The 128,552-nt window shown below is 51.8% G+C and overlaps 37 protein-coding genes and 1 non-coding gene across 38 annotated transcripts; 19 read left to right on the top strand and 19 right to left on the bottom strand.

Annotated features, from left to right (window-relative positions):
• Window positions 1–918: 918 nt before the first annotated feature.
• Window positions 919–1,686, top strand: B0H65DRAFT_418692 (nucleotide exchange factor Fes1-domain-containing protein; the record flags this gene model as incomplete). The annotated part of the gene is made up of 1 exon (XM_062824157.1): window positions 919–1,686. The coding sequence occupies one exon, from the start codon at window positions 919–921 to the stop codon at window positions 1,684–1,686; it is 768 nt and encodes a 255-aa protein (XP_062685047.1).
• A 524-nt stretch (window positions 1,687–2,210) lies between these two features.
• B0H65DRAFT_133011 (ribosomal protein L5 domain-containing protein) lies at window positions 2,211–3,969 on the bottom strand. Its single transcript, XM_062820835.1, has 3 exons — window positions 3,465–3,969; window positions 2,682–3,366; window positions 2,211–2,434 (listed from the first exon to the last, which is right to left on the bottom strand). Exons 1-3 carry the CDS (start codon window positions 3,722–3,724, stop codon window positions 2,318–2,320), a joined length of 1,062 nt encoding a protein of 353 aa, XP_062685046.1. The 5' UTR covers window positions 3,725–3,969; the 3' UTR covers window positions 2,211–2,317.
• A 411-nt stretch (window positions 3,970–4,380) lies between these two features.
• On the bottom strand, window positions 4,381–11,480 carry B0H65DRAFT_420899 (WSC domain-containing protein; the record flags this gene model as incomplete). The annotated part of the gene is made up of 7 exons (XM_062824309.1): window positions 4,381–5,243; window positions 5,430–5,606; window positions 5,997–6,385; window positions 6,436–6,439; window positions 6,582–7,313; window positions 7,356–11,327; window positions 11,387–11,480. 7 exons carry the CDS (start codon window positions 11,478–11,480, stop codon window positions 4,381–4,383), a joined length of 6,231 nt encoding a protein of 2,076 aa, XP_062685045.1.
• Window positions 11,481–14,824: 3,344 nt separating this feature from the next.
• Window positions 14,825–16,197, bottom strand: B0H65DRAFT_132905 (uncharacterized protein). Its single transcript, XM_062820834.1, has one exon. It carries the CDS (start codon window positions 16,075–16,077, stop codon window positions 14,863–14,865), a length of 1,215 nt encoding a protein of 404 aa, XP_062685044.1. The 5' UTR covers window positions 16,078–16,197; the 3' UTR covers window positions 14,825–14,862.
• A 2,678-nt stretch (window positions 16,198–18,875) lies between these two features.
• Window positions 18,876–20,966, top strand: B0H65DRAFT_132871 (concanavalin A-like lectin/glucanase domain-containing protein). The gene is made up of 4 exons (XM_062820833.1): window positions 18,876–19,598; window positions 19,659–20,004; window positions 20,076–20,544; window positions 20,605–20,966. The coding sequence occupies exons 1-4, from the start codon at window positions 19,176–19,178 to the stop codon at window positions 20,759–20,761; spliced, it is 1,395 nt and encodes a 464-aa protein (XP_062685043.1). The 5' UTR covers window positions 18,876–19,175; the 3' UTR covers window positions 20,762–20,966.
• A 3,721-nt stretch (window positions 20,967–24,687) lies between these two features.
• B0H65DRAFT_132849 (glycosyl transferase family group 2-domain-containing protein) lies at window positions 24,688–28,408 on the top strand. Its single transcript, XM_062820832.1, has 5 exons — window positions 24,688–25,340; window positions 25,400–26,450; window positions 26,525–26,916; window positions 26,981–27,197; window positions 27,279–28,408. The coding sequence occupies exons 1-5, from the start codon at window positions 25,053–25,055 to the stop codon at window positions 28,175–28,177; spliced, it is 2,847 nt and encodes a 948-aa protein (XP_062685042.1). The 5' UTR covers window positions 24,688–25,052; the 3' UTR covers window positions 28,178–28,408.
• A 343-nt stretch (window positions 28,409–28,751) lies between these two features.
• B0H65DRAFT_132838 (P-loop containing nucleoside triphosphate hydrolase protein) lies at window positions 28,752–31,102 on the bottom strand. The gene is made up of 2 exons (XM_062820831.1): window positions 29,839–31,102; window positions 28,752–29,776 (listed from the first exon to the last, which is right to left on the bottom strand). Exons 1-2 carry the CDS (start codon window positions 30,842–30,844, stop codon window positions 28,818–28,820), a joined length of 1,965 nt encoding a protein of 654 aa, XP_062685041.1. The 5' UTR covers window positions 30,845–31,102; the 3' UTR covers window positions 28,752–28,817.
• A 98-nt stretch (window positions 31,103–31,200) lies between these two features.
• B0H65DRAFT_458899 (Low temperature viability protein) lies at window positions 31,201–32,944 on the top strand. The gene is made up of 2 exons (XM_062826431.1): window positions 31,201–31,452; window positions 31,523–32,944. Exons 1-2 carry the CDS (start codon window positions 31,433–31,435, stop codon window positions 32,754–32,756), a joined length of 1,254 nt encoding a protein of 417 aa, XP_062685040.1. The 5' UTR covers window positions 31,201–31,432; the 3' UTR covers window positions 32,757–32,944.
• Window positions 32,945–34,669: 1,725 nt separating this feature from the next.
• On the top strand, window positions 34,670–36,089 carry B0H65DRAFT_420544 (uncharacterized protein; the record flags this gene model as incomplete). Its single annotated transcript, XM_062824284.1, has 4 exons — window positions 34,670–34,721; window positions 34,983–35,085; window positions 35,156–35,508; window positions 35,566–36,089. The coding sequence occupies 4 exons, from the start codon at window positions 34,670–34,672 to the stop codon at window positions 36,087–36,089; spliced, it is 1,032 nt and encodes a 343-aa protein (XP_062685039.1).
• A 1,638-nt stretch (window positions 36,090–37,727) lies between these two features.
• On the top strand, window positions 37,728–39,188 carry B0H65DRAFT_132780 (uncharacterized protein). The gene has a single exon (XM_062820830.1). The coding sequence runs from the start codon at window positions 38,100–38,102 to the stop codon at window positions 39,024–39,026; it is 927 nt and encodes a 308-aa protein (XP_062685038.1). The 5' UTR covers window positions 37,728–38,099; the 3' UTR covers window positions 39,027–39,188.
• A 3,216-nt stretch (window positions 39,189–42,404) lies between these two features.
• B0H65DRAFT_132760 (P-loop containing nucleoside triphosphate hydrolase protein) lies at window positions 42,405–47,157 on the top strand. Its single transcript, XM_062820829.1, has 3 exons — window positions 42,405–42,993; window positions 43,049–43,663; window positions 43,719–47,157. The coding sequence occupies exons 1-3, from the start codon at window positions 42,646–42,648 to the stop codon at window positions 47,142–47,144; spliced, it is 4,389 nt and encodes a 1,462-aa protein (XP_062685037.1). The 5' UTR covers window positions 42,405–42,645; the 3' UTR covers window positions 47,145–47,157.
• Window positions 47,158–48,466: 1,309 nt separating this feature from the next.
• B0H65DRAFT_132741 (uncharacterized protein) lies at window positions 48,467–49,958 on the bottom strand. The gene has a single exon (XM_062820828.1). The coding sequence runs from the start codon at window positions 49,836–49,838 to the stop codon at window positions 48,762–48,764; it is 1,077 nt and encodes a 358-aa protein (XP_062685036.1). The 5' UTR covers window positions 49,839–49,958; the 3' UTR covers window positions 48,467–48,761.
• Window positions 49,959–50,922: 964 nt separating this feature from the next.
• On the top strand, window positions 50,923–51,676 carry B0H65DRAFT_132443 (uncharacterized protein). Its single transcript, XM_062820826.1, has one exon. It carries the CDS (start codon window positions 51,009–51,011, stop codon window positions 51,522–51,524), a length of 516 nt encoding a protein of 171 aa, XP_062685035.1. The 5' UTR covers window positions 50,923–51,008; the 3' UTR covers window positions 51,525–51,676.
• Window positions 51,677–51,721: 45 nt separating this feature from the next.
• B0H65DRAFT_440589 (Fcf1-domain-containing protein) lies at window positions 51,722–52,345 on the top strand (the record flags this gene model as incomplete). Its single annotated transcript, XM_062825480.1, has 2 exons — window positions 51,722–52,148; window positions 52,233–52,345. 2 exons carry the CDS (start codon window positions 51,722–51,724, stop codon window positions 52,343–52,345), a joined length of 540 nt encoding a protein of 179 aa, XP_062685034.1.
• Window positions 52,346–53,709: 1,364 nt separating this feature from the next.
• Window positions 53,710–55,182, bottom strand: B0H65DRAFT_440588 (nitrogen metabolic regulation protein nmr; the record flags this gene model as incomplete). The annotated part of the gene is made up of 1 exon (XM_062825479.1): window positions 53,710–55,182. One exon carries the CDS (start codon window positions 55,180–55,182, stop codon window positions 53,710–53,712), a length of 1,473 nt encoding a protein of 490 aa, XP_062685033.1.
• Window positions 55,183–55,888: 706 nt separating this feature from the next.
• On the bottom strand, window positions 55,889–56,929 carry B0H65DRAFT_132599 (uncharacterized protein). The gene has a single exon (XM_062820827.1). The coding sequence runs from the start codon at window positions 56,727–56,729 to the stop codon at window positions 56,100–56,102; it is 630 nt and encodes a 209-aa protein (XP_062685032.1). The 5' UTR covers window positions 56,730–56,929; the 3' UTR covers window positions 55,889–56,099.
• A 4,100-nt stretch (window positions 56,930–61,029) lies between these two features.
• B0H65DRAFT_507112 (ERG2/sigma1 receptor-like protein) lies at window positions 61,030–61,862 on the bottom strand (the record flags this gene model as incomplete). The annotated part of the gene is made up of 2 exons (XM_062828114.1): window positions 61,030–61,367; window positions 61,439–61,862. 2 exons carry the CDS (start codon window positions 61,860–61,862, stop codon window positions 61,030–61,032), a joined length of 762 nt encoding a protein of 253 aa, XP_062685031.1.
• A 389-nt stretch (window positions 61,863–62,251) lies between these two features.
• On the top strand, window positions 62,252–63,418 carry B0H65DRAFT_132430 (uncharacterized protein). Its single transcript, XM_062820825.1, has 2 exons — window positions 62,252–62,991; window positions 63,053–63,418. Exons 1-2 carry the CDS (start codon window positions 62,518–62,520, stop codon window positions 63,221–63,223), a joined length of 645 nt encoding a protein of 214 aa, XP_062685030.1. The 5' UTR covers window positions 62,252–62,517; the 3' UTR covers window positions 63,224–63,418.
• Window positions 63,419–64,440: 1,022 nt separating this feature from the next.
• On the top strand, window positions 64,441–65,523 carry B0H65DRAFT_546746 (uncharacterized protein; the record flags this gene model as incomplete). Its single annotated transcript, XM_062829462.1, has 1 exon — window positions 64,441–65,523. The coding sequence occupies one exon, from the start codon at window positions 64,441–64,443 to the stop codon at window positions 65,521–65,523; it is 1,083 nt and encodes a 360-aa protein (XP_062685029.1).
• Window positions 65,524–65,870: 347 nt separating this feature from the next.
• Window positions 65,871–67,733, bottom strand: B0H65DRAFT_458854 (pseudouridine synthase). The gene is made up of 2 exons (XM_062826430.1): window positions 67,423–67,733; window positions 65,871–67,323 (listed from the first exon to the last, which is right to left on the bottom strand). Exons 1-2 carry the CDS (start codon window positions 67,478–67,480, stop codon window positions 65,924–65,926), a joined length of 1,458 nt encoding a protein of 485 aa, XP_062685028.1. The 5' UTR covers window positions 67,481–67,733; the 3' UTR covers window positions 65,871–65,923.
• A 341-nt stretch (window positions 67,734–68,074) lies between these two features.
• B0H65DRAFT_520367 (uncharacterized protein) lies at window positions 68,075–70,521 on the top strand (the record flags this gene model as incomplete). Its single annotated transcript, XM_062828731.1, has 3 exons — window positions 68,075–68,668; window positions 68,737–70,333; window positions 70,401–70,521. Exons 1-3 carry the CDS (start codon window positions 68,380–68,382, stop codon window positions 70,519–70,521), a joined length of 2,007 nt encoding a protein of 668 aa, XP_062685027.1. The 5' UTR covers window positions 68,075–68,379.
• Window positions 70,522–71,304: 783 nt separating this feature from the next.
• B0H65DRAFT_132388 (Sec1-binding region of Mso1-domain-containing protein) lies at window positions 71,305–72,665 on the bottom strand. The gene has a single exon (XM_062820824.1). The coding sequence runs from the start codon at window positions 72,208–72,210 to the stop codon at window positions 71,365–71,367; it is 846 nt and encodes a 281-aa protein (XP_062685026.1). The 5' UTR covers window positions 72,211–72,665; the 3' UTR covers window positions 71,305–71,364.
• Window positions 72,666–72,898: 233 nt separating this feature from the next.
• On the bottom strand, window positions 72,899–74,314 carry B0H65DRAFT_458851 (ribosomal L28e protein family-domain-containing protein). The gene is made up of 3 exons (XM_062826429.1): window positions 74,126–74,314; window positions 73,892–74,058; window positions 72,899–73,809 (listed from the first exon to the last, which is right to left on the bottom strand). Exons 1-3 carry the CDS (start codon window positions 74,157–74,159, stop codon window positions 73,036–73,038), a joined length of 975 nt encoding a protein of 324 aa, XP_062685025.1. The 5' UTR covers window positions 74,160–74,314; the 3' UTR covers window positions 72,899–73,035.
• Window positions 74,315–74,507: 193 nt separating this feature from the next.
• B0H65DRAFT_586948 (uncharacterized protein) lies at window positions 74,508–76,471 on the top strand (the record flags this gene model as incomplete). Its single annotated transcript, XM_062830956.1, has 2 exons — window positions 74,508–74,853; window positions 74,909–76,471. The coding sequence occupies exons 1-2, from the start codon at window positions 74,569–74,571 to the stop codon at window positions 76,469–76,471; spliced, it is 1,848 nt and encodes a 615-aa protein (XP_062685024.1). The 5' UTR covers window positions 74,508–74,568.
• A 594-nt stretch (window positions 76,472–77,065) lies between these two features.
• Window positions 77,066–77,345, bottom strand: B0H65DRAFT_546740 (uncharacterized protein; the record flags this gene model as incomplete). Its single annotated transcript, XM_062829461.1, has 2 exons — window positions 77,066–77,099; window positions 77,158–77,345. The coding sequence occupies 2 exons, from the start codon at window positions 77,343–77,345 to the stop codon at window positions 77,066–77,068; spliced, it is 222 nt and encodes a 73-aa protein (XP_062685023.1).
• A 1,557-nt stretch (window positions 77,346–78,902) lies between these two features.
• Window positions 78,903–80,192, top strand: B0H65DRAFT_440579 (uncharacterized protein; the record flags this gene model as incomplete). Its single annotated transcript, XM_062825478.1, is given in 3 exon segments — window positions 78,903–79,320; window positions 79,337–79,386; window positions 80,037–80,192. The coding sequence occupies 3 exon segments, from the start codon at window positions 78,903–78,905 to the stop codon at window positions 80,190–80,192; spliced, it is 624 nt and encodes a 207-aa protein (XP_062685022.1).
• Window positions 80,193–81,367: 1,175 nt separating this feature from the next.
• B0H65DRAFT_132325 (Metallo-dependent phosphatase-like protein) lies at window positions 81,368–83,082 on the top strand. The gene is made up of 3 exons (XM_062820822.1): window positions 81,368–81,753; window positions 81,854–81,914; window positions 81,994–83,082. Exons 1-3 carry the CDS (start codon window positions 81,604–81,606, stop codon window positions 83,013–83,015), a joined length of 1,233 nt encoding a protein of 410 aa, XP_062685021.1. The 5' UTR covers window positions 81,368–81,603; the 3' UTR covers window positions 83,016–83,082.
• Window positions 83,083–87,482: 4,400 nt separating this feature from the next.
• Window positions 87,483–88,438, bottom strand: B0H65DRAFT_132259 (uncharacterized protein). The gene has a single exon (XM_062820821.1). The coding sequence runs from the start codon at window positions 88,314–88,316 to the stop codon at window positions 87,699–87,701; it is 618 nt and encodes a 205-aa protein (XP_062685020.1). The 5' UTR covers window positions 88,317–88,438; the 3' UTR covers window positions 87,483–87,698.
• A 2,180-nt stretch (window positions 88,439–90,618) lies between these two features.
• On the top strand, window positions 90,619–93,262 carry B0H65DRAFT_132227 (uncharacterized protein). The gene has a single exon (XM_062820820.1). It carries the CDS (start codon window positions 91,029–91,031, stop codon window positions 92,763–92,765), a length of 1,737 nt encoding a protein of 578 aa, XP_062685019.1. The 5' UTR covers window positions 90,619–91,028; the 3' UTR covers window positions 92,766–93,262.
• A 1,802-nt stretch (window positions 93,263–95,064) lies between these two features.
• On the bottom strand, window positions 95,065–97,204 carry B0H65DRAFT_132186 (MBOAT, membrane-bound O-acyltransferase family-domain-containing protein). The gene is made up of 3 exons (XM_062820818.1): window positions 96,821–97,204; window positions 95,205–96,765; window positions 95,065–95,128 (listed from the first exon to the last, which is right to left on the bottom strand). Exons 1-3 carry the CDS (start codon window positions 96,973–96,975, stop codon window positions 95,102–95,104), a joined length of 1,743 nt encoding a protein of 580 aa, XP_062685018.1. The 5' UTR covers window positions 96,976–97,204; the 3' UTR covers window positions 95,065–95,101.
• Window positions 97,205–100,836: 3,632 nt separating this feature from the next.
• On the top strand, window positions 100,837–103,412 carry B0H65DRAFT_132147 (kinase-like domain-containing protein). Its single transcript, XM_062820817.1, has 2 exons — window positions 100,837–102,684; window positions 102,738–103,412. Exons 1-2 carry the CDS (start codon window positions 100,938–100,940, stop codon window positions 103,322–103,324), a joined length of 2,334 nt encoding a protein of 777 aa, XP_062685017.1. The 5' UTR covers window positions 100,837–100,937; the 3' UTR covers window positions 103,325–103,412.
• Window positions 103,413–104,438: 1,026 nt separating this feature from the next.
• Window positions 104,439–104,510, bottom strand: B0H65DRAFT_t102. Its single transcript has one exon. It is a non-coding gene; the product is annotated as a tRNA-Arg (tRNA).
• Window positions 104,511–105,992: 1,482 nt separating this feature from the next.
• On the bottom strand, window positions 105,993–108,174 carry B0H65DRAFT_507100 (Hsp90 protein-domain-containing protein; the record flags this gene model as incomplete). Its single annotated transcript, XM_062828113.1, has 2 exons — window positions 105,993–107,846; window positions 107,911–108,174. The coding sequence occupies 2 exons, from the start codon at window positions 108,172–108,174 to the stop codon at window positions 105,993–105,995; spliced, it is 2,118 nt and encodes a 705-aa protein (XP_062685016.1).
• A 2,197-nt stretch (window positions 108,175–110,371) lies between these two features.
• B0H65DRAFT_131915 (uncharacterized protein) lies at window positions 110,372–111,669 on the top strand. The gene is made up of 2 exons (XM_062820816.1): window positions 110,372–111,032; window positions 111,224–111,669. The coding sequence occupies exons 1-2, from the start codon at window positions 110,792–110,794 to the stop codon at window positions 111,508–111,510; spliced, it is 528 nt and encodes a 175-aa protein (XP_062685015.1). The 5' UTR covers window positions 110,372–110,791; the 3' UTR covers window positions 111,511–111,669.
• Window positions 111,494–113,171, bottom strand: B0H65DRAFT_131876 (flavin reductase like domain-containing protein). Its single transcript, XM_062820815.1, has 2 exons — window positions 112,827–113,171; window positions 111,494–112,720 (listed from the first exon to the last, which is right to left on the bottom strand). The coding sequence occupies exons 1-2, from the start codon at window positions 113,008–113,010 to the stop codon at window positions 111,807–111,809; spliced, it is 1,098 nt and encodes a 365-aa protein (XP_062685014.1). The 5' UTR covers window positions 113,011–113,171; the 3' UTR covers window positions 111,494–111,806.
• Window positions 113,172–114,173: 1,002 nt separating this feature from the next.
• On the top strand, window positions 114,174–115,692 carry B0H65DRAFT_458813 (uncharacterized protein). The gene has a single exon (XM_062826428.1). It carries the CDS (start codon window positions 114,648–114,650, stop codon window positions 115,278–115,280), a length of 633 nt encoding a protein of 210 aa, XP_062685013.1. The 5' UTR covers window positions 114,174–114,647; the 3' UTR covers window positions 115,281–115,692.
• B0H65DRAFT_458812 (Vps5 C terminal like-domain-containing protein) lies at window positions 115,693–118,380 on the bottom strand. Its single transcript, XM_062826427.1, has 4 exons — window positions 117,490–118,380; window positions 117,047–117,427; window positions 116,384–116,986; window positions 115,693–116,329 (listed from the first exon to the last, which is right to left on the bottom strand). The coding sequence occupies exons 1-4, from the start codon at window positions 118,078–118,080 to the stop codon at window positions 116,177–116,179; spliced, it is 1,728 nt and encodes a 575-aa protein (XP_062685012.1). The 5' UTR covers window positions 118,081–118,380; the 3' UTR covers window positions 115,693–116,176.
• A 21-nt stretch (window positions 118,381–118,401) lies between these two features.
• Window positions 118,402–122,216, bottom strand: B0H65DRAFT_458809 (WD40-repeat-containing domain protein). The gene is made up of 4 exons (XM_062826426.1): window positions 121,562–122,216; window positions 120,847–121,029; window positions 119,981–120,786; window positions 118,402–119,919 (listed from the first exon to the last, which is right to left on the bottom strand). The coding sequence occupies exons 1-4, from the start codon at window positions 121,748–121,750 to the stop codon at window positions 118,695–118,697; spliced, it is 2,403 nt and encodes an 800-aa protein (XP_062685011.1). The 5' UTR covers window positions 121,751–122,216; the 3' UTR covers window positions 118,402–118,694.
• Window positions 122,217–128,552: the final 6,336 nt, after the last annotated feature.

The following is a 128,552-nucleotide window of genomic DNA, read 5'->3' as shown; positions in this document are numbered from 1 at the left end:
CAGTCCTGTTGGATGCTCATGGTCAATGCGACCTTCTCCAACCAGTCACCGGGCAGCCTCCCTTTTAACCCTTTCGTTGTCACTTTATGCGATCCTCCGGAACGAAGCGAAGCTGCCACTGCCACTTTGAACTGCTGTAGTCTAATCACTCAGATCGTGTCAGCCTGACCCGTCGTCTGTCGCCTGTCGTCTGTTGTCTCCCCGCAAGAGCGACGGTTTGGAGCAACAACGACCGGGGGGGGGGGGGGGCAAGGTGGGGCAGCTGCTGCCCACTTCCTCAAAGGTGTGGAGGGGCAGTGCACAGACCATTTCGGCTCGGGAAGCTGTTAAAGCACATGAAGCTTGGACTTCGTTTTGAACCTCCCTTTCCTCCCCCCGAATATTGATGATGCCCATGTCCGTTTAATATTTCCTTCTAGAAGCTGAAGTTTTATTCCTTTTTAGGGACATGATTTCGGAAGATACCTTATTTCAGAGATCCTCATAAGCAAGCGGCTCCACGTCTCATTCCTTTTCCAAATTGCCAGCCAGTAACACGTGGGGAAGGCGCTAAACCGTTTTTGGACCGAACTTTCCTGAAACCCAGAGAACCATCGAGATGGGATTGGACAGCAATCGCATTATCGATAAGTCAGCCTTGTTCTTATACTATTTGTACATGGCGGGGCACAAACAGCTTTAAACAAAAGTTAGCTGATCAAGTCATCATCCATATCAATTCATCACACGAACATCGAGGACCCTGTTGGACCTCTGAAACAGCTACTTCGTATCGAATATCGACCGAGTCCACAAACCAAATAGATTAACTCTCCAACTGTCAACCAGCACAAGTCCCGGCGCAAAACAAACAATCCCAAGTCTACACCAAGAAAACACACACCTACAAACACAACAAAAAACAAACCACATCCAAAAATGGAAAAGAACCTCAACCAGCTCCTAAAATGGAGCATCGAGGCCCAAGCCGCCGCCTCCGCAGGCCAATCCCACCACTCCCACGGCACATCCTCCCCGGGCGCCTCTAACAACGGCCCCGCCACCGGCACCGGCGCCGTAGCCACCTCCCCCGCTCCCCAAGCCACCGGCCCCGGCCCGCGCCCCATCGACCCCGAAGTCCTCGCCTCCCTCTTCGGCGGCCCCTCCGAAGCCGAACTAATGAAAGCCGCAATGGAAGTGATCACGGACCCTTCGCCCGAGACCACGCTCGAGAACAAGTTGATCGCCTTCGACAACTTCGAACAACTCATCGAAAACCTGGACAACGCGAACTTGCTTGAGAAACTCGATCTCTGGTCCCCCTTGCTCTCGTTGCTGGAGCACGAGGACGAGGACATGCGCTTCCATGCGGCGTGGTGCGTGGGTACCGCGGTGCAAAACAACGAGAAGACGCAGGAGCGGCTGTTGGCCATGGGCGGCGTGCCCAAGTTGGTGGACCTGGCGATGAAGGAGGGCGAGTCGGAGAAGGTGAGGCGCAAGGCTACGTATGCGCTGTCGAGCGCGGTGAGGAATTATCAGCCGGCTATGGATGTCGCGGCGGAGGAGATGCATAAGCGCGGCCATGAGGTTTTGGTGAACAACGGGACCAAGGTGGATGCGGCCGATATGGATAAGGTGGATGAGGTTATTGAGCATTTGAGGGGTAAGGCTAAGGCTGAGGCTAAGGCTGAGGCTACGGCTGCGTGAGGAATGGGGATGTTTACGATATGAATATTCACATTGGGGGGTATGATGATAAGGAAGGAAAAAAAGGGAGGGAAGATATGTTTTGATACGGCATTGGAAAAGGCGTTATGGGTTTTTGTTTTGAGATACTTGTGCTGATCTAGTTGATGGTTCTGTTGTCATGATACCTTGACCTGTTCTGCAAGCTAGATTGGGGTGTGTACGGATGTACGGTATAGACATGGGAGCTTGTTCATGAAGCAAATACCCTTGACGATGTCCGCTGACAGTGGTCGGGAAATGATAACAACTTGGTTCACGCGCAATAATCACACCTTCTCCAATCTTGACGTATCTGTGATTTTACTTTCTTATTCTTCAACCCCTCAGACCCAGTGGTATTTTTTTTCTTCCGTATCCTTCCCACGTCGTCTATGATCTTTCTCCTCGTGATGTTGTTACAAAAAGGTATATATACACCCAACATACATCATCCCTATGTGGTTGGTGTATTCGTATTGTACAAGTTTCACACATCTCGTCAACCATCATCATCATCATCCACACACAATGCTAGATGCTTGACCCCTCCCTTTCCCTCTTTGCTTCTCCTTGCTCAAACCTCTCAAGACCAACAGCCCGCGTTTGGCGCTTAGGTGCTGTAGAAAGGAACGCCGAGGGACTGGAGAAGAAGCTTGGCCTGTCTGTCGGAAGTGGCCGTCGTCTTGATGGCGATGTGGCAACCGGGGATCATCTTGGCGGGGTACATCTAGAGAGAGTAGAAAGTCAGTAATCTGTCAAGTCTGAAAAGAAGGCACTGGTAGAGCCAGAGCCAGAGCCAGAGCCAGAGCCAGAGTCAAAGCCAGAGCCGGAACTTCTCCTCCCCCTTCCTTTCTCCAGCTCCCGCTCCAACTCCAACTCCAGCTCCCGCTCCAGCACCAGCACCAGCACCAGCACCAGCTCCCTCCCCTCCCCTCCCCTTCTCACTTCACCCCCCGCCCGGAATACAAACTCACATCATAATTGCACTCCACCTCCGGAAACAGCTGGACATCCTCCGGGTTCAACCCAAACTGCACATTACCACTTCCATCGCCCGTACTCGCCGCCACGCCCTTCCAGTCCTTGATCCGCGGGAAAACCAAATGGACCAACCGATCCATAAACTCCCACGCCGCGTTTCCGTAAATCGTCGTCTTGCACCCCGCCGGTTTGTTCGCCTGCAACTGCCACTGCACCACGTTTGATTTGCTGCGAGTCATCTCCGGCATCGTCCCCGTCATGGCCAGCAGCACAGCTCTAGCCACGATGAGCATATCCGGGTTCTTCAGACCGAGCGGGACGAAGGTCGAGACCGTGATCTCCTGGATCTCGGGGATGTTGCGGAACGAAATGTCGCGCTCGCGGATGGGAAGCTCGGGGGCGCCGCGGGGGGCGCGCCGGGCGCGGTTGGCGAAGTAAGGGGAGTCGCCTTCCCAGGCGCGCAAGCGCTCCGTGGGTTCCTTTTTGGGGGTTCCCGGGGGTGTGTGGATGTAGGTCAGGGTCATGAGGTCGGAGGCCATGACGGTGCGGAAGGTTTCCTTGAGGCGAGGCATGTTGAAGGGGCCCGGGACGAAGTCGCGGGCGATGGGGTCGGAGGAGGCGGGGGATTGGATGGGGTGGAGGGGGCCGCGGTTGTACTTGGGGGGGTGGTATTGGTATCTGGTGAGGGTGCATGGTGGTTAGCATGTTGTTTGTGGCCTGGTTGCTATGAAGCTTTGGGAATGTATGTAAACAACAGAAGGATGTGTATAACACACCTGCTGCTAGGCAACCTCGCCTTCCTGTCGGCCGCGCGCTTCCATGGCCTGAAATCTTTCTTGTCCTCTTCGCTGGGGAGGGGAGTCTCCAATGCCGATCGTGTCTCAAGCTCGGCGAGGTCGGGGATGTTGCTTTTGGGGGCAGCGGCAGCGGCACCGGCGCCGGTAGCCTGTGTCGAGGCGCATCTTCTGGCGACGAACTGAGTAGAGAAAGGCTGAAGGGCGCGAGCCGATCTCGAGACCCCGCGGAGACTGGCCATGGTGAATTAAGATACCGAAAAAAAGAAACCGGCGTTCGGGCGGACGCTCTGGTTTCGGAATTGGCGACGGGGGGTTGTCGCTTCGGAGTGGTGGTTGAGGAAGAGGGTCCGGCGCACGCGGGAAATCGGGGCCGAAGGTCTGTCACGGACTGCGGGCAGAGGGCAGCGAGGTTCCTTCTCCGGCAAGCGCAAGGTCCTGGTCCCGCGTCGAGGCTCGAAGAGGTGCCGGTCCCCGTTGTGCCGCCTCGCCGGAATTTTTTTGGAGCCTCTGCGGAGTCTCGAACCGGGGCCAATGCTTGGCAGCACGGGCCATGGCGGATTTAGCTAGGGTTAGGGTCATAGGTGTGTTACCCCTGAATGGTTCCTGAACTCCCCCTGAATGCATCTGATGTGGTTGACAAACTGTGAACACTCGGGCATCTATCGGCGTGATATCGAAGCAAGAACATGGTATCAAGATTCATCGAATTAGAACAACATGTATGATTAGATTAGGAGATGATTGTGTATGCGTACGCTGCCTTTGCTCTAATTATCCTCCAAGCCACCAACTATTACACCCTTCCGCACACACCTTATCCACATGTCTAGCAACAACAACGGTTGTATGTAACGGGGAAAAAAGAGAAGACGAAAAGAACATCTAAAAATCATCATCACCGTCCAGGACCACGTCTCCATCTCCTCTCAGCCCTCTTCCACCCAGAGCCACTTCTTTTCACTTGTCCCACAACTCCCTCGCCATCCCAGCTCAACTCATATTCAGATTCCTCATTTTCCCTTAACTTGGGCAACTTCACCTTCACCATTCCCTCATCCCTCCTCCCTGTACTTCTCCTACTAGTCCCTGCCGGCTGAATGCTGTATAACAGCAACCTCGACCCAGCACCGCAGAACTCCGTCTTATCACCTACGCAGAACGACCTTTTGCACTCATACAGCTCCGACGCCGCAACCGCCGTATCCGCCAGCGAATTGCCGCAATAGCACTCCTTGCCGAATTCCACACCAAAGAGGCTAAAACCTCTCGTCTGACACCGGTCCTGGCACATCTCGACCGTCATGCTCGTGCCGTTGGTGTACGTGTGACCCTTGAGGATACGAGCCGTCGAGTTATCAACGAAGCAGCCCTGTGGCGTCGCCGTGCGCCCGTTGACGACGGACGGGTTGACGAGACGGGGCGTGACGTAATTGGTTTGTCTATAGACGTCCAGACGAGCACGGCCACCGCAGCGTGTGGATGGGTCGCCGGCGCAGGTGAGGTTGCAGCCGGTTTGGCCAAGGCTGTAGCCGGGCTTGATCTCGAGACCGCAGAAGCATTGGGTTTGGAACTCAAGGCCGGCGAGAGGGTAGTTTTGCTGGGCGCAGAAGTCAAGGCATTTTTGGACGGTCATGGTCATGCCGGTGTTGTCGTACAGGTAGGTGCCGTTTAGCGCGCGAGCGGTAGGCGCGGCGGTGTTGGAGTCGCTGGCACATCCTTGGTAGTCCCAGTTCACAACAGTAGGAATTGTAGGCGAGGCTTGGGCGGTGTTCGTGGTGGAAGTGGTGGCGGCAGTGGTGGTGGTGGTAGTAGCTGGAGTAGGAGCTGTAGTAGTGATGGCCGCGGCGGTTGTAGTAGTTCTACTAGTTGTACTCGTTATACTAATTGTACTCGTTGTACTAGTTGTACTCGTTGTACTAGTTGTACTCGTTGTACTAGTTGTACTAGTTGTAGGCAAGGCTGGGATAGTATTCGTATTAGAAGAAGTAGCGGTAGTGGTAGTAGTGGCTGGAGCAGGAGATGTAGTAGTGATGGCCGCGGCGGCTGTGGTAGTCGTGCCAGTTGTAGGCAAGGCTGAGACGGTGTTCGTAGTGGTAGTAGTTGTGCCAGCGACAGGAGGAGCTGAGGTGACGGTAAGTGTAGTGGAGGTAGTGGTGGCTGGAGCAGGAGCTGTAGTAGTGACGGCCGCGGCGGCTGTAGTAGTTGTGCCAGCGACAGGAGGAGCTGAGGTGACGGTAGGTGCAGTGGTGGTGGTGCTAACAACCGTAGGAGGAGCTGAGGTGACGGCAGGTGCAGTAGTAGTGGTGCTGACAACCGCAGGAGCAGTAGTGGACGAGCTGGATCCTAGAGCAACGCTAGGAGCAACACTCGTAGTGGGAGCAACACTCGCGGAATTCGTAGGAGCAACGCTGGCACTATTCGTGGGAGGGACACTTAAAGAGTTCGTGGGAGCAACGGTAGCACTATTCGAGGGAGGGATACTTAAAGAGTTCGTAGGAGCAATAGTGGCACTGTTCGTAGGAGCGACACTTGCAGAATTCGTGGGAGCGACACTCGCAGAGTTCGTAGGAGCGATACTCAAGGAGTTCGTAGGAGCGATACTCAAGGAGTTCGTAGGAGCAACGCTGGCACTATTCGAGGGAGCGATACTCGCAGAGTTTGTGGGAGCGATACTGGTGTTGGAAACAGGAGCAACACTCGCGCTTGGAGCAACACTTCCAGTAGGAGCAACGCTTTCCGAGGCGGCGGCACTGCCCGACGGAGCAATACTAGTACTGGGAGCAACACTAGCACTAGGAGCAACACTAGCACTAGAAGCAACGCTGGCACTGGGAGCAATGCTGGCAGAGGGAGCAATGCTGGCACTGGCAGAGGGAGCAACGCTGGCACTGGAAGCAATGCTGGCCGAGGGAGCAACACTGCCCGAGGGAGCAATACTACCCGAGGGAACAACGCTGCCCGAAGGAACAACGCTGCCCGAGGGAACAACACTGCCCGAGGGAGCAATACTACCCGAAGGAACAACGCTGCCCGAGGGAATAATGCTACCCGAAGGAATAACACTGCCCGAGGGAGCATCACTGGCAGAAGCAATACCGGAAGCCGCAGTAGAGGCCGCTATCGAAGCCACGCCGGAAGCAGCACCCGAGCCGGAACCAGAAGCGACAGCTGAGGCTGCGGCAGTACCGGAGGCGGCCGCCGATGTGGCAGAAGTAGCAGCCGATCCTATAGCACTGGCAGCAGTTGAACCAGCAGCAGTCGAACCAGCGGCAATCGAACCGGTGGCAGTCGAGCCGGTAGCAGAACCGGCAGCAGAGTCGGTGGCAGAACCGGTGGCAGAACCGGCAGCAGAGTCGGTGGCAGAACCGGTGGCAGAACCGGTGGCAGAACCGGTGGCAGTCGAACCAGTCACAACCAACCCAGAAGGATTAGCACCAGCAGTCGAGCCCGTCGCACCTGCCGCACTCGTTGTCGCAGCAGCAGCACTTGTTGTGGTCGAACTAGAAGCCACAGCAATAATCTGAGCTCCCCAAACCGCCTGGTTATTAAAACCACGTCCGACCGACTTCTTCATGTAGCACGGAGCCTGAATACCAGTACCACCGGGCACGTACGCGAAAGCCATGCACAAATCAGTGGTGGAGCACTTCTCGGCACACAAAGCGTAGCTGTCGACGAAAGCGAGAGCGAGGTCGCCGGCTTCGTGGTCGGTGAAACACTCGAGGAGGAAGGTCTTGCCGTTGAGGGAGAGGTAGGTGCCATTGTTGTTGTCGGGGCATTTGACGGAGACAGTGGGCTGGGTTGGGGCGGCGGAGGATGTGGTGGTTGCTGAAGCGGTGTTAGAACCGGAAGCGGAGCCGGAAGCAGTACCGGAGGCGGTGCCAGAGGCGGTCCCAGATGCCGTCCCAGATGCCGTCCCAGATGCCGTCCCAGATGCCGTGGCTGATTGAGTAGCAGAACCGGAAGCGGTGACTGAGCTAGAGGTGCCGTTGGGGTTGAGCTGGTACATGGAGAGACCATTGCTACCACCGCAGATTTGTTGTTGGTTGCCATTGCAAAGCATGTTGCAGCGGCCGTCGGTGACCAGGGCAGCCCCGTTGAGAAGATCGTTGCCGCAGAAGCATTCAGCCGAGTACTCGGTACCGAAGTACTTATATCCGGCGCAGTAGGTAGCGCAGTCATCGAGATTCATGACATTAGACTGGGTGTTCTTGCCCTGGAGAGAACGGGAGGCAACAGCATCGCTGTAGCAACCCAAGAACCCGTATTGGCCGATAGACTGTGGGTTTCCGGGAGTGTTGGAAGCGACTGCAGATGAGGATGTGGAAGAAGCAGAAGCAGTGGCGGAAGCGGTTCCGGATGCTGTCGCGGATGAAGATGACACGCCTGATGATGGGTTACCAATGACGGTGCCCTTCTGCTTGTAAACCGAGATGCGGCCTGAACCACCGCATAGCTCAGTCGGATCGCCGCCGCAGACGTAGTTGCAGATTTTCTCATCAGCAACGGTGCTACCGGTGTTGAGCTTATTACCGCAGTAGCATTCAACACCCCACTCAACACCGAAGAAGGAGAAGCCAGCACAAGCTGCGGCGCAGCTCTCAACGGTGTTGGTGCTGGACTGTCCGACAATCCGGTCATTGAGAGCTCTGGTCGCAGGGGAAGCCGAATTGTCAGTACGGCAACCAGCATACTCCCAGTTACCCACAACTTCTTCCTTGTTCGTAGGAGGCCTGAAAGCGGGAGCGAGAGTACCGTTCTCAGGAAAGTAGCCGGTGGTGTCATACCACATCGTCATGTAGCTGCCCACACCACCGCAGAACTGCGACTTGTCACCGGGGCAGATGTAGGTGTTGCAGAGGTAGTCGTCAACCTTTAGGCTCGCAGGGGGGATGCTGCGGCCGACCCAGCATTCATAGGTGTACTGGGTACCGGCAAAGGCAGCCTTGTTAGTGATAGCGTACTGCTGGCACTTTCCATTGTCGTTATCCGCAGGGAACTGCGCCTGGGTGGTTTCAAGCCGGTTGGCGTTACTGTCCTTGTAGCAGCCGAGATACTTGAAGCGGGCTGATCCATCCGGCAGCGTTGGACCTACTTTGGTAGCCCGTAGGGTACCAATGAAGTTGACGACATGCACGCCGAAGGCAAGATCGTTAACGTTCAGTGTCCAGGCGCCAGAGTAAACAATGGGATCCGCATTGAGAGGGGCAGCGCCAGGGGTGAAGAAGATAGTGGCACTCTCGGATTTTCCAGGCTTGATAACCATGCCCTCAAAGAGATCGCTGCTTGGGTTTTGGGCACCCAGAACAGAGCCCATAGGGGGCTTGGACTTGTCAATCATCAGATCAGAACCGCCCTTGTTCGTGAACCGAATGGTCACTTCAGTGTTGGTAAGACCAGGCGAAGTGCCCATGTCGATGTTGAAGGTGCAAGTTTGAGTAGGATCATTGCAGAAAGGGATCGTTACCCAGCCGCCTTCGCTGGTGGAATGCTCCAGGAGAGCAATGGGCTGCGAGTTGGCGGATCCGGTCAAGACAGAGTAGGCCATGCCACCGTCAGTGAAGACAGTGAAGGTGGTAGAGAAGGAACCAAGCTTGGGAGCAAGGAACGTCATGTGAATGATCACAGATGATCCAGCGGCGACAGTAGAGTCGAGCTCAGGCAGGTCCTCAGCAGTGAAGTAACCGTCGGCATCAAGCTTCGTGTGAGTGCCATCGATGGTGACATTCGTGAACTTTGCAGTTGCCGAGTTAGGGCCATCGGTGGTGAAAGCGTACCCAAGAATTTTCATGGGTCCTTTGCCTAAGTTCTGAATGACCACAGTGTTTTGCGATCCTCCTTCCGCAGAGGCAGAGCCAATGACAAGTGGTTGGAAATCGACTGCATTGGGGTTGATCGCCGCAAAGGGTCCGTCTGTCACTGTGTTGCCGGTCACAGAAAGGGGCTGTGCAGTCGAATAACCCGTAACAGCATTGACTGTGTTGAGGGTGACAGAGCCGGATTGCACACCAGGTTGCATGGTCGGGGAGCTTGTGCTGCCAGAGTCCAACGTGTACCCGCTCAAATCAAACTTGATGGAGAGCGTAAAAGATTTGCCAGCAGTAACCCCGGTTTGGGCGAGATCGACTAAGGATACCTTGTATAGGGGGTTGCCAGTTGTGATGTTGGTGATCTGGTTGACATTGATCTTGGCGGTGCAAGTGACGTTGATCGTCTTGGATGTTCCGATGGGGACCTCTCCGAAGTTGAAGGGACCACCGCAGTCAAAAGGCAACTTGACAGGGGACCCGAAAGCCAGAATCTGTCCGGTGTATGTGCTGGTGTAGTACCGTCCATCGCCAAAGACTGGACGCTGGAACTTGGACAAGACTGGAGTAGCGGGAAGAGGAATTTTTACGAGCTGCCCATTCCGTGGCACCGCATGGTAAGCGCGGATGCCGTTGTCAGGATCACTCATCCAGAGAATGCCTGTTCCCGGTTGGCCGTTGAGAGTGGTGATGGTTGCGGATCCAGTACCGACTCTGCCAGCCGACTTGTCAGGAGTCGAACCGGCCACACTGAAGGCCGGCTTTCCACTTGAGTCGTAACCAAGAGCGTAGGCATAAGTCGGGGCACCGACAGGAGTGATGTACATGTAGCCACCCTCAAGCGGATATGCGCCAACGTTTCCAAACATGGCTGTACCCTGGGGAGGAGTGATAGTCTGGATGATGGCATCACCACCACCGGCACCCATCTTGTAGCCTCCCAGGTTATCAGCATTGCAGATGTAGGCTTGGCCGTTCTTGCCTGCTGTTACCGCAAGCTGCTTGACACCGCCGCCTCCGAATGGCAGGATGGAAACACCACCGCCGCCCAAGTCACGATCCGCAGAGTCGATAGCTTGGTAAGTGTATGGCTCGAAGTAGTCTTGTTGCGTGACCTTTCCAGTGGCTGGATCGATGGCCATATTCACAATGGCTTCGGAGAGGGTGTCGAGGTGGATTCTACCGCTGGCGGCTAACTGTTGATTCGCCATGACTCCGTAGCCGTTTCCAGTAGCGAAGAAGAGCCGACTCGGGTTGTCTGAGGCCAGAATGGCACCGCTCTGCCAGATACCGCAGCCACCACCGCCTCCATCCCAGGTGCCATCTTGCTTGGGGGCACGATCTCCACCAGCGGTGGCATAAGCGGTGACGAACTCACCACTAAAAGCTCTCATGCCAACTACCCAGCCGGTGTAGTTGAACAAATCGCAGTGGCCACCAAAACCAGCATAAACCACACCGTTGATGAGGTTTAGGGAGGTGCGCTGAAGAACACCACCACCGGTGAAGTAGCGGGTCTTGTCGTTATCGGCATACTTGCCTTCAATATTGGTTGGGAAACCAGGCCTCTCTTGCAAGGTCCATGCATCAATGGCATGGAAACGGTAGGCGCCGTTCTTCCAGCCTTTCGTGGTTGCATCCCTGTAGCCCTTGGCCCAAAAGTAGATGGTTTCTGTGTTGGGGTCAATGATGGGCGTGCCAGTAATACCGATTGTTCCGCTAATGTCGTTGCAGTTGCCCAAGTCGGAGACGATAAACGGGGCTTCGGCGGGATCCTGCTCGCTTAGATCACGGCTGTTGTAGAGAGTGCCGTTCACCGCATCGAGAACGTAGATGCGGTTTTGCTCTGAGAAGGCAATGACGGTTTGCTTTCCCGTGGCCTTTGGTGTGTATACTAAGAGTTTAGAGTAGAACTGCTCAATCTGGTTGAGAGGATTCTTTGGTGTTGTGAAGGACCAAATCTGGCCAAATGCGCCTCCCTCAATGGTTGCCGGATCCATGTTGTGGTTTGGGAGATAGCCAACAGCAGCCGAGTCTTGTAGGTTGATCCGTTAGCATTTCTCGTTTGTTGAGGGGGCATAGTAATTGACGTACCGGCATCCATAATGGTATCTGTCGGATCCATTGCCCATGTTGCCGTGCAGAGCGCAAGGCTCACAAACGAGCGTAAGAGACCTAGGGGCCTCATTTTGGCGAAGGGATATTACAATAAGTGTGTCGATCAAGTCATGGAAATATGAGTAAAGACTGTAGGTTCGGGTATATCCACAAGGCTATCCCGATTTTAGGGAAAATATAATAAGTAAACGATTGACTACCACATTGGGGGAATGACGAAGTGATGCCGAGGTGTCCAAGTCAACCGGAATCGGCTCTTGCGAGACAAGAACACGAAGTCGTCGAGATGACGGTGCGGATCGGGGTGTTGACAAAGAAGTGGAAGGATGAGTGAGATCTCGGGTCGGGAGGGGATGGGAGAGACAATCTCATATAGCCGTGTCTCTGTTTTAGATGGAGAAGCCGCCCAGAGATGTCTGTGATCTGGGACCGGAGGGGGCTCCGGAAGGGGCTTACGGCGATTGCATTCCAACGCCCGGGTGATGGTCAGCCCGACCGAAGAGTTATGGCCATCTCGGCCTTTCCATTGCAGCTGGCCAATACATCATGTGAACAACCCTCTTCGGGCTGTCTTTAGCATATCCGAGCCTGTCTTCAGCCCGAAACGGGACTTGCTGGACTTGCTGGAATGGCACTCTCGCCTCGTGCGCTTGAGACCCTTTCTGTGTGTCATCTGTCTCTCAGCCAGCCAAAGGAAGGGGGTGGCGGGCGTGGCTTGAAGTCTTGAGGGACCAGAACTTGCACCGTCATTACCACAAGTTGAGGTGTGCCTGCGGTGTGCTTGAAGGGTTCTCCGGGGTGATCTCCGGGGTGACAGCCACCTCAACAGTGACACATCAACATGTCAATGTCAATCAGCAAACGCTCATGACAGTGGCCAACTCGGTGTTTGCTCGTCCCCCAAACTATCGGCGGGAAGGCAAATTGGGTTCTTGATATGGCATCCTCCTTTAGAGAGAGGCTCAGCTGAAGGGCATTTCGACAACTTCTGGATCTTGATCTTTCCATGGGTTCAACTCAACGGGATGTGATACCTCGGTCGAAAACAAACCATGATAGGGCGGAGTATTCCGTGTGTGCGAAAGAGCCGAGCGCTTGCTTATCATGATGATGGTGTATCGCTTGGTATCGCTTCGTTGTGTGGTTGACCTGTTTACGTGACGAGTCTCTTCGAACGCCCGGATGTTGACTGGTCTTGGAGTGGTCTGGCAGTAGCCTGTCTGAAGCGTGGCTGAATGGAACGAACAGAATTTTCACTACTGCCGGGCTCAGCTTGTCAATGGAAGTGACAACCGTGAAGATGGAAGGAACCTCAACAAGGGAGGAGCAGCTCAGAGCACTGAGAGTGACAGCAGAAAGCGAGACGTGACTGCCAAGACTAGCGAGGTTGAATGTGGAGGCGAGACCCACAATGCACCCCGGTTCAGGCTAGCCTGGTCTGGGATTGCCTGCCCTGTCAAAACCCCGGTTTACTGTGTAGAGCAGGGGCAGGCATTGGTACTTGTGAAAAGTACCGGTACTTTGTATCTCGTCGCAGCGCCCAGACGTCTTCCCCATTTCTTTCCTCGACCCTTGTCTTGTATCGCGACTTTCTCGCTTTCCACAACAAAGTCAACCACCGACTCACCACTAACCACCCACCATTTCCACCCAACGGCAAGCAACTTACCTGGTAACGAAGTCGGGCAGTGTTATCCGCCTATTTTTGTTCCTCTCAGCCTCAACGTACCAGTCACACAAACATCACTGGACCGTTTGTCGGGTTGTGGCGCGTGGCGTCTCTGCTTCATTTTACTTTGCACCATTTTCCACCTCTTCAATTCTCTTTCTGCCTCTCTTCCAATGCCCAGACCATGCCCAGCCCGTATCCCCGACCGCCGACCACCGGCACTGCGAGAAGCCGTCACAGAAAACAAGAACCAGAAAAAAAGCGGCAACAAAGACAGCGAGCGGGGTTACCTTTCGCATCCGCGTTCGCTTAACGACTCCCAGTTCAGCCAGTCTGGCCAAAGTATTTTTTCCTCACATTGTGCAAGTCATCGTGAAGTCTGCGGGCGTGCGGCGTGAGGCGCTGTCGTCCACTGAGCAGAGGAAGAGAAGTGTTCGTTCCTGCATTAGCCCCCTACTGTTGACACCCATCTGCTCTGCTGCATTATTACAGCCATTCGCGACTCTTCTGCCTCTCCCCCCTTTTCAACCCGTCCTCGAGCCGCTTTCTTTCCTTTTCTGTACTGTCGCTCATTTCCGTGTGTTTTGAGGCTGAAGACTTTACACGATCCTTAGTTGTCTCTGATAATGCTCAGGAGTTACCAAGTGGCTATGACTGGATTGTCAGTGCAATATCCTAACCGCTGTGATGATGATTTTCAGAGCGGTAATGGGGAGATTGGTCATATCTCCTCATTCTTCACTTGCATGTTATTCAGACTGCTTTGCCGCGAGGAAAACACGCAGAAAATGCCCTTCTGGCGATCCTATTCTGGGCACAATCGTCAAGTTTGTCGATTATCCGGGGAAATGATATGGCAGCATTGTTCCCCAACTAGACCAACATACCTGAAGATCGGTTCGCCAAATGCCGCGGGCTCGCGTAGGGTGCCTGGGTGCTGATGAAAGAACTGTTGGATGAGCTCGTAACGGTGTGCAAGGGGCCCCGATCGATGATATGCTGCACCTGCACGTCTTGGGTAATTGCAATGACGATCCGGATTCTTCCGAGGAGATATCAACTTCACATTTTGACTCTTGTCTACGGTAAAAGACGTCATGGCAGATCAGACGCAACAGAAAACTTTTGGGAGGAATGATGTAAACGTTATTGGCAACAATATGGTCGTTTATGTTCAAAGTCAAGTGACTTCAGGAGACTGGCACCTTGGTGACATTACATGGCCATTGCCGAATATCCTGGACACAACTGAGAATTATGAGATGAATAGTGCGAGAGGCATGAAGAAAAAATGGCTTTGAAAGGGAGTTTGGTGGTCATTTTCCAGAGTCAAGCGACTTCAAAGCCAGCAGCCCCTTGGTGTCATGCTATCTTGACACTCACGGACAGCACCTCAAAGTCAAAACCATTCACCTTAAACACCGTTATAATCAGTCTACTGACAACTCCCAAATAGGCATTCAAGCGCGGCGATCAATGACAATGACAAGGACATCACAAGAAAAATCAACCTTGACGACAACAGTTTATGGGCCCAAACGACGGTATGTATTAGAACTAACTATTAAAGCACAAAACCCAAACCCAAAAGTGTCAACTGTTCGCACAGCTAACCGAGCATTAATGATTGTAAGAAACGGGAAGAGCCAAAGAATCCAAGCGAGCATCACTCATTCGTTTACCCATCCGATCTTTCCAACCGTCTAATCATCCCTCTCATCCCACGAAACCGAATCGAGACAGAAGTGGTCGTGGTCGTGGTCTTGATGACCGCGCGTCCCACTTACTTGGCAGTATAGAAGCCAGGAGCGTAGTAGCCATAGCTGCTGCCGACAGTCCACACGTTGCCAGAGTTGTCCCTTTGGCCCTTGTTCTTGGCGAAGCTGGCACCATAGGGGATACCATAGTACGCGCAAGTGAAGACGCCGTCCTTGCCGTTCTTGTAAAAGATGTAGGCGTTGAAGAAGACGCAGGCCTGGCCCTTGTTGATGTTGTGCAGTTTGTTGTACTCGGTCTGGGCGTTGCAGCTGGCGGCGCAGAGTTCCGGGGAAAAGGGGACGTTGGTGCCAAAGGTCTGCGAGCGGAGGTAGCCGTGGTCGATGACGGGCGCGGGTGCGTTGATGGAGGCGTCGCCATTGTTGCCGAAGGTGATGGGGCCCTGGAAACCGTCGACCGAGGGGCCGGCGGACTTGGTGAAGGCCGTGGAGCCGGCGTGGACAACCTTGAAGGCCTTGCCCTGGAACTGGTAGACCTCCGTGGCCGTGCTGGCGACGAGCGGCATGCCGTAGAAGGCGCACTTGATCAGAGTGGCCGAGGTGGCGTCGGCATTGCCAGGGCAGCCGAGCGCGGCGTCGGGCACCTGTGTCGCCTTGCTGATCTCGAGCGGCACGCGCTCGTAGTAGATGTTGAACGAGGTGCAGCCGGCCATGGTGTCGCAGATGGCGGCGCACTTCTTGGGGTCGTAGAAGCTCAGCTTGGAGCTGGTGTAGGTGATGTACGACTTGTCCTTGGCCACGGCTTTGAGGTTGACGAAGTTAGGCACGACCGCGTAGCCGGAAGGGACGTTAGCCGCCTTGGTAGCGTCGGTGGCAGCGGTGGCGAAGTCCGCATAGCTCGTGAAGGCCTCGGGGGTGTCGGGGGAAGACACATGCGGGCCGTTGGAGGTGCGGACAATGCACGAGGTGGCCGGGGCGTCGGTGCGCTTCAAGAGGTTTGTGACGGTGATGACCTCGGGAGGAGCGTCGGTGGAAGCTTGAGCCTCAGCGGGGGGAGTGTCGACGACCGTGGCCACGACGGTCTCGGCCACGGCATCGGGGTCGAAGGTCGAGACGGTCTGGGGAACGGCGTCGCCAACGGGGGGAGCGTCGGTGGAGTCGGCCCCGGCGGCCACGGACTCGTCATAGCTCTCGAAGGGCAATTCCTGGCGCTTCTGGTGGAGCGGCGAGGCTGAGACGAGGCCCAGGAGGAGGGAGGAGAGGATGATGTTCTTGCGAACCATTTTGAAAAACAGCCAAGTGAGGTGTCGGGAGGAGAAACCTAAAGATGTGCTCAAGAAGGATAGATGCCTATGTGGATTGTGATGAGGCTGCTTGAAGGCTTGACTGGATTGCTTTTCAACTTTCGAGAGGGAAGGTTGGGAAAGATGGAAGATCTTATACTTCGAGGAGGACTATAGCAAAGAAGGGGAATACGAGACCAAGGTCCAACACAACACAAAGATCGATCACGATGACTGCATTCAGAGAGAGAGCCGCCCGCCAGCCCATCCAAACGCCATCAGACGCGGTTGAGTGAGTGAGACCGAATAGTGTAAGTGAGCCCAGCCCGGCGAATCGAATACGGAGTCTCGACCGAGCCGACCAATTCGGAGCCTTGAGTGGCTTACGGCCATCCATCGGCTCGGTTCGGCAGTGTCTCCCAAGGGAAAAGGGAAAGGAAAGAGACTGACTGAGAGAAGGCGGCCGTCGTCTAGTCCGGAAAAGGCTTCGCGCTGGTTGCATCGTTGGCGCGCCGACCTGCTTTGTGGAAATGACCAGCCACATAGCACCACCTCACAATTCCAATGCAGGATTTTGATATTGCCAGAAAGACCACATTATGGCTATAGTCCCACAAAATGTGGGAGAAACAACATGAATGGGGATAGCTGCCCGTGAAGGAGGCGCCCACGGAAAGAGCTAGAGGCACTTGGAGACTAGGCGACGGAAGATGCCCAAAGCGGATTTTTGCAGCCTCTTTGCAGCTGTCGTAGTTGTCGTTGGCGGCTTCACAGTTCACACAGTAGATGTCGGGGTAGCCGGCAATAAACGTGGTGTTGGGCTTGAGCTGTCAGACTTCATCGATGAGGCTTTGGGCGGTGGTGATGGCGTGGTGTTCGGTTGGGCGTTTATGCCTTGCGCTGGACACCGGACACTATTCTCTCCCTTACCTCCTTGGGCATGCATGATGGTGAGATGATGGAAATGGTAATGGTAAGTTTTCCATGAGTTGTCAACAATGCTATGTGTCTGTCAGCCAGCTAAAGACCCAGCCAGCAGCCAGCTCTGAAGTGTCATGTCATCTGTCATCGGTGATGATTTCCCGGAGCCAGGCGCCAGAGGACTCCCAATGGAAATGGAAGTGTTCTTTCTCGCGTGGTAGCTAGCCCTTCAGCCCTCGCTTGCTGCTATTTTGGACACACTCAGCATGTTCCACTCATGCGGGTCTCCGATATCTGATCTTTCGCTTCCCCGGAGTCCAGCTTGGGTCCGGGGGATGGAAGTAGAATAATAGAGGTGAGAGGGACTGGAGCTTCAAAGACATATTCTCATCGAGGTGTAAAACGGATAGACTTCCGAGACGGGACGGAACTGGACCACTCACACACACATCCCACCTCAATGGAATGTTGAATGCGGCTAATGGGTTTCCTTGAGAAACCGGAGGGTCCAATTGCCGCAGAAAAGACACAGACATTGTAGAGGTAGCTACATGCTTCGCTTAGGGCCCGGGCTTCGGGTTGACGTTCGCACTGTAATCGAGTGTCTGCACTGTAGTTGAATTATAGCCAGGCCGTGGTGATATTGCCATTCGCGGTCCAGTCCTACTAGGCCTAGGCGAATGTGCACTGTAGAAGGGAGAAAAGAGGCTCGTATGGGATCCAATCCCAGTTGGAGATCCGGATGTGCGATATGTCGATATCAAGCCACTGCAATGTGTGAATGAGATGTGAAGGAAGATTACATAAAATAATGTTTATGGATTATTACTGTTGGTGGTTTTCAGAATAATGAATGGTCTGGAAACTGGAAACTGGAAAGAGCCAGCCGCCCGCTCATTGATACAATGGCGGTAGCAATGGAAGGTATAATTGGCAGACCGCCTTCCAATTTGCTCTCCATGCCTAGAGGTACACATGGAAGGCGTCAATGTCGGTCCTGTCATCAAAGTTTTCAGTTAAGGGGTATGATGTGTTCTTGGTTGTTGAATCTTTGAGTGATGGAAAGAAGGTGGTGACTGGTGAGTGGTCAAGTAGCTTGTACCTGCATAACCTCAATCGATCACTACCACCCACCATTAGCAGAAAAAACGATCAAACTCACCGTTCGCATAAACCGCATTGCGCATTGGAAACAAGGAAAAGAAAATAAGGCCATTCCCCACCTTTCCCCAACTGTGGCTTGCAGAGAGAGTGAGTGTATCGGTACGAATCGTCGTTGTGTCCTGGTCGTAAATGTACCTTGACGTGTGGTTGATGGTTCAGCTGTTGTCGTCGACGCCACAAAACTTTTGTTTGTTCTCGCAACCACCACCCAATTTTCTTGGCAACCGCCTACATAGTACGACATTCTGGACCATTTACACCGTGGACATGGACTACGGAAGAGAGCAGAAAAATGGACCGAGGAAAGTTGCCAACTGCGGTATTGCTTGCTAATTTGTGTCCGAGTGGTATCCCGTATCGCATCTCCCGCTCGTACGGTCAATCGCTTTAACCAACGGAATCCCGACTCCATGGATTGATCATCAACCACGGACGGGCCTTGTCTAGGCCGACTTGGCCGATACACATTCTCTCAAGACGGGCGGCCTGGCTGAGCCTTCGAAACAGGCAATGTTTGGCTCGAACCCGACCCTGGACAGCAGCGCGGGGCATTTTTGTTCGGGAAGAGCATGGCAACTTTGACAGCCCAGACCCGGGACACTGGGGCATTGGGGCTTGCTCAGCTTGTCAAACCAACGCCTTTTCTTCGGGTCAACTTCTCTGGTTGTCCAAAGAGAGGCCATGTTGTGCCTATCCTATCAGCCCGTTATCAGTGTTATCGCCATGGCTGTTTCGTGGTAGAGAAGAGAAGCAACAACAGTCAACACATCCCGCGTCGTCATCTTCACCGAAAATTCTTCATAGAACATAGAGAGAGAGAACTTTGTCCTACGACGGTTACAAGTAAAAGTTGATCGTTGTCCCCCTTCCCTTCCTCCCTCGGACTTGAGGCTCCATCCTGCCAACCTCAGTCACAGTGTTCTTTTGACTATTTTTCTTCACTCTTGTTCATTTTGAGGGCTATCGATAGAAACTCGCTCGCCTTGACGAGTCGAACCATAACGCCATTCAAAATGTCCAACGACCTCACCGCCAAGATAATATCCTCCTACGGCAACCGGGACCGACATAGCTCCGGCGGAGGACATGGAGGACTAGATGTCAACAGTGCCGCCGCTGGGTGGGATTCAAGTCGACCCGGATCGATATATACTTCCTCGAGACAGTCAGCAGCAACACTTCCGAGGGCGGCAAAGAGGAAGTTCAAGAGCTACCGGCTCCGAGGAGAGTATGAGAAACCATGGCTTGCTGACCCGGCTATGAAGAAGACCAGGTGGAACAACTGGATCGTGATCGCCTGGTGTCTGGTCGGGTTGGCGGGTGCCGGTCTCATCTGCTTCATGGGCATCAGGCAATACCAGACTGGACCGTTTTGTCTGGTGTTTGAGGATGACTTTAAGACGCTGGATACGAGTGTGTGGACGCACATGGTGACGGTATGTTTAAGGCCCTGTTGTTCACTTTCCAACAACACCATCCTAACTTGGTTGCCATAGCTCGATGGCTTCGGAACAGGGTCCTTCGACTGGACCACCACCGATCCCAAGAACTCGTACATCGATGGCGAAGGACTGCACATTGTCCCAACTCTCACCAACGAGACGACGGACATCAGCAACGACCAGCTCTTTGCCAACTACACGCTCGATCTGAGGAAAGACAAGTCTTGCACGGGCACAAACAATGCCTCCTGCATTGCTAATTCCGACCCAAAGACGGGTGCCATGATCCCACCCGTCCGCTCCGCTCGCCTGGTCACCAAGGACACTAAGACACTCCGGTACGGTCGTGTCGAGGTAGTTGCAAAGCTTCCCAAGGGAGACTGGCTGTGGCCCGCCATCTGTAAGCTTCCATTTCTCCCTTTCCTCCCCCGTCTTTCCATCATCACCATACTAACAAATCACAACATTCAGGGATGATGCCCCAAGACTCCACCTACGGCGTCTGGCCCCGCTCCGGCGAGATCGACATCATGGAAGCGCGCGGCAACGGGTACGACTACCCAGCCGGCGGTCGGGACCTATACTACGGCTCCCTGCACTGGGGTCCTTCGACTTTGACAGACGCCTACTGGCGTACCACCGCGGCCAAGCGTCTCAAGCGCGGCGATTTCTCCGAAAGCTTCCACACGTTCGGCCTCGAGTGGGACGAGAAGTACATATACTTTTACCTGAACAACCGGCTCACCCAGATCATGCACGTCGGGTTTGATGCGAAAGAGGACCTCTGGAAGAAGGGCGAGTTCTCGACGATGAAGGAGAATGATACCCTCTTTGAGAATCCGTGGGCGGGAAGTGATTCCACGACGGGCAATGCGCCGTTTGATCAGCCGTTTTATTTGATTTTGAATGTGGCGGTGGGGAGTAAGATTGGGTGGTTTCCGTAAGTTTACTCTCCGATTTGCTGTGAAAGAGGTGATAACTAACGTGGTGACGATGACAGTGACAACAAGGGAAACAAACCCTGGCTTGACTCGGCCACCAACGCGCAGTGGACCTTCTGGTCGGCAGCTGATCAGTGGTTGCCTACTTGGGGAGAGGGTGATCAGCGCGGTATGACGGTGAAGTCGGTTAAAATGTGGAAGAAGGGTGCTTGCTAGACATGACATGGACGTACTTTTTCCTATTCCTTCCTAGACTGTTTTGTACAACTCTAATGCCTGGGTTAATTTGTGATGTGTGATGGGGCGGCGATAGAATCAAGGTTGGATGGATGGAGTATCTGGTTAGGTAGTCTATGCGGGTTCTGAACATTTTGGAAGCATTGAAAGAATTACGTCAAGCAACATGACACAGACTATGAGGGGCAACAGAGTGTGTATAGATAGTACTTCAATTACCACTGGAAATGCTATGGATGCCCTATATAAATTACCTCTCGAGTACCGTTTACCGTCGGGGCTGGGAGGGGTCTAGCAGTAACGTCCACCTCAGGAGGTTGCTTGGTATAGCGGTCAGTCCATGGCCAGCAATCAGAGAGAGTGTGGTTTCGATCCCATGACGGTCTGCAACTTGTGTGCTTAACCCGGCTTTTTTTTGTTATTTTTTGCCCTTTTTGCCTTTTTGCCGGCCGCGACTGGGAGTTCAACTCATCCCAACCAAGTGGAGGCGCCTGGCAACAAACCTAGGCAGGAGCGCGACCTGAATGAACCAAAATGGCTTGCTCGATGGACTGAACTATTGTTGTTTTTGTGACACTATTTTCACGACTACGGCGACATGATGCGCCCGACCACGTACGACAACGACTCTTTCTTTCTTTTCTTTTCGGACACTGGTTCGAGGTGCATTTCCAAGGTTCTCGTTGAGTTTGATATAAACACCAATGAACTCGGTCAATTCGAGTGTCCCTCCTCCTGTCTTATCATCCCGTCCTTTCATGTTCTTCAGGTTACACCTGAGCAAAACAACCCCCTTTTCAGTCAACCACATGGATCGCAGAGGAGCTATTCAAGATCGTTACTCGTCATCACTTGGAATCTTGTTTGTCAATTACAGATGCCTCAGGCAGTTAACGTCGACGGTGAGTGCTGCTTTCAGCAACCGGAATGTCCTCAGACCGACACGCTCATTGACCAAAACTCACACGGCGTCAATCTTTCATCACACCCACAACGGACGAACAACATAGAATATTTGCAGCCAATGAGAAGTCCACCTCTTTCCAAATCGGTGCCGCGGTTCGGATGCTCCCCCCCTATTTTGGCAATGCTCTTTCTCCTCTCGGCTCACGATCTGGATGGACGCCACACGGTTCGGCGGAAAAAGTTGGCACCCAATCGCCCTCTCAATACTGGATACAGCCCTTTGAGCGGTGAGCGGGACGTGAAGATCCGCGCGGACGGTCCGTTCATGCCGTTCATGTTCAGTTATTACAGTATCTCAACCAGTCACTCTTGTGTAACCGGTGATGTATGGGATCCAGGCTCGAAGATCTTTCACATCTTCATCCAGTGATTTTCATCGGTTCCATTTCCGACACTTCAGTGGTACCGTCATCGTCGTCCATCATGGCACAGAACTATGGGAGTGACAGGGGCATCCGAGTTTAAGAGGTCCAGACTCACATGATTGATTTTCCCCAGGCTGAAGTCGCAATCTCCCCACTGTGAGAAAAAAGAAAAACTGGCTAACAGTGTAGCAAAATGGATCGGGTGACGAACCCCTCATCACTGCTTCAAAGGTTCTGTTTGCGACAAGTCAACCGAAGACCTGGGACGTTGGAAAAGTCTCCGGGGTCCGGCCAGGGTTTCTTCAACGTTAGCGTCGCATCTTCAGCTAACAAGCAGGGATCTCAAAACCTTATGTGGCTTAAGGTTTCGACTAAATCGTGTTAGCGCGAGATGCGATCCACTGTAATCGTCTTAGTGCAACATCTGAGAGACGTACCGGTACTTTTCTCAAAATGACCCACTTTGAGAATGTCTCGGTACTTTGCAGTGGGGACAGTGCTATCAAGTATCTCTACTCGTTCACACTTCACCTTTCCCCCTTCCTCACAGGTATCACCACAACACCACCGTCACCCACACAGCGCTTCGAAGGCGGCACGGCTTGACGCAGGAACGAGAAGAGGACGTGCATCATTTTTAAATTGCAACACGAGCGGCTCTTGCGGCTGTACATGTCAACATTCTCTGGAAGCCGTTGCCGGATTCCGAAAGCGAAAAGAGAACAACAATGGGACAAACAGACACACCGACGAATATGCAAACACTGGTGAAATATCACGGAAACACACATAACCCATGTTTTTGAATAGGTACAACAATACGATCATGCAGCTGTACGCTTCTAAAATTGGCTAGACCCAGAAGAATAGTGTTTGTTCTCTAGTTATCCTCGGCACTGCCTCAACAGCACGTTGAGAGCTGGACCTCTTTCCAGTCACTTGGGTCGGTTATCACTTCCCTGTCATTAGGGGTCTAGATGCTCGCAAGGGTTCAATCTAGGCAGTTCACAAGGGCTCTCAACGACCTGAGAACTAGGAAACCTCAGAAAGATCAAGTCACATCAGTGCCCTCCAATCACCATCAAGAACAGCACTCGATAAGCGAACTACATCTCAGTCATCCCCAGATGGAGATCCGTTGTGAGATCCACCACTAGGGCAGATCAGGGACCTGCAGGGACCAGTTCTCGCCATCTCGTGCTTCTCCAATATCATTCGTCGGTTTGCGAGTGAAGGAGGGATTCCGAAAAGCTGACAGGATACCCAGGGTGACAGAACCCTGGGGTACATATCTCTTGGGAACACAAAAGTACTCTGACAACAGTACCAACCGTGCGGACGTCACCATGCTCCCGCTGTTCCGGATGCTCCCTTGTCCTCCCTCCTCTCCCAGAGTCACTCTTCCGTTGAGCGGTGCAAGGTTACTCAGCACTTACCTCTCAAGCCACACCGGGTAGAAACATGCCTTTCATAATCCCAATTGGGAACTCAATTCAATAACTCGCTTCTTGAGGCGGCTCCAAACATTCTCCAGCACGTTCCTTACCCCTGATGATCTACCCACCATCACGACGGCACCGCGGCAACAATCTCAGCCAGTAGCAGCACCCCGAGGGCAGAAATTGTGCAAATATTCAACTTCCCAGCAAACTTTCTACAACAGGAATAGCATACGGGATCCGTCGGTAGCTGAGAAGAACAAACGCTTGAACAAAAAAGGCGTTTGTTGCCATGCGTTGTCCGTTGTCCGTTGTCTGGCCTGTTCTTTTGCCCCTGTTGTCGTCGCTTGATCACGCGAGGCCAGCTTCCAGCCCAATACCCACGAGCGATAGCAATAATGGAACGAACAACACAACCATGCCCCTCTCCTCATGTCACACCGTAAGGCGCTACCGGAGCAAAGAGACTTGACCCCGAATCGTGTTGGCGGCTTCGTGCCTATGCCAACCTCGCAGCATGTGGGAAAACACCGAGGGCTCAAGATAAAGCAAAGAAAAAACGAGCACTTACATACACAACATTCCTGTCGGCACCTCATATCCGCTCCCTCGGGATGGAAGCTTTGGATGGTTATCTCGAAGAAGCTGCAAGCAAGGAGCTTTTGCCACATTCGATTTGACGGCGATTCCGCCAAGTGGGAACTCGAACGATATGCAATGCTCTGAACCCGAACAGCTGGGTTCTGGGCTCTAGTCTCGCACTCAACCATCTTCCCGTGAAGCCCATAATGGATATGTGCAGAAAATCCATCACCAAGCTGTGATGCCCTGGTCCATGGGCTGAGAAGGTGGACTGGGCTGGATTCTCTTGGGATTCGACAGGCAGCTGCCGAAGAGTCACCTATGGGCTGGAACGGCTACGGGACTTTGCCTGGACTGCCCTACCGCTGCCATCTTCGCTTTGCTACGCCGAGAAAACAAACCCCGGTCTCCCATCGAAAAGGTCTGTGGGCCATACGGGATATCGTAAAGCGACATTGATACCTGATGATAGGGAATTGCCCCCTAGCAAACCGCCCAACCAAAAAGTCAGCCAGCCCGTTATCACGGTTATTGAGCCAGAACAGCCGGTACATTGACAGAAGGCGATGCCGGTGCCGCCATGAGCGAAAACCCCCACTGCTATTTTCTTCTTTCGCTTGCTTCCATCTCGCCCCTCCCTCGTCGATATATCCTCACTTCACGCTGCTGTCCTCTGACAACCCACTTTCACTCTTTAGAATAGCGGACTCGGAGGATTCTAATATCTCTTACAACTCTCACCCTCACCTACTTTTGGGCATGTGCGAGGAAGACATCATCAACATCTCGATCTAGTCTAGAGTCTCTCTTTGGACTCGTACGCTCGTTCACTTACTGGTCTAACACTCGGTCGTCATCAAGTCACGAGTCCATCATCATCGACACTCGTCACTGGTTCGACAAGGATCTAATATCAAGATGGCAGGTTCACACAACGGGGGGAAGGACTTCCCTCTACGACCTCTACCTCCTTCGAGGAATCCTTCTTCTACACCATCAGACTTCCCGTCGCCTCTCAACTCTCCACTACGATCGAACTTTCAACATGGACCGATTAGTGGTGTCGATACTCCCCCGTCTTCGGAACTCCAAGGCCCCCAGTCTTTCTACAATCAAACTGCGTCAGGCAGTGCTCTGTCGGTGGCTTCAGATCAGACGGGGATATCGACACCGGTGACGTATGCCGATGAGTTCAAGTTCAAGACAGTAAGTCATCAAAGGATATTGACCTCAGAAGACCAATTATTAACTTAAACTTCTACCAGGTTATTAAGTATCTCGGTAAGCACATAGAAAAGGCCGGATGGATGCCTCCCGAGGAGGAAAGGAGTCAACCAAATGGTTACGGAGTGCTGTACAAGAAGTCTCGAGGACAATATGTCACATACCCAGAGACTCTGTCACAGGCCGTTGTTGCCTGTGTGCAAAGACTCAACCTCGTCATCGCCTTCACCATGAAGCTCGATATGCTCGACGCGCCCAACGGCATCCTCGCCTCGCTCGGCCCCAACCAATCCGAACTCAAGCTCATGGACGGCTCTCAACTTCAAATCGCCGACTCGCTCGACAGCATGGTACCCGCCAACGTCAAGAAGTTTCAGTACGCCTGCTTGGTCCGACAAGAACGCATCCTGCTCGTATGGCACGATGATATGCTGCAGATAGTGCCCACCGCCGCCCGAATCGAGGCGAAGCTGCTAGCCAAGGTCTGGGGAACCGGTGAACTACCCTTTGGGAATCTCCAAGCTCCATCCCGACCGAACTCGGTTCTCTCCACAAACACGTCCATCTACAAGGCCGAGAAGCCATCGACTCCGGGACCTGGTAACATGGGCGCCCTCCCCAACGACAGCGCCGAACAGCTCGAGAAGGACGAGTCCGTAGACGCCAAGGAGTCGCTCCAGCGGCCCGTCCAGCGCACCAGCGCCTTCTTCGTCGGCATGGCCATGTGTCTGGGCATCGTCCTTCTCTTCGGCACCTACATCTCGCAGCTGCTGATCGAGTGCGTCGTCGACGGGACGTACACGCGCTTGGCGCTGATTGTCTGCGTGCCGTTCTTGTTGTGTGTCAGTCTGTTCTTCTTCCAGGTCATCTTCTCGAACCTGTTCCAGATTGTTGGCCCAATTGGTGGGCAGCATACCAACTCGAGGTTCTACTCGTGCATCAAGCCCAGCTTGAGGAGGGCGTACATGGACGGGTTCACGGCGCCGCATATCACGATTCAGATGCCGGTGTATAAGGAGGGTATGGAGAGCGTTATCATCCCGACTGTGAGGAGTTTGCAGGCGGCTATTTCATTTTATGAGAGCCATGGTGGTGAGTAGTCTCCGTCCCCGTCCCCGTCCCCGTCTAACTAGGTAGTGAGACCGAAGCTGACTGAGTGTAACAAGGCTCCGCATCAATCTTCATCAACGACGACGGTCTCCGCGTCCTCTCCGAAGAGGAAGCCCAGAAGCGCATCGAGTTCTACCACGACAACCACATCGGCTGGGTCGCCCGCCCCAAGCACGGTGACGACGGCTTCGTCCGCAAGGGCAAGTTCAAGAAGGCTTCCAACATGAACTTTGCTCTCAACATCTCCCAGAAGGTCGAGAAGTACCTCCAGGAAATGGTGGATGCCAAGTTCGCTGCCGAGGGCACCGACCTCGTCGACGAGCAGGAGGAAGAGGAGATGTACCAGGCTGCTCTTGCGAGAGTCCTCGAGGAGAACCCGCTTGCTCAAGCGGCTGGTAACATCAGGATGGGAGAGTACATTCTCATTGTTGACTCTGATACCCGTGTGGTGAGTACCCTCTCTGACTTTATTTCTCTCTTTGATTAAAACGTAACTGACATCGAAAATACAGCCCGTCGACTGCCTCCTCTACGGCGCCGCCGAGATGTTCCTCTCCCCCGAGGTCGCCATCGTCCAACACTCCACCGGCGTGATGCAAGTCTCGTGGGACTACTTCGAGAACGGCATCACCTTCTTCACCAACCTCGTCTACACAGCCATTCGGTTCTCCATCGGATCAGGCGAAGTCGCTCCCTTTGTCGGTCACAACGCTTTTCTCCGCTGGCAAGGTACGTTTTCCATTTCTTTTCCTCCCCCATTTTTTTTCTCCCCTCTCGACCACGACTAACAAAACATCTTTCCATCTCCAGCCGTCCAAGACGTCGGCGTCCCCGAACCCAACGACTACACAGCCTACTGGTCCGAGTCGCACGTCTCCGAAGACTTCGACATCGCCCTCCGCCTGCAAATCAAGGGCTCCATCGTGCGCATCGCCTCGTACCACGGCACGCAATTCCAAGAGGGCGTATCCCTAACCATCTACGACGAGATCGCCCGCTGGCAAAAATACGCCTACGGCGTATCGGAAATGATCTTCCACCCCTTACACCGCTGGATCTTCAAGGGTCCCTTTACACCCCTTTTCTACACATTTCTCGGGTCAAACATCATGTACTCGTCCAAGATCTCCATCTTCGCCTACATCTGCTCCTACTTCGCTTTGGCCTCGGCCCTCATGCTCACTTTACTCAACTACTTTCTCGTCGGCTGGTTCGTCGACACGTTGGACCACGCCTACATGTCCTCCTGGCAAGTCTTTGTCTCGCTGGTAGTCGTGTTCAACATCATGGGCCACATCGCGCTTGCCGCTTTGCGGTACCGCACCGGCGACCGCTCTTTACTTTCCAGTTTATGCGAAAACTTCAAATGGACGCCCATGCTGACCGTCTTTTTTGGGGGGTTGTCCTTCCACGTCACCACGGCCCTGCTGGCGCACTTGTTTCATATCGACATGCAGTGGGGCGCCACCAGCAAGGAAAAGGAAAACTCAAATTTCTTCCAGGAGATTCCCAAGATCCTCAAGACGTTCAAGTGGATGTATGTCTTTGTCATCCTGGTCGCGGCGGGAATGGTGTACTTGGGCAAGTGGGCGCCGAAAGGGTGGGAGATTAACGATTTCACGGCTATTGTCCCGTTGGCGGTTAATTTGGTTAGTCATGCGTTGACGCCGTTGGTGTTGAATCCTAGTTTGATGGTTTTTAACTATTAAACTGAAGAAGGTTGTGGGAGGAGAAGTGGTTAGCGAGTGGGTGGGAAGGTGTGATCGGGACAAGAGCAAAAAAGGAGGAGTGTCTTTACTTGTGTGTGTGTGTGTGTGTGTGTGTGTATCATCTTTTCGCCCATCGGCTTCTTTCTTTTTTCCACTTGTCTATATCGGAAGGATGGATGGATTGTGGAGGGTGACCAGGGAGGGCTAGGGCTGTTTATACGCTCGCTATGCTTTATGCTTGTAGATTTACTTTACTGGTTTGGATGGAGGAAAGGTTTCATCATGTCTGTCAAGTCACACTTAGATCGTCTATACGAATTGGGATAAGGGAGTAATCGGACATAGTAATGCCTTATACAAAGAAAGTAATTCCATTAACGCCAACCCACCTACCCTCTACCCTGATCCCACAATGCCTTTTTGAACTGAACTGGTTGCTTGACGATGGAGAAGATGAACCATTCAGACGATGGAAAGAGCCCACTGCAGGTACCCCATCCCAAACCTGAGTTCACAGATGAGAGAGTTACTGCCAGAACAACATTTGGTATTGAACCTCAAATCAAACACTCGCATCCCATACATGAATGATCCTAAACCCAGATAAGAAAAGTGACAGAAGAAGAAAGAGCACACACACTCAGTTCTCTTCATCATTATTCCCGCTCCTCCCCGCTCTCCTCTTGCCCTTACCACCCTTCAACCCCATACCACCCTTAAAGTGCTTCTTACCGCCCATCTCCATCTGCACCTCCTTGACATCCACGCCCTGCTCCGCAGCAATGATCGCCCTCAACTTGCGACCACTCATATGCTTGACAATACTCTGCGCCTGACCCTGCTGCGTATACTTGTGGTGGAAGTTCTGCTGAATGTGGCCGCCGTTGCCGCCGGACTTGAAGAAGGCCTTGTCGAGCTTCTTGGACTTTTGGCCCTGCGGGAGCGCCAGTGCCGTCATCTCCGAGGTGAGCGTGGCGGTATCATCGATATCGGCGCCTTCGAGCGCCGACATCATCGCCACTCGGCGGTTCTCGGGCAGATGGCCCATATCGTAGAGCTCGGCGTTGAACTCGGGGCCGTCGACGCCGCTGCCCGGAGGCGGCTCGCAGTAGAGGAGCTTGCCGTTGACGTAGTCCTTCAGGATGTAACGGACCGCACGAGACTGATCGGGCTGACCGAGACCCTGGGTCATGTAGCCACGGTGACGGGCGTAAGCGTCGAGAAGCTCGTCGGAGGTGGGAATACCGGTGCCGCCTTCCTCGAGTGGCCTGGTCTTGATCTTGATACCGTAAATGGCCTCGAGGAAGGGTTGGGGAATGCGGCGGGCGACGAGGGCGGCGGGGGCGGTGTACTCGCGCATCTGATCAATGGGGAGGACACCGTTGCAGACAAGCTCGGCCTTGGTGTTGGCGAAGTTGGGGAAGACGAGACCCGGGCAATCGCAAAGCAAGACATTGTCGCTCAGGTGGATGGTCTGGAAATGCTTCGTCTTGCCGGGAGTGGAGGAGACGGACACCTTCTTGGCGCCGATAAGAGCGTTGATGGTGGAAGATTTACCGACGTTGGGGTAGCCGACAAGACCGACCTGGAGCTTGCGATCTGTGGAGAGAGACTGTTAGTGTTTGTTTCGTTGTCGTTACGGTTGTGTAGAGAAAACTTACCCAGATCCTTTGGTTGATATTGCAGGAGGATGTCCTCCAGCTCATCAACTCGCAGGATGTGCGTGTCTGGGTCGTTATACTCGGTGATCTCCTCCTCCTTGGCCTCTTCTTTCTCCTCGGATACCTTCTCCTCGGCCTTGGGGGCCTCCTCCTTGTTGGAAGGACCCTCGCCAGCATCACTCTCATCATCACTCTCATCATCATCGCTGTCGGCATATCCGCCTGCCTCAATCATCTCCTTGGCCAATTGGGCCGAGAAGAACCTGTAGTCGATGCCCTCGCCCTTCAGGTAGTTCGCCCACATTTTTCTTTGCTTGTATGTCATCAAATCGGCCTTGTTGATGAGAAGAAGGTTGTGCTTCTTGGGATCGACGTCTTTCACGTAGACCTCCAAGTCTTCGGAACGGAACATGAGAGGGTTTCTGGCATCGACAATCTGGACAATTACGTCGGACCGCTCGATGACTCTCCATAGTTGCCTCCACACCTCCAGGTTTCTCTCGAAGGGTGTCATCAACAGATCCTGGGTCTCTTGAAGTTCCGCCAGCCCTCTGCGCCACTCGAGGAAGCTCTCACGCTCCCTCTGGTCGAGCTCGTCGCGAGTAGTTGTAGAATCCCATTGCGGCCTCCTGGGTACGGTAAGACGGCCCTTGTTCGCCCTCTGCTTTCCAAGCACTGCCTGCTCCTCCTTAGCGGAGAGGAGGTAAGGGTTGCGCTGATCGGTATGGATGATCTTGACGTTGTTCATCTTCTCGGCGGTGAAGTCGGTGCCGGCCAACTCGGCAGTGGCCAGGAACTCGTCGAGAGCGCCCTGCTCAGTGATGGAGCGCATCTTGACCCAGGCAGCATCCTGCTTGTCGTTGGTGATGTATTCCTTGCCGGTCGCATGGTCAATACGAGTAACTGCTGAGACGCGCTTCCGGTCGGATCCCTTTCCCTTGCCGAACCTATCGTTCATCAACGTGTTGCCGAGTCCGACCGACTTTTTCGACTTTGCGAGAACCATGTTGGCGGTTGTCTTTTGGTGGTACTTGTTGTGGTTTTCGTATGATGTAAATCCTCTTTCGACGACAGAGGATGTGGGAGAAAAGGTGCCCGTATATTCCAACGACGGCACTTTGCGACTGATCTTTCAATAAGAAGAGACAAAACTGGGGAAAAGGGAAAACAGGCAAAAGGTTGCAACTGCTAAAAAGTGACGCTGGAATTCCTGCTGATAAATCTGCGATAACCTCGATGTTTCCCCAGCGGACTGGAGATGGAGGGGCAAATTCTTACAATGCGGTAACGATACTGCGCTACGATAGGGCAGGGGCAGCACTCTGACCCGCTGATCGCTACCCTTGCACTAACAGTTTCCTTCCCGCTTGGACCGATAAGATAACCTTGATTGGCCCCACCAAAATTTTACCATTCCCGCATCGGTCATCCGCTGCGGGCGCCGTCTTCCACTGCAGTCTTTCGTTATCTCGGCTGCTTGCGACTCGAAGTGCCTCTTCTGCTTTTCCAATTCAGCGCACTCCCGTCACCTTTTCCTGTCGTCTTTCCACTTTCCTCCCCATTCCCAGATTAGATCCTCCATACCACAGCCAAGATGCCCAGGGGAAAGTGGATGTAAGTAGCCTACCGACCCAGCATCTTTAACGCTTATTTCTTCGTGGCTGACTTCCTTCCCCTTGTTCAGTGACAAGAAGACGGCGACGCACTTCACGCTTGTGCATCGTCCGCAAAATGACCCCCTTATCCACGACGAGTCGGCACCGTCCATGGTGTTGAACCCGACACAACGCCCCAATGCCCACAAGTCCGGTGACCTCAGTGCCCTCGCCTCCGAGCTCGGTTCCGATGCCATGAGCATCCGTGACAACGAGGGTGAGGCCGCCAACTATGGCGTCTACTACGACGATACCGAGTACGATTACATGCAGCATTTGCGCGACCTGGGCACGGGAGCCGGAGAGGCCGTTTTCGTCGAGGCCAAGCCGGTAGCAAACCAGAACAAGGGCAAGGGCAAGGCCACCCTTGAGGACGCCCTGAAGCAACTCAACCTCCAGAACAACGCTCAGGATCTGCTCGACGAGGAGATCCTCCCCAGCAAGAACCTCCAGAGACTCACCTACCAAGCACAACAAGATGTTCCCGACGCCATTGCCGGTTTCCAGCCAGACATGGACCCTCGCCTACGCGAAGTACTGGAGGCCTTGGAGGATGAGGCCTACGTGGACAACGAGGAGGAAGACATTTTCCAGGAATTGGCCAAGGACGCAAAGGAGATCAACGAGCACGAGTTCGAGGAGGCTTACGATGAGTTTGAGGATGACGGCTGGGAGTCGGACCACACGGTCAAGGCCAGCAAGGAATACAGGCGCGGCGACGACGACGAAGTACCGGACCTTGTCGACACAAGTGCCGGACAAGAAGGAGAAGGGTCAGGACCATCGGGTGACTGGTATGATGCTTACAAGCAGTACCAGCAGGACAAGAAGGCGGAGAAGAAGAACAAGGGTCCAGCAGCGCCATCAGAGATGCAGTCCTCGATATGGACGACGACAACGATGGGTGGACGCAAGAAGAAGAGAGCTGGTGCCATGACCAACCCGTCCATGTACTCGATGAGCTCCTCGGCGCTTGTACGGACAGACGCTTTGAGCATTCTCGATGGGCGGTTCGAGAAGCTAGAGGAGGAGTACAATGCTGACATGGACGACTTGGGTTCCGTCTCGGGTGTCTCTGCTGTTTCAACTGTTCAGGGCAACGTGAGGGCCGATTTCGACGGCATGTTGGATGAGTTCCTAGAGAACCACTCGGCGGCCGGAAAGAAGAGGGTGAAGAAGGGCAAGTATCAGAGTGGCCTTGAGCAGCTGGAGGAGATCAGGAGGGGGTTGGGACCTGCCAGACTCCGTCCTTCATTTATCTAAAAAAAAAAAGTGTGTTTGGGGCGTTTAGGGGTACGGAAAACATAAACGGGTGCATTGCGAGTTGATAATTGAAGTTATGAATGAACAAGGCGCAGAGTGCCCCTGTGAGCTGTGACCTATGAAGTGTCAACACACTCAACATTTGGTGATATCTTATCTTTGATCTACCCCAGATTTGTGTTTTGACGTGCCAGCAGTGAGGCCGGAAACGTCCCCGAGGCTGCATTGAGACGAAATAGGCTTGGCGTCTTTATCCAAGTGCGTGCCCATTCGATGGAGACGGTACGGTGGCCCAAGTGTTGGCTATGCTCAATTGAAAGTTAGTCCGAGCTCTCAACTGCACCCAACTGCCAGCCTCTTCATATTAACGCCTCCATATTACTTGTATACTCAAATTGGAAGACTCACCCCTATCTAAAGGCATTATATTATCTATTATATTCACAACTCCCATCAACTCCTATCAATTCTTATATCTCTCATTAATTCTTATACCTCTCATCAACTCTTATTTATTCCTATTGCCCAGAGAGAGCAAGAGGGACAGGGAAATCTATTTGTATTGATACTCTACCCCAAAGTCCAAAATTTAGAGAAGAAGCGAAGGATCTGTTTGTACTACTACCTTAAAAAAGTCTTGGCAAACTTCAAGGCTCTCATTCACTCTCTAACCAAAATTTAGAGAAGAACTGGGGGATCCATTTGTACTGCTACCCTAAATTTTGGCAAACTTCGAGGCTACCAAATCTTATTAACTTTCAGAATCTCAACTCATTATATCCCTTCGATTTCATTTGACTTCTGTTGCCTCTGGTTGCTTTATTGCTTTATTACTTTATTACTTCATTGCTTCATTGCTTCATTGCTTCATTGCTTCATTGCTTCATTGCTTCATTGCTTCATTGCTTCATTGCTTTATTGCTTCATTGCTTCATTGCTTCATTACTTCATTGCTTTATTATTTTATTACTTCATTGCTTCATTGCTTCATTGCTTTATTAGTTCAATAGAAGATGCTGCATTAGATTGTAGAAGCTACCCTTTAGTGTGAATCTAGTGCCTGCAGCTAGCACGGGCCATTTTCTGACCAAACTTTTTCAATTGATCATAGCCAACACTTGGGCCACCGTAAGACGGGAGCGGGCTGGGCGGGAAAAGCGGGTCTGAGCTGGCAAAAAAGTTCGAGACAACAACATCGTCCTGCGAAACACTCTTCTGTGGCACTGCCAACAGCCCTGTCAGCCTGGGTCTTGGCAAAGATTTGGCCCGCTGCCAGTCAGCCAGTCAGTCGCTGACAGGCGGAAAAAGGCAGAGAGCAACAGGCAATCGTGTCGCCTCACTCGCGTTTGCCTCCTCCCGACAAGACGGGACGTGCCAGTGCAGTGCTCTCCGCAACGACGCCGTTCGCCATTCAGACTTTCCACTTTTTGCCATTTACCGGGCTCCCCGCCTTCACCATCCACTGAAACTAACAACAACGACATTTGCACAAGTTCATTGATATTGACGATCACCACATTCCCATTTGCAAACAGTGTCCCTGCAGCCCGCGCAAAAAAGGGAAAGCACTGCAGTAGCTGAGAGGACCATTTATCTGACATCAATTTTAAAAGGGAACCGTGCATTCCCTGGCCGTTCCAGCCTTTCCCGTCGATCCACGCACGCCCTCCCTTCCTGTTCTCCATTGAACTTTTTTTCGTCCCACGTCCACCACTCGTCCACAGCACCAGCACACGTCCACTTTCACTCTACATCCACATTTCCCCGTTTGCCTTTTGCGCCTCGACCACTTTTGCACCTTCCAACAACTTCCTTGGATTGCATACCCATTCCCCAGGATTTCCCCAAATCCTTAACTCCCCCAATCCTCCGCATCGACAACTTCTCTACACATCCCATATCAATCATCGAAAATGGCCACCACTGCCATGGACTACGAGAACGCTAACGGCGATCGCTTCGATGGTATGTCTCCGTCCTTACTGCGTCATCGCCTTACCTGCCCTGCCCTGCCCTTTGCGTCAGCATCAGCACCTGCGCCAGCACCAGACGCGGATGCCGATGAATGCCCGCCTGTGGTCTGTCGCGACTTCAGCCTCAGCCTGCCCTCAGCCTGTCGTCCCTCACCTACATCATCACACCTCGCGCACGTCGCGACACACCCATCTCTGTCTATCTACGGCTTGCCTACCTCATATCGCATCAGCAACTGACCGGTTCATCTAGAGGACGCCCCTCGCTACGACCGCGACCGTAGTGCGTCGCCGCGTCGCGATGACGGCCACGACTCTTCGCGTCGTCGCTCCATGTCTCCCAACGGCAACGACCGGTAAGCACCGCCACCAGCTCGCCTGTTTCGGCCCAAACATACAAACAATAATATCTGACATCAACACCAGTGCTCCTGCCAAGGACGAGGGTCAGTCCAAGGGAGGTGAGGAGGATGGTGCTCGCAACCCTGGCTCCAACCTCTTCGTCACCGGCATCCACCCCAGACTGGAGGAGGCTGAGGTTACGCGCCTCTTCGAGAAGTACGGCGAAGTCGAGAAGTGCCAGATCATGAAGGACCCTCACACTGGCGAGTCGCGTGGTTTCGGTTTCGTAAAGATGATGACTCCTGAGCAGGCCAATGCTGCCAAGGAGGGCCTGCAGGGCGAGGTTATTGAGGGCAGAACCCTCAGCATTGAGATGGCTCGTCGTGCTCGTCCCCGCACTCCCACTCCCGGCAAGTACTTCGGTCCTCCCAAGAGAGGTGAGTTGTCCCGCGTTTCCCCCTCAAAGGTCTCCGAACTGATCCACTGAAACATAGGCGAAGGCCGCTTTGATGACCGTAGTGGTCGTCGCGGCGGCGGTTTTGGCGGCGGCTATGGCGGTGGTCGTGATGACTCCTACCGCGGCTACCGTGGCGGCGGTTACCGTGATGACCGTGGCTACGACCGTGGCTACGACAGAGGCTATGACCGCAGCGGCGGTTATGGCGGTGGCGACCGTGGCTACGACCGCAGCAGCTACCGTGAGGACCGTGGCTACGACCGCAGCTACCGTGGTGAGGACCGCGGCTATGATCGTCGTGAGCGTGGTGGCGCTGATGAGGCCTATGGCCGCGGTGGCGACCGTTACCGTGATGACCGTGGCGGCGAGCGCTATGGTGGCAGCGGCCGCGGTGGTCCTGATGAGCGCCGTGCTCCCGGTTATGACCGTGATCGCGGCTACGACCGTCCCAGCGACCGTGATGCCCGTCCTCCTCGCGACGCTGCCCCCGGCACTAGCAGCTACGGTGAGCCGGCTCCTCGTGAGGCTCGCGAGCCCTACGGTACATATTCGAACATCTGAACCCTGCTTGTGGTGAATGCCTGCTGACTTGAACAGGTACCCGCTAGGAAAATGGTATCTAGGTTCCACACCCTGATTAACACCAGGAGTCGCTCTCCTTCCAGCTTCATCGGCAGCACAGTTTTCCTTTAGCTTGTTTCTTTCTTTTCGCTCTTGGCATGGAAACAAAATCGGATATCCTAAAATTCGTCGGCTGGAGTTACGGCAGATATTTGGAGGGTAATTGGCCCTGTCCCGGCGGTTCGCCTTGCACCAGAACGGCTACCTAGATGAGCCACTTGGAGGTTGCGACACTCGACATCACATGGTATGGGCAACATGGTCGGTCAGCCGCTGGTCGACATTGTCTAGGCCGTCACCCCCTCTTCCTCTTTCCACCTACTTGGATCAGAAAAAACGGAGGGGATGAAAGCCGCGCTTGTACGATTATTTTTCTTTCGCCTTCTTACGGCCAGCGGCAATATCGTGACGACTTAGCGCATCCTATCTCGACGGGTTTCTTTTACGTAGTCGGCAAGCATGATACCAGCGCATCAACCTTCTTCAGCATCTTAATCGTGAACGCCAATGCCTGAGACATCAGTGGCAAACATTCTTAACATAAGGTGCAACCCCACCGGAGCAATTCAAAATTCGGCATGTAATCGTCCTCAGCCTCGCCTTGAACGTCTGCACTCGCCATTGTTACAGCATGCGACTTGACACCGTGTTTGATCCGCTCGCGATATTCACCACCATGGACCCTTTGACATCAAAGCACCACAGCATGGCAACCTGCTGGTGACGCCGATTATGTCCTTGTCGGAGGTGGCAATCCTTCAAGGACAAGGCTTGTCGTCCGATGTGTTATCAGTCAAGCCAAACACCCGCCCAAACGCTTTCAGGTACGTTTCCGGCCGCCATGCGACGCTCCTGCGTCTTTGGCTCCTGACAAGTCTCCTCCATACCCCCCATCAGTTTGTTGCGTTTACTTTGCTTTACTGGGTACTGCTGGAGCTTCGATGATTACAGGACAAGGCCGATGGCAAGGCATGTGTCACTCCTATCGCTACGAATCATCAAGTTGCGTGTTTGAAGGAGGAGATATCGGTTACTTGCAACAGACACATACGCAACAGCATAGGGCCATCACAGAATCATTCGTCCAGGGCCGAAGGTCCATAGGAAGACCAGCGTTTTGGCAAACGTCTGGTATTTTCCAAGACCGGGAAGACTGCGTCAGCGAACTTTGCAACATACGAGTTACGAAACAACCTTCCACTTGACTAGGGATTGGCGAAAGATGACTACACTCTCTCTTTCATTCAACAGCCGCTCGCTCTTTCTCCTCCAAGTTTACTTGGTTTGACGCTCTCTTGGTCTCTCATTGTCATTCTTCGGGATACCAGAACGGTATCTTTCAGTCTCTTTATCTTCGTCGTACGCCTTCTGCTAGACTCCATACGATGCCTTTGGCTCGACCCGGTAACCAAGCGGATTCTTCAACGCCGGTAGTCGCAGTTCATACTTTGGCCTCACTCAGAAGGTCTTTGAGACTCGTGGTGGACAATCGAGTAGAAAAATACAACAGACTATTATCGTTCATAATGATTCCCTAGCCCCAAGCACATCCGAGTCTCGCTTTGATACATGATACGTCTTTCAAGACCCCATCTCAGACAAAGGGGAAGCGCCAACAAGAGCATCAGAAAGCTCGGCCGAACCTTTCTCTACCGCCAGTGTGTGAACAAAGACATGGAGTCTGTGCCGGATGCATCGTAAGATCCCACTGCTTTGTGATGTGAGCTTCTGGGGGGCTACAATAAAAATGCAAGTGATTCCCCAGGTTTCAGTTACTCTTGGTCTTCAGTGAATGTTGCCTCGTTTCCTCAACAAGACCAATCAAGTCAACAAAATTGTGCGTTTTCATCCCATCTTCTCGCACATAGCCGAGAATCATCATCCCTTACACAGCGCAACATAACCATCACTACCCCATCACCCTCCACTTACCCCCTTAAAAACCTCAAGATGCCTCGCGTAACCAGGAGCTCCGCCAAAAACGGCCCAGGGCTGTTCGACTTCATCGGCGTCGCTATCGCAAATGGAAACGTCAAGTACGATATCCCCGAGCAATACCAACACCTCTTGCCGTCCCACCTCCAAGACGCCAACGACGAGACAGCCGCAGCCGCAGAACCAGAACCTCTCATCATCCGCTCAAGCGCAAGGGGTACATACGTAGAAAATGGCATCAACAAAAAAGCCGCTGCCATTGCCGAGAGGGCTAACAAGATCGCCGCTGCTGCCTCTGCCCACGCTACCAAGGTCATGACAGCCAGGCAGGGCAAGGGCGGCTTGGATATCAATATTGTGTTGCCTGTTGGGGGTGGGGGTGTGGGTGTTAGTGTTGGTAAGGGCAAGATGCTTGCTGGCAAGAAGGGTGCCGCCGATAAGGGGGGGAAGAACAAGAAGAGGAAGTTGGAGGTGATTGAGGAGGAACAGGACGATGAAGAGCAAAATGAAGATAGTGCAGCAGAGGAGAAGGGCGAGGAGGAGGATGAGGAGTATGTTCCTGATGGGAAGCCTTCGGCGAAGAAGAAGCAGAGGAGAAGTGCGAAGGCTACGACCACTAAGAAGCAGAAGGTGGTTAAAGCTGCTGCGAAGAAGGGGGGTAGGGGTGGGAAGAAGAAGGTTGTGGATGAGGAGGTGACGCCCGAACCTGCGGCTGAGGCTGAGGCTGAGGTTGGAGCTTCTGAGAAGAAGGAAGAGGTTGAGAAGGGAGGGGAGGAGGAGAACAAGGTTGAGAAGACTGTTGAGCTTGAGGTGGCTGTGGTGGCTGTGGTGGAGGGTAACCAGGGCGAGGAGGAGGAGAAGAAGGGAGAGGACGGTGATGGAGACGGAGATGGGGATTATGAGCAGCAGGATCGCAACCTTGATGCTGAACCTGAGGAGTGAGTGATGAGGCATTCGGTTTTCTCTTATTTGGTTTGTAAAAGGGTGCTTCGTTACAGTATAGGGAGGCTGGTTCCTCGAGTATAAGTATATTGGTTTGGTGTTTTGTACAAGCTCGTTGATTGTTATATAAGCTCACGGGTGATGATGTGAAGGTTGTCTATGTATGTATATTTGCTACGTTCGTCTTAGTTGTCGTTTCCCCTCTCTCGTCTGCCAGCTTTTTCTATAACATGAGCTCGTTTCCCGTCAGCACCTGCCTGCATAGGTAGCCAGTGTCCTTTTGTCACCACTCTCAATAGATTGTCTCAATGGGGGTATACTTAGTCTCTTCACCAACAACTACTCACCATCAGATCAGCCAGTCCCCTCTATCCTGTGATGAAAACCATAACATCCACCACAACCAATAATAATTTGCGATGCCCAACTAACTTCCTCTCAGTCCTCGTCCTTCGATTTAGGAAGCAACCCACCTGCCTTACAGCTACAGTAGTTACATGAGGTAGTAACGCGCTCGAACTTCTTACTCTCTATCCTAAAAGTGAATTGTGCTTAGAGGACTTTTTAAAGAGTCATTGGGGCAGAATTGGAGGCCGCTACAAACTTGGCTTTCTTTTATATACAAGCTGCAAAGTGGATAGGTACAGTATGTACAAATCATATCGCGGGTGCTGTAGCCGCGTCATATTGACACACTCCATCCCTTCCCGTTTATGCAGTTGGCAGTTGGCGATGATCGTGACCTCACCTTTATCTACTACACTAGAAGTGTAGTCTTTTTTTTTTTTTTTTTTTTTTTTTTGAGGGATACGAAGCTATGGGACTTTGGATACCATTCAGGATGCCTAGGGATGACGCGTTTTCGGGTTGTTAAGGAAAAGTGTATACGTCCCCTCGATGACAGATATGACTCATGATACTGGCATATGGTTGTGACAATTGTTTTTCAAGTGCTATGTTTTTGATGCCCAACTCTTTCAAGTTGTAGTCTTTCTTTCTTGAGGCTACGAGGCCACCATTATTCTTTTCTATGATGTGCACACGTTCGTCATCAAGACTCAGACACGTACGTGTCTGAAAAAAAGAAACACACAAAGACGAATGATACATAGTACATACAAGCGCACTCTACACTTTTCAGAGGGACACCAAGTGGCCAACTCGGACATTAGTTACTGAGTGGACGATTGTTTTTGTCATGGTTCGAAGAAGTATCGAACCCAAGATAAGCGAAGAAACAAAAAAAAAAAAAAAACAAAACATAAACATAAACAAAAACAAAAACAAAAACAAAAAGGGAGGGCCCAGGCCGTTCGTAAGCTTTCCACTTTGTAAGTCGGCCGCCGATTCGGCACCGATAAGCGTCAGGTACGTACGGGCTACGGCCCGGAATGCTCGCCGGCGCCGAGCCGAATCATTACCACCCACAGCAAGCGTCGTTTACAGTTTTTTTTTTCGTTGTTGGGGTGACTGAGCGGTTGAGATGTAGAGATGTAGAGGTACGCACTGCGGCAAGTAAACAAACGGGAGTACATGTGTGAAAAGCGCAGGTGGCAGTTAAGGCAATCATGGCAATCAAGGTGCGTCATAGGTAGGTAGATGTATACCGTGCATGACGGGTGTTCGATTACGATTTCGATGGGAGTTTTGAGGGTTGAATTGGGCTTGCAAAAAGCAGTTCTGGGGACATGAATACCGAGTGTCAACTGGTGATACTTTCCCGCTACCATGCATCGTCCGGATAGACAGAGGTAAGATAGATATAAGCTTATCTTGCTACCCGTGCAACACGGCGATCACAACGGCTCCAGCAGACGTAACGTGCAATTTCCGCCTCACTTTCACTGTGGTCCTACTATGTACATGGAACTCGGAACTCGGAGCCCGGAGCGGTGCCGATTCTCGTCTGTTGAAACAAAGAAGTTATAGAGTCCGGGGAGTAGTTGCGCTAGTGATACCGCTTCTTTCGAGAATCTCTTCCATTGATCAAAGCGGTGTCCAGCTCGCTAAAGACTCGAGGGAGGTGGTAAAGCTCAGTCACTTGATGTCTTTGATAACAAATGGAAGCGAGGTGCATGGAAGAAAAGGCAAGGCAACGCGTAGCGCACGTATGTACACCCTCCCTGCCGTGCGTGCCTCCCTAACAGGCAGGCTAACAGGCAGGCTGTCGTGTTGGTGTGCCGTTTTATCCGGTTTCGTGAGGGAATGTTGGTTCTCGACCTTTCAAGTGGTGTTTCGGGGTGGAATTAAGTACCTAGGTCCACACCAGCTATAAAAGCTCGGAGTTAAGGAGCTATGACCGACCAAGCCAAGATGAAGTGACTAATTGGGCAGGTCGATAATGGAGGTGTCGAAACAAAACATTGCATTGTCTGGTCTGGTCTGTTCTTGATGATTGATATGTCGTCCAAAGTTGAAGACGAGCATTCGTATGACATTGCTTAATATTGAAAAGCAGATGTGTACACGCATAACTGAAATAAAGTCAGGATCAGGCGGGGTGCCTAGAAAACGTCTAGGCTTCTGTTGTGCTTCTAGCCGAAAGAAATCAACGTGGACAACGGTGGGCTTTACCTTATGCAGCGCCAAGCACGGCAACGATCCGCTGTGGAGGAGGGCGTTGCCTGCGTCGGTCGGCAAATCGGGACCGGTCATCTCCACCGGATGCAGGCCATTGGGGAGCCTTCCCTTTGCAGCTGTGGGCGACTTCAGACCTCAGCGGTTTGGAGGCGTCATCGGCGGCGTCTTCTGACCCCGATCCCCGACTCCCTCTCATGATTTTTGGAGCTCTCCTCGTCCCCATGGCTTGAAGCTTCTAGCGGTGGTCTGGGGGGTTGGTGACGGCGGTGGAGAAATGATCTTTAAGCATTTTTTCTGATTCCACTTCTCGAAGAAAAGTACGATGGAGAGAAGGCGAAGAAGTGGGCTTTGAGAGTTGCAACACCGACAAAAAGGAAAGATACAGCGGAATGTACACAACAAGGGAAGGAGGAGCCAACACCCAACACAGGGGGACCTTAACACCGGGGCCGAAGTGGTGCCGTCCACCTTTTTCACTGTTCCATCCCGCCTTTTTGCTCTTTCCCTTTTGATTTGGCGTCTTATCTTTTTGCTTTCTTATACAATACCCTTCCATCCCAAGGTTGATCTCAAGGTTTGGTACCCAAGTCAACTAGGTATATACACCATAGTCGGGGGATCGCATTTACAGCTTGATCCTCGCTCAAAACCTGGCTCTCTCTCCCTTCACAGGCCAGCACCCTTCACCTTATTTTTTAATACCCTTCAAACGTCTTGGTCAGATCTCTTGCTCCACCTCGTTTGCTTATTATTATTTCGGATCTACTGCAACCTGAAAGGCACAAGACCTTAAACTCGGTCAAGTAACGACACCTCTGACTTCAACTTGGCGCCGGTGACGTGCTGTCTACCTGCGACCTGCGACCTGCCAGCCCCCCGGGCAACCGTCACCCCTTTGCGCATAATGACAACAACAACAAACGAATAATTTTTTGCTCATCTCCCACGCCGATCACGAGAGACTACAGTCTTCTCCTTGTTTACCAAGTACACAACCACTGCCTCTAGCAAGGCTTCTCTATAAGCCCGGCTGCCCAACATGGCCGAATCCCCAAACGAAAAGGGGAGACATCGAGAGGATGACATCGAGGAAGCGCCCAGGAATGATGATGACCTCGAAAAGATTGCCATTGGCTCATCGTCTGTGGAGGAGAACGACGAGAAGAGGGCCGAGCTGAACCGGATGAGGACCAATGCCACCAACACCAGCGTAACCACGACCGCTACCATCCACCCTCATGTCGAACCAAAGCCATGGTACAAACAACCAAACCCTCTGAGATGGGGGAAAATCGAACCGATCCCAGAGACGAGGAGGCCATCGCCAGAGTACAATGCCGGTTTCTTCAAGTCGCTCTACTTTAGTTGGATGGGTCCTTTGATGACGGTAAGTGAACCAGTATCTTATATGCATACTGGAGCATTCACTAACACACCTGTAGACCGGGTATAAACGACAGTTGGAGCTCAACGATATCTACGAGGTCAACCCAGACCGTTCTGTTGACCCCCTCACAGAAAGGATGCGAGAGTCCTATAAGCGGCGAGTGGAAAAGGGGGAAAAGTACCCGTTGCTTTGGGCTTTGCATGAAACATTCTTCTGGGAGTTTTGGATTGGTGGCATGTGTCAGCTTGCTGCCTCTGTCCTCCAAGTCATGTCGCCTTTCACTCTTCGTTACCTCATCCAGTTCGCAACAGACGCTTGGGTCGCCAACCACTCGCGCGCACCACCACCGGGTATCGGATCTGGCTTGGGATTGGTCTTCGGTGTCACGGCCATGCAAATCTTGCAGAGCTTGTGCATTAACCACTTCATCTACCGCGGTATGCTTATCGGAGGCATGGCTAGGGCCTCTCTGATTAGCTTGATCTACGAAAAGTCCATGGTCATCTCGGGTCGTGCCAAGGCGGGTGGTGCCGATGCCCCAGACGTTCCCGCTGCAAAGGCGGCTGCAGAGAAGGATGCAAAGAAGGAGAAGAAGAAGAGCAACAAGAAGGGCAAAAAGGGCCAAGCTGGTGCCGAAGATGATGGTGCCGGTTGGGGCAACGGAAGAATCGTGAGTGCAATCATGAAGAAAACAGACCTGGTACCAGTGGCTAACATGTTCGCAGATCAACCTGATGAGCGTTGATACTTACAGAATCGACCAAGCCTCCGGTTTGTTCCACATTATCTGGACCGCCCCCGTCACCATCCTCATCACTCTTGTGTTGCTGCTTGTCAACTTGACTTACAGCGCGCTCGCCGGTTTTGCCTTGTTGGTTATTGGTATCCCCGTGCTCACCAAGGCCATCAAGACTCTCTTCGCCCGCAGAAAGGCCATCAACAAGATCACCGATCAGAGAGTTGGCCTGACCCAGGAAATTCTTCAGTCCGTCCGCTTCGTCAAGCTCTTTGGCTGGGAAAGCTCGTTTCTCAAGCGTCTGCAGGAGTTCCGCGATCGTGAGGTATCAGCCATTCAAGTGTTACTGGCTCTTCGTAATGCGATCATGGCCATTAGTATTTCGCTTCCGATCTTCGCGTCCATGCTTGCCTTCATCACCTACTCTTTGACCAGCCACGGGCTGGCGCCGGCTAAGGTCTTCTCGTCTCTCGCCCTCTTCAACGGTCTTAGAATGCCATTGAACATGCTTCCTTTGGTCATCGGTCAGGTGACGGACGCATGGTCCTCCCTCGCCCGTATCCAGGACTTCTTGCTTGCCGAGGAACGGGAGGATGAAGCTATCATCAAGCTCGATGCTCCTAACGCTATCGAAGTTCACGACGCCTCCTTCACCTGGGAAAGAACGCCAACTCAAGAGAACGAGTCGACAGTGGGCGGTGCCGGTCCGAAATCGAAGCCTGAAAAGGCTCCCAAGGGAAAGCCCAAGGATGTCGAGGCGGCCACTCCTCCTTCCGGTGACGACTCGAGCACCCTGGTCGAAGAACGGGAGCCCTTTAAGCTTCAGGATCTCAACTTCACCATTGGCAGGAACGAGCTGGTTGCCGTTATTGGTACCGTCGGCAGTGGCAAGACTTCACTGCTCTCTGCTTTGGCTGGTGACATGCGCAAGACCAGCGGCGAGGTTATTCTTGGTGCTCACAGAGCTTTTTGCCCACAGTACGCCTGGATTCAGAACGCGACTCTCAAGGACAACATTCTTTTTGGAAAGGAGATGGACCCCGAATGGTATCGCGATGTCATCAAGGCTTGCGCGTTGCAGCCGGATTTGGATATGCTTCCCAACAACGACATGACCGAGATTGGTGAAAGAGGTATCACCATCTCTGGTGGCCAAAAGCAGAGACTCAACATCGCCCGTGCGATTTACTTCGATGCCGACATCGTTCTCATGGACGACCCCCTGAGCGCTGTCGATGCCCACGTTGGTCGTCATATCTTCGATAACGCTATTCTTGGTTTGCTCAAGGACAAGGCCCGTATTTTGGCCACTCATCAGCTTTGGGTTCTCAACCGCTGCGATCGCATCATTTGGATGGATGGTGGTCGTATTCAGGCTGTGGATACTTTCGACAATCTTATGAGGGATTCCGAGGAGTTCAGACAGCTCCTAGAATCGACCGCCCAAGAAGACAAGAAGGATGAAGCCGAAGCTCCTGTCGTAGCCAGCGAGGAAGAAGCGCCCAAGAAGAAAAAGAAGGCCAAGGGTCTCATGCAGGCCGAGGAGCGTGCTGTGGCTAGCGTTCCATGGTCGGTTTATACGTCCTACGTGAAGGCCTCTGGCTCGTATCTCAACGCACCCATCGTTCTCATACTTTTGGTTATCGCACAAGGATCGAACATCGTGACCAGCTTGTGGCTGTCGTGGTGGACTTCTGACAAGTTCGGCCTCAGTCTGGGACAGTACATCGGTGTCTACGCTGGTCTCGGTGCGCTACAAGCTCTCCTTATGTTCGCATTCATGGTATCCCTCTCAATTTTCGGTACTACGGCGAGTAAGAACATGTTGAGGCAGGCCACCTTCCGCGTGTTGCGTGCCCCCATGTCTTTCTTCGACACTACACCTCTTGGTCGCATCACCAACCGTTTCAGCCGCGATGTGGACGTCATGGACAATAACCTTACGGATGCTATGCGCATGTACTTCTTCAGCATGGGAGGTATTATCTCGACTTTTGCTCTGATCATCGCATACTTCTACTACTTTGCCATTGCGCTCGTACCTCTCTTCACCCTGTTCCTCTTTGCTACTGGCTACTATCGCTCATCGGCTCGCGAGGTCAAACGCTTTGAGGCCGTCCTTCGTTCCAATGTGTTCGCCAAGTTCAACGAAGGATTGTCTGGTGTTTCCTCCATCAGGGCGTACGGCCTCCAGAACCGGTTTGTGGTGGACATGAGGAAGGCTATCGACAACATGGACTCGGCGTACTTCCTGACTTATTCGAATCAGAGATGGCTATCGACCAGACTGGATATGATCGGTAACCTCTTGGTCTTCACCGCGGGTATTCTCGTCGTCACCTCCCGTTTCTCGGTTAACCCCTCGATTGCCGGCTTGGTGTTGTCCTATATCTTGGCTATAGTGCAGATGATTCAGTTCACTGTCCGTCAGCTGGCCGAAGTCGAGAACGGCATGAACGCCGTCGAGCGTCTCTTGCACTACGGGACCCAGCTTGAGGAGGAGGCCCCATCCAAGACCATCGATGTGCGCCCCAGCTGGCCTGAGAAGGGTGAGATCGTTTTCGACAACGTCGAGATGCGTTATCGTGCTGGTCTTCCTCTTGTTCTGCAGGGTCTCAACGTGCACATTCAGGGCGGCGAGCGTATTGGTATCGTCGGCCGTACTGGTGCAGGAAAGAGTTCTATTATGTCTACGCTCTTCCGTCTCGTTGAGATTTCCGGCGGTCACATCACCATCGATGGCATCGACATCTCCACCATCGGTCTCCAGGACCTCCGTTCCCGCCTCGCCATCATTCCTCAAGACCCGACCCTCTTCCGCGGCACCGTGCGCAGCAACCTCGATCCCTTCGGTGAGCATACCGACTTGGAGCTCTGGTCCGCCCTGCGCCAAGCCGATCTCGTCCAGGACGAAGCGACCACCACTACCACAACCGCCACCCCCAGCGCCAGCGGCAACGCCATCGTCGTCGCCGACGCTCCCGCTGCTACCAACGGCAACTCCAACAACCGCATCAACCTCGACTCGATCGTCGAAGAAGACGGCCTCAACTTCTCCCTCGGCCAGCGCCAGCTCATGGCCCTCGCCCGCGCCCTCGTGCGCGGCTCCCAGATCATCGTCTGCGACGAGGCCACTTCCAGCGTCGATATGGAGACGGACGACAAGATCCAGCGCACCATGGCCAGCGCGTTCCGCGGCAAGACGCTGCTGTGCATCGCGCATCGGTTGAGGACTATTATCAACTACGACCGGATTTGCGTGATGGACAAGGGCCGCATTGCGGAGATTGGTCCCCCCCAGGAGCTGTTTGAGATGGAGGGCGGTATCTTTAGGGGCATGTGTGAGAGGAGTGGGATTAGAAGTGAGGATATCAGGTTGGCGAGGGAGGTTGTTGATAATGATCGGGCGTTGTAAGCTGCGTAAAGGGTGTGATTGTTGGCTACGGAAGAGAAAGAAAAAGGGGTGTGCCTGAGATGAAAGAGGGATGATGAGTATGATAGATGAGATGAGATGATGGCTTCTCGATGTTGATACTGATTCTGATTGATGGCGGCTTATGATACCAAACTCGAAGAGAAGAGAAGACTGAGACGGAGGGAATGGAGAAAAGCAAAGCGAAAAAGAAAAGAAAATACCTATAAAAGAAAAGTACATACATAGTGTAAACACGTAATTACTTACTTGTAGAAAGAAGGAGGTCTGATTAATGGATCTCGAGAAGTTCATAATATCACATTATCACATGTTTTGCGTACCTCTAAGGATCCATGTGCATGCATGTCTTTGTCTGTTTATATAGGATATCCCTACGCTAGCTAGCTGCCTTAAATTATTCCTTTACTGTTCATTCACGCGTAGGTATGTTGCCTATTATCCCGAAGATACAAGCTATCCCTTCATGTCGTTCGGTACATCCCTCACCACATCGCAAACCCAACGTAACACACATGATGCACACGATGACACCGCCCGCGTCCATCTTCAAGTCTCACAAAGTCAAGCTGTGAAACTCCACACAACCAGACTCTACCTAGACTCGACAACTTCAGTTGGCTGGGGCGCGGGCGCGCTTTTGGTGTCACCTACCACTCACGTCACGTACCTATGCAGAAACAAATCAGAAGACCCAGGTAGCTAGCTCCCAGCTACCGGCATACCTGCCTGCTGTATGAAAATAGCACCAACCAGGAAAAGACCCGGGCAGGCAGGCGCCTGCGCGACTTTAGATATAAATGAATCGTGTGGCCGGAGAGCTGCATGATCTGGCAGTTGTCTTGCAGTTTTGGTGGCCGGTGATGAGACAAATCAAAGACAGGTATGTAGAAGCAGACGGGATTCGGACGTATTCAGGACACGACATGTGGTCGGTCGAATCGACGAGCAGAAGGAGCATGGTAGTTAAGTGGAGGACTATGTAGTCTGTCGTGTCGTCGAAGACCATCAAGTGAAGGCGGCAGGCAAGAACGCAAAGGATGTGAAGCTATCTCCAGCCAACTGACTGAGTGAGAGAAGACCGTGATCGTTGACGTGGAAGCTAATCCTTCTATTCCAAGATATGCACGTCATTTCGCTAGGCCTATGCTACTGCAGTGCTGGTGCAATGCACGATTTGATAGACAGGAAGCCGGGGAGCCAAAGACACAGACAGTAAAACGCCATCAGAAGTCCTCCATCCGAAAGACACTTGTAAAAAATTAAGAATGAACCAAAAGTGGTATTCGACTATACGTGTGTACTTTAAGACCGAATTGGATAAAAAGAGGTATGGTAAGTAATGATGATGGCGAAGGCGTTGACGATGACGATAATGATGATGATTGGTATTTTTCAAACCCCGAACCGCTGAACTCCCCAGATCTTTGAATGCCTCCCCAGATGTTCAAGGAAACTTGGTTGGATTAGGTGTACAGCCCTGTCACCGCAGGGTATCGGTGGCCGGAGCTGGTTTGACTTGATGTTCCCGTCCTGGGATCTCTGCAGCATGAGTGCCTCCTGTAGTTCCTTTTTCCGTTATCCGAATCCTCAACCAGCTTAGTACCTCCCGCTGTGCCTAGGATCATGATGTCCCCCATGATAACCAGGGTTATTGTACCCACCCGGAGGAGGGAACGCCTGCGGGTTATCTCCCAACAAATCATCTAAAAATGCGCTCGGTGCGCGCTCGCTCTCGGACCTGTTCAACTGGTTGCCCGAGCTGCTGCTGAACGCTCTCGACGACGGTGTCCTTGTCGCCATTCCCATTACCGGTCCAACATTAGGCGACTCAGGCGGCGTTTGTCCCATCATGCTACCACCACTAGGCCGTCTCGACATCGGGCGGAGGTTCGACATGCTGATCGAATTACCGTGGCTGTGGCCCATAGGAGCAGCGGCCGAAGAAGCGTAGAACCCGGATGGGAGGAAGGTCGAGTGGCGGTTGTTGGCCATGGTGCTGTTGCGGTCTCCCTGTTGCGCAGTCGGCGAGAAAAACAGTTGACTCTGGCTTGGGGTACCGGCGGAGGGCGCCGGGCCGCGCGACTTGCGGCGGTTGCCGGCAGCACCGGTGTTGCTGCCGGCGACGAGCGAGGGGTTCGAGTTGAGGTCCTGATACTTGTAAAACTTGGGCGGAGGCGGGAAGGCCTTGTCGCTGCCAATAGACTGGGCCATGGCGGCGCGCTCAACGGAACGGTGCAGGAGACATGCGATGACGGTGCGCCAGATGACAACAGCCAGACCGAAAGCGCCGAGGATGGCGCCGACGCAGATGAAGACGGTGCCGTCGGGGAGCGACGAGTGCTTCATGAAGGGCGCATTTTGCGTGGGAGGAACGGTCGGCGCGGGATATTCCGGGATACCAATTTTGGTGAGAGTTGGAAGACCGGTTAGGAGTGCAGGTGGTCCCGTCGCTGCTTCTGTGTTGCCGACCGTCAAGGGGGGTATGCTATCAGTGCCGGTCGAAGTAGGAGTGGCCGTTGCCTTGGCCGAGCTAGAGGAGAGAGATGTCGACGATGATGAACTTGATTTGTCGTTGTTATTTTGTTGCGCCAATACACCATTCGATAGTAGGGAAGAGGCGAAGAGGGCTGATAGAAGCAAGGAGCGCTTCAGCGACAGTGGTGGCGACAGCATGGTCGCTGTGATTGTGTCCCTTCGGATTCGGGGACAACTAAAGAAGGGGTTTGGCAACGAGGACCGAGAAAAGGGAATCGGTCCCTAAATCCACCAAGGTATCACGAATCAAACTCTTGATGGAGAGTGAGCTAGATCGACGACGGGCTGCAGCCACGATCCGGAATTTTCGATGTGAGGGTGGTGAGTGGCCGAAGACCGGGAATTGGTGGTTACTCAAGGGCGTCGTGCCGTGGTAAACCTAAGAAAAAAACGAGAGTAGAATCAAGCGCCTGCTGAGAGCAGCATCAGAGTCTGGATGAGATTCCAAAGTGAACGAGTGTTGCAAACTTGACCAAATCAGGTCATGGTCGTCTTTGGAGGGAGATTGACCAAGAGATGCATGGATGGAGTCGACGGAGTCTTTGGAGCGAAAGGTTGAATGAGTGCCAGGGAAAAGGAGAGGGAAGAACCTGGAAGGCGCCCATGGGACCCAAAAAGGTACTGTACCAAGGGCCAACAAGGAAGGGGGGCAGTGACGGGCAGTTGACTGGGCCTTTCTCGCCCTCGTGTTGGTCCCCGTTTTCTCCATTCCTGCGGCGCTGCTCCCCCAGACCAACCCGACCCAACGGAAGGAACCACTCAGGGTGACCACTCACAACCACTGCACCGGAGACGCCCATGATTCTGACTGGAATTGTGCCTGGGAAACATTTGCGCCGCGGCGTCCCCAGCTCAGGGCAACGTAACGTCGTGTCTGTTCTCAGCCCTCACTCAGCTACTCAGCTGCAAGTAATCGTTCGTGAAAAACGGCTGGGACATGATTCGACACATGGATAATATCTGGCAGGGAATCCTCCAGGGCGAAAGCCATGCAATTCATGGCATGCCAACACTCGGTGGCTGCAGCAACGGCCCTTGCAGCACGCCTGCAAGAAGGGTTTTGGCGGATGGAGACAGAGGGCGCTATTCAGCCCTTGAACTCTTGAAGTTCCTGCCTCCATCGATGTCCGTGATGGCTGTTGAGATTTTGCGGTTTGCCCTCCGAAAGGCGGACCTGAGTTCCCCTCATCTGAACAAAATCGAAAAGTCAAATGTCTCTGCTGCTTCCCACTTTGTTTCTCATGCACAGCTGCACGGTTGACGGCATGACGTCCGGCCCTTCCTTTCTTGGGTCCAGTCGCTGGAAACATGCAGCAGTCCGTGTGTATGGTCGCTATCTGCACAGTGCTCATCTGTCCCTCCAGCGGCTGGCCTCGAAGCCTGAAGCCGAATGTTTTAGCGCTCTGTCTCTCTTTGAGGTGCCCCGGACCAGCACGCCGGAGCACTGCACTTGCACAGTGGCTTCCCGCTATCCAACCTGCCATCTGTGACCAGCTGCTGGACTGGCCTGTGCGCCTCCCATTTTGCGGTGTTCAGGCTCGGTTGCCACTTGTCGGTTCGAAGCTGCTTGGCAACCACCGACCACCCGACCACTGCAGTGTATGGTTGCTCTCACTGGTGTGTCTCCAAAATTTTATACGAACCATCAATCGCCTTCACCACCAAATTCAGTATCACCACTTTGCGGCCGCCCGAATTCTTGACGAACCGCCGATTCATCTTGGCCGCCAAATCTACACAACAACGGTCGACACCCCGATTTTTGCAACCGAGTTTTTCTACTTCAATCCATCATTGAGATCTCGGCAAGATGGGTGTCGCTAAACGGACAAGAAAATTCGCTACGGCACGTGACTTCTATAATCCCCCTTCTCATCTCACATCTCATGCTCACCACCCACCATGACCTCAGTCCCCTTGGGGTAATGGTCAATGTGTGTGTGTTGATGATTAGCATGGCGATATATCAGACATATTATAAATCGAAATGTATGAACTAACACATTCATTAGGTCAAGCGCATGATCGGCAAGAACGATGAGCGCCGCAAGACCGACGTCCAGAAGAAGCAAGAGTTGGAGTTGCAAAAGAAGAAGGAGGCCGCCGTCCGAGAGATCCCCCAGATGCCTTCGTCCATGTTCTTCGAGCACAACGAGGCCCTTGTGCCTCCCTACAACGTCCTTGTCGATACCAACTTCCTCTCCCGGACCGTCGGCGCCAAGCTCCCCCTCATGGAGTCAGCCATGGACTGCCTCTTTGCCTCGGTCAACATCATCATCACATCATGCGTCATGGCCGAGTTGGAAAAGCTCGGGCCCAAGTACCGCGTTGCGCTGATGATTGCCCGTGACGAGCGGTGGACTCGTCTCACTTGCGACCACAAGGGAACGTATGCCGATGACTGCATTGTCGAGCGTATTCAGAAGCACAGGATATATATCGTTGCTAGTATGTGTTTTTTTTCTTCTTCAGCCCTTCCGGTTATTGAGTCTATGATAGGACATGCATGGTTACTGACACGAGAAAAAACAGCCAACGATAGGGACTTGAAGAGGAGAATCCGCAAGGTTCCTGGTGTGCCCATCATGTCTTGCGGCAAGGGCAAGTACGCCATTGAGAGACTCCCTGGTGCTCCTGCCTCGTAAGGTGGTTGAGGACAACTAGGTGAACATCAAACATTGCGTCGCCTGCATTGCATTGCGAGGCTTTATGAATGGGAAGGGAGCATCCGTGGCATTTTAGAACGGACTGCTGCCCCAGGAAGGAAGTGGCCGTTGTGAAAACGAGTCCATCACCCACCGTACACAAAAGCCCCAACCGGCCCCTTTTGATAGTCGAAGGGCGACGAGCCAAACTTTGCACACAACGACATCGATATGGATGGATGCAGTAGCCCATCGATCCGTCCATAGCCGGCCCAATCTCAATAGCGGCGTTCTGAAAGGTGCTAGATGGGTTGGAGATGTCGGGTTCAGACAGCGAACAGAAAATGGGGAAGAAGCACCAGGGGAAGAAGGACTGAGGGAGGGAAGCAAAAAAGGGTTACCAGCAAAAAGGGGGATACCATACCACATTGCATCTGGGTCATAGAGGTTTCACACACATAGGGTTTTCATTTTGCTCGGCGTTAAAATAATGAGTTGATATTCTTCTGTCAAAAGAACACTTTTTGTCATCAACAGAACAGAGTCTGTTCTCGAGGCGTGTTTGACTTGCATTTGCTACGAGCCCTCTCGGCTCCTGTTGTCTCGAAAGCATCTGTTGCCCACGCAATATATGACCATTGGAGCAGCATGTTGCCAGGGAATGGTATGAGTCTTTTTGGTTTACTTCATTATTGAATAGTTTACCCTATCAACTCCTTCTATACACACACGCATCTGGTATACCTAGCAGAAGAACCCGACTCCAAGCACAGAGCAATAACATCAGTGTTTGTGCTGCAATGACAAAGACACAAGATCCAGTTTCGATAGTGTGAGGTGAGATAGATAGTTCAAGTCAACCAACAGTCAAATCCGTAAAAGTATGATGACCGCAAGGACATATGCAGACCCGTATAGTGTATACTATCGCCGTAGTAACTCCAACCGTCCAACGCCATCTCAGCAGACAGCTCGTCTGTTTCCTCCCTTTCGATTTTGAAACCTAGACAGACCCCCAATGACCATGTAGACTCTCCTGCGCACCACGCCGCTTACACAATGCCATGATAACACAACACCCGTTTGCCATGTCTTTTGCTGCGCGTATGTGTTTTGGTGACAAGACACTCCAATCCGATGAACCTTCAATTGACAAAAATGATATTACAAACCCAATGTAAAAAGTCCCCGGTTGCCGACTCCAGCTTTTGAGAACTCTCTTTTTGCTTTTCACTCCCCAAGGAAAAATAATTTGATAACAGTAAGAAGAGGGGTATTTTTGGATTCCATTTGCTCCCCTTTTTGCTCTGCCTGCTCCCCGATTTTTACCGACATTCGATCGCGTGGTGGAGGTGGATGGATTGCTACGCGAGCCACTCCTCATCAGCCCGCTTGTTCCCCCGCATCACCAATCCCTCGTCATCGGAATCGGAATCCTCCTCTTCCTCCTCGCTCTCGGAATCGACTCCACCATTTACGATATGCCCATTCATCCCATTGTGCCCGTTTTGATGTCCATTTTGGTGTTGGTAATGCTCCTCCTGCTGGTGGTGGTTATTATGATTATTGTCGATATTATTGCCGCCGCCTCCGTCGTCCTCCTCGATCATCCACGTGAGGCCGTTGGCTTGCTCCTCTAGTGGGAACACCTCGCGAGCGTACTCCTCCAACCCTCTTGGGCCTTCCCACAGCTCCAGGGCCGCCCGGGGGCAACTTCTCTCCAGCTCTATGTCGCCGAAGTATGGGGGTTGCTTCTCGGGATCCTCATTGTGTAGGTTGAAAAGCTCCTCGAGCGCCTCCAGCTGAATTCGATAGCCCTCGGGAATCTTGACCTTGACCTCGATTGGTCCGCGGACGTAACGTACAGGTCGGCCGACGCCCCGGGCAAAGACCTCGCATGCTTCTAGAGGGGTGAGCATCTCGTATGCTAGGGCGATGCGCTTGCCACCTCCCCACTTCTTGACGCCGTCCTTGAATATCTGCAGGATAGCCGGGCCCACGTCGTGCTCAGCATCGAGCCATGGAAGCTTGGCGTTTGGATGGAAGGGCGCTTGCCAGATCCACGATCCGTCCGGCTGCAAGTCGGTGCAGAAGAGGGGGTATGGCAGCGATGTGAAGTTATTGTTATAGATGCCGGTGTAGACAAAGGTTGCCGGAATGCCAATTTCCTTCACATAGTCCTCCACACGGTGCTTCGATGCCCAGAGCGGCAGTGATGGCCAGTCCTTGTTGTAGGCGTGGTGGTCGGGCATCGAGGAGTAGACGTAGTGTAGGACTCCGGCCTTTTTAGCAGCGTCTGCCAGGGCTATGCCAATCCTTTCCTCGTCTCCGTAAAACGTGGTGTTGATAAAGGCGAGCTGAGCGCCTCTGAAGAGTTCGGAAATGAGGGCGTGGTTCACGCCGATGCCGGAGATGGGACCATTCTTGGTGACGTCGACACATTGTCCCTTCTCACTCTCCGCAGGGGTCTCTTTGGTGTAAAGCTCGCCCTGCAGAACGGTAACGTTGGGATTCGTCGACACCTCGGTGGCCACAACACCCTCGAGATTCCTCATTTGGGCTCGTACGTGGAAGCCAACGGCAGTGGCTACTCTGATGAAAGAAGCAGCCTGTCGGCCGGCGGCGTTGATGACCGCAATCGTCTTATCGGGGGTCGGCATGGGGCGTTTGGCAGGACGCCAAGTCAGAGAGTTATTCCGCGACATGAGAGGGGACAGCTCTGAGTAGGAGGAGCGAGAGTGTTTGTGCCGCCTCTCTTCATTGTGCATGGTGTTGGGGATTTTGATGTCTCTTGGTGCTGGCCTCAGTGGCAGCTCTGATAGAATCTCGGCCGGCATGGTGGGCTGTAGTGCGATGGCCGGGTGTCACCGTCCTCCCAAAGATTCCCTGACTGTCTCAAACTTTTTCTACGAGGAGAGGGCCCGGCTAGAGATGCTGTGTCTCCCCAGAAAACAGGAGTCCTCTTCGAACAGGTGTTGGCGCAAAAATGCTCTTGCCGGTTGCTTAATGCGCTAAAAGGAATTTCCTATTGCGACCACCGCTATAAGTTCCCGTTGCGACCCTTTTCGGAAGCGGCAGGGAGGGTGATGATGGGCCGTAAAAAAAAAAAGTCGAGCTAAGCAGCGATCGTGGTTCTGGAAGCGCAAGGGCGGCGCAGGCGATACCGGTGAGAAAATTGCCGACCGAGGACAGGAAATTGCCAGGAAAGTGCAGGGCAGCGGATTTGATTGGATTGCTCTGGTCTGCTGATGTGCTTGCTGGCGGAACGGTGGCCCCGTGTACCGCGGATGGAATGGCGGTATCGTGCCCTGCTGAGTCGATGGCGTATTCTCTTTCTTTCTTGACCCGTCGTTTATCTATCAGCGGGGTTCCAATGGCGGTGTTAGAGATGTACTGTACTGCGTGCTGCACTGAGTGCTGGATGTCACTGCGGGGCAATTGGATAGGTAGGTCGGGTGGGTGAGAAACCGCAGGCGGCGGGCAGGACGGGAAACTGGACAGGGCGACAGGGCAGGGGAGGTGGAGGGAAGGAAGTAGGCAAGATAATGTAAGTACCTTTTATATGTACAAGTTCCTCGTACCTGTTGTAATGTCTGAAAACGATACCGTCTGCGTTGCCAAGTCAGGGACGGGACTCGAAGATCAATCGACAACTGAAAAGATCCGGATGTTGCAGATATGGGCAGCCGATAAGATAGGGAACTGAGGGAAGGCCGACTAACAGGAGGACAACGGGGAGGAATCTCCAAAGGACTCAGAACTCGGAAGCAGCCAGCAGCAGGATGGTGACAGCAACGGGCAAGAGAGATTGAAATCGAAACAAGAGCGAGAGAAGCGCGAGCGTATGGGACGGAGTGCGGTTTAATAGCAAGGAGATCCCCTGGCTGCTACTGAAGATGAGAGCGAAGGGCTCGACGACCACCAAACAAAGGGAAGCAAATAGAAAACGATTCTGGCCAATCGCATTGCGAGCAGCTATCCACTGGGTGAACCATCCAAGTAGCCCGCGAGGTGCGCGCAATGGTCCGGGCATGGTGCCTTCTGGCCATGGCTTCTCTTCCTGCCAGTGGTCCCGCTCGCTCCTTCTCAGCGGCTCCAGGGCAGGCGGACACCAGGCGAACACCAGGCGGAGGAGAGTGACAAGAATTTGCCATTTTACGGGCCGGGTTGATGGAGCCAGGAATTGCAGTCCACCGCGAGTCCACACCACGGTCCCCGTCCCGACACCGGGTTCCACTCTGGACCATGGCCCTGCTCGTCGACGACGAGAGCCCCATCTCCTTTTCGAGGACGACAAGCAAGCAAGCAAGCGAGCCCAGGCACGCTGTGAATTTAGATTCTTCATGGCATTCATGGCAACGGTTATCCGTCCAATTGGCATCATCGACAGATAGCATATCGTGGGGAAAACGACATTGGCGACGACGGAAGCAAGGCCCAGGACCCAGACGGGAATTTATCTCTTTAGACGCGGAAGCTCTCCAGACGGGATCATGTTCCCCAGTCTTGAGGTTGTCCACTATCGCCCTATGTACCCCAGGTAATTGGATACCGGTACCTGAAGTAGCAGTCCCGGTCTGACCGGGTCTTGGTATCTAGATAAAGGTGCAGCTAAGGAGGGCCACGAGGCCATGATTTTCAAGCATGGCGGCTGAGGGGGTGCCGTCCCAGAGTAAAACCTGTCTTGTTGGTGCAGTGTCGTCTGTGCAATGCGAGTTGCAATGGAACAACAGGAACAGACGAGGCGGGGAATGATAAGCGATAGATAACCCACCCGAATCACGATGCCTTCAGTCGAGGATATCTGTACATTGTACGACCGCAGCGGGCATATGGGACAAAAGAATTGGATCGTGGTGGTTGCACGGCTTTCTAATCTCACAGAGCGGTCAACCGGGCAGCCATCAAGGTACATTTGTACAGTATGGAACCCAAACGGGCAAGAGGTGTGGTGTGTGGTCGCCTTCTCGATGAATCAGATAAACACGATAAGCTAGACGTTTTGCTCGGCATGAGCCGCCGACGTGATAACAAAAATCCATGGTAGCATTGGCAGACATGGCAGGTCAGGGTTTAAATTGTCGATCAACAAATGTTTATCAGGACAGCATTTCGTTGTTTCTTGGGGCCTGCACAGGCCTAGACTCCTGACGGGTCATGTGCCTTTGTCTTTGATCCTGGCTTCAGCTTTTTACTACCTTGTCAGTTTGTTGTCTGTCAGGTGGTTTCCTCCCCTCGCACGTGCCTCGCTTTGTTGGACGTTGTTTCCTTCTCAAAAATCACCTAAAAATCCAAACATCGAATCCTTTCGCTCCTCCCCCATGCCCGTAGCGCAAAGAGGCTAAAACTGGCGCCGAAAAACTTTCCGATGACGTTTGGACGGACGCTGTGTGGACGACAGGCGGCTCCGGCCTTTCTCATGCAGCTAAGAGGTTGCTCTTACCTTATACCTTCCCCATCCAGTCCCCGAATCCCATTCTCTTTAGTAAAGCTTCTTGGCATCTCCCACGCTCTTGCCGCTCAGCTGCGGAAGACGTCTGGCGAGACCACTCGGTCAGGCTCTCAGCGCTCATCGATCCCAAAATCGCAATTTATATGAAGCCTCGACTCTTTGGCATAGCATTACATGGAGTCCGTCCCGATACGACCTGTCACCGCTCTGGAATCTTCTCTGCCGTTGATTGACGTGATTGAGGGTTGCTGAATGTTGGCCGTTGGGTCTGTATAACACACCAATACCACCTTCTCGGAGGGTCGTCGTCCATGGATGATTCCTCCAGGAGGCTCGAGTCGAATCGTCGTCGTTCCCAGCTACCCGTTGTCTGCAACAGTGCTTATTGCTTGGCGGTGACCTCCCTGACAGCCGGAGTACACCTCTGACAGGCCAAAGAAAAAGTCGGATCGTTCAAAAAAAAGCTGGCAGAAACGACGCTGGTGAGGCTGGATGCCGGCGGATCCCCTTTCAATTACGTACAAACCGGCTCACTAACACCCTTTTGGGGCAGTCTCATTGCACTTGAGTCACCCTCCCACAGGCGTCCATGTCGTCCACCACTGTCGACGTTGGCAATGTTGGATCGGCATTGGCTCCCGACTTCGCTGCCTCGTTCTTCCCGCGAGCAACATTTCCGCGGATGTCGCCTATGCAAGGAACCAAAGTTCTCGGCTGACCTATTTTTTTGTGTCCAGAGAAGTTGTCAAGAACCGTGTCCCCATGCTGTTTGGCTCGCTGAAACCTCGGCTGAAACCACACAACAATAGACACTATCGGGAGAGCCTTGCCGATAGCAACACTGGCACGGGGGGCCCTCTTTCAGCGCACCGCAGTGCCCTACGCCCCTACGAGCCTACGAAACAAGCTTGACAGGTCCCGTTTCTTCCCCGCAATTTTCTTCCTGCTGGCGGGTCAAAGGGCGGGGAAAGAAAGAAAGGAGTTCTTCTGGATGCCGTAGCGGTCAAGAAGGGAAAAAAACAAGCACAAGCGGCGGCACGACGCCGGCGTCAACCCATCCCGCTCTGGCGTTTCCAGCACCAACACACCCTAATGCGGCCCCGAACACACGGAAACATGGCGACATTGGACCTCACTCCACTGCCGGGTTCCACTGTATGACTTCTAGAACCATAAATCCGGCCTAGCTGTTCGCTCGAGCAGTGTCACGAGGCCGTTGGAAAATTTGTTCTGATGTGAAAATTTTCTCACACGGGCAGTTCTGCAATGCAGGGTGGCCTTGTGGCCTTGGGCAGTCTGGCAGTACGGAGCAGTCGCGGAGGTGAGTTCGGTCAGAAGATGATGACCCCCTGGAAGCGCCGGGCCGGTTTGCACCAGTGCGAACGGAAGTACGGGGACAGTGGAGATGGTTCCACGGGGGGCTTCCACTTCATCCACTTCGGATGAGGGGTCTAAAACTCCAAAAGTAACCTCACGATGTCGACTTTTAAAACAACAATTGCGAGAAACCGATGATGAGGAGAATGGCGATGCCCGACGGGCGGGGATGGAGATGGGTATGGGTTTCCGGTCAACACGTCGATCAGCTCTGTTGGTTCCGGGTCCGCAACCCAGGAAACTTCGATAAACTAACTGCCCGTCGACCGCCTGAGATAGTATGGCTCGCCAAACGCTTCAGAGCCAAAGTTCCTTCTACTCGTAACATTCGTACTATAATTACGGATGACGGCTTTGCGCACAGCTATAGGAAAGCTTTGGTCATGGGGAGAATTCATGTGCCATATATAACGTCTTCAAGGAAACAAGATGAGATGAACTGTCGCCAAGTCACGATCCCGAGTCTCTATAGTCCAACTATGACAACTCGGCAGTACTAAGCCGAACAAACTGCTATCTACGTTGACGACATGGTGAAGATAACACCCGCCGCTGGACAATGTTTTCGCAAACTCGAAGTTTCAATTAAGGAAGATCAAATATTTCGAAATTCTAGGATAGTCTTAGAGCTGTCTTCAACCATTGTCCAACAGCAACATAACAGTAAACTTATCACCAGATCATGACCGAGAGTAGCGTATGTATACCTAGCGCTTGTCTAACATTGGGAGTCCATCACATCACGAAGCATCACAACAAGCGGCCTCGAACATCGCGATGATGGCTTTCTCCCGTCGTGTCAGCCATCTCTCGCACACACAAGCACGGCAACTTTGGAGTCACCCATCCATCCCATCCATCTACTATCCTGTTTCTGTTCAGTAGCGTCGCGTATTTCCAAAGAAAATTACGGTGGCGACAAAACATAGTTTAGCCGCGATATCCTCCTGTAAGATATCTTAATCAGCCGGCTATCTTAGCTTTGAAATCAGGACGAATCGTCGTCACTTGTGAAACCACCCATCTCTCCGTTCTTCGTCGTCTCGTGGTGGCGTAGTGGCGTGATGACGGACAGACGGACGGACGGACTGCCCGGCAGAACAAACGAGGAAACGAGATAAGGCCAACCAACTGTTCATCGTCATCACGGCACTCAGTTTGGTCCAGTGTGAATGAAGCAAGAGAGAAAGGAAGGAACGTGCCGAAGAAAGCCGAGATGGTGTGAGTGTGTATCGTAATGTTTTGTGCGACGCTGCTTTGGATGCCTTGTTTGCTCCTGTGGTTCGTTGATGGTATTGTTAGTAGAAGTATGGTGTTCTAAAGAGGCAGGCTAAGATGGGACACGACGGTGGTGGTGAAGTATAGATGTTGGAGAACATGATTAGTGATCAAGAGAGAAGTGAAGAGGGAAGTAAAGAGAGAAGTAAAGAGAGAAGTGAAGAGGCCTGGTTTTGAAGGCAGCAACGAGGAAGTTCTCTGAAAAGGGTTGGCTTTACTGAACCAGAGCTCAGGTATAAGTCAACCCGAGCGTCTTCTCAAGGTCACAGCTGCTTGATGTCAAAGACTCACCGGCGAATGGAGAAACCAAGGCGATGAATGATCCAAGAAGAGGTTACTTTGTAGTCATGTCTTGATTACATTACGTAGATATGGGTATAGGCAGGTTGTGGTCTAACCAAAAACTCCGGTCCAACATAGACGGCGCAAAGGTACAGCAGCATGTGTACATCCCCCTGTGCCGAAAAAGCCATATCTATACTCTATATTCTATCCCATGCTTTCCAAAACCTTTTGCGTTCTTCCAACACCCCTCCCCATGAAGGGGGCAGACCAAAAAGAAGATCTAACAACAAGCTTAGAACTTGCCCTTAAGCAAGTTGCTGATCATCTCGCGGCCGGTAACGACGGAGGTGCGCCAGAGGGTAGGGAAATCGAGCGTGCTGCTGAGGGTATCGGCATAGCCGAAGAACAGCATGGGAGGGATCCAGCCGCGCGCATACTCGAGCGCGAAGCAGCTCTCGGGCATCTTGTACTGTTTGACGGTGCCGCGGACGAGGTGGTGGACGGAACCGGGAGGGTAGACCTCGGGCTCGTACTCGCCGGGGACGTAGGCAGTCTGAGTGCCGGTGAGGATGTGGAAGTAGTCGTCGGCGGTGTGGCGGCCGGTGTGACCCTCAGTGCCGATGGCAGTGCCTGATTTGTGAAGTGTGTTGTTAGTTATAGGTCCAAAGAATGCTGAGAAAAGCGTTTGGAGGGGGGCTTACCGAAGATGATCAGGTACTCGGTGATGGAGGCGTGGATGATGTACATGGCACCCATGGCACCACCAGCGTTGTTGAACACCCACTCCTCATCGTTGTTGACGTAGGGCGCAACGCCGTTGCGCTCGTTCAGCTCGTCGACAATGTACTTGACAATGGCCTTGGTGTCGCTGCCATGGGCGCTGATGGCGCGCTTGGACAGATCGTGAAGGTGCTCGGTATCGAAGACGTAGAAGGACTCGAGACGCTGCTCAAGGACGTAGGCGATAGGCGCAACCAGGGCGAACAAGATGGCGAAGAACTTGAGCCAGCCACCGATGCTGCAGCGGCAGCGGCAGCGGCAAGACGAACCGGAGGAAGAGCCGGAGCTGGAGCCGGAGCCGGACGGCTTGTTGCCGCCGGAGGAGGACTGCTTCTTGGAAGGCATTGTGACGGTTTGCGATTGACGAGACGGCACAATGTCAAGAACACAAGGAGAAACCGGGGAAAGAGAAGATGGGAATCTTGAATTATAAAGAAACAAAACAATGGCCACAACAATTCCACCGCCGACAGGGGGGGTTCGCGATCCCAACCTCAACAACCCACGGCAACCCCTGATTCCTTGTGGAGGACCCTGAGGTTGCTGTTGCAACATGCCCGCCCAGGCGGGTGTCGCGACTTCCGACACGTCTGACTTTCCACAAATTTGGCCAATGAGAACGCTCAATTGCGCGGATAGCGTTGAGACGAGTTCTAGGGGAGCCACTGCCGCGACCAATTGGGGACAGACACACCGGCAGGCTGGAGTGCTTTCAGAAGCTCCCCTCGCCGGCAGCTCGTCCGGCAGCACTCCGACAGGGGTTTCCAATTTTTCGGTGCCCCTCCGTCATTGAGTCCCGTCCGCGGGCCCGGTCAATCACATTTCGGTATCCGAACATCTATCAGAAGCTCTAGGTAATTTGTTATCGCCGCGGGGTCCGTTCTATCGTATCGTTATCTCTAGTTTGTTTAGTTCCCTTTGCGCGTCGCACCGCGTCTCTTACAATCCCACTTTCCACCCTTTCGCAAACTTTCGTCATCGACCCAGAACGACCGACACAATGGCGACGACATCCTCCTCCCCTTCGATGGCCATCCCCGGCCAATTCCTTGGCCCCATCTCCAAGTTCCAACCCGGCCCTGGAACCCATATCCACGAGTCGAACCTCTACTCTTCGCTGCTCGGCGTCGTCAACATCACACAGCCTGCCAAGGCGCCTGGTCCTGCCAAGCGCTTGAACAAGATCATCAACACCCAGACTACGCCCGCCGAGCTGCCGACCATCTCGGTACTGCGCTCAGCGGGTTCGTCAGACAAGCGCGAGGTGCTGCCTGAAGTGGGCAACATTGTGCTATGCCGGGTGATTCGCATCATGCCGCGCCAAGCGGTCGTGGCCATCCTGATTTGTGGCGATACTGTTCTGGAGGCCGAGTGGCAGGGCCTGATTAGAGTGCAGGACGTGAGGGCGACAGAGAAGGACAGGGTGAAGATCTACGACAGCTTCAGGCCCGGTGATATTGTCAGAGCTGAGGTGGTGAGTGCTCTTCTCCTCTTCTTGTCATTGAACACTTTACTGATGTGCTGCCATCTACTAGATTTCTCTCGGTGACCAAGCAAGCTACTACCTGTCGACAGCGCGCAACGAGCTCGGTGTCATCATGGCGACAAGCGAGGCTGGAAACACCATGTACCCCGTCAACTGGAAGGAATACAAGGACCCCGAGACCGGGCTAAGCGAACCCAGAAAGGTTGCGAAGCCCTACTGAACTCGGCGGGTAGAGGTTCGAAACGAGTGATGAACAAAGATGCTCAAGACGAAATGCATAGCGGAGTTACTGGCTTGAGGTACAGCGTGTTATCATGATGATACGGGCATCAATCCTGCTCGAGGAGCTCGCCGGGCAATGGAAGCACCTCTTATGGGCTTTCAAATGCGGCGGCAGGTCGACCGTTGAAACGTCACGGTTCTCCAGAGGCCCGCCCATCGACAGATTTGACCGCTCCACAAAGCCTACAAGTCTGAGGGCGCAAGACCAACGTTGGATCCAAGCCTAGAGATATCTTGGCCCAAGAATCTCTGGCGGATACTCCCAGTACGCCAAGTTAGACCGTGCAGAAAAGGGTCTGGGGCGATGGGGTGCGCGTTCGGAGAAGTATGGAACTCGAACATGTCAAGACTTCAATTCTTGACACAGCGGAACAACATAGTTATGATACAGTGTCCACTTCGGAGATCATGAAGATGATGACGGGCTATGATCCTGTCACGCCATGGGAAGATATAGTGGCATTAGGCCAACCTAAGCCTGTCATTGCGTTAAGGAGCTGGATACCCACTATTGAATAAAGATACCATTAACCTTCTTCATATGTGTTCTATTGTTCATCTTTCCGTGCCGTCATCCGCCCCCTGGGCCCCTTGGGCCAAACGTTAATGGGTGTTGTTTCTTTAGGGCAGCTCAAGGGCGGCTCGGCGTCTCCCACTCCCCCACATGGGCCTTGCATCGTGCATGCGGTACCTACATACCGCTGAAGATCATCGGAACGGCGGGGGGCTCAGAACGGGAGGGCGGTACGTCACCGAGACCCTGCGTGCCTTGAACATCTCCACCCATTTCTTGTCCTCCCTTTCACAGCTTACTCATTCCTCAAAAAAGGAGGAGAAAGAGTGAGATCTGGCGACGTGTTGGTCAGCTTCGCCAGCGCCTCCAGATACACAAAACAAATACCCAGACGAAAACAAGAAGCCCCTGCCCCTGTTTCTACGGGAACCAAGCCATCCCCACCGCAACCGCGTCTCCATCCAGTTTTCCCGTTCCTGACAGGAGTCCACTTGGTTCCCGAGAAGAAAAACATCGAGACCGGACGAACCGTTTCAATCCATCACCATTTTCCGTCCAATCCGACAAGGCGCGGACTCCCGCTTCCCGTCGATATTGTCCGTCCTATCGGGGCCCGGTGAGCCATGTCGACCACCACCACCATGACGATGATCGCCGCCCCCGTCGTCGAACCCGTCACCACCTTGTCTACCGCCCCTTGCTGCCCGCAATGCGGTATCGATCTTGAGGGGACCCAACCTTTGGTGGAGATGCAAGCGGCCGTTCTCGACGCCCACAACAAGATCCAAGAACTTCAAAACCAAGTGCGCCTGCTCAACGAAAAGGCTTCATCCGCCGTCGATCGCTGGGCCGATTACGAAGACGAGATAACCCGACTACGGGGCCAACTCAAACAGCAACAACAACAACAACAACAACAACAACAGCAACAACAACAATCCCAAACCTCCCCAGCTGCCTCCCAAATATCATCACCGCAACAACAGCAACAACAACACGCCGCTGCTGCCCTCGCCACCCCTCCCCAATCCGCAACCCCCTCCACCACCGCAACAGCCAACGCCTCCCCCGCCGCCCCTGGCAGCGTCGGCTCCATCTCCTCCTTCCTGCCCACGGGCGCCGCCTCCCGTCTCTCCGCCTTCTTGACCTCGCGCAAATCGACGCCCAACCTCAAATCCGCCGGTTCCCACCCGCATATGCCAACGCACCAATCCACCCTCTCGCAATCCTTCACCCAAAGCAGTCCACTCCAACAACCCTTCCAATCCACCCCTTCCATCACCCAACAACAACAACAACAAAAGGAGATTTCGGACCTCCAAGCCGCCTTGAGCACGGAAAAATCGCTGCACACCGAAACGCGCGCCAAGCTAGCCAAAGCCGAAACGAAACTCACCGCCGCCTCGCAGGAGATCGAGGAGCTATCGGTCACCCTGTTCTCGGAAGCCAACGAGATGGTCGCGTCGGAAAGGAGGGCGAGAGCGAAGCTGGAGGAACGGGTGAAGACGCTGGAGAAGAGAGACGAGCAAAAAAAGGAGAGGCTGGAAATGTTGGAGGGGGCGGTGAGGAGGATGGAGAGGGTGAGGGAGGTGTTGAGGGAGACGGAGAATTTGGAGAGGGGAATAGGGAGGGGAGAAGACGCGGATGGAAGTGATGATGAGATGCACACGCTGCCGGTGGCGGTGGTGAGGAAGGAGAATTCCAGGCTGGATCTGGATGATTGAGAGGAAGGAGGACAGTGGTAATATTTAATGGTAATGGTAACCTATCCCGGATAGAGGGAGGAGGGTACTTTAAATCTAATGTAATGACGGGGATGAATGGGTACTATGTAGTCTAGATCTTGTTTTTGGGCTAGCATCTGGCGGAAAAAGGAAAACCAGGGGCAGGCAGGCATCATGACGGAATTGCATGGTCGGCGGGCTGGTTCTTGGATATAGACGGGGTCGGGAAGGAGCATTCATGGCGGCAGCATCGGAATATCATCTTGGACATTTCAAAGCTGTGTCCACCTGAATAACATCATATGAGGCATCTTGACCTTGACCTCAAAATAATCAATCAATATTAATTGGGTATACTTCGCTTTATTTTGTTTTCGCTTGCTTTGAGGATAATGAGTTCTTATGCCTTTGTTTCAGGCTCCGTCTTAACGGTCTCCTCGTCCTTTACAGGCGCGGACTCTTCTACTTTGACCTCACCTGCGGGCTGCTCCTCAGCCTTGATCTTCTCGGCCTTGATCTCCTCAGTCTTGACCTCTTCGGTCTTGGGCTCCTCCTTCTTTACTACCGGCTCAACAGCCTGGGCCTTGCCGGCCTTGTCCTTGTTGTTCCACAGATCCAAAGCCTTCTGGATCTTGGGTGCCCAAACGTCCTCGCCCAGGGCAAGGTCCGAGTACTCCATGCAGTTATCCGTGCCCAGAACGAACTCGCCTTGCCTAGACCTAACCAATTCAGCCATCATAGCGCCGCATCCAAGCTTCTCACCCAACTCATGGCACAGACTGCGAACGTAAAAGCCCGAAGTCACGGTCATGCGGATCTTGGCAGCCGGAGGACCCTTGCCCTCCCAGGGGAACGGGGTATCGGGCGACGGCGGAGGAGGAGCAAGATCCAGACCCCTATTCTTGGCGTACTTGTCCTGCTTCTTGTCTTTGCCCTTCTTATCTTTCAGAGCACCAGACATCATGGGCTCAGCAGCACCGGTCTCCGTCTTCCTCTTCTTGCCCGCGGGCTCCTCGGAAACCAACTCGTCAACCCGTTCCTCGGCCGCGCGCTTGTTGCTCTCGTGGTCCGCCAACGCCTTGACCTCCTTCTCCACCACCTCCGGTATTAACGTCGCGGCCTCCTCTGTGCTGGTTGTGCCGTCCTGCTGGTTTTTGGCCACCTGCCACACCGACTTGACCACGTTCTTCTCGGCCTGCTCGGCCTCCTCGGTCGGCCACCGGTGGTTGTGCGTGCCGGGCTCGTACCACTCGGTCAGCTCGAGCTCCGTCACGTCGACCTCGCGGGTCTCAATCTCACGGGGGATCGGCTTGCCCTCGCGCGCGTATTCGTATAGGGGCTTGCCGTTCATCTTGAGCGCCGAGTAGAGGGGAGGCATCTGCTGGAACTTGCCGCGGAAGGAGTTGAGCGCTTCCTCGACCTGCTCGCGCGTGATGTTGCTGTAGTCGCCCTTCTTGATGAGCTTGCCAACGCGGTCGTAGGTGTCGGTGCTGGCGCCGAAGACGACAACGGTCTCGTAGGTCTTGGTGCAGCCCAGGAAGTCGTGCAGGGCCTTGGTGCCCTTGCCAACGCCGAGGATCAGGATACCGGTGGCAAGAGGGTCGAGAGTGCCGCCGTGACCGATCTTGACGTTGATATCCCGCTTGGCATGGGTGCGGCGTCGCTGTTGGTATCTGTTTTCCTTCTCGCGGAGGGCGCGGTCGGCTGCCAGGAGGGGCGCGAAGAGCTTGGATGGGTTGAAGTGGTGTTGGCAGTCGCGGATAACCTGGGCAGAGCTCATGCCATAGGGCTTGTTGATGGCTGTTATTGATGTCAAAAACGGGTCAGTTTTATCTCTTCATGATGCAGACTACATGTACAGAATGCGCGCTGAAGACTGAATGCGTAGTGATGACATACCGAAGACGCCCTCAGCGAGCTTTTCGTGTGCCATCTTGTAAATTGACCTCCAGATCATTTACAGTCTCTGGGATTTGGTGTAGGAGGAACGGGGTAATATTCGGGAGTAAATAAGCAACAATGGACCGACACAAAGCAAGAACGTGCTTCCAATTGGAGTCTGCGCAGGAAGCTGTCATTCAAAAATTCCTAGACTCGGACCTGACGCTGCAGGGGACCGCTCACTTACAGTTCAACCCTTAAAAGTTTGTTAGCGCGGTTCTTGTGACAGGGGTCTGCAAAACTTCACAGAAAAACAACGGGACAACCACATTCAAAACGGAAAATTGGATAAAGTGTATAAAGCCTCCAAAACGCATCTGGTTGATACCAACTTCTTGCATGAAATGGGGTGGAATGGTGGTTGAGTTGCGAAGAGTGCGTAGTGAAGTCCCGCGCTAACGAACTTTCCAGGGGTGATGTGTATTTTAGGGCTTATCGTCTATTATCAGCAGCGGATGCGGAGCCGAGAAACAGGGGTTTAAGTGCCTAAGCCCCACCACTGACGAACGATTTGGCAATCCCACCGTCGAGGTCGCTGCGCGTGTGGACAAGTCGCGTCCATTGGCCGTTGCCCCAGGGCCTTGTCTTTTAGAGAAGCATCGCGTTACATCCCACTTCCACTCCCACGATACCCTTTTGCTGACTGTTTTCCATCCACTCTCCATCTCTCTCTTTTTTTCTTTCAATAATTATTGTGTAGAATAGTTCTATACTCACTCTTGCCTCAGAGCCCAAACAACTTCATAGGTGGCGACTTGAACTTTTACGAGGAGAGGCTGTCACCAGTGTTTAAGAGCTCGAAATTCAGGGAACTTCCACGAGAAGACCAGCTTTCCACCAGTATTTCTTCAACCTCGATATCCACGACCAAATTATCACTGAACTCGTTTCGTCGAACGAAACAATAACAACAACATGGCCGGACCAGGACGCCCACGGCGCAGAAGAGGCTCTAGCGCATCCATCGACTCGACCGACGACAGGCGCCGGCGATGGACAAGGGAGTTGGCGATCCTCAAGCCTGTTACCCCAGGAACGTCGGATGACCTGTGGCCATATTTTGCCGTGTTGACGGATGCCACCATCTATCAAAAGGATGGAAAGACGCTGGCAAACCCGCTCCATGTCGATCTCGAGGGGCCGTTTATCGTACGCGGAAAACTTGAACCCGTGGAAGACGATGACGACGAAACTCGCGAATACTGTATGTTGACTTGATGACGCCTGTTCCCCTCTCGAGATTTCCCCGCTCAAACGCTAACAATCAGCAAGTCCACAAGCCATACAACAAAGCGACGTATATCGAAATCTCTAGATCAGAACGATACTCGATCGGATTTGACCCAAACACCCTTTGGGTTTCTGGCGCATCCGGATGGTTCGAAATTATTCCCTCGAGGAAATACGAAGCCATGTACAGCCAGGTCATGGAGGCAATCACCCTTTACTATGGAATCATGGGTCCTTACGAGGAGTTCAAGAGGCTGCTAAAGAAGGCCGACAAGAAGAAGCGCAAAGACAGGAAGCCGCCACCTCTAGACGAAATCTTCTTTACATACGCGCTTGCGGCAGGAGATGGGGGCGTCACTGTAAAAGAGGAGGTTGAGGCCAGATGTCACAAATGGGCACAATTCCTGTTGGCGCATTTTCCCAAGGAATCGGAGATCAAATGGCAGGACACTGAATTTGCGGCTTGGCTGCAAGCAGCTCACCCAGACCTTCAAAAGAGGATTAGCGATGTTGCTGCTGGATTGCTCACCAAACCAGCTGCTGAGCCCGAAGGCTTACTCGCGCGGGACGACTACTCGCCTCAATCCCAAAGCTTAGCGATTCGTGAACCACCGAAAGGCAGGACGACCAAGACCAGTCGACAGGCTAGCGAGCTGTCAGACCAACGCTCAGACAAAGGAAAAGGCATAGCCAGAGATAGCCCCTTGGGAACTCCGGCCCCAGCCCCAGTATCAACCCGTCATTTACCTTCAAATTCCCCTCATCCTCGGGCGTCTCCCGCCGTCATCACTGGCAGCGACGATCTTCCCGATGACCCAGTCGATCGACTTATCATTCTGTTGGGAGAAGTTGCCCAACGTGTTGACATCAAGAAGGGGAAGATGTCACAGATCAACGCGAATTTATTCTACAACTGCAGGATCAAATACTACACTGCCGCCAGGGAGCTATGTGAGCACTTTGCAAAGGATCTTCTTGAGCGATTACCACCAATGTGGGACAACACACCATACAAGGCTTGGCTTGAGGACGTTGTTGAGAATGGACGCCCTGCTCCAACGGAATTAACAGTGGAGGACATTCCTCAATATTTAAATCGTCGGAACCGGCGGCAAACACATGCAAGTCGCTTGTCAAGCGCTCTCGGGGCTTCCCCCAGTGTCGAAGCCGAGTCGAAGGACGAAGTTCGGGCTGGAAAGCAACCTCGGGTAGGCCGCCCATCCGGCAAGGTGGCAACCCTGCGTGTGGCAGGCTCCAAGCGACTCGCATCCGATATGGCCGATGAAGACGACATGCCGCCCCGGCGCGGACGAAAAGCACTAAAACGAACAGTCGAGGCGGCGGAAGACGAGGATAGCGACGCAAACAGCGTCATCATCGATGTAGCCGACGACACGGGCGTCATACCGAAAGACGCAGTCCGAATAGTAGTCCAGGCCGAGCGCCTCCCAACCATGTCACCGGCCGGTCCTAACGGGACCTGGACGTGCGATCAGGAAGGGTGCAGCTACGTGGTCCGGTCGGCGGACGAGCCCGCGGGTCAGGAGCTGATCTCGAAGCATTTCAAGGACCACGAGGAGCAGGCACAGAAGATCAACTTGGCGATGGAGGAAAGTAGGGCTGGACATTTGCCTATCAAGTATGACTTTACTTTATTGTCTTCTCCTCCACGTTAAGCTTCGTTCAAGACTAGTTATCCTAACAAGATATTACAGTCATCTCCTCGATAAAATCCAGGCGATGGGGAAGAATGCCCTGGCTAAGAAACGGGGTTCGCTCAATGGGGAGCCGCTGCCTCTTCCGATCAAACGTCGGTTGTTGATCTAGGTCGACAACGCAATGTTGATGGTCATGCTCCATCGCTGCCGCCGCCTCCACAAACCTGCCTCGCCCTCCGAGCGGGTAATGGTCCCTGACCGACACTGGCGGTGCGGAAAAGTTACCAATGGGATTCAAATGATACCCTCTGTTTGTTGTCTTTATACTGTATCGAATACAATCTACTTACTTGGCGTTGGGTGGTGTCCAAGGATGAAGTCTACCAGGAAACGAAAGGGGTGTTTTGGAGTTCATGGAGATTCAGGTCATACGGAGGAGGTCTGAATCAATTGTTGCGAGGCAGATGTTTATGGAATCAAAAAGGGGTATGGCTCCAATCAGCGCTGCTTAGTCTTTCACGTTGCTATGTGCATAGTCCTAAGGTGTACCTCTTACGTTGTGGGAAGTGCTACCTACAAGAGAGCACGAGTGTGGTACCGCGATGTAAAGGTTAGGTCATGTATTATATCCGCCCCTATGGACCACTTAACATCCTGCGACCCGGTCGGCGTATATAGCCAGGTAGAAACCAAGCGTTCCTCTCCTTCAGAGTTCATTGGTACCGACATCACCAGTTCAAACCACGTAGATCGTTTTGCAGAAGTGGGCTTGACCTCCTATCCATCACTCAACTTCCCCCCCCCCCCTCTGTCCGTACTCGACGCTTGTATAATCGCTCCTATTTGTTCGCTAGCTGAAAATCGAATCGCTTGCCGACCAGTAAACCAGTAAAGCCAACGCTACGCTTTGCCCAGCCTGCCCAGCCTGTCTCTCTGTTCGTACTCTGTATACACACCTATTCCACTTCCTTCCCCCCTCCCTCCCTCCTCTTTCATGTCCTAGACCAACCTTCTATCGCATCCTAGGATTACTAGGCAACCCCATCCTCCCTCCTCCCGGCGGCGGTCTAGGTCCACTCGGCAACCCGACATGTCCTTGATGGCCACCATCATACCCCCCTCCTCCTCCTCCTACCGACCCTGTCCTCTGCTGGGAAGCAGCAGCAGGCGGCGCAAACGGCCCACTCCCACCCGAGTTTCCAGGACTCGTAGTCCTCGACCCGCCCCAAAGCCTCTGCTTCAACTTATCCTGCGCACTAATCCCGCTGCTCCCACTATGTTGCGCAGGCATCGACGCCGCGCTGCTGGCTGCGCCGCCTCCTGCTGCGGGGCCGTAGGGTCCTGCTTGTTGATGACCGTGGCCGCCGGCTCGTAGGCTTTGTGGTGCTCCTCCTCCTCCTCCTTGATGCTGTCCTGCTCCTCCGGGGTGGTACCCACCATGGCCGGGAGCGGCGTTGACAGAAGGCGAAGAAGCAGCCGAAGTAGCAGCTGGGGCAGCGGCGGCGGAGCGGGCGAAGGGGTTTCGACTTTGCGCCGCTGCACCCTGTTGCGCAGCACCACCTCCTCGGCCGGCACCGTTGTTATCCCATAAGCTGCTTAACTGTTGTTGACCGCCATAACCATTTAACCTCTGCTGTTGACCAGAGCCGTATTGTTGTTGCTGTTGAGGAGCAGGAGGAGGAGCCTTGGGGTCGGGAGGCAGCCAGGAGGGAAAATGTTGGCCCTTTTCGACGTAGTGGGCGCGCAGGACGCGGCAGACGTGGGTGTCGTCTTCGGTGTCGCCGTCGGCTTCGCCAGAGAAGTAGTTGCGTTGGAGCTTGGTGATGTTGTTGGAGAGGTTGGAGTACCAGGAGGACATCTTGGTTGTTGCCTTTGTGTTGTTGTTGTGTGACGGATGTTCTCGTGGGTGGTAACGTGAGTGGGTTACGTTCGGTTGGTGTAATTAGCTATCTGGTGTCGTGGATTTTGTTGTGTGATGTTGGGAAGTCAAAGTGAGGTTTGTTTCTGTCGGTGACGAGGTGCTACGGCCAGCAAGCACCCCTAGATCGGATCGCGAGATCGGGCGGTGGGAAGCTCCTTTGGGTGATTATCGCGGGTAAGGGTTATGGTATTATTAGGCGCGGTATTGCGGTTGGGTATGAAGCTCGTATTATTTGGTTGGGAATTGGAGGTTTGTTGGTGTCCCGCGTACAAAGAAACAAAGGTTCCCAAAGTTCCTTGTTCGTGACCTGTGGAAGGTGAAAGATGGATCGATCGCCAGGAGAGATGGGAAAGGCGGCGTGGGTTCCAAGGGGCGTTTCATCAATCCCATGCGCGACCGTTACCTCCTGTCCTGAAGAGACACTGCCCCACCTATAAGTACGTACCAACCTTCCTAACTTTGCAGCGTGGGGAGCCTGTGGCCCGCCTATAAAATGGCAAATGGCCAGAACAGCGGCTACCAGCAGGGTGATGCATGCACTTTCGCTCCTCGCGTATCACAATCGCGAAGCATATGATCCGGAAAGTATACCTACAATTAGGTAGTTCAGCTTGAACAAACAGTGTAAACATGAAAAGGGCTCTATTTCTACGAGCCATGCAATCATTACATAGCAGAATGTCCAGACTGGTGACCAATCTGCCAGATGCCAAGGTATCATATCTAGTACATCAACAACATCAAATCCTTCACATCCGTCTTTTAGAAAGCAAGCAGCTTCTCCCTGTCCGTCTCGTGCTCCACCTCGATCTCCTTCTTTTTCCGCGCCTTCATCTTGGTGACCTTGCCTCTCTTCCTCTTGTCGCCCGCCTTTGTCTTCTTCTTGGTATCCTCCTCGCTGTCACCCTCATCGTCGTCGTCATCATCATCCTCATCGTCGTCCTCCGCATCGTCCTCGTCGTCGCTGCCGAGCCAGTCCTCGATATCGTTGAGCTCGTCGTCGGTCTCTTCGAAGTCGGACACGTACTCGACATTGCCGTCCTCGATCTCCTCCTCGAGCTCTTCCTCCTCTTCCTCCTCCTCGTCCTCGTCCTCGATACCCTCATCCAAATCCTTGTCGCGGGTACCCTCGCCCTCCTTCTCGAGACCGTGCAGCACCTTCTTCCAGACAGACTCGGAAACGTTGAGGGGCTGGTCGCCGTACATTCCTTGCCTGAGACGCTCCAGCAGCTCTCTCTCGATCGTCCTCTCCAGCTTAGCGGCAATGAGCGCCTTGCGCTCTCTGGCCTCTTCGCGGTGCTTGACCTTGGGCGCCATCTTGGGTACGAGCTTCTCGCCGAGACGGTCCTCCTCGGCGGCGAGTTTGCGCATGCGGGTCGCGACTTGTACGAGGCGGGTGAGGCGCTGCTTGCACTTGTGGAGGAGGAATTTGGGGAAGTATTGGAGGCGATCCTCTATTTGCTGGAGGGCTTCGGCGTAGTTTTGCGACAACTTGATCTTCTCCCACCATTTGGAGGGCATGTGGGCTCTCTCGATCTGTAAGGGGGGCATGTGTCAGCTTAGTCGGTTCCGGGGATACGGTAGGTTCGCCACCAGTAGAGTGAACAGGTATACGCACGGTCTTGATGTAAAGGTATATTGTGCCCTTGGGCGAGGTTCTGACGGTCGCATAACGGCTGTTGGCTAGGGGGCAGCTCTGCCTGTTGCAGAAGCCGCTGACGTTGTACTCATTTCTGCAAAAGTTGTTGCCCTTGGTCGTCTTGAGCTTGAAAGCACAGAACTGCTCTGTAGGTTTGAATGTTAGCGACACTGCGGGGCAGGCCTTCGACTTTCGAAGGAGACTGTGACATACGGTTGATGATCTGCCAGACGATTTCGTCAGACATGTTGACTGTGGTTGATCTGATCTCCTTCTAATTGTCGGGGTATCTTCAAATTGGCGTTGTGGTGGAAAAAGGTCAACTTCCTTCTCGAAGAAGGAGGAGGAGCAGGTCGAGTGCACGATGAGATGGAGAAGACAGAGGCGTGGCTGCGGTTGCCCGATAAAAATTTAGAAATGGATCTTCTGAACTTTTGATGCGGTCGATGTGGTCCGTGCAATCGCTGGACATCCCGGCAGCTCGGGGTCAGGGCCAATCATCTTACAGCGATATCTTCAGAGTGGCATCTCAAAGTCTTGGCACTCGCTCTTGGTGCAGGGGTCCTGTTTATCAACCCGCCATCGAAGGTTCACCATCTCTTTATCAGTGAAGACATCACTTGTGAAAAGGGCTTCATGTCTTTCGGTTGAGGTCAATGTTCCGCCATGCGCTAAGACGAGCTGCTATTTACCGACCGGGGACTTCCCGAGTCACTTCACGTTCGCTACTACCTCGGCCACAGCAGCCATGTCTTATCCGCATGGCACGAAGCTATCATGAGTTTGGCCATAGGGCGTCTGCCTTTGACGCCGTCTCTGGGGGCAAGAGTAGAGACTCGACTCTGTCCTTTCTCACAAACGACACCATCTATGCCCTCTCATCAGGATCAGGAAGAGCTGGCATAGCTGTAATCCGTATTTCTGGACCTGGTTGTCTTGATGTAATAACCTCCTTCCCACACCCATTTCTCCTGTCGTGACTAACACCAAGCAAAGGTCTACAACTCACTATGTCCCACCAAACCCATTCCCAACCCCAGATACGCCGCAGTGCGCACTCTAACCGAGCCCACCGAATCCGGCAAGGATGCCTCATCATCACCACCAGCTAACGCCAACGTCCTCGACACCGACGCTCTGGTCCTCTACTTCCCCGGTCCCAAGACCGTCACAGGCGAGGACGTCCTCGAGCTGCACGTGCACGGCGGCCCGGCCACCGTCAAGGCCGTTCTCTCCGCCATTCCCAAGTCCACTTCTTCGGGTACCATCCGCTACGCCGAGCAAGGCGAGTTCACCAAGCGCGCCTTCCTCAACAACCGACTAGACCTCGCCCAAGTCGAAGCCCTCGGCGACACCCTCTCCGCGGAAACCGAGCAGCAGCGACGGGCCGCCATCCGCGGCACCTCAGGCGTGTTGGGCAAGACGTACGAGTCCTGGCGGGAGCAGCTACTCCTAGCCAGGGGCGAGATCGAAGCCCTGATTGACTTCAGCGAGGACCAGCACTTCGATGAGTCACCTACGGAGCTGCTGCGGAACGTCACCCATCTCGTTAAAGGGATACTGCATTCCATCAAGCTGCACGAGATGGGCAGCCAGCGGAGCGAGTTACTCCGCAACGGCATCCGGATCGCTTTGCTCGGTCCGCCGAACGTGGGGAAGAGCAGCTTGATGAACTTGATTGTGGGGAGGGAGGCGAGTATCGTGTCGTCTGAGGCTGGCACGACGAGGGATATTGTTGAAGCTAGTCTTGATATCCGCGGGTATTTGTGTTCGTTCGCTGATACGGCTGGTATTCGCACCCGCTCGTCCCTTTTACCGGAAGAGGAAGAGGAAAAAAAGGAGGAGGCGCCAATCGGCAAGATCGAAGAGGAGGGTATCCGTCGCGCGAGACAGAAGGCTCTTGACTCAGATGTCATTATCGTTCTGGCTTCTGTCGAACCCCATCCCAACGGTGGTGTAGAAGGTTACCGCCTAAACTACGACCTCTCAACCCTCCACCTCGCCTCTCAAGCGCCAGAATCCCTTCTGGTGATTAACAAATCCGAGACCGTCCCTCCCGCTGTCCTAGCGCAATTAATCCGGTCCTTCAAAACCGACGTCCTCTCCACCCACCTCCCCGCGGACTCCCCGCTCAAAACCCAAGACCCGGTCCTCATCTCCTGCCGAACCGCCGAGCAACGCTCCGGGGGTGTTGACGACACAGACCCAGGCAAAATCCACCACCTCATCTCCCGCCTGTCCTCCTCCTTCGCCGAGCTGACCGCCATCCCGCAAGACATGGAGCACTTGCTAGGCGTCACGGCGAGGCAGAATGAATTGCTTGGGCAGTGTAGAGATGCGTTGGAGGATTTTATGGCTGAGGCGAACCCGAACACGACGACTGTTGAGGGGGATGTCGTGAGGATGGGAGAGGATGAAGTGGAAGCGGATATTGTGCTGGCGGCGGAACATTTGAGGGTGGCGGCGGGGAGGTTGGCTGCTATCACGGGGAAGGGAGAGGCGGGGGATGTGGAGGAGGTGTTGGGGGTTATTTTTGAGAAGTTTTGTGTTGGGAAGTAGGGGAGGTGATGAGGGCGGGAGTGGGATGGATCGTGGATGGAAGTGGGACTTTGGATGGATGAGTTGGGTAAATGAAGAACAATGATATATGCTGAAGTCTATCCTTCTCTCTAGTCCTTTGTCCTTTCTTTCTATGGCTACCATTACATCCTCCAAGTTCTTTCCATGAGTCCTGTGAGGACTGTTAAATCTAGTCTATAGCAAGCTGGAAGAAAAAATGCTGAAGAAACGAGGTAGTAAAATAGAGGTTAAAACAGGGTAGAAGAGACCAAACCCCAAACCATGTCCCCCTTCTATTTCCAAACCCCATGCATGCCCGTGATCATAACCGTACTCAACCTCACCACTATCAGTCATGAATGCCCGCCAGAAAGCGAAAACCTTGAAACTCCCCAACCTATGCTATGCCATAAAAGTGAAAGCCCCTTCCCTCTCTCCTCCGCATGTCCAGAAGAAAGTTACCATAGTCGAAACACTCCACCCCAAACTCCGATAAACTCCAAAAATATGCAAGTCGAATGTGCCGTTGCCGGTGTTGTTCTTGTACAGTATCAAAACAGGTCGTGCAAGTATAGAATCAGAAGCTTCTAATGTTTACTTCTGCTGCTCATCATCACCATCGTCGCCCCTGAAGAGTGCTTGTTAGTTATCATATCATTAACATAGGGGGGATCAGGATAACTCACTTGTTGTAACCAGAGCGGCCAAAGTTGCGGAACTTGTTCTCCTCGTCGTCATCGCCGTCCTTGTTGTAGCCGGAACGTCCAAAGTTGATGAGGTTCTTGTCTTGCTCCTCATCGTCACCGTCCTTGTTGTAGCCAGAGCGGCCGTAGGCGACGGGGCAGCGGGTGGTGGAGGATCCCATGACGGCCATTGTGAATGATTTTTTGTGTGGTGAAGGTGGGATATGTTGTAGGTGTTTGGGACTGAGGGTGAAGAGTATATATAAATATAACTTGAAGCTTTGGAGGATTGGAAGTGGATGTTGTGATGTATGTGTTGATGTTGTATGTTGATGATTGATGCTGAAGCTGATGATAAGAAGAAACAACCTCATAAGTCGGGCATCTCCAAGGTCTTAAATAGAGGAAGAAGAAACACAGAGACAGGCAACTGCCTTTTGGCTCGAGGCCAGCTTGAGGCCATTCCCGGAGTAGCCATCTCGGCTAGGAAGCACCTTGGGGGTACTGGGCCCCCAAGCGCCGCAGCGGTCCGCGGTCTTCGCATGACATAAGAAAACGGGGATTTGAGGCCCGTCATCAAGCGTCCCTAAGCCTGGTGTATGGGGTTGACTGATGCGTTTCTGAGCAATACTATGTTGTATCGTCAATCTTGTGGTACGGGGTTTGGAGTCACAGCCCCCGAAGGTGTCTAGGAAATAGTACCTCGTAGTTCAGGCTTCCATCTGCCAAGGGGTACAAGCGAAGGCACCCAAATTTAATCCCAGGGAAAGGCACTAGAGGTAAGAAGTATGTACCTGGCCCCACAAGGCTGTTCAGGGCCTCGTCTAAAGTGTCGTCTCTTTTGGCCTCTGTTCACCGGAGGTTGTACAAATTCGGTCAAGGTATCGCTAATAGCAGATACGAGTCGAAAAGAGCCCCCAAGCCAAGGCTTCAAGGCTTCCATTTGGGGTTGTCAGAGCTGAAGGGCATGCGTCCGCGATGCAACGGGAAGATCCAAGTCCCAACTGGATGACGCTAACTGTAGGGCTGAGTCCACGATACACAAGTGCTGCGAGAGCTTTGATAGGTGCCTGAGACGCCGAGTCCAGCACGTTTAGCGATGTAACTCGGTAGATATTCCCGGCGGCGTACCTATGATGTTGTCCACTCCACGAGGCCGCGCCGTCGGGTAACATCCATATTCGCTTCTTTGTTGTTGCTTACAACGCAGTCGAGCATGTTCTGGATGGAGCTTTTGATCGGTCAGACTTCTGGTGGTGCTTCATTGGAAGACGGTGGCTATGGGATTGCACCCTGTTCCCAACGGAGTCGTCACGCCGAAATGTGTGGGTGCTGCAAGTGAGCCCAGTCATCGTTGACAGTTTCAGACATTGTTGCCGTACAAAGCCGCTCTTTGCCTGTCAGCGACATGGACTATTGATGTGTACGTACCTGGACCCTGAGTTTGGGGTGTTTTTCGGCGGTACTTTTGTTGAAGATAGCATCAATCGCAGGTTGAAAGCAGGATGATGCGGTGATGGATGACTTAAGCTGGAGAACGAAGTGGAAGACCTCAATGGTCCGGGAAAGGCGATCCTTCCCTCCCTCTGAATTGCCCATTGGGGATTATGCAATCATCATCAATGCACTCGCTCCTGCCACGAACGGATTCCCAGATAGGACTCATTCCTGTTTGAGTCGCCTAAAGTCCGAACTTCAACGGCTGCTCCGCTCCGTGCTGCGGCTTTCTCTTCAGTTCCACTCGATGAATGACTCCGTCTTCGCCGTCGAGACACTTTGGCTGCTCAGCCGTTGGAAATAGGGCGGCCGATGAGCATGATTCCAGAAAGACGTTGGAAGGCAGGAAGAATAGTTGGATCCCTGTTGCGTGGAAATACTTGCACCTTCCCCCGCGAATGGGACGCTATAACACCCCTTCCGTGACTTCCGTCTGCTTCTTTTGTGCCTCTGTTTTGCAGTTCTCTGCCACCTCCTTTTCATCACCAACTGGTCATTTGCCGACAACCGACCGCGCCAACAAAGACCAGTTGGACATCGTCATTAGAGGCAATTACCACTGCGCACACCGAATCTCGACGAGTTCGAGCCTCGACGACTCGCACAAACAACCCCGAATCACCAGAGTACCCTTGGCTAGACGGCTGCCTTGGGATACTCCTCGTGTATGTATGTTGATGACGAGATTGCGGCACTTGGGTGGCCTCCGGTGATTTGACCGCGGCGACGCTTTCGGTAGGTGTTGCCGGCTGCTTACGGCGTACAAACAAACGGCATCAGGTTGTGCTCCAGGGGTTGCTTTGTTGAAGAGGAACCTGAAGTTGCCAGCCGCCGGCGTGGAGGGGTTCAAACGGCACTTCAACGGTCAACCCCCGGCCCGTCCCCCGGTGTGGGGCACTACCTACGTCCCCCGGACCCCGTCTCCTACTCCGTGCCTCCGGCATCCCCGGAGTATATCAATACATCCGGATCGTCCTAGACCTGAGTTGACTCGATGTGGTCATTTAACGCGCCCGTGCGTGTTAGGCTTCCATTTCGCCCTCAAAATAGGTACAAAAGCCACCGAGCCAAAGACATCACTGCCGAGCACTGCCCCCTTGGGGTCTGCACTAACAATTTCCAGGTCTTTGTTGGGAACAACCTTTGCTGGAATATCAACCAACATCTCGAGATATTCTATACTTACTTCATTCCACTCTTATCACCTACATCCTGGGTGGCACAAGCCAGCATGGCATTCTCGGAAGACATGAGGTGCATTTTCAGGTTACACAGCATAGTTGTCTGCAAGAGATCTTTTCACTCTTAATCAGCAAAGTCCTGCCTCGTCTGACAAGCGTCAAGGAGACTTGACAACATTTCACCGCAACTTCAATCTACCATAGACTCAAAAGGTCTCCCAAATTCCAATGGAAGCGAGAACCAACCAGGCCATTGAGACCATCACCACTCCCCAATACGGCTGCCTGACCCTGAACAACGCCTTTGTTGTCATCACACCCAAGATGGGATCACGGCCCCCTCTTCTCACTCAATATTGAGCGGCTCTGCTAATCCCAAGTCTTAGCTCGGGAAGGATGCAATAACAATACCCAATTGCCGACCCTCCCCTCTCCCGCGAGTCTCATGCAGCCCTGTGGAAATAACAGGCACGTGGGGGAAGTCATATCATCAGCACTATAGCCCGATCTTGCTACGGACTTGGGGGCTTCAGATACCACCATCGACGGAGATGCCGCTGCATGTCGTGCTTTATAGCTTGATCCATCTCAAGTGAGGCACGGATAAACAGCCGAGCAATGAAGGATGCTTGGAGCGGCTATTTTGATGGGAAGCTTGTCACTTCTTGGGTGTTGAAGGCTCACGGAATGGGGGGCACCTTGCTGTCGTCTGAACCTCGGGTGTGACGCTTGATTACAGAGTTGAAGAACTGGACGGACCTAACAGTAGTTTTGGCTATCATGATCGCCTAGGCTACGATTTGTCTGCGGAAACTTGAGAGAAAGGTCTGTCCTCTTGACAGGGTTGGCTGTTTTTATCCAAACAAATCCCCATATGAGAAGTTCTACAAGTGCATGTCTTTTTTTACAAGAGGCGACACTGCCCGTTATGGAAGTCCAAAACGATCAGTGACTCTTTACCGTGGTATTTCGGGACGTTCGTTTTCGAGACCTAGCAGGAGAAGTACATTCAGCATTGCAGACATGCTTGAATTCCTTCAAACCCCAAACCTGGAGGCATTCAAGTTGCGTCTATGCGATTGCCATTGGTTCAGCCGACAGAGTACTGCCTGTACCTACAAGGTTCCGGAAACGAACGCCTCGAGATATTACGGTATACTATGGAGATTGAGTCCACAATGGCAGGTGACGGGGTAAATCGAGTATGGGGTCGATATTTACATCACTCTCAGGTCTGGAAGCGGTTCTTGGAGACACACGGCTGGTAGTACCAGGCGTTAACCGCAAAGGAAGGGTTATCACGGACCTTAAAGGACGAGTTGCGCAGAGCTTCCAAAGGAAGAAGACAGCAGAGTGGCTTGAATAGCGTGGTCAGAGAAAGCTTTCTGTCAACTCTGACATATGGATCAAGTGACATCTGGTCTCCACACACGAGGATAAGCAGGAGACAGGAGATTGCTCCTTCCTTTTCGAAAGAAAATTGTATTCAGATATCCGATTTCTGGATCAACTAGCACGTGCCAAGTCACTTGATTTGTGTTAAAGGTTTCCTTTCAGTGTGACTCAACTCGACTCTGGCGTTGAAACCATATCTTCATCCCAGTCATCTGCCTAGCGGTTGAAAAGGTATCAACACCCTACACCGTAAATTCCATCAACATTTGGTACCTTGGATGAAAGTATCTTTCTGACACAACCTTTTTTTCGTTCTCAAAGACGACTACATTTTCCAAAAACCAGAAGACATCGCCCACGCCTTTGTTAGCTGTCCATGATGAATAGCCCTCCCGCTGACCGACGTCCAACAAGACGAACGAGAATAGTGTGCATCAGCGACACCCACAACTGCACTGTCAAGCTGCCCAAGGGCGACGTTCTCATCCACGCTGGTGACTTGACAAACCAAGGGAGTATTTCAGAGGTCATGAGCTTCATATTTCTTTCTTACTGCTACACTGCCCTCGAAGCAGCGCCATAAAATTCGTCACTCGTCTTAGGAAGCTGACGCTAACATCAAACAGCTCACCAAGGCAATCCAATGGCTGGAAAAGGCCGATTTTGAAGCCAAAGTTGTCATTGCCGGTATGTCTCATCAGTTCTTCACCTAAAGCTGCCCTTAGTTAGGCAAAGAAACTGACACTCACCTTTGTTCACTCAACAGGAAACCACGACAAAGCCCTCGACCCGGCACTCTCTTCCGACTCTTCTCAGCATCAAGCCCTCTCCCCAGCGTCTAAACACTTCCATGATCAATCTCTCCCCAACCCAAGAGAATGTCTCTCCCTTTTCGAGACTCACGGACCATCAATCACTTACCTTCGCCATGAGTCCGTTGAAATCATGCTCACGCACCCAAAGGGTCCGAGGACAAAGTTCAAAGTATTTGGAAGCCCGGGAACTCCCGGGCTGGGAGATAAGTGGGCGTTTGGGTATGAGAGGGGTGTTGAAGATCCGAACTACGTCTCCAGAAAGGAGCAGGAGGCGCGGGTAATGACTGATGGGGGAGGAGAGGCGGAAGGAAACGACGAGATTAAAACCGCAGAGAAGATTTGGTCCGCCATCCCTCCAGACACTGACATCCTCATCACGCACACGCCTCCCTACGGACACTGTGACCTTGGTGTCGTCCGCGGGTCAGACGGGGAAACTGGAGATGGAAAGGAAACAGAAACAGACACAGACCAGCATCTAGGCTGCCATTCCCTCCTTCAACGCTTATCAGTCGTTCGGCCGAGACTGCATGTTTGCGGACATGTACATCGCGCTAGAGGTGCTGAAAGGGTTCGGTGGTCCCCGTGTCGTGATATTTTGGATAGAGGAGAGGATGATAGCTCTAGCGAGATGGCATGGACAGTGTCCGCGACAGAAAACTGGGCGGACCCAAGCCCGGATCCAAAGTCTGCAAAAATTAGTTTGGTTGACCTGACGGGTCGCGGTCGTGGGGAAGGAAGCAGAAGATTAGACTGGGATGATGACGCTGACGCTGGTGAGGCAGGAGGAAGGGAAAGAAGAAGAGGAGGGGGAGAAGGAGGAAGAGAAGGACGAAAGGAAACGTGTGTGGTGAACTGCGCGATTTTGGCCAGCAATTATCCTCATGTGGGAGGCAAGAGGTTTCATAAGCCGGTGGTGGTGGATTTGGAGTTGCCGGTTTGTGGGGAAGGGGGAGACGATCAGGAGAATTAACAGGAGGGTTGGATGGAAGACTGGCGGCGATGAGGGCGAGGAAAGGGACTAGCTGATTATCAGATAGTAGGTATACGGGAGCAAAGATTGGAAATATGATTAGCGAGATCGCGGGAGTTTGACACTGGAATCGTCAAGGTAGGTAGGAAATCGTGAGTATAGTGTCGTGGAGCAAAACATGATGGTGACATTGACAGTGGAGTGAAAGGACAAAGGAGTGTCTGTAAGAAAGGCAGGTACGAAATTTTCACTCTACAACACCGGGAAGGTGCAGAGCGGTAGCGTTTAGAGACGGCCGGGATCCAGCGAGGTGTCATTGTCGAAACTTGGGCATAAGAGAGGAAAGTGCAACCCGGCATTGGTACCTGGAAACCCGCTCTTTCCTAGAAAGGTCCTGACATGTATGAGTGAGATCCGGTCCTTGAGTGGAAGTGGATGTTCAGACGAGCTGAAGGTTGACACTGTTTTGTAGACAGAGAATAAAACATGACGAAGAAGGCCTTCGGGAAAAGAAGGAATATAAGCTCGAAGTAGAGGAAACGGGTTACCAAATGACGATTAGTTCACGTAGTCTTCTCGGTCTGGCACAGTCCTTGCTTCCAAGGCTCCTAAAATCTCAGTTCTAATATCAAGGTCTCCGGTATCTCAGAATTTGAATACAGCAATGGGATTGTTCCTTCGAAGATACTGTGACTATTCTGGCTTTCAAAACAACAACTCAACATGTAACTTGAGCAGGATGGGAACGAAGTCAAAGTAATTGGCGACTGCAAGTACATAAAAGCTGCTAGCTATTTCATCTCTGGCCAGCAGGAGAGTCATACAACCTTTTTGCCGTACCAAGTCAGTTGTAGTCATCATGTTGTCCAACAGCGTAAGTTCAGAGGGAAGAAATATATACTTGATGACTTTACTGTTTCCCTTCTATCTTGCTTCGGTCGAATTGCCCAGTATGACATTGTAAATAGTACGTTATCCCATCACTCTTTAGTTTTCTCTTGCTGACGACTACTACCTCTACGTGAGAAGTCTCTTTCCTACCTCCTTGTCTGAAAGAACCATTGCCGTATATACCTTCTATGGCCTGCTCCGTTGATAGAAACTATCTCGACACGCACGAGCGGTGACACTGGACTTCCACCTGCAATATCCTTCGCAAACAGGATCCAGACCAATGATCCGAGATCCGATTCTAGGATGTCTTTAATGCCATTAGGTAAATATGAGGCGACTAGATAGAGAAAGACAGGTGAATACGGCACCCATCCCCCCTAGATTCTCCTTCGGACCCGAACGTTGAAGAAACTCCGAGACCAACCGTACATAGTACATACCCTTCCCCTTTCTTACTAAGGTGTTTACTCCCTCCGTTCTCTATCCCTCCCTTAGACACCGCCTTCCCAGTTGAACCCACTTCGTCAATCAGTTTCACATGTTCATCTCTGGTTTCATCCGTCTGTGTTTTCCGCTCTTCCGCTCTTCCGCTCTGCCGTTTTGTTCCTGAGTCCCGACAAAAAGGATGTCACCGCCCACCCTAAAGCTAACCCCTAGATCTCCCCGTCTAGCACTTAGTAAGTTAGTATCGACCTCCACCAGTTCCCCAATCCACTTCAGTTTAGTTACCCACTGCAGCCATCCCCATCCCCATCTCCATCCCCGCCTCCATCGACGGAACCATCCCACCTCCCTACGCGTAAGCACGCGCAAGCACCCGCAATTACCTACAACTACCCACAAGGCCACCCACAACCCATTCAGTTGGTTCAGCCCTCAAGATCTCCCGTATTCCCCATCCAGCATCCATCAAACCCCCATTGGGAACCCCCATTGGGCATTGGCCTATCACAGCCCAGATCCCGGCTCTAAACTAACCCAACTTAAGCCGAATAGTGGATAAGCATCATAGCCAAAAGGCTCCAAAAGCAGTCGTGGCACGATGAGAGTGATCAGAATCTCTCAAGTGCCTTTTAGCTACCGCGTCACCTCAGCCTAACATGCTTAGTTCCTGACTACGCCAACAGTAAGCTGAGCTTAGTTTAGTCTAGGAAGATCACGGATAGGGCATGCCGAAAACCACACCGTCGGCTTCTCGATTTCGGTGTAGAAGCGAGGGAGAAGGCGTTCGGGTCTTCGGGAGCCTATCATTGGAGTTTTAACTTTTGAGGCGGAAGCTAGGTAACGTGCCGGTGTTGCCGGCGGTACTGGATGGTAAAGAATGCGCAAAAGGGGTCACGAGGTGCAGTTGTTAGCTCTGTTAGTTTGATAATCTGACACTGACAGATCTCGGTCGGTCGGTTGGTCGGTCAACGTTGGGATGGATATGGATATCTTCGGGCCGGTTTAGGTAGGTATCCTTTTTCGGTATCCTTATTCGTTACTATCTCGTAGCCTTCGTTACTGCTTCAATTTTCGGTCAACGCCCTCAACCATAGGCAATCAAAAGGACAGGATGGGATACCTACCCAGACCGCCTTCCTTACCTCACTTCGCCTTACCTACCGCTCACGTACCTTGACCGTTCCGCCCGCATGGCACCCGTTTCGAACTGCTCATGTCGTGACACGAACCGGCGGCCCCCGTTTTTTCGGGCTATGCCATCATAGCACGCACCTTGGCTTGACAGTTCGACAGGTTGCCAGTTGATCCCTTTGGCCTAGCTTGGTGGGTTTGATGGGAGCCCGCCGTAGAAGAGTCAACACGTGTCAGGCCTCACAGGTCGGGTTGGACCTATCACCGCCCGCTATGCATTTCTCTTGTTCTCCCCCCAGTTCGACGACGTCAAACTTTTGCGCTAAATGGCCGAACGTTTCGGGTAGTCAATCCGGGGTTGAAGGCGGAGACCAAAAACAGACGGCCTGGGATGCGGGATGGATTGGGTCCCGAGCGGTCTGCCTGGGAAAGCCACTGATGGACAACACCGGGAACTGAACCCGGATCGAACCCAAGGACCATATGGCTGGTAGCTTGAGCACTCCCAACCTTTGTTATTGGCACGCGACAGCAACTTCGTTGATGATTCGTTGTCAGTATCTATTGATCCTCGAAGTAGGATCATACTGCTTGTGGGTTCGTCCCAAACAAACCCAGTGCGTTACGGAAGATTCTCTTTTCCGGCGTACATATATTTACCCGGTTAAAGAATTAGCCGTTTCCCCTTACGTAGGTGACATTTCCGCAACGCTGATGAAGTCATACCAGGACGTCGCCATGTGGGATTTGCGGGTGAGCCGGCACTTTGGAAAGTCTTGGGTCTCCATACTATTTGGCGGTTTGACACGCGGTGAGTTGGATATGTCTCCATTGCCATGCGGATTTCGTCGACCATTTTGTTGATGTAATTGGCTTTTGGCTTACTGATCTGCAAAAATGAGCTTGAGCTAGGTTTCAGAATATGACAGCTCAGCCCGTTTGCCTAAAAGCTTTGAACAATCTTTCTCAGGGTCCGAATTCCATGGGCAGTCTGGAAAACAAGGCTACCATCCCGCCGGATAGATGGTTTTGGTTGTCGGTCGGATACGGTGTAAGGGCATGTCCAACTCGGGGTCAAGTCCACCCAAAGGCTGTCACGCGAGTGTATCCCCGAATCCAAAGCCTTGCTATGCAGATCGTCAAGGTTTCGATTTGAGCCCCTTGACTGAACAAACGGCGGCCCGCTCCGATTGCCGGACGGAATGCCGTCCGCTACGTCGATCCCCTAGCCTTGTCTGGGTGATATTCCCCGATCAGCTGGGTCTCTTCAGGCCCGAGGGGGTTGGAGGCTCAGGCATAATGGTCACTGACCACGTTATGATTTACTCAAGCCTTCCATCCAAGAGTGCCATGGCCATTGTGCCGTTTGGCTCATAGCTCCAATCAAGTTCGTAAGAGTGTTCTCTGAAAGAGAAGCGCACAGCATTATAGTCGGAGAAGATAGAAACGATGATGTTGATCAGGGTGCATGCGCAAGAATGCCTGTCAACCAGCCCAGTTCGAAGATGGCCAAAACGGGCAAAGGGACAAGGAGATGCCTGCCGAGAGGTTTAAGGTATGCGCAACATGTTGTTCCAGCAGCCGGGAGAAAATCGGAGCACGAGTTCATCGGGAAGCGGCTCTAGAAGCCCCCGTGTCCAATCAGCCTGACGCATCTTCCCCGCTGCTTGACATGTTTGGCTTCGAGGGTCCTCACTCGAGGAGCACGAGTACGGGGGAAGTGTGATGCGCATCTGTGACGGCATGCAGGTTGCACGGTTGCAACCGGCCGGCATACGGAGCACCTATCATAGGGTTTGCAGCAGATAAACCCTCCTGGTCTCTCCTTGTACGCTTCCATGATCTGGCAATGTCTGAACGACTCACAATTAGTGAAAAGCAAGACAATCCAGGATGCAATGGCTCTTACTAGTCTCATTATAAAGCCGATGTCGAGCTTGTGCTTGTTCTTCTCAAGATCAGAGATTCTTCCGAGGTCTCTCCAAGGGTATCCGTTCGATCGTGGGAACACGAAGTGCTGGGAGCAAACGCTGGCACAGCCGTCTTCCCAAGTCGTCAAGAACCCTAGAGAGAAGGTATGCAGTTAGAACACCACCAGCAGCATCTCGTAAGCTCACCGCCACGGAGATGGGTGGTTACAATATCCTTTCGGCGGTCTGGGATTTGCATCTCGTGTGCGGCTGCCCCGGCTTACACTCCCCTCAAGCTGCATTGTCAATGGTGCCCCAATGTACATAGAGGATCCCCCACGGGAAAGGGACGTTGCGTATGTACTGTGCGGTTGGTGTGACGCGACCTGACCGGCATCGCACGGGGAAACCAACGGATGGGCAGGAAAACGAACGACTGCTGTGAGGATCCCATCCGACGGCATGGCCCCGGTCGCGACACAGGAACACGATGAAGAGAGTACGGAGGGGTAGGGAAGTTGTCTTGGTGGTTTGACGGTTTGGCGGGGTAAAGTCGACAGTCGCTCAGAAGGAGGAAACGAGGGGTGGAGGGGCTTGATGTAACTCGAGTACGCAGTGAGCGTGGCTTGTGGCCGTTAGTATGTTCGTGAGCGACCAAGGCCAACGTCTGAAACAATGTTGCCTGACAGATAGTCCGACTGCTCCTCCAGGTGATCATATTCGGGATCCGACGGCTAGGTTCACTCCAGACACGAGGCCATTTCCCCAGAGGAGAGAGACAAGAAGTTGGCTGATGTGTATCTTGTCGCCGAGAGCGCTGCAAAAGCCATGTATGAGACGCTATTTGCATATCTGAGGCACGGGTATTGGCAGTAGACGAGACTCTGTAGCCAGTCGATGAACTTGTTGTACCGGCCCGCATTGGTCGTCAAATGGGGGGAAATGTAGTACTCCGGCCGTCCCTAAAACCATGGCTTCAGATAGGGATTGGATGGAGTGACAAGGCTAACAGCAGACTGTCACAATGGACCTGTTGTATGTATGAGGCTGTACCTGCTTCTGGATGTGCATCGTTTATCGGGTGGCTATCGAGGGTAATATAGGAATAAAAGAAAAGATGTGTTTTGATTGGGTAAAAGACTGATCTGGTGTGGAAGGTGACTGGTGTCAGTTGAATGGTGCTGTCGCATACCTGTCGACCATTTGCGCATCGAAATATGACAAAGTTGACGTTGAGAGAAATCGCTCTTGTGATGGCCCAATCAGCCAGAGTCTTCTGTTGTTCACGAACTGCTGCATGGGCACTCGGAGCGTCACAGCCGAAGAGCAGCATAGACGCCTCCGAAATCCGGGGCTGTCGATTGTGCAGTTTCCAGCATAGGTATATGGCGAGATATCTCCTGTCTGTAGGACAAAAACTTGATGCCGGCAGAAAAATTGGGAATTGGGCGTTGGGCGTCTAGAGCGGCTATTGGCCAAGTCGAGGAAAGAGCGAAGCGAGGACGTGTGGTTGGATCGAGTTGACCTCATTGCGCTGAATAACCTGAAGCAGGTGCTCTTTCCCTGTTAGCGGAGCATCATCAGGAGTCTCCTGCCATTTGTGATGACATCGATAGGCATCCATCATCGGCATTCACCAAGCCTGTTTGACGACGGTTTGACCTTTGACGCGTTCCCTTCGACGCAATCTCAGCTCGGGAAAGAACCTATTGGTGACTGCCACACCATCCGGCGGTACGTGGATTGTCACGGGGATTGGCACGAGGGAGCGTGAGCTTGCCCTGCTGAGCAGACCTGGTGGGCAAGATGAGACTGCTAATCCGGCAGCTTGCGCAGGAACAAACGATTCTGGTGAGCTGTCAGGAGGTGTCTTGGGTCAAGGTCAAGTCGGCGGCGGCGGCGGCATCAAGTATTCAAAAGGTTCAACTCAGAGGCCGCACTCGCCACCATCACCAGCCACGCCGAGGCACCAGGCGATATTCCGATGGGATCATGGGCCACGTTCCATGTCTGTAACTTGGCATTCCCGTCCCAGCAATGGATTGAGCGAGTGGCATTCCGAGGTGCAAGTCCGTGGACGACCGACGCCGATCCGGGAGAGAGGCCGCCTTTGTGAGTGTCGAGACGTGGATGGTGCTGTTTGAGATGGCATTTTTGCGGTCCCTATCCCGGATTGTTGTACTCCCTGTTTATATTAGTCTATCTGGGCTGTCCTGACTGTCCCCTCAACAGCGATGCTATTCCTGACAAAACTGCCACGCCTGTGCTGCTGAAGAGGGTAGCACTATGGATCATTAGCGGCCGGCGGCCGGAAGAGAAGCTGAGAAAGAAGCCGACAGAAGTCGAGGGACGCCTGCGAGGGAACCTTGGTCGAATTGTTCCCATTCCCATTTGATGGCATAAGCCAGGGCCCGGCAAGGGCAGGTGGGTGGTCACCATAACAGGAAAAGCTCCGCATACAGCCAGCGTGCATCCAGCCAGTGAGAGGCCGTCGTGATATGCTGGTGCTGTCTCGAAATCTGTCATCCCATCTCAGGTCCGGTTCCATTCTCCCCCTCTTATTGATATCGCATCGGGGCCCATCAAGATCCAGAGCGAGTGTGCGAGTTGCAAGTTCATCCCAAGTCTTAACGGGGATGTCCAGTTTTGGTCATCATCAATTCAACTCTCTCATAACTAAGCAGTGCAGTCGGGGCGCATTAGGACCCTCAGTTTGTGCCTTCCTCTTTTTACTTTGCATTCCAGTGCGAACTGCAAGTTACGGGAAAAACAATCAATCAAGGAGCGCACCTGCCCGTCAACTTGAACCATAGCACCACGCACTCGACCCTGGCACGACATCAAAGTGCAGGTGACCTTGGCTTGGCCGTCCTCGACCTTTCACCTTCCGCGCATACCGTACCTTGCTCAGTCCACTTCTCCATCTTCTTCAGACTTCGTTTCCGACCTTCAGTTCCCCGTTTTCCACTTCCAGTTCGTGTCGTCGACGCGGCATTGTCCGTTGGGATCTACCAATACATACTCTACCGTCTTTTAATCATTGATCACCGCCTTTGGTTGCACGACAAATCCAGCACCAGAAACAACAACACCACGAGCCCCACTCCGGTCGGCCAGTCTCCAGATCCCCGAGATCCCCTCCCCCCTAACGATTCCCCCCTGTGGCTCCCTTGGCCCTGCACGAGCACAGCTAGACACAACACTGCAACCACTAGACAACGGTCCACACTATAGCCAGTCAGATCACGACGACCAGCACCTATACCTACCGCTACCGCCCCCCAGAAGCCGCCCTCCAACTTTCCCTCCACGCTTTCTTTCTTTCGCCTCAATTCCCGTCTTTCACTTCTCTGCGCCCACAGCCGCACCCGTTTTGCCCCTCCAACCGCGCGCCAGCCTCGCAATCCCTACCGCCTCATACTTCTACGCCTCCCAACCCCAGGGACATATACAACTCTCCCTCGGGCTCTTACGACAATCCCACGCCTTTCAATGCTTTAGTTGCTCTGTCTTGACGGACGCCTGGTGCCTTCTTGTCAAGTCACATATCCTTTGCCCGTTCACTTTTCGACAAGCTCTCACCTCAAACACCAACCTTCGAGTCAACGCTACCTTACCAATTCTCTTCATCACCATGTCTTCTCTTCCTCCCGACCCGTGGCAGGTCCTCGGCATCGCAAAGACGGCAGACAAGACTGAGATCCGGACAGCATACCGAAAATTGGTCCTCAAGTGTCATCCAGACAAGGTCCAAGATCCGACTCTGAAAGCTGAGAAGCAAGACGAGTTCCAAAAAGTCCAGCAAGCCTATGAGCTTCTCAACAACGACGAAGAGAGGGCAAAGTATGAGCATCAGGTTCGAATGAATGAACTCAACCAACAAAAGGCACGGGCTACCTCAAAGAGCGCGGCTCATTCCCCAGCTGCTCGATCATCTCCCAGGCACAAGGAGTTCGCTTTCACTCAAACGCCAGAGCGTTCCTCTCACAGGACAACGACATCAAGCAGGGAGAAGATGTACTTTCAACCCTCGCGCTCTCACGAGGAAGTTCCTACTTCTCGCTTCGCGGACATGAACTTCAACGAAGAGAGACGTGCTCGTCGAGCAACTAGTTATGAGAAGCAACCAAGACACGAGGACGAGAGGCCCTCGAGGCGCGAAGAGGAAAAGGCATCCAGACGTGAAGATGAAAGGCCCTCAAGGCGCGAGGAGGAGAAACCACTAAGACGAGAAGAGGAGAAGTCGAAGGACAAGCGCAAGGATGAAGAGGAGAAGAAGGCGAGGCGCCAGAGGGACTTGGATAGGCAGCTGGAAGATTTGGCTGATCCCGGCCGCAAGGCGGAGAAGAAGAAAACCGATAGGGAACGGGACAGAGTTGAGAAGGAACGAAAATTGGAGGAGAAATCCCGGCGGCACAAGGGTCCCTCGATTGAAGTCATGGAGGATCCAGAGGAGCCTCCCAAATCAGACAAGAAATCCGCAAGGTCTTCGGGCAAGAAATACACCGAGACTAAGGAGCGCGAACGGGATGGTTCCCGCTCCCGCGAGTATGACTATGGGCGAGAAAAGTCGGCCTCCCGTCCCGCTGCCGGTCCTGTTGCCGATGATCCGCTGGAAAAGGCAAAACTATATATGATGAGCAAGGGTACCAAAGTTCCTGAACTGGATCGGATGCACGACAGAATTCCGAAGCTGGGGAGAGCCCAAACTTACAGTTACAAGACTGAAGTACCCCGTCCTCCCCAGGCTGACTACGATGACGAAGAAGTCCCGCGATCATCTGCTCGACCCCGTCGATCCTCCCAGGAGACCCCAGCAAGGTCTAAGGAGAGCCCGCACATCGTCGATGCTTCGCCTCGCCTTACTCCGGTCAACGTCAAGGCTTCAAAGTCTCCTGGCGTCCCTCCGCCTCAGGTTTCTCCCTCTCGCCCCCTATATCGATCACAAACGACCAACGAAGTACATTCTGGGCATCAATTTCATCCACCGCCCATGACACGGCATACTACTTGGGCTCCTAGCTCTGACCGACATTTTGATAACGTCTACCATAACGACTCAGATGATGATTACGGCCGCCATCATCGTTCACGTTATGCGGACTCCCCTTCTGATGGAGTACGGTACAAAGCGGATGGGGGCAGGAGCTCGAGGCGCGATGAGCCAACATACCCCAAGGTTTACTCACGAGCAAATTCCGCCACACGAGTTGCCCCTGATCTCTACGGACCTCCACGCATATACTCGACCTCGGGTATGAACGTGAAAGAGGGCAAGAGATTCGAGCTGAATGAGGTGAATTTCTCACCTCTCCCCTACGCCACCAGGCCTTCTCCTTCTCGAGACCATTCCTACCAAATCCGCACTTAAGGCATCTTTAACCCGACAACTTTGTTTTTCTATTTCTCTGGGCTTCTTTTTCCTTTGTTTTCGGCAGGTGTTTGCAACGGCTTGCATTGAATGGGTCATCGGGGTACGGTGTTTGGTTTGGATATCGATCGGTTGATTTTCTCCTTTTATACTACTCATATATGGGGGACGAAACCCGGTAAAGAGACAGTAACGACACGTCTACGTTTCATACATCGCATGATCTGGGATTTATTGGGATATGATTTGGGGCACGAGGTAGAGGACTCAAAGCCATGACACGGGGAGGAAACGGACGCGTGGGAAACGCGCTGGGACAAAGGTCAAGGATAGCATCGGGAAATGCCGCGCATGATGATGAAGCAATAGGAATTGCTTTTCTTGGGGTTCACTTGTTTTTCTCTGTTTTCTGGTTGTATCTAAGGCACGGGAATGGCGATATAGCGTACCTCATACAAACATACCAACGTTTTGGATGCCCTTGATCGGACGGGATCCTATCACAACAACAGCGATCCCTCTTCAACATTCCAAACTGTGAACTTCTGCAATCTCAACGGCATACAAAGATGAAACAACGAGCCGCGGGCGGACATACAGGACCTAGGGCGACGTGAGGAAAATAATCCTGGATATGGAACACTTAATCCGTCTGACTAGCGGCGGATAGGAGTTCGAATAAGTCACGGTGTTTCCCTTTCCCGTTTGTATCTCTCCAACTGTCGAGACTGGATACCAGATATCAACGAAGAATACAGTCATGTAAGGGGAGAAGGGATCAAAGCGAGATGGGCTAGGTCAATACTGAGGAGATTTTATAGATATATCGTGTATCTCTTGTTTCTGTCTTCTTAGTTTCAACTTCTTGCCTATCTATTATTCCCCCCCTTATGGCAGTAATTTACTTTACTTCCAACAGACAGAGATTCTTCATTAATCCTTGGAGGCAGGCACCGTGATTGTGCTCGACGACGATGCGAGAGAGCGAGACCTGGTCGAGGGGAACGGTAAGTACCTACTTTCGGCTTTCGTTAAAGAACAAAAAGCGACTCCGACAGTCTAGTCTACACATTGCCTCCAGATAACCAAATCATGGGCACTCACTCGCCTATCTGATATCTCACGTCGTACATCAACAAGCCGATAGCCTAAGTCTAGGTCCCACCCAGCCTTCAGTTGTCGTCAGCCAGCCGAGAATGGAAATCCGGACGCCGTGAAATAAGCTGAACCCTACCTAGTCTAGCCCAGCCTGATGCTGTCGTTGTTGCCCTCAACCAGCAAGCAAGCTTGACCGCGGACTGACGGGAGTGACAACTTTTGAAAATTGGCAGTCGCGACCCAGGGTGATTACCGGAGTGAGTGCAGGTGTCCAGGAGGGACATTCTGCAAACTCCGTCTTCGTTTCCCCTTGTTCTTCCACTTGTACCCCAACCGCCGTCTTCATCTCAACAGGAGGCAAGTACTCATACTGCGGTGTCCATATCCTAACGCGTCACGCACTGGGTAGCGTAGGTACATATACCAAACTTCCCACTCCTTCCTTCCGAGGAAACTCATGGGCTCCCATTGTATGGGACGCCGTGTAGTCCGGGTAGTTCGTCCCGCTGCCTTGTTAAATCCTGGAGCACATGCGTTCACTCCTCACTTCGAGCAGGTAACAACAAATCCTTTTCCCCTCTTCCCTTCCACTGCCTCATCTCCTTTCCATCCTTTTTTTTTCTTTATGGCTTTGCTACAACTGTTACAAGCTGGGGCGTCCAAGGGGGGAATTCTACGAATTTCTTCGTTTCGTCTCTCTTTATAAAGTTGTTCTTATCCTCTCTGACGTCTTCCCCTTCGAGCTTGTTTGCTGCTGTCACTTCCTATGATACAAGATTTCGTAAGAGAGGAGATTCGGTATGGTTATAAAACACTATGTATATACCAGATTATATATAACGGGTATCTGTAGTAGTCTATGAACAAAGAACATTTTGCTCCTAAAGCGACAAGGCAAGACAAAACACCTTACAACAACTTTACTCTGATGCACCACCGAACCGATTCGCTGACGATTATATCAAGCCAAGGCGCCCCTTTCATGAAAACAGAGCGACCGCCGCCGGATAAACTCGCCTGGTGTGGTGTTGAATCCAATGCGTATGTTTATGTTGTGTTATGTATATGCAAAACGAGAATTTCAAACGCTTTGCTTTTCTTCGTTCTTCTTTCCTCCTCCTCCTCTTTCATGTCAGACGCCGACGCCACCTGTATGATGGTATAGTATGGTATAATATAGTATGTGCAGTAATGTCGACCGGAAAGACCGGAGAAAAGGACAACGCAAGTCGGAGTAATTATACCAACACGTAAAGCGAGCAAATCTATTCATCCCAACCGTTAGTAAATCCTTAAATCGACAACAATAGAAAGGCAAAGGAAAGGAGGAGAAACACTCACCAAACTCAACCCCAAAATCATACTACACCAAAAGCACACATTATTCAACGTCTTCTTCCCCCTGACCAACTTGGTCCTCTGCAGCATCACAATCGGCAACTGGAGCATCTGGCAAATGAAGCCATACCCTCTTATCTTCTTAGTGATACACGCCATGACGATCTCGTGGCCCACGGCCGAGATCAAGAACGTAATCACCGTCGCATAAGCCCTGCCGACATGCGGCCTGCTGACGCTGTACACGTGCCTCCTGAGAAAGTTGTACACGGGCACGTTCCATTCCCGGGAAAACTCCATCCAGTCGGTGCTGTTCCACCAGTCCGAGTAGAAGTGGCGGTCGGCAAAGTGCGTGATCTCGGCGAAGGCGCCGAGGACGTACTCGAAGATGACGAGGAAGACGAGCAAGAAGGTGAGCATGAAGGGGAACAGCAGCCAGGAGATGGTCTCGGCTAGGATGAGGAGGACTTCGAGCGCCGTCAAGGGACCGGATTCGCCGGCGGCGGCGCGCAGCGCAGGGTCGAGACGGATGGAGGCGTCGGTCAGCGCGGGCAGGATGAACTCCTCCGAGATGACGGTCAGCAAAAAGATGCAGCCGAAGACGGCCAGGATCTTGGACAGCAGGTTCTGCCAGTCGATGGCGGCGGTGCGCGGGTACTCGATCTCGTAGCACAGCGTCGGGCAGCAGAGGTAGTCGAGGTAGTTGGCCCACGTCAGGTTGGACGGGTACGTGATGTTGCCCATGGGCGAGGTGAGTTCGCGGGCGAGGTCCTCGCGGAGCTGGGCGACCTCGTCGTCCTCGTTGGGGGTGCTGATCTCCTTGGTGTCCTTGCCATTGGCTTCGGCGGCGGCGGCTTCGGCCGCGCGCTGCTTGGGGCTGGCGACCGTGCCCATGGGGTTTTCGGGGGTCGGGTAGAGGTAGGCCGGGGCCTTGGAGGCGGTGGCCGGGTCGTCGAGCGCCCGGAGACGCTTCTCCGTCTCGGACAGGTGGCCCATGTAGAACGAGTACGAGTGCATCTTCATGAGAAGCACCATGGTGTGTAGCAGCAGGAACACCTGAGCGGTCCATGTCCACTCGAGCCAGAAGGGGATGATGATCCAGATGGCTAGCCAGATGGCTTGGTAGATGCTCTGGATGGCCATGCCGCCCTTGGCCCAGGTCAGGACGCCGCCGGCGGGGGCAGCGCGAAAGACCTTGTGTAGCGGGAGGGATACAGCGGTGGTGGCAACCATCAGGAAGTCAGCAATGGCAAGATGCCAAAGCTTGACGGTGAAGAGCCCCCAGATCTGGACACGCAGTGGGTAGCCCGTATCTTTGATGTTGCGCAGGCCGGTGGTGATGGCCATGATGGCCAGGCCGATCCAGAAGAGATTGAAGAAGCCATGGAAGTCGCGGTAGTCGCTGTTGGGATCGAAGTGGGAGACTCGGCTCGCGAACTCTATCGTGGGGAAGATACGGCGGCGTTGTTCGGCGCGGACTTGCTTGCGGGCGGTCGAGAGGGACTGGATGGACGGGGGAGCATCGGGCGGAATCGGGGTCGAGCGGCCGCTGCTTTGACCGGCACTGACAGAAGATCAGTTAGCATTCTGGAGAGATGTCCCGTAAAAGTTGGTCGTACCTGGTAGCTCCGGTACCGTTTGCATGGTCGCTATCGCCATTTGCGTCGTGGGAGAGTTGGGAGACCTGAGTATGCAAGGGTTTCCGTGGTCGAGGCCGGAGAATGTTGTCGCCTTGGCCGGCGAAGGCGTCCGCTGATGTTGATGTGGATGTCATGCTCCTTCTTCCCCAACTGGTGTAAGTATGTCGTCGTATGTATGTATAAGGCGGTGCCTTGCTTTAGTCTTCAGATGAAGCCGGCTGCTTTCTGCAGGTGCTTCTGGACGGTAAAGACTGATGATGCCAGGAACACAGGCACAGACAGTAGGGACGAAAGGAGAAGTTCAGGGTCGATTCGGTCAGACCCCTTGAATCATGCACCGGGAATGACGAAAGAACCGAGAGTTTAAAAATGTTTCTGATAATTTGCGAAACCTGGGAGCTTGCTTCTGTCCAATGCCAAGCTGTGGTGACACCTCACCCCGCGGTCGTCTGAGGTCCTTGCTATTCTAGATGTCAAAGTCTGGTGGATGGTTCATTGTTCTCCCTTCTCAGTACCCTTTCAGTGATATAAGATAAGGGAAGCTCTCGTCAGGCTTCCACTTGTCAGGTTAAATCCCAAGATGCAAGTCATTGATGCACGACCCAGCGACAGGCGTTAGTACACGTTTGGGCTGGCAAGCTTCAAGCATTCAAGCCTGGAAGGTAATTCCGACAAGTGTAAAGTGCAAGCTGTTATGTTTAGAGACCTCCGCTGGCCGGCGGCAGTCCAAGTCGCAATACGTCACTTCCACGTGACTGTAGCAGGGATTAGGGAAGTTGAAGGAGGTGATGATAGCATCGATAACCATCTCGGACCTAAAAATGTAAAATGCGATTCGGGTAATCGGAAATCACTTGAGCTCTCCAAATCTTGCAAGCATGGTGATCCTCCCAAATCCGGACGGACATATTCCAAATTGGAATAACACTCATCCAAGCAAACCCTCGATTGCGGTTGAATGTTGAAGGCACAACGGGAAGGGCCGTTCTTTTATACGTCTTCGGCAGCCCTGTACGCTGTGGACGCATTGTCCTTTTAGATACAAACATCTCGGGTCCCTGACCATGGACCATGCCGTGAGGGGCGGCCCAGGGACGCGGATGACTTGTCCGGGCAACGGAGAGCTCAGCGCAGAAAATTGTCGAGTTCAACATGGTGGGGATCGTGGGGACAGAGCCAAGTCGCGATCACCGGCATCGACATTGACATCATTCGGGGAAAAGCTCTCTTTTACCTTGTCCAGTCATAGCTCGTGAGCCTGGGCTGTCGGACATTCTCGGTGGAAGTCATGTCCTGCCATTCAACCTGCCAACAGGACTCTCTTGGTTGATCCCGTGCGCAGGATCTTTTGGATTTTTGGGGTCAATGGGATCAGGGTAGCAATTGTCGTCCCCTTCCAGAACCTGAAGGGCGCGCAGCCAATTAATTCGGCGGGTTAGACATCGTGCGAATGTGGTGCGGCCCAGAGAGTCAAAGTCGAACCAGAGGAACTGGTGATTCGTTCTCAATCGAACTGAGGAGGCTTGCTTGCTTGTCCAACGCCAAGGTCTAAAGGCCGATCCCGGCTCAGGTCTTATCAACTTGATACTCGCTATCTTGGGGATATGTTAGGTATCTTGGATCAAAGATACACCACGGAGGGCTATATCTTTTGTGGCTATCAAGTGGCAGCCTGGCCGCTCCGAATTGGTGAGCCCCGAGATAAGGCAGATCTTGTTCATGTACCAGGACGTGGAGTTGCCGCAGGAAAAAGGAACCCCAGTATCGGGTACCTCACTACATCGTGGTATCTGGGGCCGGCGATTGGGCATCTGGCGTGGGAATTTGGGCTGCAACACATGTGTAACAGCGAACTGAACAACTATAGAACAATCAACAAGACCGAATTCCGTTGATTGCCGTGATTCATTGCAAGATGACCATCATCCTCAAAATGTTCAGAAGAAGCGCCTTCCGGACCAGGGTTTAGCCTAGTGCGGTTCTTCAGCACGCAAACCGGTGGACCCCCCTTGGCACCCAATTGACAATCCCTGGGGACGGAAGGCATCGCCAGACTATTTTCCTGAACAAGGGAACTCTCATTTCCATTCCGACCATCTCTCGATGAATTCTGACTAGTCTCGGTGCTACATGGTAAAATAACATCATTTGCAGTCTGGTCACTCTGGTCGGATTCGTCGAGATGACACGCTGGTTGCGTCCCGTTCCGAGTGTCGAACCAGTCTCTTTGTTCTGGAAAAAGTGTTAGTGGTCCACCGGGACAGCTAGCAACCGTGATGCAATGTCCATCCCTACTAATAAGTCAAATTAAACAGAAAGGACGTGACAATGGTCACCTGGCATGCTAACATTACTAGACCACAATACTGGCGTGGGATCCGTGCTTTGGGGATATGAGCATTATTGAGCGCCGTGGGCCATAATGTTCAATTTCCAGACATTGGCTATTCTAGTCTTCATCACGTTATCACCTGACGGCATGTTCCACTTGGATTTGTGCTTGTTTTCGAATCGACGTTAACGTTACCTCCATCCTGTTGGCAGTTGGCCCACCCACTGCCTAGAACCCCGCGCGCGGCGACAAGGTCGAGATTGAGGAGGCTCATCAGTCACCACGGGAAGAAGTCGCGATACCTTCCACCACTCCTTCCTTGTCAGCTTCAGTTGCCTCGAGAGGTGCCTAGACTCTAGTAAGTGCGCAGCAGTGCTCGGCTGCCCGTATCGGGTGCCGCTGCTACCTACTGCGACGACAGCCTGCCACTGCTGCACGCTGTGACTGTCCTTCCCGTCCCTGGAAACTCCATCGCGACCCCCCGGGCAACACACCCCAGCCTGGCGTGCAGGTACCCTAGAAACAGCAGGCTAGGCGCGAAAGCGCATCGAACTCCCAACCCCGAAATCGACGCCAACAAGGGTCTGCGACAGCGGCAAAAGGCAGAAAGGGGAGAGAGGACCAAAAAAAAGTTCAACGGCCGGGGACGAGTCGACCTAGAACAAAAGGGATCAACACCCCAAATCCCGTCCGTCTCTCAATCCTGGAGTCCAAGCCCGTCGTCACCTCACATATCATTACCACCAGCGCAGCCACGCTCCTCTCCCTATCAACCTACGACATCAAGTGACGACGCTACCTACCTATCTATTTGCCTACCAGGACTACCTACAAGCCGAACTCAGGACTGGAGCGTATCGTATAACACAGCCTTGCCGGGCAAGTCACTCCGGGCATTCCCGTCCCACTGCGGTTCGGGCTTATACTGTTTTGGAATCGGGGGATTTTTGGTCCAGAGGGCCGAGTCGCCGACAAGTTGGCAAGTTTTGGGGCGGAGGAGATAAAACTCGGACCTGGACAAGCTGGGCTATCAGCAGGCCAGACAGCAGGGCGTAACCGAAGCTCTCATCACCTATCTATACATAGCGCTCCGGCATCATAGCGCGGAGCCCAAATCCGACAGCGGCCTACAAGGACCAGGACACACCCGAGTCTGCAATTCGCCAGCCTCTTGCATTTCCCCCAAATCCCTCCTGCTGCATCTCGACCCTCACACAGACGACCAGGAATTGCTGTTCTTGTAGGTACCCGGCAACCGAAAGGTACCTTGCTGCAGAGCGAATGCCGTAGGCCAGTCACTCGGTCACTTACACCAACCTAGGTACCTCGACATAGAGTCGTCGAGCTGTTAGCCTCGGGGTTCCACTTACACCCAGATCCCACCATTACCATCACCGACACCACTACGACCACTTGAAGGAGGCCTGACCCCGGTGGACAATTCATACAAAAGACGGGAGGCCCGATAACAAGTACCAGCTAGCCGCGGGTACCTGAAACGCCCTGTCGATATCAACCGTGGACGTGGACGTGGACGTGGACTGGCCGTGATTGTGGGCATGCAAGTAGCAGTCAAGACGTTCCAGGATCCGCAGCGCTGACCCGACGCAACCGCAAGTGCATCACCTGGGCAGAAAAGATCCCAGGACCGGCACCACAACAGAGGATCCCAGAGGACCACCCCGTGGGACCGCCCGTGGACCACCCGTGGACCAGGCCCGGAGGAGGACCACCACCAACCCGCACTACCAAGTACAAGCAACAATGTCCTCCAGAAACTCCCACTCGCATTTTTGCTCCTCCCCTCCTCCCCTCTCCTCCTCCTCCTTTCAGGAGGCTCCCTATGCACAAGGCGACGGTGATGCGCCTCGGAAAGACGCAGCAGCTGCTGTAGCTGCCGCAGGCTTCCTCAACGAGTACAATGCCCACCAACACTCGGCCCTCAACCTCGCACCGTCGCCCGAGTTGACCTCTGCCGAAACTCCGGCCGAACCTACGTCCGTCTCAACACCGAAGCGGGAACGCGCCGGCACCCTTGGCAGCAACCTTGATCAAATCCAGTTTCGGTCTCATACCATTGCTCCTTCACCCACCCTGCCGCGCTTTACATCTGATTCCACCCCTCCGAGACGTGCTGCGACTGTGGACAGCAACCTGCACTCGTCCCCGCTGGGTCGCCAGAACCTTCACTCGCCGAGTGGTCACAGGTTACGACTGCAAACCGAGATAAATCCCGTCGTAAATCCATTCACCAGCGACAGCTTAAACTTTGGAACCTTGACTTCTTCGCCGACACCTATAAGGTCGTCGCGTCCTTCTCTGACCTTGCACCACAAATCTTCCGCCTCTTCTCTCAGACCAATTTCTCGAACCCCAAGTCTGAGAGCCGGCAGTCTTCCGAATCCCTTCAGCCCTATCTCGGCAACGAGCTCCTGCTATCCTAGTCCCGTCATATCGGCTATGGGCGATGTTACACCCTTGCCATCACCTCTACTGCCCAGTGATTCACCAGGTCCGTGGAAGAAGTTAGGATATCAACAAACACACGACATAATACCAGAATCCCATCCAGTCGAAAACGCACCTTCTGCCAACAACCAAGTCTCGAACCCCACCGCAGCCATGGTCCTCCCTAAGAAGAAGTCATACGCCGGGCTCGGGTCCGGTCGCAGCGGAGCGGCGAACGATAGCGAGCATTTGCACACCCAGACAACATCGGCCTCGCATTCACGAGTCCGGAGTATTAGTGAGTACATTCCGGATCCGATGCATATTCCGAAGCGGATGTCGACCATCTCGGGAACCCGTGTCCGGCCCGAGCTGAAAAACGTGGAACCGGGATATGACGGCCACATGCGCCGGGAGCCCCACTTGTCCGGAGCGCGGGGTCTTGCGCCCCCCATTGAGAAGCCGCCGACACCCCCACCTAGCGAAGCTTCCCTGAGCGCCAACGACGTCTCATCACTTGCCGCTTTCGGAAACAAAGAATCCCATCACGAATATTTCGAGGCCTATGGAAAGCACGACCGGAAGCTGCGCCGCTGGCGCGCCATCAAGATGTTGGGTCAGGGCACCTTTAGCAGAGTCATGCTCGCCACAAGTCAGATATCACCATCGGACGATGAGGACTGCTCGCCTGGCACCGGCATGCATACCCCCGAGCCGACATATCATCACGACCGCCGCACTCTGGTTGCCGTCAAAGTTTGTGAGCATGGTCCCCGTGGCGGGGCTTCGGAGGACAGGATCGAGATGAGCTTGAAGCGAGAATTGGAGCTCATGAGGGTTTTGCAACATCCTTCTTTGGTTCAGCTCAAGGCTTGGAACATTGAGATGACGCGGGCCATCCTGGTGTTGAGTTACTGCCCCGGCGGAGACCTTTTCGACATTGCCAGTCGTCATCGCGACATTATGAGCCCGGCACTTTTACGCCGCATCTTTTCTGAGGTGGTCGGTGCAGTCAGCTATCTTCATTCGGAGAAGATTGTGCACAGGGATATTAAGCTAGAGAGTGAGTCTGACTATTTATGCGTCATTTTGTCTATTTCTAACCACATGTTACAGATGTCCTTGTCAATCTTACACCCGAGGAGCTCAGCACACCCACCGATTGGGCGACCTACCCTTACTCAGTCATCACCCTCACCGATCTCGGTCTCTCCCGCCGGGTCGCCGACGACGAAAAGCTCGAGACGAGATGCGGTTCGGACGACTACGCGGCCCCCGAAGTCATCATGGGCCAACCCTACGACGGCCGCGCTACTGACGCCTGGTCGCTGGGTGTCCTTCTCTACGCGCTTCTTGAAGGCAGGCTCCCCTTCGACCCGCCCCCCGGAGCCGGCGATTATGCCATGCAGATGCGCATGCGGAGTCGGACTAGTCATCGGATTGCCCGTGTCGAGTGGCGTTGGATCGAATACGGCGTCCCCAACGGCGAGGACGGTGAGGGCAAGCACGAGGCGGATCCCGCCAAATTCAGCGCCAAGGGCCTGCAGGGCGCCAGGGAAGTGGTCGAGGGCCTGCTGAGACGAGCGAGAACCAGATGGCCGCTTACCCAGGCTGCCGCGACCGAGTGGGTCAGCGGTGGCATTCAGGTCGAGGGAGGAATCCGGTTTAGGGAGGAGGACGATGGAGAGGAGGTCTCCCACTGATTCGTCGCTATGAGGTGTATCTCATATTTGGGGAGGTTTTTCTTTTTGTTGAACAAACTCTCGAGGGCTGAGTTTATAGCTCTCTTCTGCATTTGCTTGTCTTTTTAGCCTTGGCGGTTCTTGATTCTTCTTCTACTTCAACCACCACCACAACAACCCATTTTGCTTGTTCTTTATTATGATGAGATAACGAAAAGGGGTTTGGTGGAATTTCTTCGGTTTTGAGTGCCGGACAGGCGGGTTCGTGGGTAGTTACACTGGAACGGACACAAGGTTGGCATTTGGCTTTTCATAACTGCTACGATGGGTAGTGGTTCATACAGGGAGGTTGACGGACAACAATATGGATGGAGGGCGAGTGAGGGAGTGGTGTTGACAGAGGTTGGAAAGGTGATGGTAGGACTTTGCATCGAGTCACCAAAGACAGGGAAAACGACCGCGCGTTCGCTCTATCGGATCGGATATAGACGGGGTTTCTGAAGTAGACTCCCATATGGTTTTTACACTTATCAGATTACTATATGGAAAAGGCCTCCACGGATGATAGGGGAGTTGCATAGGCGGAAAATGAGAACAGTTTACGATTTTTAGTTGTGTGTTTCTGATCCGAGCTACGGTGATACGATGCTATGTCAAGGAAATCGATAGATAAAGTTGCATAGAAAGGGAGATGGCATCTTCACCATTCTACACAAAATGTATACTTAACTCGGAATGCTGCGCAACAACAGGTTCAACAGAACGAAAGAAAAACAAGGAAAGCCATGTGAAACCCAGTTCGACTGTAGCGTCCATGAACTACGAACAACATCCGTCACGGCTAGATGCCCCGAGCAAGCCACCAGAACCCGTTCCAATCCAATTCAGGGGGACAAACAAATGATCGATACCGAACTAATGAATTGCCACCTTCAAGCCACATACAACCCCTTTCCAGCTGAACCGGATGATGCTAACTCATCACAGCTTAACGAAAACAATCAAACATCAACCGCAGAAAAGGAAACAAAAAAAGGAAGAGAGAAGAAAAAAGAAGTTCATTTAAAAGTGGTGTTTGGTGGTGGTGCCAGGGAAAAGAGGGAAAAATGCGAAAAAGATGCAAAAAAATGAAAGTCGACCATCCTGGGACTCGAACCCAGAGCCTTTACCACCGGAAAGTAACGCGCTACCGTTGCGCCAAACGGCCGTTGTTGAATAATCGGTTGGGAGCTAGTACTTATGTAGGGCAGGCATGCACGCAGATTGCGGTGGGGTTAGTGAAGGGAAGGGAAGAGCGTGTGTAAAAGTCGACTGACTATTTTCCACCACAATCACTATGTACCACCAACATCAATAACCACAGCCACAACACTTGTGCAGCACAAGTTTTACTCTACCCGTTAAACAAACAGACCTACTATAATATTGTTGTACAGTTACTGGTGGAGACGACCAACCAAAGGCGTACTAGTAAGCTGCTTCGTCGACTGCCACTCATCGCACAGCAACTGAAAGGAAAGTAAGTGATGCACATCAGGATATACATACGTGATATACCGAAGTCTTAAGCCCTTCTTAATCTTGATCTTATTTTTCCATCAATCAACTTGAACATACGCATAGCTGGCTGTCTTACATACAACAAGCCGGAATGACTACTACCACATGTAGGAGTCTCCCCTACGACCTTTCCACTCCGCTCTGCTTTCGCCGTTTTCCTACCCGGTAGGTCTTCACGACCTCCATCCAGGCTATTATCGCTTCAAGTCGGGGGTCGCAGCCATCAATCAGCATCGAGTTGAGTCGTCGGCATCGGGTTCTGATCCATCCACATCGTCGACCTTCTTCGTTGAAGGTCTCGCTTACGCTCGTTCGTGCGCAGAGGACGCGAGCGTGGTTGTCAACCTCACTCACCGACCTTGACTTTCTGAAAAGTCCCCAATTTGGTGTCCTCACTGTTTCTTTGCGAGGCATAACCCACCATAACCATCACGTCGCTTTCATACACCCGTCTGGACGTCCCCCACGCTTCTTCGTTCGTCCTTCGCGCCTCCCCCGTCTTTTCCCTTCTCGTCAGCTGCACAGGCTCACACCTAAAACCTCCCGGGAATTCGGGAATTCAACCTTTCTCCAAGTTCAACCTTTCTCAACATAGCATCTTGGGTCATCTGTGCCTCCCCTCCTTCATCAACGCATCCCAGTCCCTCGAGATGTTTGGTTGGAACACGCGCGAATCTAGTGTTCAGATGAGAGAGATGTCGAAGAAATGTAAACTGCATGCTAAAACTTCGTTCTGCGTCAACCGCTGCGTCAGAAAGATCGGTCAGTGTAGGTCTGTACCATGCGTCTAATACCACCTCGTAAATGGCTTCAAGATATCGCAACGGACTTCCACATCTTTACACCAGAGGTCGCAAAGTTCACTGCATAGAGACTCAGTTTCCACGATCATGTCACATATCGCTATTGAAAGAATAAAGTTGCTTGTTCTCATCCATTGCATTCATGCTCTACCTCAAGACCAGACCAAACCATATGTTGTCATAGACTAAAGTACAGAGCCGGGGAATCTGAAAATTATGGAAAAGGCAAAGATGCAGAAGGGGCAACAAAATGCCCGTCAGTCAAACGAAAACCCAAACTCCGTCCCATAACCTTTTTCATTAAACTTTTGTAGTCATGAAATCGTTTAGTCAACCTCCTCCATGGCGGAGTCGCCAGTCTCGGCGGCGGGAACACCCTCAGCGGCAGCAGGGGCATCGGCAGCAGCCTCAGGCTCCTCATCGAGGTTGAGGCCGAGGGAGACGAGCTTGTGGATGCGCTCGGCGAAGCTAGCGGGCTCCTCAATGGTGAAGCCGGAGACGAGGAGAGAGGTTTCGTAGAGGAGCTGGACGATGGACTTGACAGTCTTGTCGTTCTCACCATCAGCCTCAACCTTCTTCTTGAGCTCCTTGATGATGGGGCTCTTGGGGGAGATCTCGAAGGTCTTCTTGGAAGACATGTAGCTGGACATGGAGGTGTCACGGAGGGCCTGGGCCTTCATGATACGCTCCATGTTGGCGGACCAGCCGAACTGGCCAGTGCGGATGGCGCAAGGAGAGCCGACGAGCTTGTGGGAGACGACGACCTTCTCGACCTTGTCGCCGAGAATGTTCTTAAGGGCCTTGGCGAGACCCTCGTACTCCTTCTCCTCCTCCTCACGCTGCTTCTTCTCCTCCTCGGTCTCCTCGAGCTCGAAGTCCTTGGTGATGTCAACAAGCTTCTTGCCCTCGAACTCCTTGAGCTGAGTCATGGCGTACTCATCAATGGGGTCAACAAGGAAGAGAACCTCGAAGTTCTTCTCCTTGAGGGCGTCAAGGAAGGGAGACTTGGAGACGGCCTTGATGGACTCGCCAGTGATGTAATAAATGTTCTTCTGGTGCTCGGGCATGCGAGCAACGTAGTCGGAGAGAGAGACCATCTCGTCACCAGACTTGGTGGAGTGGAAGCGGAGGAGCTTGGCGAGGGCGTTGCGGTTCTGGGCATCCTCGTGGATACCAAGCTTGATGTTCTTGGAGAAGGCAGAGTAGAACTTGTCGAACTGCTCCTTGTCCTCAGCAATCTCGTTGAAGAGCTCAATAGACTTCTTGACGATGTTCTTCTTGATGACCTTCATGATCTTGTTCTGCTGGAGAGTCTCACGAGACAGGTTGAGGGGGAGATCCTCAGAGTCGACAACACCCTTGATGAAGCTGAGCCACTCGGGGACGAGTTCGGTAGCATCGTCAGTGATGAAGACGCGGCGGACGTAGAGCTTGATGTTGCTCTTGGTCTTCTTGGTCTCGAAGAGGTCAAAGGGAGCGCGCTTGGGAACGAAGAGGATGGCGCGGAACTCGAGCTGACCCTCAACGGAGAAGTGCTTGACACCGAGGTGGTCCTCCCAGTCGTTGGAGAGGGACTTGTAGAAGGCAGCGTACTCCTCCTGGGTGATGTCCTGGGGGTTGCGAGTCCAGATGGGCTTCTGCTTGTTGAGCTCCTCCTCCTCGACCGTGACCTCCTTGATCTTCTTGACCTTCTTCTCCTTCTTCTTTTCCTCCTCCTCATCATCAACCTCCTCGATCTTGGGCTTCTTGTCTTCACCCTCCTCGGTGACCTCCTCGGCCTCCTCATCAGGAATCTCCTTCTCGATCTCCTTCTGGACGTGGAGGTAGATGGGGTAGGAGATGAACTCGGAGTGCTTCTTGATGACCTCCTTGATCCTGCTCTCGTTGAGGTAGTCAAGCTGCTCATCCTTCAGGTGGAGGATGATCTTGGTACCGCGGCCAAGGGGCTCACCCTCGGTGTCAGGTCTGATGGTGAAGGTACCACCAGCGGAAGACTCCCAGATGTACTGCTCGTCATCGTTGTGCTTGGAGACGACGGTAACTCTGTCGGCAACAAGGTAGGCAGAGTAGAAACCAACACCGAACTGACCGATCATGGAGATATCGGCACCAGCGGTGAGGGCCTCCATGAACTGCTTAGTACCGGAGCGGGCAATGGTACCAAGGTTGTTGACGAGGTCCTAAGCGTAATGAGTCAGCGCATTGTCACTTGCACAAACTGAGATTGAATCTAGGCAAACTTACAGCCTTGGTCATACCGATACCGGTATCCTTGATGGTGAGGGTCTTGTTCTCCTTGTTGGGGATGATGTCGATGCGGAGTTCCTTGCAGGAATCCAGCTTGCTGGGGTCCGACAGGGACTCGTAGCGGATCTTGTCGAGAGCATCGGAAGCGTTGGAGACAAGCTCACGAAGGAAGATCTCCTTGTTGGAGTAGACAGTGTTGATGATGAGGGAGAGAAGCTGAGAGATCTCAGCCTGGAACTCGAAAGTCTCGGGGGCCGACATGTTGGGCAGATTTGTGGGTGAAATGTGTGGGTATCTAAGCAGGGTCTGTTAGCGCACACGTCCTGGAGAAGTGCTGCAACTTTGGCGTTGGGATATGTACACGATGGTTTATCTACAATCGAAAGCGGGTAGAAGAACAACTGAGAGTTGTTGTTCTTGCGAGGTGGTGACGGAGGGGAGTGAGGGAAGGAGTGTAAGGCAAGGCTGAAGCGGGGGAGGGGGAGAGGAGGGGCAGTAAAATGGTTGACTCGCAACCTTCCCGTTCGAGAGAGGCACTGGGCAGCGGGTGAACTTACCAAAATGAAGTGCAAAGAAAAAGCGCTATTGTTCTGCTCCTCCAAAAAAAAGAGAGGATACTGCTGCAGGCACGATTCGAGAGAGGAAAGAGGAAAGTTGAGATTGGATTGGGAAGACTGAGGAACGAAGGGAAGAGCGAGAGGAGGGGGGCAGCAGTGGCATCTAAAATGTTCTTTGCGGCGGCCCCTGGGTCCTGGCTGTTGGCAGCAATAGAATTCGATGAGATTCTATCGTCCAGAATTCCATGGCCTTCCTCTGATTCGTTTGCGGCCGTTGCTTGCTATCCCCACACGACCCAAATCTGACATCTGATTGGCTGGAGGCCCGCAGGTAGAGGCGCGTCTTGGCTTCCTTGCGCTTCTCTCAAGAGGCTGCAGGAGCTCGAGAGGAGCTACCCCAGCTCGAGCCCAGTCCAACCCGCTCCGCTGAGGGGCAGCTCTTCCATCCGCATTTCTCAGCTGTTGCTCCCCTATCGTTGCCATTGCCCCCTTGCAAGCATTGGGGACTGAAATGACTCCAGAAATTGCACCATGATTCTGGATCTCCAAGCAAAGCTGGAGGCGAGTCGAGATGGCAGGCGTAAAACTCCCGATTAACTCCAATCATCTGGAGCCTTCTTCGTTCTACCAACATGATCTTCGGACGCCTCCTCCATCCCGCGATTGGGCAGCCAATGGGCAGAACGATCCAGAATGATCGAGGCCCCTGCAGTCATGGCAAGGCTGAACGACGGGAGCCCAGGCACCCCACGATCCGTCAACAAGGTGCCCTCGGTGCTGCGCGTGCTAACGTCCCGACCCGTCGCCCACGATTGACCAGCCACCTAGGTTTGGGGATTCGAGTTCGAGATTCTGCCTGTATCGAGAAGCCTCCGTGATTGTGGTTCTCGGCACTAGTGTATGCGTATGGGGAAATTCATCGGATCCGGCAAGGTCTCGACCGCTGCCATCGCGGCTGGGCATGATGGAGTCGGTGTTCGTCTCTTTTTCGACTTCGTATGAATGATGGTATCATGTCCTCTCAATCCACACATGATTCTCGCCAACTTCGATAACACTTGGCAGTGTGGCCTTGCCGAGCCCAGCCATTTATAGATTGCTGGTGTCCTCTTTTTGTCCGGTTGTCTCTTCATCTTCTATTTCATACAGCCATGATACTTCGGTCCTCTGACCCTTTTAGTTTGCGAAACTCTGATCGGCAATGCTCGAGTCCTCATGCCCATCTATAGCATGCTCGACGTCGATATCTCTTTGTCCAGGCTTGTTGTTTTTGTTCTCGTTTTGGATCGCCATATCTCGGGATGAACACCATGGAATGACCTCGAGTTCCCGAGACCGAGGTGGCTACTGTACTCGGTCTTCAACATGGACCTAACTCAACTGAAGGTTATTGATTTATCTTCAGCAAGATGCTGAATGGAATGCTGATTTCACGACCAAAATCAACCAAGGCAAAGCCAGAGAACATCATCACGTACCTCGCCATTCAACATTCCGTATCGACGGCACAAAGCTCCAGAGTGCAGCACGGCGTTTCACCACCACCACTACTTGGAAGAAGAAATATTCCAGCCTCAGATCAGTTGCATCGTTCGACCATCAACCGAGAAGTGCCATTCCAGCCTTTCTCTACCTGACACTCATGCAATTAACATGCCCCGACCTGATCAACATGCGTGGTCGAAAGGCGCAACACAACGTGCAAGCTCCATGCAGGTTGAATGGATGAGATGACGGGAGCGAGCCCTGCACAGCGCCCCTGACAAGTTGTGCCAAGAAGAACCCTTGCTCCTCATGCCCCTCCATGTTCGTGACGAGCTCTCAGGCCGACAGGCACGCAAGGGCAGGCTCACATTGTACTACACAGCAGCTGCAGTACTGCAGCCCTGACCCCACAGCAACAGGCGCTGGCAGGAAGAGCTCGGGCTGTGAGATCATTCTGAGCCGTTGATGATGGGATTTTTCTGATCGGTGTCGGGTCCGGCGAGTAAAAGCTTCAATGCGTGAACCAGGACAGTCCGGTTGGGAGCTCCGTGCGTGGGGCTCCAGCCCACACAAGCTCCTCGAGAGGTTTATCGATAATATGACATATGTAGAGGTCAAGCACCTCACAAGGTCGGAAAATAATGCTGTTGGTTCCATTCTCAGCAGTTTGCTTTCACAAGTTAAATTTGGCATCGAGTGATCTCCCTGTACATATTCCCTGATTCCCGTTCCCAGCTTGGAAGGTTCACTGCAGGATTGCTTGCCTCCCGTCCTTGCCCGTTCTGCCCCTCTCTTTCGTCCCTTCCACTCAACTGGTTCACCAATCTAATTACGCCATGAACGGGATAAAGCTTGCGCCCCACCGCCTCAGGGCCGTCGCTCCTCGTCTTTCCCTCATCCGCCCCTCGTTCCTCCTTTGTGTTCCCAAGTCTCTGAACTCTCTCCCGTACACCACCCCCCAAACAAACCACAAACACAACTTCACCACCACATCCAGCAAGATGACTATTCCCCAGCTTGAAGGTCTTCAGATCGAGGTCCAGCAGGACGGCCAGGGCACCCGTGAGACCCGTCGTGGTAAGTGTACCCCAGTTGTACCTGGAGTGCAATTTTCAGCTTCTGCCTCGACGCTCCGCCCGAATCCGATCCTCATCGCACACCTTTGGACTACGAGCGCCTCACGTTCAGCCCTTTGCACTACGCAAACCAGCAAGCGAGCTCCCTAGATGTGAAGCAAACGTGCTGACTCAATCTCTCCCGCATTCCAGGCGACAACGTCGATGTCCACTACAAGGGTGTCCTCACCAGCGGCAAGAAGTTCGACGCTAGCTACGACCGTGGCGAGCCCCTCAACTTCACCGTCGGCCAGGGCCAGGTCATCAAGGGCTGGGACGAGGGTCTCCTCGGCATGAAGATTGGCGAGAAGCGCAAGCTCACCATCGCCCCTCACCTCGCCTACGGCAGCCGCGCTGTCGGTGGCATCATCCCCGCCAACTCTACCCTCATCTTCGAGACCGAGCTCGTCGGTATCAAGGGTGTCCAGAAGGGCGAGTAAATGTATTGCTCCGAAATACATTTATAACCCTGGGGAACAAGCGGATTCGCGGATGAAAGGAGGATCGTTTTCGGCGTTTATGTCTCTTACCGGTGCCGACACGCCCTGAGCGCTTCTCGAGTTGCGATAGGAGCTGGACAGATACCATTTGAGGGTCATATATAGGGAGGAAATGTTTTGCATGAAACAGCCCCATTAGCTGCTCACCTACCTGCTTGAAATCCTCCGAGGCCCCTAGTGATGAGTACAGGCCGCCCAGGCCGTATTGGTTCACATATTGATTTGCGTTTGTTTGGCTAAGAGTTTGTTGTTATTTCAGGAAGTGTACTAATCCTACTACTAGCCTTCTTCACGGGCTCTTCCTCGTGAGTACTCCTGACTGGACCATGCAGCGGCACTACACAGTTTCCCAACTGTCTGTACCTCCTGTCCGCATACACCAGTCCGAACTGGTATCCGTCTCTATCCTCTCCCTCGGATTTTTCCGGGTCAACAGGATCCAACGAGTTCACCTCTTCCCCTTCTTCTGCCCCGCGCCTAACACCAAGCCCCTCGACAATCTCCTCGATCTCTCCCAGTACAATAACGTGATCCCGGACGGGGATCAAGCCCTCCATAGGCTCCTCTAATACCCTGCACCTCATGATATAGAGAACCCCATCCCCGTCTAGCAGGGGCGCCTCCCCATAGTCCCTACACATATTCAAATCCTCCTGGTTGGCAACCACACACCCGCATTCACTCTCCAGCCCCTTGAACACCTTTTCTGGCCCTTCGCTGTTCCCCCTGGTCATCCAGTCCGCAATCGCCGCACCCGCGATATCATCCGTAAGGATGTGGATATTAAACCGCCTGCTGGCGCGCAATGCGTCTAATGTTCGGGACGGGTGAGTGATGTTGAAGCTAACAATCGGCGAGGGGGAAAGGCCGAGGCAGGTGAAAGAGGACATGGTCATGCCGCGCATGGTCGGCTTATGAGGCTTGTGCGGCTGCGAGGAATGTGCGTGCGTATGTGTATCAGTAGAGGTGCATACAACAACGGAATGTGGGAAGAGACGCATAAGGGAACGGGTTCGTTCGGCGATCGGGGTGAGCTTCTTATAGGCGTGCCCGGGTGGGTGATTTGGTCGGTTTGGGGGAGATGGTGGCTTGGGGTCGGTAATCGTCCATGCTCGAGCATGGGAGGGAGTGGTGTGGATGGTTCGAAGAGCTGTTGTATGTCAACAAGTTAGTTTGAGCTTATTTGTCTTCTAAAGTATGGATGAAATGTATCGTCCTATATCAACATCGGATTCGTATATGTCATGGGTGCTTACAGAGTTGACATGTCCTGGCGTGCTGTCCAGCAGCAACTCGCCATTGTGCCGCTGCCGCCGTCGTCCCGATTAACGGCCGCATGGATGACGATGACGGCTTCAGTGACCGCACCGGGCAGATGCCATTGTGATTGCAGATATGCGCTTGCTCGGCAGCGAAGCCCAAGACCCGGCGACCGCTCATCTCAGGCCCATTGAGCGGCTTCGCAGAAAGTCAATTGAAAAGATTGACAGTCTCGGGAAGACTGTCGACGTTGTTGTTGACACAAAAGTTCCTTTACCAGCCGGTGCCATCTCAAGCTGTCCCCCCGACACTACTCGTCGGTTAGGTGGGAACGCTTGCAGCCAGCCAACCGACTCTCATCGTCCCTTTGAGAGTCGGATTTTTTACATATATCTTGCAAATCGTATATCTTTCAAGAACCTCAACAATCTATATCTCTACTAAAACTTAAGTAAAAAAAATAGTAAAATATTCAGATTAATAGTCTAGATCATACGTATTCAGCAATATATTTACATTATAATCAAAATGTCATAATATATTATTATAGTATAACTATTACCTTTATTTCTACAGTAATTTATACTTTTAACCAGCGAAATAATACTATATAACCTTTTCTACCCGCGTAATAACTTTAAGATTGAAATATACTATAATAAATCGATAGAGAAAATCAAGACGAATAGATTGAAGCTATTTATAAGGCCGTATAATTAGAATTAATAATATTTTACCTCTTTTTATAATAGTTCTTAATATTTCTCAAATTAGTATATATTACACGCTTTTAGCGGGCGGTAATACCGTACAGCCTTTTCCGCCTACGCAAGAGCATTAAAATCGAAATACACTATAATAAATCGATAAATAAAATTAAAACGAATAGATTGAGGCTATTTACAATACTGTACGATAAAAATTAATAATATTTTACCTTTGCACGGTATTACCTCGCCCGCCAAAAGCATATAACTCGAAGAACCAAGAACCACCACAGCCTTTTCTACCTGCATAGTAACATCAAAATCGGGATGCGCCAAAATAAATTGATGGAGGTAATTAAGACAAATAGATTGAGGCTATTCACGAGGCCGTACGATTGAAATTGATAGTGTTATAACTAAGTAAGGTTTTTAATAGATATACCACTTGCAAGATATATATAAAAAATCCGACTCTCAAAGGGACGATGAGAGTTGGTTGGCTGACTGCAAGCGAGACCCCCGGAGGGTAGACTCCACACCTAACCGACGAGTAAAATTGAGCTCTGGCACTAACGCACTTCCAGTGGGCATGGGCCCCTGGACACCACGCTTGACAGGTTCGCTTCAGGGCAATTGCGCTTAACAAGCAAGATCTTATCTTATCGGGGATCGGCCCCGCCGGAGCTGCCGCGGCGTTTTCTACAGCGGGAGGTCGCTTCCCCGGACTTCAAGGCACCATGTGCCTGCCGCCGATAACGATAGCGCTTGTTGGGCAAATAGCCCGCCGTAACAATTTTTGTCTCGCGGCCAAATCCACCCGTCCCAGTCCCGCGACCAGCAGCGCTTGAGCCAGAACCAGACCACCACCCGAGTCCGAGTCCCCGCGGCGCGAATCTCTAAATCCCGTTTCCACGCCCCCGGCCGCCGTCAACCCTCCGACCCGACCCCCGAAACGAACCGTTCTCTCTCTCCTCCGACGTCCCCGCGGTTCGCCCACCACCACGCCTGATTAACTTCACTGGCGACGACGACGGTCCATCTACCTCAACAAACCTTAACCAAAACCGAGATACCCATCCCATAATTATACCAACCCGCCAAACCGCCAAAATGTCATCAAAACTCCCCACCACCCTCCTTCGCCGCCCTTTCGCCCTCCCCTCCACCACCACATACACCGCCTACTCGGCGTCTCGCCCAACAACCCAAACATGCGCGCAACAACAAATCCGTAACGCAACCTTCGTCCCCCGCCACCGCCGCCCCTACCAATTCACCCAGCTGGTCCAGCTCTCGGACGGCAGCACCTTCACAGTGCGCACCACCATGCCGACGGCGCTGTACAAGTCGGCCAAGGACAGCCGCAACCACCTGCTGTGGCAGCCCTCGGACAAGTCGCTCAAGAACGTCGAGCTGGACGAGGCCGGCAAGCTGGCCGCCTTCCGCGAGAGATACGGTCGCGGGTGGGATCTGGATGCCAAGATGACGCCTGAGGAGGAGGAGGCTGCTGCTGCTGCTTTGGCTGCTGGTGGCAAGGGCGCGAAGAAGGCTGCTGCGGAGGAGGCCCTCCTGGCTAAGAAGAAGGCGGCCGAAGAGGAGGCGGCTAAGAAGAAGGCTGCGGCTGAGGCCGAGGCTGAGGAGGTTGATCCTTTCGATTCTTTGACGGATTTGATCAGTGGGTATGCGACGGAGAACATGAACCCTGGGTTGAATGTCAAGGATACTCGTCCTAGGAGGAAGTAAACGGCGGGGGGTGATATGCTGGGAGATGATGGGTGATGGGGTGTTCGTGGGGCGGTGTTGAGGTTAATCTCAGACGCAAGACACTCGAAGAAACCCGAAAGATGTCCACAGCATCCTGGCCCGTCTGAGTGGGAAGTGTTTTACTTCCTATTCCTTCTGACCCCTGAGATAACTCCTCCACCTTGTATCATTATATCGACCGGTCCCCCGCGGAGGACGAGGAAGCTTGCCCGGTCATTGCTGCTTGCTGTTGGATGACTTCGGAGGGCAGTGTACCATCAGATTCCGCGCCATGGTCGGCTCTATCGGGAACGCGGGAAGGCAGATCTGTACATATAGAGATGGGATGGGATGAGGAATGGAAAACACGTTTGTGGGGGCCAATTATAGAAAGTGTATGGATAAGAGGTTTCAAAAAAAGTGAATATTCAGCGCGCCCACCCCGTTTTGATATCATCTGCTCACGTCTAGCAACTAAACGTTATGTACAATACAGTCGGCATCCCTATCATGAACAGTACAGGCTTCTTCTTGAGGAACTCCAACGCAAAACCATCGCAACCGCTCTCTAAACCATCATCATTATCTGTATTTCATATGCTAAGGTGGATACGGGGCTGCTAACTCCTATGTTTCCTGTCTTTCTGGTAGCCCCGACAACAGGCGATTTTTCCTGTAATATCACCATCCTCCTCAACGCGGCGCCCGGACCAGGAGTTTATGTCACTGTGGCCGTCTGTGGGACTGTTTCAGCTCCGCCCTCCTTCCTAAAACCACGACCATGCACTATCTGCTTTCTTGTAGTCTGGAATCCTCTTTGCTTGGTTCGTGCGGTCGTTTAGGTTCGATGACGAAGTGGTCCTCGCCGACTGATTATCTCCCACAAGACCACGATCCTAATCGGAGTCGTCGTCGATCCTCGCCCGAGCTCGATCCACCGCCGTGTCACCGGCAGGCTTGTTCGCCTGGACGACCGGAGGACGGTAGAACACGGTCTCGTCGTCCTCGGCATCCAGCTGCATGAGGAAGGTCTCCCACTTCTCGATCAACTGGTAAGAACGTTAGTAAACAGTTACGTTTGATAGTGTCGAAGGGAAACATACCTCCTTCTGAGCCTCAACGGCACTTTCCAAGAACGTCTCAACACCCGACTTGAAGTCCTCAACCTTCTCCCTCTCGAACCTGTCCAGCTCAGCGCGCATCAGACGGCCCATGTCCTCAAACAACAAGCGCGCCTGATGCACCTTGCGCTCAGCATCCGCCACCTCGGCATTAACTTGGTTCAAACGGTCCTGCTGACTCTTGCCCTGCCTCAACAGCTTGTCCTGACTGGTCTTGCGCTTCTGCAGCTCCGACTCGGCGCTGTGCCAGCTATAAAACGCCTTCTGGCGCTGCGAGAAGGCCTGCTTGACACTGCCGATGAGACGGATGTACTCCTCGATGATAATACCGAAGGTGAGCACATCCTGCTGGGCTTGGCGGTCATACACATCCCTAATGGTAAGCTGAAGCTCCGAGAGGGCGTCAAGAGGGCCGGAGAGAGTGGGCGAAAGCTCCACGGTTGAGAGAGCATGGAGAGAGGCAGAAAACTCGCCAGCGGCCTCCGCCATCGCCTTGCGCTGCGCAACCATGCTGTCCATGGCCTTCAGGAGACCCTTGAGTTGGTTCTCGAGAGCATCAAGGTAGACTCTGCGATCATGGAACCACTACAACCACCCCATTAGCACTTTGTTCAGCACATCACCCCCAAAGAAGTTACAACTCACATCATCCTGCTCCACAAACTTGTTCCCGCTTCCGACACTGATACCAAAAGTGCTCAACACGCCCTTGCTCTCGCCCAAGTTCGGCTCCTTGCGCTCCTTGTGCTTGACGTCGATGTTGAACGCCTCGCTCTCCAGGAACAGCTTGAGATCGGCGTCATGCTGCAACGTCGGATGGGCGGCCGTCTTGTTGAGCATCTTCTCCAGGGCGGCGCGCCGCGCCTCGACAAAGTTGCTCTCGAACCGGCCCACCGCCTGCTTCTCGGGCGGAGGGGGCACCACCACGCCCGGGTTGTTGGCGTGTAGCGTGTTGTAGAGCCATAGGAAGTCGCGGTACCGCCGCTTGACTTCGAACTCGGGCTGCTTGTAGGCTTTTGACGTCGTCTGAGTTGTTCGAGTGTGGTTAGAATATGGTTATATAACCAAGAAGATAGGGGGGGCCGTACCTTTGTCCTCACAGAGTAAACTATATGACTACTAGTCAGATCGCCAACCTTGTGCGGATCGCCGACATAGATATGGAACGTTGGGTTCGCCGCCTGCTCTATACTGACGCTCGGCTGCATCGACGTGCGCACCGAGCTTGGCTGGGCAGGCGGTACCGGCGGCGGCTGTCTTGGCCCGCTCGGGGTATCATTGTATAGCTCCTCCTCCTCGATGCGGTGCGGGTCCCTCCTGGCGCCGCCGCCGCCGATTTGGTTCGGGCCCCCGGGCAATGTCGTCCTCAAGGGTAGCTGCTCCTTGAGAGGCGGCTGAGGGGGCGCAAGCGGGGTGTCAGTGGCCGCAGGGGTGCTGGCACCTAGAGGACCGAGCGGATCGTCCTCGACGGCCTCGAGGCGGGTTGGTTGGGCGACCAGGCGACGGGGTGTCAGGCGCGAGGGTCGGCTGCTGCTCGTGTTGGTTGACGGCGCCAGGGTTGACGATGTGGACGGGGCGGTGGTGCTGCCGGCGGGCGCCGTATCATCGGACTGGGGAACTGTAGAGGAGCTGTTGTTGCTCTCGCCGCCGATGGCGCTGTCGGCCCAGGGATCCTCCATTGCGCAGCTCCTGCTTGTGGGATTTCTCAATCGAAAGATGGATTCAAGGAATAGACACGGTAATAAGACGAACAGGATCACCAGCAATGGTTTGAGGCCGTTGTATAGAGAGTATGGACGGCGAGTGGACTGTTGGACGGGAACTTGGAGTGCGCTATCCTGGTCGCCTAGGCAGGTGCATCGTCAGCGGGCGGCCAAGCTCCCCGTCGCCCAAAGCAGCTGCGAGACGCTCGGGCCAATTGACGTCGTTTTGGGTGAAGCTATCCAAAAAGGGGCGAACCATCGTCTCCTTCACTTACAGTAGAACACTGATATATTGGATCTTTCAAGTTTCACTGTTGATTTCTTAGCTGTATATTTAATCAAGCCCTTTTTCTTGGCTTGAAGGTGCCACTGAAATAATGATTCCCAAACCTCTGGACTCTCTTAGTAGACGGTGCAACTAACTATGTTGTGATCCTGATGAACCGGAACTCCTGGATCGCCAACTCCTTTCGAAATACTATATGCGACCTTTTTCAACCGTCATTGATCGTGACTAAACAACATGACATCCCCTACCAACGTTGCCATGACTCCTTGGGTTCCTACAAGGACCGCTGATCCTGAACCTCCTAACGCTCAGGATCATAGCATCCACCCGCAACCACCAGGTTCATTCTTGTAAACTGCACCTTCAGTACAGGCGTCTTCTTGGTCGCAAACGCGCTGATTTGATCGGGCGTGATCTGCACCTCCTTGCCCTTCTTCTTCCCAGTGACCGCACCACTGCCGCCATTGGCGGCGCCGCTGGCCGTGCTAGTGTTTCCGGTGGCATTGGCAGCAGCAGCTGGAGTAGCCGAAGAACCAGTGCCGCCCACGGTGATAGAATTACCGTTGGGACCTCCGCCAGATGCCACGGCGATGCTGTCGCCAGTTGCGGCGCCATCCGGCTGTTGACCAGATGCGCCTCCCACAACCGCCGCACCGCTGCTCGAGATAGCAAGCTGGCTGCTCTTGCTAGGATCGGCCGGCAACTCCACGTCCCACAGCCTCACGGTGCCATCCAAGCCTCCTGATACGAGCACGTTCGACTCGGCACTGAAGCTTAGAGACGGGATGCCGCCCTTGCCGTGGCCGCGGCACCGCTTGATACGTGTGCCCTTGGCAATATCCCAGAAGAAAATGTTTCCACCCGTATCGGCACTGGCGAGGATCTTTCCGTTCGGTGCGCATTGCAATGCGCTGATGTAGTCCGTGTGGCCTGTGAAGATGCGTACGCAGTTACCTGTCACAACCGACCACATGCGGATGGACTTGTCGGTGTCGTCCGATGCGGAAAAGATGTACGTTCCGTTCGGGTGCCACGCGATTGCTGAGATGGGCGTATCATGACCGACCATAATGCGCAGCGCAGAGGCTCTGTCTTGCGCGAACACGCGAACTGTTTTGTCCCAGCCGCCAGTGGCGAAGTAATGGCCGTGAGGACCCCAAAGAACGCGGAAGACAGGACCATCATGAGCCTTGTAGATACATAGGCAAGCCCAGTGGTCGAGGGACCAAAGGCGGACTTGGCCGTCCGCCGAGCATGATACCAGCAGCTTGGTGCTTGTATCGGGCTTGGTTCCGTCGGCTTCCGGGAAGACATTACGGTCCAGGTTGGCAATCGAATCTGAGAAAGACACACCGTAGACCGGAGCGGAGTGGCCAATCAGCTTCCGGTTGTTGACTTGTAGATCCTTCTCGCTGGCGACAGATGTTTTCAACGGCTTTCCGTTCATAGACCAAACGCGGATGTAAGAGTCCATAGTGCCGACAGCCACGAGTTCGTGGTCATTGGAGAACTCCATACATGTAACGCTAAGGACAGGAATCAGTCAGTACCATGAAGCCAGCATAGGAGAACGTGTACGAAACTTACCTCCCCAAGGTGTTGTGGAAAGTAAACATGCAGGCCGAGACAGGAATACCCGCACCGCCAGTCCGACCCTCAATCTTGAACCGGTCTCGGTTTTCCCGCACCTTTTGCATCTCCATTACGACGTCCCTGGCCCGAGATGGTGGAAGAGGGAGGTCTGTTCTTGAGGGGGCGTCGGCACTATCCTCTCGCTTGATCCGCTGGTCGAACTCCTCCACGAGTGTGGACCTGCCCTCCGCTGGTGGATGTCGCTGGTCCTCGTCCTCAAGTTCTGCTCGTACGTCTTCTCTCAATTCAGGCTCCATTGGTAGAGGGCCCAGCTTCAGTGGTGCTGATGAGTCGAGAACGTCTCTGTTTGTGACACCGGTGAAAACACCAGGAATGCCTTCAAGTTGGTCAATCTCATCGAGATCCAAATTCTGAGCTCGTCGGTAAATAGCCTCAAAGCTGAATGGTTCGATGGGCCCCCTTGCGCTGACGTCTACCCGGCAGAACGTTTGGAGGATGAACGCAATGGTTGAGCCGCCAGCATCCGCCTCGCGCTCGAGAAAGTGGAAAAGGTTACCAGAAAGTGACTGGTTGAGCGGGATGTGATACTTGTTCTCCCGGTAGAGTTTGATTGTTTGGTTTTCGTGAATGTGTTGTGGAAGGGTGACTGTCGCAAACAGGTCTAACGCCTCACGATGGACCGCTTCAAAGTGAGGTCGTAGTGTTGCAAGGTAGTGCTTTGCTTCTTCCACATACCCCGTGGACACGAGCTCGATGTAGGAGTAAACGAAGACAGGCCACAAGAGCTTCCTAAGTTCGAACTATTGCTTGTCAGCATCACTGCCACAGGTCATTGGATCCTCGCCTTCTTTGTGACTTACCTTGTAGATGTCCAAGTTATTCTCGATCCAATCTCGGAGCAAGATGAACGCCTTTAGATACTTTCGCGGTCCGTTCTCCTCGTTGCGCTGCGCGGGCCTGCCGTCAGGCCCGAGATGGGCTGTCTCTTGACGGAAAACGGCTTCGGTCTTGGTGAATCCCTTCTTCTTTAAATAATCCGTTACCTGTGCGTAGTCAGTTTGGTGTCTAACGCGATAGAGCTCCATCATAGCTTGGGTCGGTAAATGAGATAGACGGAGAGACGAAGGTGAAGTAGTCGGGTGATGGGCAAATCGAGGAGCCATCGTGGCAGATGGGAGTGTTTTCAGGATAAAAGTAATGTCTTCTCATTAACAAGTTGTCAGGGATGTTGAGGGCAGAGAATAGTGAAAAGATGATGTGCTGTGGGAGGCGGAAAGGCGACAACAGAAAATGGACTTGATTGTGTAGTAGTAACGGAAGAGGAGAAACGGAAACCAGGCAGCCTAGAATTACCAGACGGGAGTGCCGGTGAACGGAATCTGAAGGAAACCTGAAGGAAAGCCCGGTGAATGGGCGCCACCTGCAAGGTACGGCCGGCCAACATGTGCGTGCCCATTATGAATAAAATACAGTGATGGTTGGAAGGAGTTTCATGGCTTGTACACATAAAGATGATATAGAAAGAGGGATGGCTGAACATGTACAGGTGGAATCAAACACTCAACAAGGACTCACTATTTGGTTCAGATTCTGAGGTGTGGGCGCCGTACTGCTCGTCGATGTCGTCCCTGCGGCTCCTGTTCCTCCTGTACCTCCCGTCGTCGGCGCACCACCAGCAGACTGAGGTTGTTGATGTTGTTGGCCACCGCCATATGTGGCACCTCCCGGCGCTTGGCCGGTGTTTGCTGGTGGGGGATTGGACATGATGTGTGAGATGCCTTCTTATCGAAACAGCTACGTATGTCTTTGTTCCTTTATCTATACAACATTCGCAGAATCGAGCCTCAATGACTCCGGTAGCGTGTATGGCTCTTGTTGTATGTAGCTTTCTTGGAAATAAGTGATGAAGGATGAGGAGGACGTCGACGCGTGTGGCAGATGATGGTAGGTTCTCGATCCAGTCCCTGTGGACCTGGTGCTATATAGTTCGTTCGTAATGGGTATATGATGACTTCGAAAAGGATCCTGGCTGCCTGTATAACGATAGCGTCTGTTTTATGGCAAAGGGCGAAGTTGATAATGAGGCTCAAGGCGAGATGGAGATGACGAGGTCCAGGTCAATGTCGATGGACGGCATTTACCGAGCAAGAACGTCGCGAACAGTCGAACAGTGGGCCACTTAGCGCGTGAAACACTGGAGATCTCAATGACTTATGACCACTTTTCCCAGACTCTCACGTGATTAGGAAAAGTGGGTCTCAGAATGCCCTCCTCCCAAAATGCTTCGACCCGAAGCGAAAACAACCAAAACCACCAAACTTACATAGCATTCTCGCTGAAATTAAGTCCCCTATGTTTTTCTTCTTTTCTTTATAAACTCATAGAATATAAACCTTACTCGTATTGTCTCCTGAATTATTATTAATCTATTAAACTCCCTCCCTTTCTCAATCATTCTAATAATTCTCCGTAAATCCTAATCTTTAAATAAATCTATATTTCTCTTCACTCTAACCGATATATCCCTTTCCGAATTCTAATTTCTTTTCAATTCTTTTAATCTTTTATCATCCTTCCTAGGGTTCGCTATTGAAGTATCAACCTATTTAGGGTTTCTCCATTCCTATTAGCTACGATAGTTTTGAGGTAATTAATATATAACTTTCTCTTGGGTCTAGATTAATAAACGTATTATATTACGAAGGATTATAGAGTAATCTTTTCGATAATTTTCTACGGGCTAACTTACTTCAGCTAGAACTTCGGGTTTACTTTACTTCTTCTATTCTCTTTCTAAACCCAATCGCCAATTTTAAAATCGGTTTTTAGTAACGAGTCGGCTTCCTTCCTAATTGCTTACTAAGCGTGGATATTTTTAATTTTATCTCTATCTTCCTTTTTTTGTACTAGGAATACTATTACTCTATTAAATTGCTCAGGATCTTTATTATCGAAACTCGCTTTATTTGACTCTTCTAATTGTATCGATATTTCATCCATATATTCAAACCTATTCGGCTAAAAACCTAATAAAACTATTATAAGGCTAGTGCTGAGATTAGAAACGAATTAGCTATTAATATTATTCTAAATCGATAGGATAATTAATAGCTATCTTTCTAATATTTTACTTCTTTTCGCTATTCCCTATTTCCTAAATTCTATAGAAACTAACTCTATATATTTCTTAATAAGTTTAGTACTCTTAGGATTTATAATTAGTCCGAATAATATTTAGGTACTATAATTAGAAAATATAATTTATAAAATCTCATTCTTAAAGGGCTTGCTATTGTTGGAATATATTTACTTTATTTAGTTAAATATTAGTATTATAACGTTAATAAATATATACTTAACCGAAAAAGTAAATATTTTAAAAAGCCGGATCGCGAATACGAATTGCGAAAAGTAGTCTACGATTACTAGAATATAATTTAGGCCCTTTGCAGATATTGGGTAGATTGGTCCTATAAAGTTTATTTTTAGTAATATTATTGGTTAATATACGGTAATATTTTGGGGAAGCTTTTTTTATTTGCGTTTCGAATATTGTTAATAGATTGGATAATTCCGATAGTAATTGATTATATTTATTACTCTAGTCGGCTACTAGAACTAACTTTTGATTTTCTTAAATATAATTTCTACTATATAGTAGCCGTATCCGTCGTATAATCTCCTTAATAATTTTGGAATTTCCTCCAGTATTAAATATTCTGCGTAGGTTTTATTTAGTTCTACGCGCTATAGTTTCTTTTATATAATAACAAATTTGTTCGAACGGTTCCTAAGTTTCTTTTTTTCGGTTTTCGATAAATATTGGATACTTTTTGTACTTTGAGTGAGAAGCGCTATTGTATTTTTATATTATTTTCGGCTCTTTTCTCCTTTGTATTTATTAGCGACTTTTGCTTTCGGGTTTGGGTAGAACGGTAATACTATTTCCCCTTCTAATATATTAATATCCTTATCGACGTCTACTCTTCTTATGAATATTATTTTTCGGATTTTAATATTTTGTAATAATTCTATAGTTAGTTGGTCGTATAGTTTTGGTAAAATTTTGCTTAGTTTGTTTGCGATTTGGATGATTTTAATATATTTGGTTTATAGTAAAACTTTATATTGAATTTTGAGATTACGTCGATCTATTTTACTACTTTAGAATATGTAATTTTTTACTCCTTTATTGTTTTAATAATAGAGGCGTAATCTGTATAAATGTGAATTGGGTATTCTAATATTTTTATAATTTATTAAATTTCCTTTAGCGCTTTTATTACTACTAGTATTTCTCTCTCTAGATTGGTGTAACGTGTTTCTATATTTTATAGTCCTACGGATAGAAATAGATTAATTTTAATATTACTCTAGTGCTTTTTCTATTCGTAAGTCGTTAAAGGGTTTTTTTTTGCAATTTGAAATATTCTTACTCCTAATCCCGTTGTTGATACGTCGATTGTAATATAAATATTCTTTTTATAATTCATTCCGTATAATATATTTTCTTGTATTATTGTATATAGAATTCTTATTGCCTATTGTTATCTCTCTATTCATTTTGGCTTTTTTTTCTTCACCTATTCTTTTTAAATTAAGATTCCGCCTAATGATATTGTTTTAAATATTTTATTGTAAAATGTTTCTTTTAAAATCCTTACTAAGTTTGCTCTCTCTAGAATGTACTTCTGTACGAAAGGTGTTGAATACGTTAGGTCTTTTATTTCGTCCTAGGTTTTTAGGAGTGTCTTTTCCTAGTAGTCCGTTTATTTGCAAAATTTTTGATAATATTTTTCCGTTAGAACGATTTTTCCTTCTTCAATATAAAAACCTAATATTTCCGTGTGATTTATGAAGAGTTGAGTTTTGTCTAGTAATAGCGGAATTGGGCCAAAAGTTATTTTCGGGAAGTATTTTTCCGAAAGAAACTATAGGTACGTTTAGAAATCCTAGTTAGTAATATAGTAGTCGTCGATATAGATAGATATAGTACTTCTAATATTTTTATTAAATCTTAAGATTAATAGTTCCGTAGGAAAGAATTCTACTCTTTCTCCTACTTCTCTGAATTCTTTGATTTTTTCCTTAGTTTATTTTAGGAGTCTTCCTAGTATTTAATTTTGTTCGTTATTTACGGTATACTGGCTTATTTTCCTAAAATCTTCTATTAAGTTTCTATAATATTTGTAATATTAGTAATTAAGAGTGGTAACTCTTAGGGGAAGTATACCGAATATTAAGTTACTAAGTTTCGTATATATTATTATAGCGTTCTTTATTCTTTAGGGTATACGCTTGTAATAGTATACTTTGTATAGTATTCTTATTTTTGTGGTATATTAATATTTTAGTTATATTCTGATTACCTAATAGCTATTTTTTGCGTCGGCTTTTGATATAATTTCTATTTTTCTGATAAGAAGGTCGTTTACCGACGCCTCTATATTATAGTACGGGTACTTTGATTTAATAGTATTTCCATTAACTGGCCGAAAATTGTAAATAGTACGATATTTTCCGGGTTCTTTATATTTAGCTTTAGGGGGTACAATATATTCGTTACGTAGGAGGATTCTATTTTAAAGATTATCCTAACTTCCTCTATTATTAGGAATATCTTCTCTACGAAATTATACTAGTCTTTAGAATAGCGTATCGGCCTAAATAGAATTAATTTTGTATTTAGAACGAGGTTAATTGCGTATTTTACAATATTTATTTTGGAAAAATCTTTTAACGAAGTGGCGAAATAATTCTTCTAAGTGTGGTAAAGTTTTTTTACTAGTTCTACTTTTTTTAGTATATTAGTTTATTTATTTATTAAAATGTTTATTTCTTACTACTAAATATTAATATTATTTATAAGTTCTGATAATACTGGCCTATTTTTGGTATATTTTTAGATTTTAAAGGTATTTTCCTTACTTTTATATTTCCTTATATATAACCCTAAAGTTTTAACTTCTATTTCCGAGAGATTATTTTAATAAAAATATTCTATCTTTATCGTTTAGGTTTAGTTAGGATAGGTCTTTTATTTTAAATTCGATTTTTAATTCCTAATTAGAGTAGAGGGTTAATTTAGGGAATGAGGATAGTACTTTTTGATGTCTTTCGATATTAAAACTATATTTTTGAATGTAAGTGCGGATTTAATAAAGTATAGATTGCGTTGGATTTTCTTCCCTTTAGTATCATTACTATAATATATTAGCGATAAATAAGTTTTTTTGCTGCCGCTGCCTAGTAATATTTAGAGATAGAATTATTATTTTACTACTGGCTTCCTATATTTACGATTCTGAACGTAAAGTCGATTGGTAAAGAAGCTTCGAATATTGAAGAAGACTTTCTCGGATTTTCGAAATAAGGTTTCGGAATATTTTTAACATTCCCTTCTTTATAGATTATTTTAAATATTTTATTAAAATAAGTCTTAATTCTTTTTAAAATTACAATAAAATAATTGGATTAGTATAATTGGAAATTCCTTAGTAATAATAATGGAGGTTTAGTAATGCGTAGTAATAGAAGTCGGTGTTCTTTTAGACTTTTTACCGTTTTATATTGTAAAGTAATTACAGTATTCTTTATTATTAATTTTATAGAGTAAGAGGAAATTTGTTTTTCGTTTATGGATGATATTGTATTAATTAATAAAATTCCTCTACTAAAATATTTTTTTGCGATTTAAAAGTAAAGTACCGGAATATTTTCCGATTTTTTCGTTTGGGCTTAATTAGTAAGAATCTAATTAGAAAGGCCTAAGCTTTTCCCTCTTCGTAGTAATTAATTAGATTAACTAAAATATTTATATTTAATTAATAAGTTCCATTAGAATCTTCGTTTTCCTATTCTTTCTCTTACTATTCCGCTACTTTAGAAATCTCTTCTTTATAATTATAGAAAATCCCATCCTTTTTATTCTTAATAATATTAGCTAAGGTATTAAAATGTACGGATTTAATTATTAATAATGAGATTGATTTTATATCCTTATAGTTGTCGCCGGGGGGGGAGGATAGTATACTAATTCTTTCTTTACTTTATAGCAAAAGGAACGGAGATATTAATACCTCTTTTACCCACAATAGATAGAGTCTTTATCTTCTAATTTTATACCACATTAATTCTTAATATCTAACTCTAGGATAAAACTAGGTCGCATGCCGAATTATTCTTGTAAACGATAGTGAAGACTATAGTTATAATGCTTCCAATTACAATTTCTACAATTATATAAGAATTTACCGAATTTTAAGAGTTATTCGCTAACGATATTATTTAGGGTTTTTCGAATTTTTTAAGCTGAAGGCTTAATTTTTTAATTATAATTAGGCTAATATATTCGGTAGTTATTCCGGAGTTTAGTATAAGAAAGTTAGAATAAACCCCATTAATTTTCCCTTTAATAAAGTTAATATGAACTTTTCTGATATTTTTAGTATTATTTATAATATTATTTACTATTCCTTTACTTTCTTTTTCTATTTAAATTGCATTTCCTTCGAAAATCGCCTTCTTAGCCGCTTTTTTCTTACTTTTATTTCTATAGGTATTAAATATGAAAGAATTTATAAAACTAGTACGAATGCGCGAAATTACGTTAAAAATTTATAGTATACTTATTAGTAAAATAATTCCCGCTAATACTTTTACTATATCGAACGGTTCGAGATTTAATTATTCTATTGCGTTAATATAGTTACGAGGATGTCTTTTTGTTAAAATCTTTTCAGTTTTATTTAATAAGGTTTGAATATCTTTATTTATAATACAGATTTCAGTAGGGGACGGAGAGGACTTTTTTAGGATAATTTTAATAATATTCCTATCCTTCTTTATAATAATATCGTTATTTTTCTTTTTTATAATTACTTTTTTAATATTTCAATCCTTCTTTATAATAATATTCTTAGTATCCTAATTCTTTTCTCCCTCTAAATTCTTAGTAAATTTCTCTCTTATTATCGGCTTTTTAGTTAGGAGTATTTTCTTTATTAGTTTGGTAATTTTGGACGTTATTTTTGGCGTATTCTTTAATTTCTCCTTAGTTATAGAAGGAACTACATTAAGCGCGTTATGAAATCTTTTAAGGATAGTTTCCTCTAAAGTATCGTTATTATTAAGATTTATGTTAGAACTCTTTGGAGTATTTTCCTTCTCCGACTGAGAGTTCTCTACTCTTTCTTGCTCTTATAAAAGTTTTTCGGCGCTTCTTACGGTTTCTTTAAGGCGTACTTCTTTAAAAATATATAATTTATACTCTTTATTCGTATTACGGTTAACGAGTTTATTTAACACTTTAACCTATAGGGTACGGAATTATCCTATAATATTTTTTATTTCGTTATTAGATACCTTCTATAAAAATTGTATTGTCTATTGTATAATATTATTATTTAGGGCTTAGGGTTGAGTATTTTAAGGAGGTTGTACGTTCTAATTCTAATTATTATTTTAAATTTACTATTGGTTTTATATTTACTGATAGTTGGAGTTATTACCTCATTAATTATTATCCTAATTATATTAATTCTTTAGTTCGTTAAGTTAATTCCTA

Source organism: Neurospora tetraspora (assembly GCF_033439725.1).
Source record: "Neurospora tetraspora strain CBS 560.94 chromosome Unknown B0H65scaffold_2, whole genome shotgun sequence".
Classification (NCBI taxonomy): Eukaryota; Fungi; Ascomycota; class Sordariomycetes; order Sordariales; family Sordariaceae; genus Neurospora; species Neurospora tetraspora.
Note: the sequence above shows the minus strand (reverse complement) of the source record. Positions and strands in the feature narration are given on the sequence as shown.

Excerpts from the sequence above, each read along its gene's own strand:
- B0H65DRAFT_132227 (XM_062820820.1), top strand. The coding sequence starts at position 91,029 with ATGTCTTCTCTTCCTCCCGACCCGTGGCAGGTCCTCGGCATCGCAAAG.
- B0H65DRAFT_458851 (XM_062826429.1), bottom strand. The coding sequence starts at position 74,159 with ATGTCTGACGAAATCGTCTGGCAGATCATCAACC. Across the intron at positions 74,059-74,125 it reads CGTCTGGCAGATCATCAACC|AGCAGTTCTGTGCTTTCAAG; the intron begins GTATGTCACAGT and ends TCAAACCTACAG. Across the intron at positions 73,810-73,891 it reads TATACCTTTACATCAAGACC|ATCGAGAGAGCCCACATGCC; the intron begins GTGCGTATACCT and ends CCCCCCTTACAG.
- B0H65DRAFT_132871 (XM_062820833.1), top strand. The coding sequence starts at position 19,176 with ATGTCCAACGACCTCACCGCCAAGATAATATCCTCCTACGGCAACCGG. Across the intron at positions 19,599-19,658 it reads TGTGGACGCACATGGTGACG|CTCGATGGCTTCGGAACAGG; the intron begins GTATGTTTAAGG and ends TGGTTGCCATAG. Across the intron at positions 20,005-20,075 it reads CTGGCTGTGGCCCGCCATCT|GGATGATGCCCCAAGACTCC; the intron begins GTAAGCTTCCAT and ends CACAACATTCAG.
- B0H65DRAFT_132443 (XM_062820826.1), top strand. The coding sequence starts at position 51,009 with ATGCAGCAGTCCGTGTGTATGGTCGCTATCTGCACAGTGCTCATCTGT.
- B0H65DRAFT_132849 (XM_062820832.1), top strand. The coding sequence starts at position 25,053 with ATGGCAGGTTCACACAACGGGGGGAAGGACTTCCCTCTACGACCTCTA. Across the intron at positions 26,917-26,980 it reads TTGACTCTGATACCCGTGTG|CCCGTCGACTGCCTCCTCTA; the intron begins GTGAGTACCCTC and ends TCGAAAATACAG. Across the intron at positions 27,198-27,278 it reads CGCTTTTCTCCGCTGGCAAG|CCGTCCAAGACGTCGGCGTC; the intron begins GTACGTTTTCCA and ends TTCCATCTCCAG.
- B0H65DRAFT_458899 (XM_062826431.1), top strand. The coding sequence starts at position 31,433 with ATGCCCAGGGGAAAGTGGAT. Across the intron at positions 31,453-31,522 it reads ATGCCCAGGGGAAAGTGGAT|TGACAAGAAGACGGCGACGC; the intron begins GTAAGTAGCCTA and ends CCCCTTGTTCAG.
- B0H65DRAFT_133011 (XM_062820835.1), bottom strand. The coding sequence starts at position 3,724 with ATGGCCAGTCTCCGCGGGGTCTCGAGATCGGCTCGCGCCCTTCAGCCT. Across the intron at positions 3,367-3,464 it reads GCGAGGTTGCCTAGCAGCAG|ATACCAATACCACCCCCCCA; the intron begins GTGTGTTATACA and ends CACCCTCACCAG. Across the intron at positions 2,435-2,681 it reads AGGTGGAGTGCAATTATGAT|ATGTACCCCGCCAAGATGAT; the intron begins GTGAGTTTGTAT and ends TACTCTCTCTAG.
- B0H65DRAFT_132838 (XM_062820831.1), bottom strand. The coding sequence starts at position 30,844 with ATGGTTCTCGCAAAGTCGAAAAAGTCGGTCGGACTCGGCAACACGTTG. Across the intron at positions 29,777-29,838 it reads ATATCAACCAAAGGATCTGG|ATCGCAAGCTCCAGGTCGGT; the intron begins GTAAGTTTTCTC and ends CTCTCTCCACAG.
- B0H65DRAFT_132780 (XM_062820830.1), top strand. The coding sequence starts at position 38,100 with ATGCCTCGCGTAACCAGGAGCTCCGCCAAAAACGGCCCAGGGCTGTTC.
- B0H65DRAFT_131915 (XM_062820816.1), top strand. The coding sequence starts at position 110,792 with ATGAACGGGATAAAGCTTGCGCCCCACCGCCTCAGGGCCGTCGCTCCT. Across the intron at positions 111,033-111,223 it reads CACCCGTGAGACCCGTCGTG|GCGACAACGTCGATGTCCAC; the intron begins GTAAGTGTACCC and ends CCCGCATTCCAG.
- B0H65DRAFT_132388 (XM_062820824.1), bottom strand. The coding sequence starts at position 72,210 with ATGTCCTCCTGGTACTCCAACCTCTCCAACAACATCACCAAGCTCCAA.
- B0H65DRAFT_131876 (XM_062820815.1), bottom strand. The coding sequence starts at position 113,010 with ATGAGCGGTCGCCGGGTCTTGGGCTTCGCTGCCGAGCAAGCGCATATC. Across the intron at positions 112,721-112,826 it reads CGCCAGGACATGTCAACTCT|CTCTTCGAACCATCCACACC; the intron begins GTAAGCACCCAT and ends GACATACAACAG.
- B0H65DRAFT_132599 (XM_062820827.1), bottom strand. The coding sequence starts at position 56,729 with ATGATGCCAATTGGACGGATAACCGTTGCCATGAATGCCATGAAGAAT.
- B0H65DRAFT_458813 (XM_062826428.1), top strand. The coding sequence starts at position 114,648 with ATGTCATCAAAACTCCCCACCACCCTCCTTCGCCGCCCTTTCGCCCTC.
- B0H65DRAFT_132259 (XM_062820821.1), bottom strand. The coding sequence starts at position 88,316 with ATGCGGGCCGGTACAACAAGTTCATCGACTGGCTACAGAGTCTCGTCT.
- B0H65DRAFT_458812 (XM_062826427.1), bottom strand. The coding sequence starts at position 118,080 with ATGGAGGATCCCTGGGCCGACAGCGCCATCGGCGGCGAGAGCAACAAC. Across the intron at positions 116,987-117,046 it reads AGTTTGTGGAGCAGGATGAT|TGGTTCCATGATCGCAGAGT; the intron begins GTGAGTTGTAAC and ends GGGTGGTTGTAG. Across the intron at positions 116,330-116,383 it reads CCGTTGAGGCTCAGAAGGAG|TTGATCGAGAAGTGGGAGAC; the intron begins GTATGTTTCCCT and ends CGTTCTTACCAG.
- B0H65DRAFT_458809 (XM_062826426.1), bottom strand. The coding sequence starts at position 121,750 with ATGTCCAATCCCCCACCAGCAAACACCGGCCAAGCGCCGGGAGGTGCC. Across the intron at positions 120,787-120,846 it reads ATAACTTGGACATCTACAAG|TTCGAACTTAGGAAGCTCTT; the intron begins GTAAGTCACAAA and ends GACAAGCAATAG. Across the intron at positions 119,920-119,980 it reads TTCCACAACACCTTGGGGAG|CGTTACATGTATGGAGTTCT; the intron begins GTAAGTTTCGTA and ends TCCTGTCCTTAG.
- B0H65DRAFT_458854 (XM_062826430.1), bottom strand. The coding sequence starts at position 67,480 with ATGATCTGGAGGTCAATTTACAAGATGGCACACGAAAAGCTCGCTGAG. Across the intron at positions 67,324-67,422 it reads GCTCGCTGAGGGCGTCTTCG|CCATCAACAAGCCCTATGGC; the intron begins GTATGTCATCAC and ends CATCAATAACAG.
- B0H65DRAFT_132186 (XM_062820818.1), bottom strand. The coding sequence starts at position 96,975 with ATGACATCCACATCAACATCAGCGGACGCCTTCGCCGGCCAAGGCGAC. Across the intron at positions 96,766-96,820 it reads AACGGTACCGGAGCTACCAG|TGCCGGTCAAAGCAGCGGCC; the intron begins GTACGACCAACT and ends ATCTTCTGTCAG. Across the intron at positions 95,129-95,204 it reads TGATTTTGGGGTTGAGTTTG|ATTTGCTCGCTTTACGTGTT; the intron begins GTGAGTGTTTCT and ends TGGGATGAATAG.
- B0H65DRAFT_132741 (XM_062820828.1), bottom strand. The coding sequence starts at position 49,838 with ATGCTGTCGCCACCACTGTCGCTGAAGCGCTCCTTGCTTCTATCAGCC.
- B0H65DRAFT_132147 (XM_062820817.1), top strand. The coding sequence starts at position 100,938 with ATGTCCTCCAGAAACTCCCACTCGCATTTTTGCTCCTCCCCTCCTCCC. Across the intron at positions 102,685-102,737 it reads CAGGGATATTAAGCTAGAGA|ATGTCCTTGTCAATCTTACA; the intron begins GTGAGTCTGACT and ends CACATGTTACAG.
- B0H65DRAFT_132760 (XM_062820829.1), top strand. The coding sequence starts at position 42,646 with ATGGCCGAATCCCCAAACGAAAAGGGGAGACATCGAGAGGATGACATC. Across the intron at positions 42,994-43,048 it reads GGATGGGTCCTTTGATGACG|ACCGGGTATAAACGACAGTT; the intron begins GTAAGTGAACCA and ends ACACACCTGTAG. Across the intron at positions 43,664-43,718 it reads GTTGGGGCAACGGAAGAATC|ATCAACCTGATGAGCGTTGA; the intron begins GTGAGTGCAATC and ends ACATGTTCGCAG.
- B0H65DRAFT_132430 (XM_062820825.1), top strand. The coding sequence starts at position 62,518 with ATGGCGACGACATCCTCCTCCCCTTCGATGGCCATCCCCGGCCAATTC. Across the intron at positions 62,992-63,052 it reads ATATTGTCAGAGCTGAGGTG|ATTTCTCTCGGTGACCAAGC; the intron begins GTGAGTGCTCTT and ends GCCATCTACTAG.
- B0H65DRAFT_132905 (XM_062820834.1), bottom strand. The coding sequence starts at position 16,077 with ATGGTTCGCAAGAACATCATCCTCTCCTCCCTCCTCCTGGGCCTCGTC.
- B0H65DRAFT_132325 (XM_062820822.1), top strand. The coding sequence starts at position 81,604 with ATGATGAATAGCCCTCCCGCTGACCGACGTCCAACAAGACGAACGAGA. Across the intron at positions 81,754-81,853 it reads ACCAAGGGAGTATTTCAGAG|CTCACCAAGGCAATCCAATG; the intron begins GTCATGAGCTTC and ends AACATCAAACAG. Across the intron at positions 81,915-81,993 it reads AGCCAAAGTTGTCATTGCCG|GAAACCACGACAAAGCCCTC; the intron begins GTATGTCTCATC and ends TTCACTCAACAG.